General features: G+C 38.6%; 10 protein-coding genes across 14 annotated transcripts; 8 read left to right on the forward strand and 2 right to left on the reverse strand.

Annotated features, from left to right (window-relative positions):
- Positions 1–15,175: 15,175 nt before the first annotated feature.
- On the forward strand, positions 15,176–16,125 carry LOC138869704 (uncharacterized). Its single transcript, XM_070147349.1, has 2 exons — positions 15,176–15,664; positions 15,913–16,125. The coding sequence occupies exons 1-2, from the start codon at positions 15,176–15,178 to the stop codon at positions 16,123–16,125; spliced, it is 702 nt and encodes a 233-aa protein (XP_070003450.1).
- A 6,093-nt stretch (positions 16,126–22,218) lies between these two features.
- LOC138869705 (uncharacterized) lies at positions 22,219–24,200 on the forward strand. Its single transcript, XM_070147350.1, has 3 exons — positions 22,219–23,185; positions 23,297–23,528; positions 23,996–24,200. The coding sequence occupies exons 1-3, from the start codon at positions 22,219–22,221 to the stop codon at positions 24,198–24,200; spliced, it is 1,404 nt and encodes a 467-aa protein (XP_070003451.1).
- Positions 24,201–28,261: 4,061 nt separating this feature from the next.
- LOC138869706 (uncharacterized) lies at positions 28,262–30,023 on the forward strand. Its single transcript, XM_070147351.1, has 2 exons — positions 28,262–28,277; positions 29,326–30,023. Exons 1-2 carry the CDS (start codon positions 28,262–28,264, stop codon positions 30,021–30,023), a joined length of 714 nt encoding a protein of 237 aa, XP_070003452.1.
- Positions 30,024–37,284: 7,261 nt separating this feature from the next.
- LOC104244650 (HMG-Y-related protein A-like) lies at positions 37,285–39,146 on the forward strand. The gene is made up of 2 exons (XM_009800117.2): positions 37,285–37,537; positions 38,317–39,146. The coding sequence occupies exons 1-2, from the start codon at positions 37,487–37,489 to the stop codon at positions 38,755–38,757; spliced, it is 492 nt and encodes a 163-aa protein (XP_009798419.1). The 5' UTR covers positions 37,285–37,486; the 3' UTR covers positions 38,758–39,146.
- Positions 39,147–42,825: 3,679 nt separating this feature from the next.
- On the reverse strand, positions 42,826–59,200 carry LOC104236931 (DNA repair protein RAD4). Its single transcript, XM_009790976.2, has 15 exons — positions 59,047–59,200; positions 51,986–52,060; positions 51,719–51,843; positions 51,197–51,520; positions 51,005–51,097; positions 49,991–50,083; positions 49,805–49,906; positions 49,501–49,550; positions 48,248–48,943; positions 47,197–47,366; positions 47,054–47,127; positions 46,781–46,975; positions 46,530–46,682; positions 44,571–44,780; positions 42,826–43,516 (listed from the first exon to the last, which is right to left on the reverse strand). The coding sequence occupies exons 1-15, from the start codon at positions 59,087–59,089 to the stop codon at positions 43,121–43,123; spliced, it is 2,799 nt and encodes a 932-aa protein (XP_009789278.1). The 5' UTR covers positions 59,090–59,200; the 3' UTR covers positions 42,826–43,120.
- A 1,089-nt stretch (positions 59,201–60,289) lies between these two features.
- Positions 60,290–68,439, forward strand: LOC104236932 (pentatricopeptide repeat-containing protein At3g61360). Of its 5 annotated transcripts, none has more exons than XM_070145690.1 (7): positions 60,290–62,238; positions 62,434–62,836; positions 65,103–66,766; positions 67,153–67,240; positions 67,516–67,679; positions 68,015–68,120; positions 68,249–68,439. In XM_070145690.1, the coding sequence occupies exons 1-2, from the start codon at positions 60,695–60,697 to the stop codon at positions 62,444–62,446; spliced, it is 1,557 nt and encodes a 518-aa protein (XP_070001791.1). In that variant the 5' UTR covers positions 60,290–60,694; the 3' UTR covers positions 62,447–62,836; positions 65,103–66,766; positions 67,153–67,240; positions 67,516–67,679; positions 68,015–68,120; positions 68,249–68,439. The 5 variants fall into 5 exon arrangements, with proteins under 5 accessions (XP_070001791.1, XP_070001790.1, XP_070001789.1 ...); XM_070145689.1 differs by lacking the exon at positions 68,249–68,439 and having other exon boundaries at positions 62,434–62,472; positions 62,557–62,836; positions 68,015–68,228; XM_070145688.1 differs by lacking the exon at positions 68,249–68,439 and having other exon boundaries at positions 68,015–68,228.
- Positions 64,721–67,677, forward strand: LOC104236935 (THO complex subunit 4A-like). The gene is made up of 3 exons (XM_070147353.1): positions 64,721–64,801; positions 65,103–65,204; positions 67,516–67,677. Exons 1-3 carry the CDS (start codon positions 64,721–64,723, stop codon positions 67,675–67,677), a joined length of 345 nt encoding a protein of 114 aa, XP_070003454.1.
- An 84-nt stretch (positions 68,440–68,523) lies between the features above and the next one.
- Positions 68,524–75,503, reverse strand: LOC104236933 (uncharacterized). The gene is made up of 6 exons (XM_009790981.2): positions 74,511–75,503; positions 73,185–73,618; positions 71,663–71,721; positions 71,401–71,529; positions 71,089–71,224; positions 68,524–69,187 (listed from the first exon to the last, which is right to left on the reverse strand). The coding sequence occupies exons 1-6, from the start codon at positions 74,773–74,775 to the stop codon at positions 68,834–68,836; spliced, it is 1,377 nt and encodes a 458-aa protein (XP_009789283.1). The 5' UTR covers positions 74,776–75,503; the 3' UTR covers positions 68,524–68,833.
- Positions 75,504–81,042: 5,539 nt separating this feature from the next.
- On the forward strand, positions 81,043–84,709 carry LOC104236934 (GDSL esterase/lipase At5g37690). Its single transcript, XM_070147354.1, has 7 exons — positions 81,043–81,386; positions 82,117–82,244; positions 82,350–82,476; positions 83,239–83,351; positions 83,572–83,589; positions 83,684–83,933; positions 84,480–84,709. The coding sequence occupies exons 1-7, from the start codon at positions 81,152–81,154 to the stop codon at positions 84,707–84,709; spliced, it is 1,101 nt and encodes a 366-aa protein (XP_070003455.1). The 5' UTR covers positions 81,043–81,151.
- A 27,793-nt stretch (positions 84,710–112,502) lies between these two features.
- LOC138869707 (uncharacterized) lies at positions 112,503–115,355 on the forward strand. Its single transcript, XM_070147355.1, has 5 exons — positions 112,503–112,955; positions 113,059–113,595; positions 113,773–113,870; positions 114,090–114,928; positions 115,027–115,355. Exons 1-5 carry the CDS (start codon positions 112,503–112,505, stop codon positions 115,353–115,355), a joined length of 2,256 nt encoding a protein of 751 aa, XP_070003456.1.
- Positions 115,356–144,179: the final 28,824 nt, after the last annotated feature.

Raw genomic sequence — 144,179 nt, forward strand, 5'->3', positions numbered from 1 at the left:
TCACACTACCTTCCTCATAAGCAGGTTGGATCAACTGAAGTATATATTTTAGAAACTAATGCCTACTGGAAGACTAGCTAAGTGGCAAATCTTGCTTACTGAATTCGACATAGTCTATGTTACTCGCACGGCAATGAAAGCCCAGGCGCTAGCAGATCACTTGGACGAAAATCCGGTCGATGAGGAATACCAGCCATTGAGTACCTACTTTCCAGATGAAGAAGTAAACACCGTAGAAGTGGTCTCGGAGGACGCTCATGTTTGGAAGATGTTCTTTGATGGAGCCGTGAATGCCAAAGGTGTAGGGATCGGGGCAATTCTGATTTCGCCTTCTGGTCAGCATTATCCTGCCACAGCTAGGCTGCGTTTCTTTTGCACAAACAATACAGCTGAGTATGAAGCCTGCATTATGGGCATGCATATGGCGATCGATCAGGATGTCGAATACTTACTGATTATGGGAGATTCTGACCTGATTATCCGGCAAGCCCAAGGTGAATGGGAAACTCGGGATGTCAAACGTATCCCTTACCGACAGCACGTGGAGGACCTCGGCAAGCGTTTTAAATCAATAGAGTTCAAGTATATCCCGAGGTGTCACAATGAACTGGCGGATGCACTTGCTACTCTGGCTTCAATGCTACCCTACCCGGGCAACGCCCACGTCGATCCTTTGGAAATCCAAATTAGGGAAAGACACGGTTACTGCAACGTAATCGAGGCGGGATCAAATACGCAGCCTGGGTACCATGACATCAAGAGGTTCCTGAAGACGCAAGAATACCCCGAGCATGCTACTGGAGATCAAAAGAGAACCATTAGGCGGCATGCAAGTGGTTTCTTTCTAAGCGGTGAATTGTTGTACAAAAGGACCCCGAACCTCAACCTACTAAGATGTGTCGATGCCGAGGAGGAAAGAAAGATCATGCACGAAGTACACGCAGGAGTGTGCGGACTCCACATGAACGGGTACATCTTGGCAAAGAAAATCCTTCGAGCAGGTTATTATTGGATAACCATGGAAAAGGACTGCTTTAGTTTTGTTCGGAAGTGTCACTAGTGTCAGGTGCATGGTGATTTGATTCATGCACCTCCTACGGAATTACATCCTATGTCTGCACCTTGGCCATTTGTCGCCTGGGGCATGGACGTCATTGGACCAATCGAGCCAAAGGCTTCAAATGGACACACATTTATACTAGTTGCCATCGACTACTTCACGAAATGGGTAGAGGCTGTCACTCTCAAGTCGGTCACTAAAAAGCTGTAGTGGATTTTGTACACTCAAATCTTATCTGTCGTTTCGGTATTCCTGCGACTATCATCACAGATAATGCAGCAAACCTGAACAGTCACTTTATGGGAGATGTATGCGAGCAATTCAAAATAACGCATAGGAATTCTACTCCTTATCGGCCAAAGGCCAATGGCGCTGTAGAAGCGACAAACAAAAACATCAAGAAGATTTTGAGGAAAATGATCCAGAGTTCCCGACAGTGGCATGAGCAGTTACCATTTGCATTGTTGGGGTATCGCACTACGGTACGCACGTCAGTAGGAGCAACTCCTTATCTTTTGGTTTATGGGACCGAGGCTGTGATACCAGCGGAAGTAGAAATTCCTTCGCTTCGAACCATTGTCGAAGCAGAAATCGAAGACAGCGAGTGGGTCAAGACTCGATTAGAGCAATTGACTTTGATCGATGAAAAGCGAATGGCCGCGGTTTGTCATGGACAGTTGTACCAACGAAGAATGGCCCGTGCTTACAACAAGAAAGTCCGACCCAGGAATTTCGAAGTAGGTCAGCTGGTACTGAGGCGTATTCTGCCACATCACGAGGAAGCGAAAGGGAAATTTGCTCCAAATTGGAAAGGCCCATACATCATAAGGAAGATATTGCCGAGAGGAGCATTGTATCTAGGTGATATCGAAGGAAATGACCCCGAAACAGCAGTAAATGCAGATGCAGTCAAGAGATACTACGTCTGAATGACACCCCGGCGGTCTTGACACATTTGAAATGCTAAAGGTTTTATTCCCACTATCAACTCTCTCTACAAGCCTTGAGCCAGTTACATTAAAAAAAAATAAACAAAAACAAACAAAACAAAACATTGATTGAGGCCTGAACTACGTTTGACTTGATTCCGAAAGGATACGTAGGCAGCCTCTCCCTGAGGTTCAGTCACACCAACAATAAAATCCCATTTACCCTAAAATTGAAACCGGGGCACGTCAAGCGGCTTAGAAGTCGTAGTATCATCTACTTTGCCAAGCACAAGCCTTTCAGATCAATTACCAAAGGTAACAGGAAGCCAAAAGCGTCACGAATGGAGACCGACACACCCTGAATTGAGAGAAATAAAATGAGAGAGTCTCGTCGGTGAAAACCTTCGGGCACCGCGAGGCGACGGGAGTAGAGAAACCAAAATGAGAGAGTTTGTTTAGTAAAAACTCGCAAAAAGTGCTATCAAGCGATGACAGGAAGAGAAATGAGAGAGGTCAGCCAGCGAAAACCCGCAAAGGGCGCTGTTGGCCGAAAGAATGACTCCACCCAAGGAGGTCTCGGCAAAGTTCCGCCGGTTTGGAATCACAGATCCGTTTTGGTTCAGGGAAACGCAAGTTCATTGAAGGTCAGGCGTCCAGTCCAAAGAGCATGTCATGTCCATTTAAAGCCAGCATTGTCTTCCTCAGATAAGTCTTTCTCGTCCCGAAAGGGACACTCCTTTTCTGAAATTTGCTTTCTCCTTTCTTTGTTTTTCTTCGAATCCCTTTCATGTTTAACCCCAAGTTCCAGATATACCGGAAAGGACAGGTGGCAGGTTTGGTTTCACGGAATTCCGTTTCATGAAGGAAAACACCTCGTTTCGTTGGTACGTTTGTCCAAACCTGATGAATCATGATGTTTGACTGCATTCGAAGTAAAGAGGAAAGAGAGAAATTTCCCCAGCAAGTCTGCCTCGTACAAATCCCCACAAGGCTTCCCTTTTGTATAAATCCGCACAAAGAATCCACTGCGTAAATATTCCCCAAAGAGTCTGCCCCAGCGAAATCCACACAGATTTTCTCTCCTGTACAGATCCCCACAAGGTCTTCCCTTTGTTAATACTAATAAAAAAAAGGATTTCCCCAGCAAATCCCCAGCGAGTCCCTTTGTAAAAATTCCCCAGCGAGCTTACCCTAACAAATCCTGGAAAGTCCGCTCTGAAACAAATCCCCAGCATGTCCCCGTTGTACAAAATCCACACAAAGAATCCACTTTGTAAATATTCCCCCACAGAGCTTCCCTTTGTACAAATCCCCCCAGAATACCTCCAATAAAATCCCCGTTGAGAATCTCCAAGCAAAACGGGACGCAAAAAAAAAGAGCCTCACGAGGCAAATCATCACAGAATCTGGAAATACAAGCCTGAGCAGTCTAAAGGGTTTCGCCATTTGAATCCAATCAATGGCAGGACTTCGCAACAGAAATAAGGACGCAACAAAGCAACTAGAACGATCAAGGTCACCGAACCAACCGCCATTTCCGAACTAACAATTGTTTTTGTCTGAAAAGTTGAAACAGGTATAATCCAAGACAACCGGGCAAGAAGCAGGTGTCACCCAAAGAAGAAGGTACATGGGTACAATAAATATTTTGGCAATAAGGAATTCACTCGAAAGGTAAGTTTCCACGAGACTCCCTTTTATCTTCTACTAAAACAAGAAAATTCAAAAAAAAAAGAGGTCAGTTAGTATCCTCGAACTTTGTCCCCAGCCAGTCAGCATTAGGGTTTTAAACCCTAAACTGAACTTTTTCTCATTTAGTCAGTATTAGGGTTTTAAACCCTAAACTGAACTTTTTCCTTAAGTCAGCATGAGGGTTTTAAACCCTAAACTGAACTTTTTTCCATTCAGTCAGCATTAGGGTTTTAAACCTTAAACTGAACTTTTTCCATTCAGTCAGCATTAGGGTTTTAAACCCTAAACTGAACTTTTTCTCATTTAGTCAGTATTAGGGTTTTAAACCCTAAACTGAACTTTTTCCATTCAGTCAGCATTAGGGTTTTAAACCCTAAACTGAACTTTTTCCTTTAGTCAGCATTAAGGTTTTAAACCCTAAACTGAACTTTTTCCATTCAGTCAGCATTAGGGTTTTAAACCCTAAACTGAACTTTTCCAGCCAGTCAGTATTAGGGTTTTAAACCCTAAACTGAACTCTTTTCCTTAAGTCAGTATCAGGGTTTTAAACCCTAAACTGAACTCTTTTCCTTAAGTCAGCATTAGGGTTTTAAACCCTAAACTGAACTTTTCCAGCCAGTCAGTATTAGGGTTTTAAACCCTAAACTGAACTCTTTTCCTTAAGTCAGCATTAGGGTTTTTTTCCAGCCAGTCAGTATTAGGGTTTTAAACCCTAAACTGAACTTTTCCAGCCAGTCAGTATTAGGGTTTTAAACCCTAAATTGAACTCTTTTCCTTAAGTCAGCATTAGGGTTTTAAACCCTAAACTGAACTCTTTTTCTTTAGTCAGCATTAGGGTTTTAAACCCTAAACTGAACTTTTCCATTAAGTCAGCATTAGGGTTTTAAACCCTAAACTGAACTCTTTTTCTTTAGTCAGCATTAGGGTTTTAAACCCTAAACTGAACTTTTCCAGCCAGTCAGTATTAGGGTTTTAAACCCTAAACTGAACTCTTTTCCTTAAGTCAGCATTAGGGTTTTAAACCCTAAACTGAACTTTTCCCATTCGGTCAGCATTAGGGTTTTAAACCCTAAACTGAACTTTTTCCCATTCAGTTAGTATTAGGGTTTTAAACCCTAAACTGAACTTTTTCCTTTAGTCAGCATTAGGGTTTTAAACCCTAAACTGAACTCTTTTCCTTTAGTCAGCATTAGGGTTTTAAACCCTAAACTGAACTTTTTCCTTTAGTCAGCATTAGGGTTTTAAACCCTAAACTGAATTTTTCCCATTTGGTCAGCCTTAGGGTTTTAAACCCTAAACTGAACTTTTCCAGCCAGTCAGTATCAGGGTTTTAAACCCTAAACTGAACTCTTTTCCTTAAGTCAGCATTAGGGTTTTAAACCTTAAACTGAACTTTTCCCATTCAGTCAGCATTAGGGTTTTAAACCCTAAACTGAACTTTTCCTTTAGTCAGCATTAGGGTTTTAAACCCTAAACTAAACTTTTTCATTCAGTAGGCATTAGGGTTTTAAACCCTAAACTGAATTTTCCTTTAGTCAGCATTAGGGGTTTAAACCCTAAACTGAACTTTTTTCCTTAAGTCAGCATTGGGGCCCCAACCCTAAACTGAACTTTTTCATTTAGTCAGCATTAGGGTTTTACACCCTAAACTGAACTTTTCCAGCCAGTCAGTATTAGGGTTTTAAACCCTAAACTGAACTCTTTTCCTTAAGTCAGCATTAGGGTTTTAAACCCTAAACTGAACTTTTCCCATTCGGTCAGCATTAGGGTTTTAAACCCTAAACTGAACTTTTTCCCATTCAGTTAGTATTAGGGTTTTAAACCCTAAAGTGAACTTTTTCTTTTAGTCAGCATTAGGGTTTTAAACCCTAAACTGAACTCTTTTCCTTTAGTCAGCATTAGGGTTTTAAACCCTAAACTGAACTTTTTCCTTTAGTCAGCATTAGGGTTTTAAACCCTAAACTAAACTCTTTCCTTTAGTCAGCATTAGGGTTTTAAACCCTAAACTGAACTTTTTCCTTTTAGTCAGCATTAGGGTTTTAAACCCTAAACTGAACTTTTTCCTTTAGTCAGTATTAGGGTTTTAAACCCTAAACTGAACTTTTCCCTTTAGTCAGCATTAGGGTTTTAAACCCTAAACTGAACTTTTTCCCTTTAGTCAGCATTAGGGTTTTAAACCCTAAACTGAACTTTTCCCTTTTAATCAGGATTAGGGTTTTAAACCCTAAACTGAACTTTCCCCTTTTAATCAGGATTAGGATTTTAAACCCTAAACTGAACTTCTCCCCAGCTAGTCGGCATTAGGGCTCCAACCCTAACTGAACTATTTCCATCCCTCCAACCCTAAGCTGAGCATTCATATCTTGTGGTCGTACCGTGGATCCAATCCCGGAATTGGCATTTTGGAAACTGAAATTTTCCAATTCCTTCATCAATTCTATGAACTTCCTGGCAACTAACTCACGAAATTTTTCCTAGTGAAACTGGGGCAGAAATTTCGTTCGTTTGTTTTTCCCTGCAGGTCTAACCTCGAGGCGCATGGATCGAGATGACCCACGAGATGAGTCTCAACTCAGAATAAAAAGGGGGAAAAAGAAGAAGATGTCCCGAGATACCGGAGAAAATGGAAGGCGGATCGCTCCAGGACTTGATCAAGGTTCCGAATTCTGCCAATCACGTCTCACTCAGTATCCTAGAGATAAACAAGCAACTCCAACTCGCAAGCATCAAGATTCGGATCGAAGTCTCCAAGCAAAATCAGCTAAGACCCAAGATCAAGTCACAAAAGAATCATAGATAGGAATCTTGTAACTAGCAGTTGACATGCATATAAGTATTCAGTTCAGTTTCAATTTTTCTTTGGTTGTAATAAGGCGGTCAGTAAAGCAACGGTGACAACAGCAACAGCAGTAACAGCAAGCATTGCAATCCCATGGTAGTCCCAGCTGCCAAAATTTCCCGAACTACATTGACCTGATTCCTGTTTGGCCCAGGATATGTAGGAAATCTTTGAAGCAAAGATTCGGTCAGATTTTTCAAAAAAAATGTGCTTCACACGGAGTAGTCCATAGGCAAAAATCGCTCATATCCGCTCACTTTATCTTTGCACGAAAACTCTTCGTGTTTCCGAACAAAGAGGGGCAGCTATGAGCACGTGATTTTTGTTTTTCGCGACAATCACTCCAAAAGAAACAAAATAATAGTAGTTTGGTCTTTCTGCACAATTTTTCGGATTTTTATGTGGCATTTTCGGTATTTATTTGTGATCTTCCCTTTTCTTTTTGTATTTTTCATCAAAAGCAAAATATATGTGTCGTGTGTAAAAATATAAAGTGATGTTTTTTTTAATTGTGTGATTAATTGTTTGTTTAAGGTTTTATTAGGGTTGTTTAATTTAATTAGGGGATTAAAGAGAAAAAGCGATTTCGGATTGGGCCAGTCCAATAAGACAAGACCAAACTAAAATTATCCGGTCCAGTCTAGTTCAGCCCCAGGAATATCTCAAATGACATCGTTTGGGTCGTGCTTGATCTGGGCCATTGATCTCAGAATGATCAACGGCCAAGATCACACACCCTGTACCCGCGAACAGATCCGACCTGTCTTACCCGAACCAACCGTGACCCCTAGTAAGCTAAACGACATCGTTTCAGTTAGACCTTCAGATACAGGCCGTTGATCGCGTTCAATCCAACGGCCAAGACACAATCATCCACCCCGTATAAGAAGCCTCATATCATACCCTGCCCCCTATCCAAGACCCCCGCCTTCGTCCTCATCCCCTTTCCCCACGAAACCCTAGCTGCCCCCTTTCCCTTCACCATTAATCCCGGCGGCATGGACGCCGGTGACCCCCTCCTTGACACCATAGGACCGCCTCATTACCCTAAGCATAGATCTGTTATCCTTTTCCCTCGAATCAGATCCTAGTTGCTCGAATCTTCATTTGAAGATTCGAGCAGAACTCGATCTATACCTATCTGCCCTAGATTTATACCAGACAGTCCCCGGACCTCCCTCGTGACCAAACCATGCTTGGTTTGGTCCGAATCTGACCAAGGAAACCCAAAAACCAAATCTGCCTCTAGGAACCCTAGGAATCCTCATGACCGGTCTGTGTCCGTTTGAGCCGAGTTGATTAGGGTCTAATGGACCTTAATCGAAGTGTTCTCAGTTGAGAACACTTCGATTAAAGTCCGTTCAACCCCACGAAAGATCTATTCAAATCCAAGACAAGGTTTTCTGATTTTTTTTCAAGTTTCGAGGTAATTTTTGTTTTCTTTATCAGTTCATTTTGTCTGTTGTATCTGAATGTCTGTTTATGTGGCCAATAGTTTTATTTTAATTTGTGTCTTTAAAATTTTATCAACTGTTTTTGTCCACCTCTGTTCTGATCAAGCTTTTCTTTCGTTTACTGATAATGTGTGTGCGTGTAAACTGTATAGTCGATCGAATTTGAAATTGCTCGATTAATCAGTCCCCAAGGTCGTCTGTGTTTTGACATTGCAATCTGAACCCCTTGTTTGATACTTTTGGATTTCTGATCTTTGGCTACGATTGTATGTGTTACAATTAGTATAGTCGAGTCGACAGACGTCGTCGATTAGTTTCAGCTGCTAAATGGTAACAATTTTATTCATACTGTTGGCTTTTCTGCTGAAGCTTTGTTTGAATGCAACTAGGAACTAAGTATAGTTGTTTGTGGTTGTTCAAATTGATTCTGAAACATTACAGGGCTTAGTTTATAGTTGCAGTTCAGATTTTGGTTTAAAATTGATGGCATGTGCATTCTTGGGCAGCATGTGCACTGTGTTTTTTTAATAATTAGAGCAAATGGGACAGCATGTGCTGTCAGGGCATAGTCAGGCTGCCCATATCCTGTTTTAATTTAGAAATAATAAGCCCATTCAAAGATATATCTGTCAGGGAATGTCATGGGAAGGGTCTTATTTTAAGTAGCTGAGTGGAAACAAAACAGACCACATGGAGGGGGGGGGGAAAAAGGCTGAGGGTTTAACAGGCTGTGAATAGTTTGAGTTTAGGATATAAAAGGAAGCAGAACTTCCATTAAAAGGGGGACGGGATTTTTGAGCAACTCAGACAGATTTCGAGACTGGAAATTGGGGCTGGAATATTTTTCCAGAAAAGATACATAGAGAGATAAGAGAAGTAAGGCATACACAAGGGAGGGAAAACATATAGATAACAATCAGAAACTGTTTCTTCTTTCTGTTTGTTTGGATTTTACTTGATTTCAACCGGTTCAATCAATTCTGATTTCTTCCAAGTCTCAACTAAGTATATTGGTTGGTTGGCATTGTTTGTTTCTCCTAGACTTGGTTTGTTCTGGAGTTTTGTTTCTACTGCACTGCTTGCTGCTGTCATTTGGCTATTTTTCCATCGGCTATAGTTGCATTCTTGCACTCGAGCCTGTTTTGCTGCTTGCTGTTTTGTTCTTGCTGCTGCTATTCTGTTTCTGCTGCTGCTGATTTTCCTATCTTCCTCCTCTTCTCCTTTGCATTTTCAGCATTCCAGGTACACATTTCGAGTCTCCTATTGGTGCAGTTGATTGTAAACAATGAAAAGCATGAATTGAAAGATCTGGAGAAGTTATAATCATCTGTTTGCTTTACTTATAGCCTTTGTTATTAAGTTGTATAAATTTTAATTTGTAGTTCAATAGGGAAGTACATTAGTAAGTTTGTATTTGATTGAAGCTTATGTCGATCTAAATATGCGATTCGTTTAATGGTATATAGGATGTAACCATAATTCATGGAATATGCAACCATTAGTATGATTGTTAATTCAAACTCGTTTTTTAGCATGTTGTGAATATATAGGGCGGACGGTTCCTTTTAATCTCGCCAAAAATACAATACAGTTTTTTAGACTCTAGAGTTGAATTTCATTAGGCATGTTTAAGATGAGTTTTGAATACCATAGGTAACATCCTTTAACAAGGAATCCTACTAATCCTGTTTAAATGAGTTTAATTTAGATTCAGCTTAAGGAGTGTTCGGAGTAAGCGTAGCATTTCATCAATCTCGTATGTATTTCCTTTTATCAAATTAAAAGTATGTTCCATGAGATACAGCGTTTTTCACCTTGTAATCAGATAATTAATAAGAAGTCAGGATTAGCTAAGCATGCCATTTAATCAGCATACATTTTTCTTTCTTTCATTTTTTAGAAACGAACATAATAGAAATGTAGTCACTTTAGGATATCCCTTCCAAAATAACGAGATGAGCCTCGCTGAATAAAGTACAAATTACGGGGCCCTCAATAATTAATCATAACAAAGATTTAGAATTTGGGATGGGTTGTCTAGTGAATTTCCCCACCTTTTCCGAAGACAATAACGCGTTAGACTCTTTAGGCACGGTTTAATTAAATTACATTCTTAAATTCGGGTGCACATTGATGTGACCCAAATCCAAATCTCAACGGAGTCAAAATGGGTCGACGACCACGGGTGCATTGATTGTGACGTGGTTCGAGATGCATTTTCACGACGTTGCAATTCTATAAAAATAAATGACAATAATAAAAGCGGTTTTAAACTTAATAAAAGCACGTAAGTCATAACATGTATTTAAATCAGATATTTAGCCATTATAACAATTTAAGCGACCGTGCTAGAACCACGGGATTCGAGGGTGCCTAACACCTTCCCTCGGGTCAACAAAATTCCTTACTTAGAATTTCTGGTTCGCAGACTTCATTTGGAAAAGTCGAAAATTTCCTCGATTTGGGATTCAAGATAAACCGATGACTTGGGACACCAAAAGCCAAACCTTTCCCAAGTGGCGACTCTGAATTAAATAAATAATCCCATTTCGAATATTGTCACTTAAATTGGAAAAACTCCCTCGCGCATTTTCACCCTTCGGGGCGGGGCGCGCAAAAAGGAGGTGTGACAGTACCTCATGAGAGGAAAGGGACCTTCAAGAGGTACAACCTTCAACAAACCAAGGGCTCCTGAGAAACAGACCAACGAAGGCTGCTACAAATGTGAAGGTTCAACCAAAAAGGAATGAAGGATCAACAAAGGCTATGGTTGTTGCTTGGGGAGAAACATCAGATGAAGACTCAGAAGATGAAGCTGGAGATGAACAAACACTTATGGCCATCGGAGAATCAGATGATGAACAAGAGGTAAGTATCCTTCATCTCAAAGACAAGATTAAATTCCTGTCTAAAGAAAGGTTGTCTGAGCTATTTCTAGACTTCATTGATGAGTCTGAGATAATTAACAATGAGAAGGAAGATCTGTCAAGGGAATGTGTGATCCTAAAAGCCAAGTGCAAAAATCTAGAGTCTAGGGCTAATGAGAATGTGTAACGACCCGACCGGTCATTTTGAACTTTTGCACTTTGATCGCCAGTTCCCGGGCATGACTTGCCTCGTGTAACGTATTATGATTGATGTAGATCGTTGGTTTTGGTTTTCAGGAAAAATCGGAATGAATTTGAAGGAACAGTCTCAGTTGAAAGCTTTGAATTTGAAAGGTTGACTAAGAGTTGACTTATTTGTACATGAGCTCGGATCGAAAATTTTATGATTTGGATAGTTTCGTTGGGTGATTTATGACTTAGGAGCGCGAACGGAATGCATTTTGGAAGTCCGTGGAAGGATTTGGCTTGAATTGGCAAAGTTAATATTTTGGCGAATTCTGGTTGATAGGTGAGATTTTGATCTGATGGTTGGAATGGAATTCTGAGAGTTTCTGTAGCTTCGTTATGTCATTTGTGATGTGTGTGCAAAATTTCAGGTCATTTGGACGTCGTTTGGTCGACTTTTTGATCGAATTCGGATTTCGAAAGTTTTAGAATTCTTAGGCTTGAATCCGAAAGTGATTTGATGTTTTGATATTGTTTTGAGCGTTCCGAAGGTTGGGAAAAGTTTGAATTATGTTATGGGGTGTGTTGGCATGTTTGGTCGGGGTCCCATGAGGCTCGGATATGTTTTGGAAGAGTTTTTGGAAGATTTTGGCATTTTGATTATAAACATGTAATGATCCAAAGGTCCATTTTTAGTTCTAGAGATCGAAATTTAATTTTGAGACTTCCAGAATTTTGATAATGAATTATAGGACTGATCTGGAAAGTTTGGTCTAATTTTATCAAGTCGCGATTTGGTTTTTGACATGAAACATGAGTTAATTGTTTAACAAGCGAAATGGGTATTGAAGTAAGCAAATGAGCTCCAAATTGAGTTTTGACTGAAGGACTATGTTCGTATTATTATTTGTGACTCATAGGAACAAGAATCATCGAATTCTGAGTTTGTATGATGGAGTTAGAGCCTTTTTAGTGAAAAGAAAAGCTGCTACAATTTTCTGGGCAGTTTCTGCATTTTTCGTACGTGTGAACAGTAACCGCACCTGCGTGAACAGTATCGGTGTACAATACCATGTACAGTAAACATGAACAGTATCCGTGTACAGGACATATGAACATTATCCCGTATACAGTACCCGTGAATAGTGCCGTGAACAGTACTAATGAACAGTAAAATGCGTGAACAGTAATCGCGAAAATTTCTGGACAGTGTATGATTCGGGCAGTCCGAGAGTTTTCTCATTTTTGGAGCTATGGAGCTCGGATTGAAGCGATTTTCACCATATGGATTGGGGTAAGTGTTCTATATCCAAAAGTAATTATATTTAATGATTCCATGGTTATTTTCATCAAGAATTAGTGAATCAAATGGAAGAAATTGGAGAAAATTTGTAAACTTTTCAAAAACGAAAATTCTAAATTTGGAGGCCGAATTGTTGTCGGATTTCGGTAAAATTCGTATGGTTAAACTCGTGGAAGGATAAGGGACCCATTGATGTAAAAATTTCTGAGTTTCGAGAAGTGGGCCCAGGGCTCGGGTTTTGCTAATTTCGGGATTTTTGATACTTTTCGATTGTTTTCGCTTGGGCTTTGCTCCCTTAGCATATCGTGATGTATTCGTTCTGATTTTGGATAGATTCGACATGCATGGAGGCCAATTTGAGGGGCAAAGGCGTCGCGAGCTAGATATTTCGCCGGTTCGAGGTAAGTAATGATTGTAAATACTGTCCTGAGGGTTTGAAACCCCGGATTATACGTCGTTGTGTTACTTTGAGGTGACTTGCACGCTGGATGACGAGCGTGGGGTAGATCACCGCTGGGGATTGTGACCTAGTCCATCCCGAACGTATATTTTAATGCGTATTTGATAGTTAATTGTTTGACATTATTATATTTTTGGGATGTATGCCATGTTTGGGGCCTTGTGCCGACTTGTTGAGACCCTTAGGAGCATTTTTACTATCTTTCCTCACTCTATTTGTTTGAAAGCATATTCTCAGTCATGTTTTACCTATTTATTGCTCAAATCTGGCTTTATCACTATATTCTTAAAATGTGGAAATTGTTTTGGGCTGAGTTCCCTGTTTTACTGAGATAGACCGAGGGTCTGATTGTGAGATTGATGACTGAGATAGACTGAGAGTCTGATGGTGAGGTTAATGACTGAGAGAGGCCGATGTCCTAGTTGTGAGGATTATATATCTATGGATCGGGCTGCACGCCGCAACAATGTATATATATATATGGATCAGGTTGCACGCTGCAGCGATACTTATATGGATCGGGCTACGCGCCGCAGCAATATAGCGCTTGGGCTGTAGGAGCCCTTCCAGAGTCTGCACACCCCCAATGAGCGCAGTCGACTATTTATATGGATCGGACTGTGCGCCACAGTGATGCATGGATCGGGCTGCACGCCGCAACGGTTACTTTGATTTCAGTTATTGTGAGAGATATACGGATCGGCTGCACGCCGCAGCGGTTACTATATGGTACCAATTGAGCGTGAATGCTGAGTGCGAGTACTGATTGGTAAGAGTTGAGTCACGAGTGACAGAGAGGCTAGCCCGAGGGGCGATAGATATATACATGCATATGAGTGATGTTTTTGCCTGAGAGGCCTGTTTATGGACTTATTGATTTCACTCCTCTTTAAAGTGAATTTCTATCGAATATGTTGATTTATCGACTGATTTCACTCATCTTTATATTGAGCCTCTGTCGGAACGTTGAACAAATGTTTTAAAACAACTTTTATTTAAACTGGTGTTTATGAGATGTTCAGAAATTAATCACTGATTTGGTATTGGTTATTTCCACTGAGATTTTTAAGTTATGAAGTGTTTATGATTACTGTTTTGCCCGAGGGGCTATTTTACAAACTATGTTTTGTCTGAGGGGCCGATTATGGATTTAATCTCTATTATTATCTTAAATGGTATTGAATCCCTATTGAAATTGCTGGAAAGTATTTCAAAATGATTTTTACTAAAAGCTGTATTTTAAAAGGGAAAATTGACTCATATTATGATTTGAAGGCATGTTGTGTTTATTGAGCCTAACGTGAATATGGATTCATTGTTTCCTACTGCTCAGCCTTTATTTACTCTTATTACTTACTGGGTTGGAGTACTCACATTACTCCCTGTACCTCGTGTGCAGATTTAGGTATATCGGAACCCGATAGCGGGTGTTGATAGCTCAGTCGCGGAGTCATCATAGTTAGCAAGGTGGCTGCATGACGTTCACAACACCACTTCCTTCCCCTCATTGTTGTTATTGTATTTAGTACATTTTTAGACTTTTGTTGTATTCAGACCTTGATAGTTGCTCATGACTAGTGACACCCCGATGTCGGGCTGGTATTTTATTCCGCACTGTTATTCCAGGATTTTATTATGAAACATTATTTAATTTAAAGACTTAAAATTAATGACTCTTAACGCTTAAAGGGTTAAGGTGAGTGTTGTGTCGGCTGGCCTTGTCTTCATGAGAGGCGCCATCACGACCGGTCCAGTTTGGGGTCGTGACAGAATGATAGTAAAAACGCTGAGTTGAAGAACCAGGTTCTTGAACTTGACACCAATGTCCTAGAACTTAGGTCTGAGAACTTAAAACTAAAACTAGGAACAGGTAAGAATAAAGCTGATCACACATATCTCACTCTAGAAGAAAACTTAGGAAAAATGAAGGATGAGTTGTACAGGAAGGATGAGCAGATAAAAGTCTTAAAAGAAGATCTACGGAAGGTAAAACATGAACTAGACAGAACTTGCAAATGTAACAAGGCTTCTGATGCACTTTCCTGGCTACAAGAACATCATAGTAGCAACAAAAGAGGACTTGGCTATAGGACTCAAACACATAAGTGGGACCCTAAAAGCAAATACCTCACTCTTCCTGAGAACAAAATCTGCACACACTGTGGCAAGACTGACCATTACAAAAATGAATGTAATGCAAAAGAAAAGACCAGTCAAAAGAACAAAGCTTTTGTTCAAGAGAAAAATAGGCTACTTGGGTGGCCTAAAAGGAATTTGATGTATCTCTTTGCCTATATAAACGGTCCCATACTATTTTGGGTTCCTAAGACTAACCCTTGATTTCTTTTTGCTGGTCCAAGTGAAGAGAATAGCCAAATATGGTACATGGATAGTGGTTGCTCAAAACATATGACTGGAAGAAAGAACCGGTTCCTTTCACTTGAGGACCTAAAGGGAGGTAATGTCTCCTTTGGAAATGGAAAGAAAGGTGAGATTATTGGGGTTGAAAATGTAGGTAAGACAAATTCTCACTCCATTAAGAATGTCTACTTGATAGATGGCTTGAAATACAGCCTGATCAGTGTGTCACAACTATGTGACAGAGGTAACCTTGTAGCATTCACTTCTTCTAAATGCTTTGTGATTAACCTTACCACTGACAAGATTGTTTTGCCGGGAAAAAGAGTTAACAATATTTACATTATAGATTTGTCTACTCTTTTAGAAAATGAACTCACCTGTCTAAGTATGTTGGATAATGATCCCCTCCTGTGGCACAAAAGACTTGGTCATGCTAGTCTGAATCATCTAAACAAATTAGTCTTTAAGGACTTGGTGATAGGGTTACCTAACATCAAATTCAAGGAAGACAAAGTTTGTGAGGCCTATGCAAGGGGGAAGCAGGTAGATCATCCTTCAAAAGTAAGAAAATGGTAAGCACAACCAAGTCGTTGGAACTGGTCCATATAGATCTCTATGGTCCAATGAGAACCAGAGGTGGAAAGAAATATGTAATGGTACTTGTTGACGACTATTCTAGATTTACTTGGATACTATTTCTAACATCTAAAGATGAAGCATTTGTCATGTTTACTGCTTTTGTTAGAAAAACTCAAAAATAGTTAGGAAATCAACTTACATCTATTAGGTCTGATCATGGAACTGAATTTGAAAATGCTAAGTTTTCTGAATTCTGTGATGAGAATGGTATAGATCATAACTTCTCTTCCTCTAGGACTCCTCAACAAAATGGAGTAGTTGAAAGAAAGAATAAGACTCTTGAAAACATGGCTAGGACTATGCTTCTTTCTAGTAAACTGCCCCACAGCTTCTAGGCAGAGGCTGCGAACACTGCATGTTACATTATCAATAGATGCATGACTAGACCTCTAGTAGAGAAGACTCCCTATGAGTTACTTAAAGGGAGAAAACCAAATATATCCCATCTTAGGGCATTTGGATGCAAGTGCTTTGTGCACAATAATGGAAAAGACTCCCTAGGTAAGTTTGATCCCATAAGTGATAAGGGAGTATTCTTGGGATATTCTTCACATACAAAAGCATATAAAGTGTTCAATAAAAGAACTTTGTGTGTATAAGAAAGTGTGCATGTAGTGTTTGATGAAACTAACATTCTTTCTGAGAGACAGGAACATGAAGATGAAGCCATTGGATTGGTAAAGGATTTGACTGAAGCCTCAGCACAAGTTAAAGTGGCACCAAAAGAAAGAACAGGTAATGGAACATGTTCTTCCATTCAGGGCAACCTGACAGGAGGAACTGATCGAAGAGGAATTGAAACAAACCCTCTAAAAAAACTTGTTCATGACTCTATTCCTCAGCAACAGAACATGGGAGAAACATCTAGCAGAAATCAGTTGGTTGTGAAACCTCACAAGTATCAAAGTTCCCATCCTACTGAGAACATTATCACTCATCCAACATCTGGAGCCAAAACTAGATCACAATTAAAGAATTTGTGTGCTTATGATGCCTTTTTATCTCTTATTGAACCTAAAAATGTTGTTGAGGCTTTGCAGGATGCAGATTGGGTGAATGCAATGCAAGATGAACTCAATTAGTTCGAGAGAAGTCAAGTTTGTCATCTAGTTCCAAGACCCAAGGATAGATCAATTACTGGTACAAAATGGGTCTTCAAAAACAAACTTGACGAAGATGGAACAGTTACAAGAAACAAGGCAAGATTGGTGATCCAAGGTTACAGCCAAGAGAAGGGGATAGATTATGATGAGACTTTTTCTCCAGTTACAAGACTAGAGGCAATAAGACTCCTCATAGCCTTTGCAGCACACATGGAATTCACTCTTCATCAGATGGATGTCAAAAGTACCTTCCTGAATGGTTACCTGAAAGAAGAAGTGTTTGCGAAACAACCTCTAGGGTTTGAACGACCCGAACCGTCATTTCCTGTATTTTCGTCCCGTATTCCCCGTTAAATGCTTATTCATGTTTCAATATGTGTACTTGGTGAATTTGAGACAATTCGGATCGAGTTTGGTATGAAATGGGACAATTAGTCTCTTTAAGGAAGAATTAGTTTGGAAAAGTCAACCGGACATTGACTTGTGAGTTAGAGGGCTCGGAATTTATTTTCGATGATTCGGTTAGTTTCGGGGATGATTTAAGGCTTAGGAGAGCAACCGGAAGTAATTTTGGAGGTTCGGTGTAGAAGTTAGCCTATTTTGGCGAAGTTAGGATTTTGGCGAAATTTGGTTGGTAGGTGAGATTTTGATCCGGTGGTAGGAATGGGATTCCGAGAGTTGTTGTAGCTTTATTAGGTGATTTTGGACTTGTGCGCAAAATTTCAGTTGATTCGGAGGTGATTTGGTCGGGTTTTTTAACAAATGTGTATTTTGAAAGTTTTGGAAGAACTTAGGCGTTAATTCGATGTAACTTGATGGTTTTGATGTTGTTGAGGTGTTTTGATGATTGGAATAAGTTTCTATAATGTTTTAAGATATGTTCGTGCTTTTGGTTGAGGTCTCGGGGATCTCGGGATGATTTCGGATGGCTAACGGGAACTTTTGAAGTTGGAAATTTCATAATAGGCGAAAGTTGTAAATGAGTGCGCACAAGGCCTCACTTTGAACGATAATATCTCTCGTTATATAAGGAGTTGTGTGAGATATAACCTATCAAATTAAAGCCCTTTGAGTCTAGTTTCCAACGCAACAAACCGTTAGTCATTTGGAAGTGTATACAGGAAGTTATGACAATTTCACTGGTGAGGTGTCAGAGCGCGCGAAGATCGCGCGAAGTCGCACGTTTCGCGCATCTGAGGCAGAATGCTCAGCAAAAACGCGCGAACAACGCGCGAACAGTGCATGAACTCGCGCGACTGGAGGGTTTTTAAGTACTCTAAAGACCGGAAATGAGAGGAATTGAGTCATTTCTCAAGCTTAGGGCTTCCTCTACATCCCAACTCGACCAAGGCACCAATTGCACTCCTAAGTCAAGCTTTTAAGTGTGTTTTCATGGTGATTTCACTTCACAATCACTAGTTACAATATGATTTTGATTGGATTTCATAGGATTTCTTCAAAATCTCAAGAACACCCCAAAGTTGACTTTCAAGATTTGGTCTACAAGAGGTAATCCTACACCTTAGACTTACACATATGGGGTTAATATGGAATTATGAGTATGAATCATGTATTACAACTTATGGTATGTTGATTGGAGGCCATAAATTCCCAATTTAAATACATGAACATGGTAGGGATTTAAAGGTGTTTAATTGATGGAATTTTGTTGGTTGGGTATGAATGGATGGTCATACATGTGTAGTTGGAAGTTATAAATTGGTTAGGAATGATGGTGAGATGAATTGTTGGTTAATGGTAATAGTTGGAAGAACCAATACTATAGTTATGAGGTGTAAATATCTATGCCTACAAGGTGTTTGATAATATGCCTAAATGGCATAAGTTATGGAATTTAGTACTAATATTGGCCCTATTGAATGACGTATTGTAGATTGAAGTTTACCTAAGAGTAGTGGATCATTGTAGTACCATTAAGGGGCAAGTCCCATATATGTATGGTTACAACCCTGTCTTTTAGAAATCGAACTTCATCGATGTTTGTGTGATTTTTTTGGCAGATTCGTCGTACGAGGAGGCCAACCGGAGAGGCAAGAGCATAGCGAGCTAGAGGTGAGTAATGATTTTAAATGATGCATTGAGGGTTTGAAACCCCGGATTGCACAACATACTACTATGTTGAGATGAGACACGCGTTGTATGACGAGCGCGGGGTCATTTACTATTGGGGATTGTGACTTGGTCCATCCCAGTTGATATTTTTACCGCGTAATTGATAAAGATATATTGTTTTTCACTATGATTGGGCTTATTGCCATATTTGGGCTTCGTGCCAATTATCTAAAATCTTTTGTGAATTTACATCACTATTTTCCTCACGAATTGAAATATTATTTGAACTCAGTCCAATTGAATTATATTATTTTGTGAACTCAGCTACATTTATACTCAACTCGAGATTTAATGATATTTATAATGTTGTTGAGCTGAGCACTATTGTTTTACTGATGCCCAAGAGGCTTATGATTATTTTCTGGACTGATTGAGGCCGAGGGCCATACGTGAGGATATGTTGAGTGATGTGAGGAGGCTTTCAGGCCTCGAGTGTTATATGAGGAGGCTTTCAAGCCTCGTGTGTGACGTATGAAGGCTTTCAGGCCTATTGATATTGCGCTTGGGCTGTAGGAGCCCCTCCAGAGTCTGTACACACCCCCAGTGAGCGCAGGGTACCCAGGTGAGTTAGGAGTGGGCCCGAGAGGTTGTTGCTTGTGTGTGGTGAGTTGGGAGTGAGACCGAGGGGCTGATGTTGTGTGTTGGTGAGTTGGTAGTGAGCCCGAGGGGCTGATGTTATATGCTGGTGAGTTGGGAGTGAGCCCGATGGGCTGATACTATACTGAGATTTACATATTGAGCCCGAGGGGCAAGCTTTTGATTTATCCTTACTGTGGAAATTATTTGTCTTTACTGTTTTAAAAGAAGAATTATCCGATACTCACTATTTTACTGTATAACTGATTTTACTACTTGGGATAGCGCTACATTGTGCCGTTATGAGATTTCATGTTTTCAGTCGTTATTTATTTTTATTACTCACTGGGTCGGAGTACTCATATTACTCCCTGCATCATGTGTGCAGATACAGGCAGAGCTGAGTTCGCTCCTGAGCGCTGATTATTTCCAGACCAGGCGGTGACTAGGAGTAACGAGGTAGCTGTTGACGTCTGCAGCCCCGTTTTCTCCCTTATCTTTGTTGTTTATGATAATTCCAGTTTTTGTAAGATATTAGTAAACTCTGTAGTAGCTCATGACTTGTGACACCCCGATTTCGGGCTGAGTTGGGAGGGTTTTCCTTGTTCTATCACGTTTATTTCGTATTTAAGATTATATTGCACATGATTTAGACTTATTCCTGCTAAGTAATTATAAAGAGATGTATTGTTTTGTTTATTGGCTGGCCTTGTCCTCACGAGAGGCGCCATCACGATCGGGTTGGGATTTTGGATCGTGACAGAGAGCAAGGAATGTCGTGAGCATGTGTACAAATTAGACAAGGCTCTCTATGGACTCAAGCAGGCTCCAAGAGCATGATATGAACGACTGTCCAAATTTTTGCTTGAACATGGGTACAAAAGAGGTAAAATCGACAGTACCTTATTCTTAAGGGAAAAAGGTAAGGATCTCCTTATGGTGCAAATATATGTTGATGACATAATCTTTGGAGCCACCACTGATAAGCTAAGTAAGGATTTTGCAAAATTAATGGGGAGTGAGTTTAAAATGAGTATGATGTGTAAGCTTAACTTCTTCTTAGGCTTACAGATCAAACAAAGCCCAAATTGAACCATGATCCATCAGCAGAAGTATGCAAAAGAGCTTATCAAAAGTTTAAAATGGAGGAATCAAAGGAAATAGACACACCCATTGCAACTGCCACAAAATTAGACATTGATGAACCTGGTTCATCAGTTGATCGAAAGTTGTATAGGGGTATGATTGATTCACTCTTGTATCTTACTGCTAGCAGACCTGACATAGTCTTTAGTATAGGGCTTTGTGCTCGCTTCCAGGCCAATCCAAAAGAGTCTCACTTGATTGTTATCAAAAGGATACTAAGATACTTGAAAGGCACCACTAATCTGTGTCTTTGGTATCCCAAAGGTAGTAATTTAATCTAGCAGGATATGCTGATGCTGATTATGCAGGTTTTCTTGTGGATAGGAAAAGCACCTCAGGTATGGCTCACTTTCTTGGTTCATGTCTTTTATCCTAGGCCACTAAAAAGCAAAATTCAGTGGCCTTATCCACTGTTGAGGCTGAATATGTTGTTGCTGCATCTTGTTGTGCTCAATTGTTATGGATCAAACAGCAGCTGGTAGATTTTGGCATTGAAGTTGGTTGCATTCCTATATTCTGCGATAACACTAGTGCTATAAGTATGACAAAGAACCATGTTCATCGTAAGAGGACTAAGCACATAGATGTTAGACACCACTTCTTAAGAGATAACTATGAGAAAGGATTGATCTCCATAGAATTTTGTGCTTTTGATAAGCAAATTGCTGACATCTTCACTAAAGCACTGAGTAGAGAAAACTTTGAGAGGAACATGTTGGAATTAGGGATGATTAAGATCACCTACTAGGTCCAGCTCAGAATGCATAATGGAAAAAAAAATTGGCTAGGAATTCTGAACTTGTATAAATATCTAGATTAAATCTTACTCAGCTTCATACTTTAATTAGTATACTCCTGTGATATGTGTTTATATGACTCACTGATCTCTTACAAAATTTTCTCTATTATGGCGTTTGAGGCATGTTCAAGAGAGTTCTAAATGAAATACCTGGTTCATCAGTATGGGTTCATATGAAAGCTCAGGTATATTTTCTATACTCTGCACAATTAAAAAGATTAATAATTCAATCATGAGCAGAAGTTCTATACTTGTCAAATTCCTAGAAAATTCTATCTGTTAGCATTGAACCAGTTCCGTCCACCTAGAACTCTAAACCGTAGTTTTTGCCTAATATCTAGGGAAGCCAAATCAATCATTCAAAATTAGAATTTCAGGTTGATTAGACCTCTAATTGACCACTGTAAAAGGTTGTCATTACTTATTAAATGTGTATTTGTCTTTAAATACACATCAACTTTCCTACCTTCATCATAATTTTAAACCGTCAAAAAACTTTTCTTCAATTTCACTTGCCCTCTTTTCCAAAATTCCCAAATTCTCTCAAGAAACCTACAATCATGTCTAACCCATAAAACAATCTTGGAACTCCTCCACCACCATCTCCTTCCAATTCATCCTCAACTACTCCTCCCAGTGCATCTCCAAAACCTAGACTACGAAGGGTGAAAATGCTTGCTCGAAAGACTGTAGCATCTAGGGCTCTGAGGAAGGCTTTAAATAAAAGGTTGAAAGCAAGCCAAGTAAAAGAAAGCCAAGCTCCAAATTCTGACTCCAGCTCTGAGTCTGAATCCTATCAATCCGCTACTGAGGGGGGAGGACATGGGTCTTCTGACTCTAAAAAGATTCAAGAATCTCCTTCTGAGGTAAGTTCATATGTGATTGAAAATCTAGAGACTAGGTTTGTTCTGGTTGGACTAATTAGGGATGTTGAATTGCCTGGGATACGTAGGAGTGGAGGTAAAAAGAATTTTGAAAAAAAAGAGAGAGAGGGTTCATGTGGTGAAGAGAGGGGAATTGGGAAAGGTGTAGTGCCTGCTATCTGTGGGGTTGAACATGAAAGGGTAGAAGAGAGTGGCATGAAGTCAGGGGGAAGTGGTTCTGGGGAAGCTGTTGAAGGGTTGGTTCATCTGAGCACACAGAGAGATGAACCTGTTCCATCTACTGAAGAGACCCTAGCTGATCTACTGAAAAAGGTTGGGGCAAGCTATGACCCAAAGAAACGCAAAACTCCCACAACAAAAGCCCCAAATGTTCTTAAGCCCTCCAAGAAAAGAAAGTCTTCATCCCCAACACCTACTGCCTCCTCATTGCCAAGGGGTAGAGCCACAAGAAGCAAGATAAAACAAAGTGAAGCTGATCTACAAAGGGCCTTAGAAGAAAGTAAGAAAAAGAGAAAGGATAAAGGGAAGGGAAAGATTGCAGAAACCTCAGAGGCTGTTGAGGAAGAAGAGATGGAACTGGTCCATCAAGAAAGGGGTACAACATTGGAGGTTCCTACACCCAAGCCTAAAAAGCCCAAGACCTCTTCCAAAAAGTCTTCCTCTGTGCCTGTGACTGATGAACCCACACTAGCCAAGAGGACAAGATCTGCAGTGAAAACCAAACAATCAAACGTATCTGATGATGATGACTGGAGTGGAGAAGAAGAAGAAGAAAACAATTCTGAGAAGGAACAGGACAAGCTTGCCATTTTTGGCAGAAGAAAGATTTTAAAGGGTAGACTATTGAAGGACCTGGTGGAACCAGGAATGATGAGATTGGTGGATGCCTTAGCTGCTCAGGGATGGAAGGACATGGTCCTTCAAATGGATGGTAGGCTAGCCAGAAATGAGCTGATAGAATTTATGGCCAATGTTGTTGTTAAGGATGGAGTTGTTAGTAGCCTGGTGAAAGGAGTCCAAGTGCAGTTTGATGCAAAAGAACTGGGAGAGATCCTGGACATACCCTCTGAAGGGTTTGATGACTATACAAGGAAAAGGTGGACATGACTAGACTCACTCCCTACTGCCCTTGCAATCACCAAGAGTTATTGTGATTCAGAAAAGGTGAATGAAGCCAGGGCTGTGCAGAAAAGTGAGATGAGGCCTGAGCATAAGGTTGTGTTTGAATTTGTCAACAAGTGCTTATTGCCCAGACAGGAGAGAAGGCACACTGCTAACTACATGGATCTGGTTCTTATGGATGCCTGGAGAGAGGAAAGCAAATCAACTGGCATGCATTCATTATCAAACTGCTAGACAGGGTCATAAATGGCTCCAATGCTCATGCTACTCCATATGGCTTTATACTAACCGCAGTTCTGGACAGGCTAAATGTGCCTCTGAAGAAATGGGAAATGGCCTCTAGCAAGGAACACTTTGGCATCAAAACACTTCTTACCTGTGATTATCCAGTCAATGTCATCCCAATTGAACCTGGTTCATCCTAGAAGACACCCATCAACAGCAAAGTTAGGACTCTGGTTCAGGAATATACAACCAAGGATACTGAAATTGCTAGGCTCAAGGCTCATGTGGTGAAAGTGGAAACTGAGAGGGATGGTCTCAAAACTGAGCTTGCCAAAGAAAAGGAGAAGAATGATGGAATTCTTCAGAACATGCTGAATCTTCTCCAAACTCAAACCCAACCCTCCAGTTCCACCAAGCCTTAGGACTCATAGCTTCCGTCTCCTGAACTTGTTCAGTACCCCCAGTGACCCAGATTAGGGATTTTTCTATTTTTGCTCATGGTTTGAATGTTTTTCTTTCTTTTTGTAGATTGTAGGTGGCAACATATATCTATCAATGATAACTGTTATTTCTCTCTTGTTCAATGATTAATCTGTCATTGATAGTTTAAATATGTTTGTTGATTACTGATGATTGCACCATGATTGCACTTGCAGTTGCCCCAATGGCCATGAGTATTTATTAAAATCTGGGTATCGCACATCTTATGTAACTTTTCGATGATGCCAAAAGGGGGGAAGAGATATTGTGCTTTACATATTCTGAAAATATGTGATATTGATAACCTAATTAACCTGGTCCTTGATGATAAGTGAATTTTCTAAGTTCAGTGTTGATGGTTATGCTGAGTTCCTATAGGTTCCAAATAAGTAAAAAACACAGAGTTTGTCAGCATCAAAAAGGGGGAATTTCCCAAGAACAGGTGAAGTTTTGAAGAATGACAAATGAACTCACTTATGGACCAGGTCCATCTTGTGAAGTACAGTCATGATCAACCTATACATGTGAGATGCACGTGAATGAGATAAGTCCTACTGATCAAGTAGCAATATCTCCTTATCTGATTGAAAAGGTTGCATATTAGATAAGGGGAGAAAGTCTCCTTATATAAAGCGAACAGAATTCGGATAAAAGATAGTGTTAGAGTTTAAGATCTTCATGAACTCTTCTACGATAGAAGATCAGCAATTGAGTCTCAATCAAACTCTGATTACTAACCTATTAAATGACAGTGATTGTTCTCTTTTACAGGTAATGCACATACGCAGAAGTTAAACTAAATTGAGAGCAAAAGAGCAAGGCGATTTTGTAAGCAATTTATGTGTGATTTGAGTGTGCACTCCTGAAGCTACTTAAACGAGATAGAAGAATCAGTTCCATTGTGTCTATATTTTATTCTAGTTCAGTTGTAGTAGGTGGTTTAAAGTTGTACCTTTCAGCTTTCATAGAAGCAATTATATTAGGTACCTAGAGTGTTCAAGTTATAGCTAACTTGAAGTTGTCGCAACAGTGGATGTTGTGTGCCACAACGGGATTAGAGTTAATCCTTAGGTTTACAAATAGTTTTTGTAAATGTTGTTTTGGATCAGTGATTTTAGTGGAATTTTGGGAAAATCCTACTGAGTAGTAGGTCGTGGTTTTTTCATCTTTTGAGTCAGGTGTTTTCCACGTAAAAATCTCTGTGTTTTTTATTTTATGTACTTATTATTCCGTAAACAGTAGTAGTTAGAACACCTAGAAGAACCAGGTTCTTCTATAGCGAAAATTGGGTACCACACAAATCACCCCCCCCCCTTGTGTGGTATTGACGCTTAAAACATCAATTGGTTTTGGCTAGATTTAAAGCATCCGGAGGCCGATTCGAGAGGCAAAGGCATCGCGGGCTGGAGTTTGAATTGGATAGAGGTGAGTAATGATTGTAAATGTTATCTTGAGGGTATGAAACCACGAATTTCACATCGTTGTGTTATATTGAGGTGACACACACGCTAGATGACGAGCATGGGGTCGTGCACCGTTGGGATTGTGACTTAGTCCATCCCGAATGATTGTTTTACTGCGTGTTTGATTGAAAACTATTTGCTATCGTCATGTTTTGGGCTGCATGCCATATTGGGCCTCGTGCCAACTATTTGGACCCTTAAGGAATTTTTACTGCTATTTCCTCACTGTTTTGATTTTATATCTATACTCAGTCATGCTATATTATACTGTTTTCATAACTCAGCCATGTTTACTCTGTTTTTAACACTTTAAATGATATTTTAGGTTGAGCATCATATTTTATTGTGCCCGAGTGGCTTTCAGAGATTTCTGACTGAGTAGGGCTGAGGGCCTGTATTGTGAGGATTATTATGGGATCGGGCTGCACGCCGCAACAGTGTTGTACTAATTATGATTATGAGGCCGAGGGCCTGAATTGTACACCACAAGGTGGCTTGATATGAGGCTGAAAGCCTATTGATTATGCCACGAGATGACTTGACATTGCGCTTTGGCCGTAAGGGTCCCCTCCCGGAGTCTGTACACCCCTAGTGAGCATGGGTACCCATTGTGATATGAGATATAGCCCGAGGGGCTGGTGTTGTTCCATATTATTGCTCGAGGGGCTGATTATGTTGACATTGTACCCGAGGGGCGGATTTTATGTGTTTATCTTTTCTAGGTATTTTTCATTTACTTGTTTAACTATTGAAAAGGTGTTTTAAAGAAGCTTATTCTGAACCAAGGTGTTTTATAAGATTTCACTGTTTTATTGTGTTTATTTGGTTTTACTCTGCTTCTTTATAGCATGTTGTTATGTTTTTACGTGATTTCTTATCGCTCAGTCTTTATTTATTGTTATTACTCACTGAGTTGGAGTACTCACTTTACTCCATGCACCCTGTGTGCAGATTCAGGAGCTTCAGGTCCCGCCAGTGAGGGTTGATTGCTCAGCAGGCTATTCGGAGTCCACTAGGTGGCTGCTCGGCATTCGTAGCCCAGTGTTTCTCCCTCCTATTTTATTTCCCTTGTCCTAGTTATGTAATAGATTGTATAAACTCTTTCATACTCTTAGACTATGTTAGATGTTCATGACTGGTGACACTCCGATGTCGGACTGTGATTGGTTTTCCGCAGTTGATATATTTCACTCTATTATGGGATTTATCATTATTAATTAATTAATTATGAATTGTTATTTGTTAATTTTATTGGGGGTTTATGTCGGCTGGCCTTGTCTTCACGGGAGGCGTCATCACGACCGGGTCTAGGTTTAGGGTCCAAGTTAATACAATACAATACAATACAATACATTATAAAACGATAGAGAACAATGATCCAAGCAGAGTGTAAAGTTATTTTTTTGCAGTTTCAGAATTCAAGAGTGGCTTTTCAAATTTCTAGAAGATTTTAGATGAGATTCTTTGCGGAGACAATATTTAAAGTTAGGGTAGATTCAGAGATATTATAGAAATGGTGAAACTAGGCACGGAATTATTTGTTACATATATGGAGAAATAGAGAGATACATATAAGTATAGTTCAAGTTTTATTTAAGTTAAAAGAAATTAAAGGACATTTGTGAAACGGAAGGGACTCCATGAAAGAAGTCCAATTAATAAAATCAATAAGGATTTCTGGAATTTATCCGTGAATCATTGGCTGAGACAAAAAGTAAGTAATAATTTATCAAAAACAAAAAAGGTTCAAGAGCATCTTTACTGCAGCATGACTTCAGTAAGAGTACTAAGCCATAAAAGAACAGACTTTTTCTTTAGATGCACTGTTTTGTTCCGACCTTTAGTTTGATAACCTTAGATCTCCAGTCCACGTGAACTCAGACTTTATGACAACATTGTCATAGAGATTTAATTTATTATGATAGTGCTAATCAGAGGCGGATCTAGGATTTGAGGCTTATGGGTTCCTACCGTAATTTTAAATTAATATGCAATAATAACTTGGTTCACAGTTAGATATTTACCAATATTTAATGAATTTATTAATATAAATATAGAGTCTACGCAAGAGTTGCTGGATTCCTGGGAACCCGTAATCCATGCACTAGGTCCGCCCTTGGCTATATGTTGGTTTTGTTTCCGATCAGCATAATCACAATGTTTTTATCAGCATGTGCACGTAACTCTTCAAGCCAGCGGGGTATGTGATCAAAAGTTTGGCGTTTTGTTACGTCGTAAACCAACAGAGCTACAACAGGAGATCCCCTGTGACAGTTCTGTAAGTTATTTACTATGTGTATATATGGCCCAATAAAATTAGGCCCATAATTAATATTTAATTAATGAACAAATCTCTTTCGTCCGATCGGTTACTTGATGGACGTACCAGATTAAGTGAGAACCTCTATAAATTGGTCTTCTCCCCACCTATTAGGGTTACCGTATTTTCTACTCTCTCTTCCATCACTAAAGTCGGCGGTAACGAAAGCTAGGGCAAGGGGCGAGAAACCAATTTCAATTAATGCTTCCGCTTCACGATGATGGCTTATGATTCAGGTATGTTTTTTCACGATTTTGTGTAAGATTATCATGTTCAAGATCCTGGTGTAAATTAAATTTATGCTAACATGTGGTATCAGAGCATGGATATTTGAACAGTTAATCTTCATAAAATAATTTTGTATATCTCAATCCTCAATAGAATGAATAGAAAGATGGGTTCTGGTTTTGTACACCGACAAAGAGAACGACTGCCTTTGAGTTTGTGCATACCTTAATTACGGGAATCGTGGAATACCTTAGTTACGGGAACTTAATCCATTACATTGAATAGTTAAGGTGATAAAGCTATTCTCTTAAGTAATTAGTCCTTTAAGAAATTTTCAATCACTAAGGTAGTAAAGTTTTATCTCAAAGTTTCCGACCATAATTTTGGATATTATGTAATGATTGCCCTTACTTCCCACACTGTGCAATACCGAAAGATACCAACTGATACCAAAAGATACTAACTGATGTATGTGTTTCTAAAGCTATATAGGATATTTAAATTTACACATACATTAAATTCATGTTTGTTTTACACACGTATTGATGTTTATATAGTTTGTTAGTCACCACAGTGATCAAACTAGAATGTTTTAAAATATTCACATGCATAAAAATTTCTTATATTTATTTTATGTGTGCACTTATGTTATATAATATGTTAGTCACCAAAGTGGCCAAACTAGTATGTTTATGAAAAATATGCATACATAAAATTATTGTTTATCCATGAAATTAATAAAATACCTATAATTAAAAATTAGTGGATAAATTAATTTCACTGTTGCTAGAACTTAAGGATTTACCCAAAGGTGCATCAATTATTCTATGAATAGTGAATATGATGAGGTAAATTAATATTTTTAGTCAAATATATATTGTCTGTCCAAAGATGGCATATATATTTCGTTAAAAATATTTAATTACCAATTAAGACTAAATGGCATTTAAATTATGATAGTGTGTCGTAATATTTACCCAAAGGAGAACTACGATATGCTTTAACTGTTTTGTTAAATCCATATTGATTTGTGAGCATGTATTATCTATTTTGCAGTTATTCCTTTTCATTCGCTTGCTTCGTCTGTTACTATGTTCAATGGATTGAACTTCTCCGAATGGCGTGAGCAAGTCCAGTTCCTCTTAGATGTGATGGATCTTGACTTGGCTCTGCTGAATGATAAGCCCGCTGCTATTACTGATTCGAGCAGTGTGGATGAGAAGTCTTTCTATAAAGCATGGGAAAGCTCGAAGAGGCTAAGCCTTATGTTTATGCGAATGAATATTGCCAACAACATTAAGAGTACTATTCCACAAACAGAAAGTGCTACGGAATACCTGAAGTTTGTGGAAGAACGCTTTCGTTCTACAGATAAGTCTCTCACTGGTACACTAATGGTTGAACTCACGACCATGATGTTTGATGGGTCGCGTAGTATGCAAAATCATATCATCGATATGACTAACATTGCAGCAAGACTTCAGACCTTGGGGATGAAAGTGGATGATTCCTTCTTGGTTCAGTTTATTCTGAACTTGTTGCCTCCTGAGTATGAACCTTTCCAAATTAACTATAACACTATTAAGGATAAGTGGAATGTTAGTGAATTGTCCAGTATGCTTACTCAGGAGGAGTCAAGACTTAAGAAACAAGGGGGTCATTCAATTAACCTCATGGGTCAAAGAGCTGGTAAAGGACTTAAAGTGAAGGCCAACAAGTTCAAGAAGAAGAAAGCACCTGCTAAAGCTCAATAGGATGCTAACAAGGAACATAATGCAGATACGTATCGCTTCTGTAACAAGGAAGGACACTATCAGAAAGATTGTCTGAAACGTAAAGCTTGGTTTGAAAAGAAAGGTACAATTAGTGCTTTTGTATGTTTCGAATCTAATTTAGTAGAAGTTCCTAATAATACTTGGTGGCTTGATTCTGGTGCAACTGCTCATGTATCTACTATGTTGCAGGGATTTCCTACGATCCAAACTACAAATTTAAATAAAGATTTCTTGTTCATGGGAAATCGTATGAAGGCTCCAATTGAAGGCATAGGGACTTATCGTTTGATCATGGAGACTGGACGTCACCTTGATCTATTACAAACTCTTTATGTACCTTCAGTTTCTAGGAATTTGATTTCTCTTTCAAGACTTGATATTTTTGGATTTGATTTAAAGTTTGGAAATGGATGTCTCAATTTATATAAGAATGCTATTTTTTATGGTTCTGGTTTTCTTAGTGATGGTTTATATAAATTGAAACTCGATATTGTCTTTTCTGAATTATTTCTTACTATTCAACATAATGTTGGAATTAAACGTAGTTCACTAGATGAAAGTTCTACTTACTTGTGGCATAGACGTTTGGGTCATATATCCAAAGAAAGGTTAGAGAGATTAGTAAAGAATGAGATTCTTCCGAATCCAAATTTTCTCGATCTTACTATATATTTGGATTGCATTAAGGGAAAGCAAACCAAGCATAGTAAGAAAGTTTCCACAAGAAGCACCAAGCTTCTTGAAATTATACACACCGATATTTGTGGACCCTTTGATGTTCCATATTTTGGTGGAGAAAAATTATTTATCACTTTTATCGATGATTTTTTACGTTATGGATACATCTATTTGCTAAAAGAAAAATCTCAAGCAACAGATGCTCTCAAAGTATTTGTTAATGAGGTTGAAAGGCAATTAGATAAAAAGGTAAAAATTATTAGGTCAGATAGAGGTGGTGAATATTATGGAAAATATAATGAATCAGGACAATGTTCAGGTCCATTTGCAAAGTTCCTCAAGGAACGTGGCATATGTGCACAATATACTATGCCAGGAACACCTCAACAAAATGGTGTTGCAGAAAGGCATAATCCAATACTTATGGATATGGTTAGGAGCATGATAAGTAATTCCTCATTACCCAAATCATTGTGGATGTATGCTCTTAAAACTGATGTATATTTGTTAAACAGAGTTCCTAGTAAGGCAGTTCCAAAGACCCCTTTTGAACTGTGGACAGGAAGGAAACCTAGTTTAAGACACATGCATATTTGGGGTTGCCCAGAAAGGAAGGAAACCTAGTTTAAGAAGCTAGAATTTATAATCCACAAGAAAAGAAACTAGATTATCGAACAGTAAGTGGTTACTTTATTGGTTACCCAGAGAAATCTAAAGGGTATATGTTTTACTGTCCAAACCATAGTTCGAAAATTGTTGAAACCGGTAATGCAAGATTCATTGAGAATGGTGAAGTTAGTGGGAGTGTTGAAAAGAAAAGTGTGGAAATTAAAGAGGTGAGGGTCAATATTCTATTACCCATAAATGTGCCTACTTCCACACAAATACCAAATATTATTTCAGTTGTTGAAGAATACTTTAACAACACCGAGCAACATTTGGATGAAGCACTTCATGAAGAAACTAACTCACAAATATCTGACACAAATGAACCACAAGGAATGCCATTAAGAAAATCTCAAAGAGTTAGAAAATCGGCTATTTCGGATGATTACGTGGTTTATTTGCAAGAATCAGATTTTGACATTAGTTTTAATAAGGATTCAGTTTCATTTTCACAAGCCATAGAAAGTAATGAGTCTGACAAATGGATTGATGCCATGAAGGAAGAGTTAGAATCTATGGAATACAATAGAGTCTGGGATCTTGTTGAATTGCCAAAAAGTTCTAAAAGAATCGGGTGTAGATGGGTCTTTAAGACCAAAGCGATTCAAATGACAATATTGAGAGATACAAAGCCAGACTTGTTGCCATGGGCTATACTCAGAAAGGAGGCATTGATTATAAAGAGACATTTTCACCGGTCTCAAAGAAAGACTCGTTAAGAATTATCATGGCTCTAGTGGCTCATTATGATTTAGAGTTACACCAAATGGATGTGAAAACTGTCTTTCTTAATGGAGATCTCGAGGAGGAAGTTTATATGGACCAACCAGAGGGTTATGAAACTAAAGGAAAAGGTTAAATGGTGTGTAAACTGAAGAAGTCAATATATAGACTTAAACAACTCACGATAATGGTATATAAAGTTTAATGATACCATAACATCTTTTGAATTTGTAGAAAATACCGTTGATTGGTGTATATACCAGAAAATTAGTGGGAGCAAGTTTATATTTTTAGTCCTATATGTTGATGATATTCTACTTGCTGCTAATGATTTAGGCATATTGCGTGAGACTAAAAAAAATTCTCTAAGAATTTTGGAATGAAAGATATGGGTGAGGCATCCTATGTGATAGGAACATAAATATTCCGTGATAGATCACAAGGATTATTGGGATTGTTAGAATCAGTTGAATCTCATTTGTTAAGATGAAGGTGTAGTTATCTGAATGGTTTCAAGAGAATTGTGTTAGTTTGTCAAGCCCTCATATGTACCTGTTCTTTGTTTGAACATAATTGGTTGTGTTGTGCCTATTTGTGTATCCTCATAATGAGTATACTTGTATTGTCATCAGCTAAACACTTGTTGACTTGAGTTATTTGTATTATTTAATGAGTCTTAATTGTTGAAAATCATTTGAATCATATTTTGCAATATTGAGTATTTATAAAAACCGATACACTTGAGTAGTTGTCCTAAGTGAAGAATTAATATCCTTTGCCAATTTCGTGTTTGATGTTTTTCCAAAAATATAATGAAATCTAATTTTCTCAATTTGTCTTGATCGTATTTCTACTTTTATCAAAAAATATTCAGCATTCCTGTTTTTAACATATGCTTCTATATAATTTATTAGACAACTAGGCGGTTTTTAACATATGCTTCTACTCAATGGTGCAATTTTTGATACGCCATGTTAAAAATGAAGTTGTTGTTCGTGTTGATCGCTTTAGTATTTTGACACAGAGAGCTATCTTATGTCTTAGGCAATTGGGAGTGGTTGGGAAGTGGATTGCAGATTTTGCAGGTTGGGCTATCGAATTTAAGAAATGATGGGCTGCATGGCGTCGTCTTTAGTGGTATTGTTTTGCTTAGTCAAACCTTTCTCTCTTTGTTTAATTCCTAGCATATTGAGTAGACTGTTTCTTTGCTTTCTTCTTTAATCCCCGGAAAAGGATGAATGTCAGATGCATTCATTTAGTAATATTATTTTATATTATCAAGGGTTAATTCATCTTGATAAGATATTAGTCATGTGTTTATAATATATTATCTTGGATCTTGTTGTAAAAAATTTTATTTGCTAATATAAAGATTTGATTAGTTTAATTTAAAGTTCTAAATACCTCTAATATTAAAAAGTAGATATTCTTTATTTTTTCTTTCTTGCACATATTTTATATTTTTTTCTATAAATTTTAATATTGTCTAAGTAAAAAATTATTATTTATTCTACCATTATTACTTTTTGGGGCCTCAAAATTTTGGGGCCCTAAAGCAAAAGCTTTACTAGGCTTACCCTTGCACAACCGATGTTTGTAATTATTGCTTCTAATTTTATGGCTTCTTTAAAAGAGATTTTCATTTCAGTTTTACACGCCGGAGATATGAAATTATAAGATCTAAAGTCATTTGCTTCATTTCAAATTATAGATGATTTTCCCACTTTTAAATGTTTGATTTGCCTCATCAAATTTATGGATTTTCTTATTAATCTTTGCATTTTATTTTATGCAAAGGTTATCTTTGATGAAAGTTCTAATTTTTATTTATTTTGATGATGATCGCTTTGCCTATTGTACTTACGGTCTGTTTGGAAAGCCATTGGATAATAAGAATTGGTGTAATTACTAGGATAGTAATTACACAGCCTAGTAATTACACACTTGTATAATTACGACGACCTGTTTGTTTGTTATAGTGTAATTACGTTATTTACTGTTTGGCTGCATAAGTGTAATTACACAGTTAAATTAAATTTCAAATGAAGTAAGTATCAAAATTTAAAAGTTAAGATAATAAATATATGCCTATAAAGTTGTATAAGTATAAATAATATTATATTTAGTATTTAAGATATAATTATTTTCGTGAATATACAATAATTAGTAATCATATATTTATAACTTACATTATAAAAATAATTTATATATATTTTCCAAATTAATAATATAGTTTAGATACTTACAAAAACTAAAAACATACATTTGTAAGAACATCATGGAATTCATGTTTGATAAAATAAATTAATATTTATAATATAATATCATAACATTATTCAAATGTTTGACAAAATTAATCTATTAATTCTAACTAAAAAATGAACAACATGCAATATGAGCCAATACTGATAAAACAAGTAAATTGGAGCCATGAAATAACACAATTTCAAAATCCAAAAAAAAAAAGGTTAACATATGTCAATTTCTAACATATTAATAGTAAGTTCCGCTACAATTTAAGATTAAGAAATACAATAAGTTTATAACCACATTCAACAATGAAATTTTACTTTAATTTCATCATTCCTTATATGAAAAATTTGTTAATGACTCATTATTTCTAATATTATGAGGTGTAGTTTCAAAAAATAGAATAATAAAATAAATAAAAAATAAAATATAAGCAATTATACGAAATCACAAAGAGGTAAAGGTAGAGAAATAAAAGATAAATAATGTATAAAGAAAAATATATTTTAAAAGAGATTAAAAAGTAAAAATAAAATATAAAAAGTAAAATAATAGAAATAAAAAGTTATAAAGAAAATAAATTAAAATAAAAACAAAAAGGCAAGAAACTAAAAACAACCTTGTAATTACACAATGTAATTACCACCAATTCTCACCCCCCACCCCCCCTTGAGAATTGAAGAGTGTAATTACACCTCTCCAATTACACTCAATTTCATGTTGACCAAGTAATTACTTGGCCAAACAAACATGCCAAACCGTGTAATTACACTTAAATCCAATTTCTAGGTGGCTTTCGAAACAAGCTCTTATTAATCTTGGTCAATTACTATTGTTTTGTAGATTTATAGAAGAAAAAGAAAAGAAATGTGTGTAGTCAAGGTTATATTAGCCTCATCGAAGATTATCCAATGGAGGAATTCAAAAATAGCCAGATTTACAAGTGGTCATTCAAAAAATAGTCACAGTTTCAAAAGTAATCGAAATTTAGCCACTTTTCATGTAAAAATAAATCTGAACGAATACACTGTTCAAAATTCGAAAAAATACTCCAGCATAATATACTGGAGACTGAAGCACTGATGCTCCAATCTCCAGTATATTATATTAGAGACAACAAAGTATATCGGTCCATCATAATATGCTGGAAGTTCATACACAGGTGTACCAAACTCCAGTATATTATGCTGGATCGATCTCTGCTGCAGCAAAATAGTGGTTATTTTTCAATAACTTAATAAATACTGACTATTTTTGAATGACCAATCCGAAAACTGGCTAGTCCGTGCTATTTTAACATTATCTAATCATCTAAGAACATTCAGCCCAGTTGAATACGGTTTAATCGCTAGGCTAATTTCAATTGAGCTGACTTATTACCTTAGGCCCATCGCAGTCCAGTTGGGAAGGGTCTACTTAGTAGTTTCCTTTTTAAAAGGAATAATAATAATTATTATTATTATTATTATTATAATAATAATAATAATGAACTAGACTAATAGAAGGCGTAAGGATGCTAGACCGTTGCTCAATAGGGAAAATCCACATTCATAAGTCTCTGGTTCTCTGCCAATAAAGCAGTAACAAGGATCATTAACATTAATAAGATAATAAAGTAATTGAAGCAAAAAAAAATAACTGATAGTACTAGAAATTTAATAGCCTGTTTGGTCAAGCTGTAAAAATAACATATTTTAAGAAGTATTTTTTTCTCAAAAGTACTTTTGTTGAAAAACAGTTTGTGTTTGGCTAATTTTCTTGAAAAGTACTTTTGAGCAACAATTAGTGTTTGACCAATTTTTTAAAAAACTGTTTCTAAGTGTATTTTTCTAAAAAATACTTTTCAAAAAAGTGATTTTGGAGAGAAGCTACGTTGTTCTGTTTCTCCAAAATTGCTTCTGCTTCTACTCAAAAACACTTTTTTCTTCTAAAAACTTGGCCAAACATTTCAACTTTGAAAAAAAATAAATAATAACAACAATAACAACAGCACAATGAAATCCCATAAGTGGGCCTAGGGAGGTTTGAAATTTTCAGGACCCTCCTGAATAATGGGACTTAGCTTTAAGACCTTCATTAGATAACAAGATTTAGCGTAAGTTCTGCCGTAGAGAAATATAATTTAGCCTTAAAGTTGTCGCTCTTAAGATGAGATTTGATTTTAATTTTCAGGACCCTCCTAGATAATGGGATCTAGCTTTTAAATTCTTAGAGATATCGGGTAACATGATCCAATTAACACTCACAGGTGTACCCATACGCAGACCTTACCCCTACTCCGGAGAAATAAATAGACTCTTTTTGAAAAAAAGTACTCCCTCCAGTTTCAAATTAGATCATGTACTTTATTTTTTAGTCTGTTCCAAATTAAATGACATATTTCTAAATTTGGAAATAATTCAATTTTAAACTCTTCATTTTACCCTTCATAAGAAGCTTTTGTAATCACACAAATGTCATGGTCCCACAAAATTTTTACCCCTTAAGCTTTTAAGACTAGAAGTTTTAATTTTTTTTTTTCTTAAACTCTGTACCGAGTCAAACTAGCACATCTAAATTAAAACAGAGGGAATATTTTTTTAATTAAAAAATATTATTGGCTTCAAGAAGTTTGGCCAACACAAGTTATAAGTATAAAAAAGTACTAGGAATATAAAAAGAAAATATACTTAATTACCTACTAGCCTTATATCTTATTCTCGACCTTCACACCCTCTCAAAGCAGGTATTTACCTTAGGATCCCATAAAAGAAAATTGAGCTATAAAATGGGATATTACTGTACAAACCATAACTCTTATGACAGACAAAAGTCAGCAGAACCCAACAAGATTCAATGATACAAAGACAAAGGAGGTCCAAGTCATCTATCCTTGTGACACCTTGTAATAAGATTTATAACCGTTGGATTTTTAGTCCTATACCTGAATCTTAAGCCTCTCTTCTCCTTCAGAAAAGAATATTCTTTTTCCTGCTTTATTTTTATTTTATTTTTTTGTGGATAAGCTCTCTATTCACAATACTTATTATTTTACTGTGCTTTTGAAGCTGACACTCTCCTCTCTCTCTCTCCATCTCTTTGCGGGGACATCTTAAAATTCTCTCTCTCTCTCTCTGCAAGTTTCAATGGCTACTGAATTTGTCAACAAGGCTCAAACACAGCTTGAATACCCTGAGGTAAACTAAACTAGCAACTTTCCATAATTCCACTTTGACCCCTTAATTTCTTTCATTTTCAACCTTCATTTTCTTGATTTTTTGTTACCAAATCATCCTCTACTGTTCTATCTTTTCTCAAAATTTTGACCCTTTTTCACATATTTCAGAAAGATTTAAACTTTGGAGAATTTGAAGGGAAAAAAAACATTTTTGTGTTTTAATATATACACTCTTTGTAATGTTATGTCTGAGTAGTTCAGTTGTTTTCTGTGGTTTTTAAGCAAATTTTGATCTTTTTATATCTTATTTCACATGTTTTCTTTCTTTAGTTTTAGAATAAACATGCATTTGTTGGAGAAACTTTAGTTTTTTTCTTGGTTTTAGAAGAAAGATTTAATCTTTAACAACTTGGGAAAAGAAAAAAGTAAGAAGCAATTTTTTTTCTTTAAACAAAATTGTAACTTTGGTGCAGTAAATAATTCACTTAATTTCTACATTTTTTTTTCTTAAATCTTTTGCTTTTCAAATTGTAGGTACCACTTTAGTCTAGCTCTTAAGTTTTGCTTTTTACTGCTTTAATGGCTCCCACATGAGCACATGATCATCAAGAATGCTTTTGCTTTTTTTTTTTAAGCTATGCGTGAGGTCCGAGCCTTACCTTCCATTTCTACAAAAGGCCGTAACCTCCTGCTCACATGCATCAACTTTTATGCCCAGGCTTACCTTCAATTATCTGGAGTAGTATTTATTTTAAAAAATTAGAACTTATTTTTGGGTTTTGTTTTTTTTATTATCAGATGATTTATGAAGCACTTGATGCACTACAACAAAAAGAAGGCTCAAACAAGTCATCAATATCAAATTACATTGAGTCCAAGTATGGAATCTTGAATGATACTCACTCAAAGTTGCTAACTTACCATTTGGATAGAATGAAACAAACTGGTGAACTTATTTTTCTCAAAAACAATTACATTAAGCCTGGTCCAAATGTACCTCCTAAACGTGGCCGTGGAAGACCACCAAAGCCTAAAACTACATTGCCACAAGATACAGAAATTGCAGCTCCAAAACCAAGAGGTAGACCAAAGAAAGATCCTAATGCACCACCTACTCCCAAGAAATTAAAACCAGCAGTTGCTCCTATTAACTTAGCTAATCCTGTTTCTAAAACTGGAAGGCCTAGAGGTAGGCCTAGGAAAGTTAAGCTACAATCAGCACAAAATGGTGTTGAGTAAAGTACAGCCTGGCGCACTATAGCGGGAAGCTCCCGCTATGTGCGGGGTCCGAGGAAGGGCCGGATCACAAAATGGTGTTGAGTGAAGCTGAAAATATGTGGACTTTGTTGATGGTGATGACTCTTATTACTGTGTTATGTCTTAAGTTTTTCTTGGTTGATGTTGTATTTGGAATGAGTTGTGTGTAGTTCCTGTAGCTGTGCAATGTAGAATTTTAGATGAGGGTGTACTTGTTTAATGCTTGTTGTTTCAAGATTCATAGCAGATAGGATGGTTAAGCTATAGCCAGCACAGAATGGTGTTAGAATGAAGCTGAAAATTTGTGGGCTTTGTTGATGGTGATGACTCTATCTTATGACTGTTTTAAGTCTGAAGTTTTTCTTGGTTAACTAGTGTTTTAATTGCAGTGAGTTGTGTATTGTTCTTGTAGCCTATTTGCTAAGACTGAAAATGTTGTCTGTGCATGTCAGATCCTCTAAAAGTAGTGTATTTTTGGGGATCCAATACAGGTGCGACAATATTTTGGAGAGTCCGTACAATATAACTTGTAGCTATGCAATGCAATGTAGACTGTTAGAAGATTGTGTACTTGCTATTTCAAGATTCATGTAGTAGATAGGAAGGTTAAGCCACAGCCAGCACAAAATGGAATCTTAGCTCATTGGACTTTGTTGTGTTGTCTTTATTCTTCTTATTTAGGTAGTGGGTGATTTGTAGTTCTTGTATCTGTGCAATATGTAGATTGTTAGAAGAGGATGAACTTGTTTAATGCTTCTTGAGCCGAGAGTCTACAAGAAACAGTCTCTCTACCCTGACAAGGTAGGGGTAACGTCTGCATACACTCTATCCTCCCCAGACCCCACTTGTAAAATTATACTGGATTTCAGTCTCGTGTATATATGTTATTCGGAGTGCATTTTCTCTTCAACTGATTTTCTGCCATTCAAATGTCTTACTACAATTGTTAAAGTGTCCTGCATTGCTTAAGGGATGAACTGCTGTTGTCCGGATAAGTTTTTCCTTTTTATAACATGGCAGTAGAACTAGACTCATTCTTATTCTTAGTTTACCTAATATTAGCCGCTCTACCACAGATAGGGATAAGATCTGCGTATACATTACCCTTTCCAAACCCTACTTGTATAATTATATTGTGTGGTTGTTGTTGTTGGTTTACCTAATATTAGGTTGAGGGAATAGTATGTTGTCATGAAAAAATGTACAAGTGAACCTTATTTTGAGGAAAAAATTAAATTGCAGTGTTTGATGGTGACTGGTAAAGTGAGCATGTGATGGAGGTGAAGGTGAAAGAAAGGAGATAAGGGGATGATATATAAATGGAGACAGTTGGAAAGTGAATTTGTGACATGTTTTGTGAACCAAAAACATCATATGTACTACAAAACTAGATAGTCTCTGTCCAACACATTATCTCTTTATCTTCCAACTTTCCTACTATGAATTAGTAATGTCTTTGTCCAAGATGCTTGAGGTCCCACTTGGTTTTGGAATCTTGATTTTTTAACAGTTGGTCCAAAAATAATACTACTACTAACTTTTTTTTTTTGGTTTTTCACCCGGTAGCTGATACTCAAAATCCAATTATATTCGGATTCGCATCGCGTATGGCCCCACTTGGGGGGAAACGTTTCCTACTAAGGATTTTTCCATACCTAGGACTCGATCCGAGACCTTTAGTCAAGGGAAGAGCAGCTTCACGTGCTGCACCACATCCTTCTGTGGTAAAATAATACTAACTCCTCTAGAAGCACCAGGAGTACTGTATTAAGCTAGAATTGCATAACTAGCAAAGGCTGTATTAAGGGTACATTTGTACGTTAAGATATGGGGTTGGACCTGTTATGAATAATTTAGCCTAGCCCAATATGGATACTGACAAGGATGTCACACAAATTAATATTGGGCCGAGAAGAAGCAATTGGGCCAGGCCTTCACAAAGGTTACTCTGGTATCCAGGCTGAGGGCACTTTGTATTCGTTAAATAGTATATGGTAACACTATCCGTAGGCGATCGTGAATTATGTGCAAAGGCATTTCTGGTATCTTCCCATCCCCAATTCAGTATCAGTCTTTCTCATCCCCTTTCTTCTTAGTTCTGTTGCAATCTTCCCTGCTTTAGTTAGTGTTTGCTTTGTAGTTCCAGTTTAATGTTCAATATAATCGATCAGTTCTATTGAAATAGAGTCGGCTACCCTTAGTTTGTTACAGGACCACTCATTTTATTTGAATTTTTTTTTCCTAACAGAAACTGGTGTAGATTTAATGATCCTATCATGATGTTTGGTCAGTATCAGTCTCCTTTTAAGTAGTAGCGGAACTAGAATTTTTATTAAGGATGTCAAAATTTATATATATATATATATATATATATATATATATATATATATATATATATATATATATATAAATTAAGAAGATTCAACACATAATATATAAGTATATTATGTGTTCTCGCTCTTTTTTTTTTTTAAAGAAAAAAAGAAGCTCCACATACAAGTTCTCGCTAAGTTCTCTCTTCTTTTTTTTCACACTTCCCTTGAAATCGAATAATCAGAGTTTGTTAAATAATTGGCGGAGTTTAATATGCTCTCTTTTGGCAAACTTAAAAGATCAATAACGCTCATGAGTATATCTAAAGGACAATTGGGACCATTTTTATTTCTCTGTAGAATGCCATGCAGAAGAAACAGCCTCCTGTAGAAATGCAGGGTAAGGCAACATACAATAGATCCTTGTGATTCGACCCTTCTCCAAATTGAACCCCGTACATAGCGGGAGCTTAGTGCATTGGGCTGCCCTTTTTGTAGAATACCATAGAGCCATGGAAAAAAGATGGGTGAACTGAATCATACGGGTAATGTTCAAAAAAATATATATGCAATTTACTACTCTCATGCTTAAGTATTGTATGTATTATTTGTGAGAGTGGGGTCAGTTTGAAGAAAAAATATCAGAATATAAAGTGTTCCTTCCAATTTCTTCTGTTTTTTTCCTAAAGTTGTACAATGTATACTATTAAAAAGAAACCTTTGAAGGTAGAATCAGACTCACAATATACTTAGAACATGGTTCTCGACAACAATTTGGAAGAACGAGTATACAACAACAATAGCTACCACTACTCTATTTCAAGTCAGTTGGGATCGGTTATGAATCATCACTGACCATGTCGCTCCGTGTAGGCTCATGCGTGCCTAGGTGAACAAAGCCTATATTCATTATTTATTGAGTAGTCTTACAACAGTCATCAGTCTACTTCACCCTCCTCCTTTATCGAAGTTTCCTTTTAGTATAGTTGTAGAATCTTGTCATGGTTATTGTGGTAAAAGTAAAGGACCACAAAGCCATTCCATCTTTTTCACCCTTACTACTTAGTTCTCAATCTTTTCTTGGATAAATCAATCCCAATGGTCACATAAGGTCAATTTTGGTATAAAAAAAAAGAATATAAAATGTATTTAACCAAGTCTCTCTTATTTTATCCTGCCTGATATGAAAAAAGGACAACATTTGGCTGAAGTTGAAAAAAATGAGTAATTGAAACTGAAATCGAAAAAGAGTTTTTGAAAGTTGAAATCGCGTTTGAATATACTTGGAAAAAAGTCAACCACTACGAGCAAAAACCATTTAAATAATAGGAAAAAAATAGCCTAATTTACAATTGGTAACGGAAAAATAGCCACAATTTCAAAAAAAATCTACATTTAGCCACTTTTTTGTGTAAAGATAAAATCTAAGCAAAAACACCATTAAAATTCCGGAAAAATTCTAGCATAATATGTTAGAGTTTGAATTTTTTTACACAAAATTTCAGCATAACGTGCTGAAGTTCCAACATAATATGCTACAAAATTTATACGCAGAAGCTCCATAATCCAGTATATTATGCTAGAACTTTCTGTGTTTCAGCTAAAATAGTAGCTATTTTTTAATGACTCTACAAATGCTAGCTATTTTTCAACTATCAATCCGAAAGCTGGCTAGCCCATACTATTTTCGCTCAAATAATGCATATGCACTGTCTTCGAGAGTAGGACCATCTGTAAATATAGGAAATACAAACTGCTGAATTGTTTCAGGATAGTGTACTTCCAAAGGATAACTAGAGCACAATTTACAGAACTACAGCAGACACATAAAGCTTGATACAAAAGCCAGATGAAACTGGTGATGAAAAGCTAATAGAAAGGATGAAAACTAGACATTTTCTTAATTTGGATAGGCACCCTAAGCAATAAATAAGCATAGAAGTCATGTTCTGATGATACATACATTAGTATTTTACATCAACCTCTACTCACAACGCGATTTGCACGAGATGAAATAGAGAGATTCAGAAGTTCTACAGCTCCTCATATTGAACCGAAAACCCACAACGACAACGTTTTGTCCTTGTTGAACTTTCTTCATCAACAGTCTGATCTTCTACTACGAATACGTGCGCATGGTCTTCTGCAAGCACAGTTGGTGGACTATCAGATTGCGCAATCTCAGATTTTTCTTGCTGGTATTCAGGAGTCTTTTTTGTATCCTCAGCGTCACGAGCTAGTAGGGAGGATTTATCATTGGATGTTGCAAAATTGACAGCTGATTGTGAGGATGCCCCGTCCACGTAGCAATTGTGTAGCCTCTGTCGGGTAATAAGTGATGCAAGAAGTTGATACCACCTAGAAAGAGCTTCAGCTTCGGACCTCTTCCTCTCTTTGGCCTGTCGTCTCTCCTCTTCTTCTGCATATGTCTGATAACATCTCAACAAATTCAACATTAGTTCTGCCGGATGGCTTCAAATACAGTAATAATTGGAATTGTTTGATAGCGTTAGAAAGAAAACGTTCAAGCACTTCAGAGACAAGTGTGTGTGTGTGCGCGCGCGCCAAAACTTCAGAGAAGTCTATTTGGTAAATTTATGTCAAATAGGCCTTATTGAAAACTTAGTTGGCATGGACATGGAGACCCGCATAAACAAAGATAAGAAAATATTGAACATGCATGGGGAGGAAAGAATACGAATTAGAGACGCAATAAATATTTTTATAAAATCGAATTTTCCCAAAGTACAGTTCCGTACTAAAAAAGAAAGGTAGTCCAACCATAAGCTCTACTGACTGTTGCACACTAGGGACAAAAGAGCGATCCTATCATACATTTGTTTTATTCTCTATCTTTCGCCACCAACCAAGAACTTGAAAAGAAAAGGAGAAGACATTAGAAATATGTTGGTGTCCTATACGTCTAGTAAAGTGAGACACGAGGAACTTTGACCTCCATGTACACCAAAACACGAATAAAGAATGTGCTGGAACACCTTTTTTTTTAGGCAGCCCGGTGCACAAAGCATCCCGCATTTTCCCAAAGCATCCGCATTCACGCATGTTGCGAGGAAGGGCCACACCCTAAGGGGTGTGATATAGTCAGCCTACCTTAATGCAAGCATTAGTAGATGCTTCCAAGGCTCAAACCCGTGACCTAATGTGCTAGAATACGATTGTTCAAAGCATTTGGTACAAGCGATAAATACTTGCAAAGAAACATAAAGCACCTACATTCATTTTTCCGTTCTGCCTTCCTCCTTAAATTTGCAAAGCCGCCAACCTAAAATTGGCATCATTTATCTGATTGCAATACGGGATAAGTATTCCAGGTACTTTCTTAAGTATGACCAATTTTACAATGAGGACTCAGAAGAGGTGAAGAATGCGAAGTTACCAGAACATGATTGGTCCCCCATTACAAAGGACGTCAAAAATATGTAAGCAAGCAATGAAATTTATTCCAGTTATGCAATTATTTACCTCGAGAATTGCATCCTTGAACTCCGTACACACCACAATCCCCTCATATACAGGTAGAGATCGACCATTCCGGAATTCAAATCCAACCATAGCAGGTGCAAAATCAATTTCTAGCCTTTTAGCAACAGGAACCAACCTTGGCAATCTCAAGTGGACTGTACCCGGTGGAAGGCACTTCTCGGACCAGACATCCACTTGACCACGCCCATTCTAGAAAAAAATCCACATACCAACTGTCACTTCCTAGCCAAAACCATCCATAGAGACAAGATCGGCCAATAAACCAAAATATTGAGGAGATAAATCTAGTAACCAATTATTCCATCTGCTACACAAAGGAAAAGAAGCAAAACGGTGTATGTATAAATGTAGCATGTCTAATGTGTGAACAGGGACTGATAACATTCTTGAGCAACTGCTCGATGAAACTATCTCAAGAAGCCAACAAATGAACCAGAACCAAAAGTTGAAGGTTGTCAATGAGTGTAGTTGAAGAGGAAAATTTAACAGAACAGCTTATTCTCCAGATTGAACCCTTGTACTTTTCGACTCTTCATATGTAGATAACATGCAACTAAGAGCTGTTTAACTGAACATTCTAGCAGAAGAGATTTCAAAGTTTCAAATTGCAAATGTACAATTTGGACTGATTACACACACTTTAAGGTTGCTAACAAATTTCCTTTAAATATACACAAAATATTGAAATTCTTCAAAATCTGTTCTCTTATACGGCATGATGACTTATCCATGTAGATCCTGAAGTTGTTTCTCATCATGTTTATTAAGGTCAAGAAGTAAGGGGAAAAAAGAAATTACCTCAGTTGGGAGAGAAATGCAAAGGAAGAGGGAATGATGACAATGGAAGCTACGACAGACATTAAATCTGTCCGACTCGAATAAGGCACATGCCTCTGTCTCTAACTCTTTATATCAAAAGAAATATTTTTAAACAGAAGGAGAAGACAGAAAAATGAAAATTGCCCATATGAGAGATTCATAAACCAGATGGATAAAACAAGGTTTATACGCTATAGTCAAAAGAAATCCATAGCTTTACATCATGTTGTGAAAGGATAAAAAAGGTCTTTAGTGAAGAGGCTTTGAACCCGAAATAGGACTAATGCAGATTTGGGCTTTTGAAAAGATGAAGATGCAAAGGGCAAAGAGACAATCTTTTGAACAACTAAGCTAACATAAGACTCTAGCTTGCACCCACTTAGAGCAGATGAAGATTCTCGGATGGGAAAAAACTGTAAATACTCTATCCTAAGCACGGCCCAAACAAATATTAATCTTATTTTGTTGCCGTGCCCTAGCCAAATGTGCAATACCCACCAACACACACATCTGAACAAAATTGTACTACTTTTGCTATCACCAAAAACCACTGCTTGCAGCAAATGTCATGAAGGTCAGAAGGAAAAGACAGGACTCAGAGATGCCGCTCACCCTACCCCAAAAAAAGGACAGTAAAAACTGAAACACGATTGTCGGCATCGGCATCACTCACTTTACACCAAGACAAACAAGTGCAGAAAGATTATTTCTGTTTCCCTTCTCCAACCAAAGCTTTAAAGGTGGAACATGAATATGCATGTACCCTTCCGCTACTCCCTGTCCCTTCTTCAAAAGAAATAGGTAAAATCATTAACCCAATTAGCTACTTTTGTAACTTAGCACCAGAATAACCTAAAACCAAAACATAATGGGCGTGGAACATGTCAAAGAATGTGCTAAGCAAAATCCATTCAACCTCCTACTTTCTTTCTTACTCTCACCCAATCAGAAAACCTTTGTGTCCTCTATTCTCTCATTGTTTCTGCCATAAAACAACTCATAACCTATTCCTATTAAAGCGTGCACTCGTGAAGTATAATGCTTATAAATTAGCATAAAATGTCCAATCCCAAATGAATATCAACTTTCTCAACAGTTCTATCACTTGGAAGGCTTCACCTTAGGTACAATGCCATTTACTGCAGGAGGAAGAAACAGTGGTTCAGTTTGCCACTGTCCATAGAGGGCAACAGTTCCTCCACAATCTTCCTCGCCATAATCATCATCTTTAACATCCTGTTCTTTGTTCTGCTTTCCAGAATGCTTCAGAACCTGACCGTAAAAACAAAGCAGATTAAGGTACTTGCAGAGTTGTGGACAATCAAAAATCATATTGCAGGTGAATAAAAGATTTATGTGTAGACAAAAACCTTTGCAGGGATCTCGTTAGCTTTCACTTGGAGCCCCTCACGAAACCATTTTTCCTTTCTTTTGAGTGTTTGTACACAGGATCGTGGGTATACTGGATGACCAGAACAAAAACCTAATACAGGTCCTTTGGGGTAAAGAATCTGATACTTGTTAAGCCATCTTTCAATTATGTATAACCGATGGTTTCTGTAAGCCTGCAGAGCAAATTAGTTCAAAACAAATCTATCAGTGCAACGTAGTCAAATTTTAGTGAATATTTGTGTTTGTTATACCTGTTGATTTGTTGGAAGAGGTTCAGTCAGTGCCCTAGTTTCCAACTCCATATCTTCGAGAGAGCTCCTGGTTGCTGTAAAAGAATTCCTTGTTGAGAATTCTGCACAATTTTTCTCGCTATGTTCATGCAGATCCAGCATACCTGTTGATTGTGCTACTTCTCTTTTCTTGCTTTCATCAGAAGTTTCCCGTCTCAAATGAACAACATCACTGGTCGCCACGGACTCCAACTCCTTTAATGGTGCCAATACTGCATCCCACCAAATTGAGTTGACTCGTTCAGATGCTATCTTGTACCACTTTGTACAGTACCTGACAAGAAAATGAAAGACATATTACACAGATGCATCCACCAATGTAGTTTAATTCTTACAGAATCTCCCTTTTTTAAAAGTGATTTAAAGGTCAATTGCCGACCCCTACTGTTTGGGACTGAGGCATAGTTGTCATTGTTGTTTCTTATAAGTCAACTCTTCCAATTTATTTAAAAGCTTCTGAATTGATTACCAAATTTTGCTGTGGTGAGGAGGCACGCACTTCTTTTTTAATACCTACGATGGTAATGGAAGAGTATAGGTTCAGCAGCAGAAACCTAGATGCCCTATTTTTCTTTCCCTAGAATTTCGCCAAAATATTCCTCATTATTTTGCTTAATCATTAACTACTTTATGCGACTGAAGTGCTATCTCAGTATAAAACTGGAACAAAATAAATACATAAATATATAAATAATCATGACAACCATTAGAACTGACAATGATGATAATAATAATAATAATACGTGTACTTGTCCTAATTAGAATCATAAACAAAATGATGAGGACAATGATGATTGAGCAACAAATTATAAACCACAGACCTCATGGCTTGCACGTCGTTTATGTAGGGAAGGGATAAAATGAGGGGGAAATGACAGGGGAAAGAAACAACTCTTTAAGATTCTGCCTGTGAAACTATGATGGTATGACAAAAGTAATTTTATAGTAATAAGACCATGGAGTAAATCAAGATGGACAAAACATAGACATTAGGTCAAATCTAGAAATTTAAATTATAAATGCATGAAGAGGAGCATCATGCTGCAGATAACATGACTAAGATTATATATAAAACAATGATTAACAAAACCAAATCTAAGAGAAACTACAGAAGCCAATGAAATTTGGAACACCAAAGCAGCAAGAAATTGAAACCTGCGTGTAACATCTTTAGCTCCATTTCCAGCAAAAGCAACAACATATCGTAAATGCAATTTGCATGCAGCAGCTGCAGCTTCCACATTTTGCTCTCCATCGGTAATTGCATTTACAACATCAACATGCACCCATTTCCCCGTCAGATTCTCACCACTGCAATAGACCTCTGCCCAGTATAGAGGCGCCCCTACTTTCCTAGATCCAACAGCAGTTGATATTCCATGAGAGGAAGTCGAACACTCTTCTGCTTTAATTTTCTTCTTTTTGAATGGTGATACATTTGATGAAGTACTTTGCACATCCGCCAGTTCTGAGACCATAGTGTTCCTAACAATTTCAACTGCGGTGGAAGAAAGAGCCATTTCCAACTGCATCTCAAATTCAAGATCCCCTTTTCTCTTTGGACGCTCACTCTTCATAATACATTCATCATTAGCATCACGCTGAGCATCTGATGTTGATGGCGACATTCTTTTATCAGACTTATCTGTAATAGTTGCTCTAGACTTGCCATTGTTATGCTTGCCATCGGCCAAAGATTTAGCAGGAGAGAGAGGAGAATACTTTGGTGCAGCCACCATCAATGTCGAAGAGTTAAATATCCCGCTACCAGCCTTGCTAGGGGATTGACCAGAGGGATATAGTTTCTCAATTTCAGGCTTCAAGGAAGCCACATCCAAGATTGATACGAACCTGCAATGAATGTCGTCATATCTTTAAGGTAATTTCTCATGAGATAAAAAACTTGCAAGCTTTGGGGCGTTCCCAAAGCTTGCAAGATTGAGCATAGAAAAAATAAGCAGCTTAGATTGTCCTTTTTGGTATGTCACCAGGGGGTTTTCATGTTCGAAATGCATTAAAGGAACTGTAGAAAAGGGAAGTTTCCGGTGCAAGATTGTCACCTAACTTCCCAGCTCATGCCGCTTGTTACCAAAATAAAAGTGGCGCAGAAAAGGACTTCCACATGTGTCAAAAGCCACAGGGAATTTGAATTGTCAGCACTTAGCTAGGTTATATTTACGCACTTCCTTACTCCAAGAATAGACAGTTCACTGCTAAATGTGTTAACATCACCATCCAATAGCTCTAGCAACTAACCAAAAATATGTGGGGAAAAAGAGAAACAAAAATCACTTAATACAACTGGGGAAGACAAGGAATAACAATACTTCAACTGACTGGAGACAGTTTTGGAGTTTAAATGCTATGCACAATTTACTTCATAGTTTAAAGGGAATATTGCAGCTTACCTGGTCGTAAGATTCAAAGCCCTAAACAGTGCTACAGACAATGCAGCAACCTGTAATAATGAAAAACAAAAAGGGATGTTTCTCAGATCAATGGGCAATATACTAAACACTGTTTCTTCTATCAAGACATAAAAGCCTGCACAGCCTCTAACTATGCTTTTAAATTGGTAAGTTCCAAAGTTTTGCAATTAACCCTGATATTACATCAGATCTGAAGGAATTTTTTTTTTTAAAGACATGATGTTATGAAAAAGCTAGGCTAAGGACAGGAAAACGAGAAAACACTTATAATGCAAAAACATACTTCTTCTGAGGTCCCTTCCTGAGACTCAAGAGTTGATGCCAAAGCTGAATGAAATGACTTCTCTGTATCACTTGCACCTCTAACACGGAAATGACTGTGGAACTGCAACCAGTGGTAAAAGGTGAAATAAAGGAACAAAACTTGTAATATCAAAGGGCAGTTATGATGATAACATAAAACACATACCCAACTGACAAGAGGAGTTAGAGCCTTTGCAGTAAGTTCTGGAACATCTGTTAACTTCAACAGATGTGCTGGCAGCAGCGAAAGTAAAGAAGCCTGTCAAAATAAGTAAAATCTATCTTACTATTTTCCTCCCATAAGTATCAGTACTTGGAGGGAATGCTTTAAAAGGCCAAAAATTCACCAGCATTTCCATATCATGCACACAGAAGAGGCTAAAGCATGCTAAGTCAAAGATCAATGTTTTTTTTTTTTTCTGAAAAGTCATGTTAAGTCAAATTTTAATTTCATAAATAAACGAGATACCCAAAAAAAACACATAATTAGAGCTGGAATTATCTAAGACTATGTATCTATAGCTATAAAGTCTTCAATGATCATGTGCTGGAGAATCATATAGAGATTCTTCTTCTTTTTTTTTTTTGAGTAAGAGTCATATAGAGATTTTAAATTTCCAAAACTTGAAGTTTAACACATATCACAACCATAACAGCAAGTCAGCAACAAAGGTGAAGGATGACAAATCTAGTTGGAGATCAAATAGGATTTTCCTACAATTTTCCACATATTTCTAATTTTCTCACCCATTCAAATACTCCCCAAAACTAACATAAGTCTCTCTAAGTTTAAAATACGTGTGTGTATTCTAATCTCCATGATTTCAGAAACTTGTGAAAAAAAATTTCGGACACGACTTCTAAAAAGTAACGTCATCTCACTCCCTCGTTTCTGTTTCATTATTTTCCCCATCCCCTCTATATCGAGTTGCCTAATAGAGAATTATACTGCTGCTTAACCAAGAATTCCTCAATTCCCCAAAGCTGGAATAACCTTTCCTGTTCTCTTTATCTTCTATTTCTTTATCTTGGAGCCTGGGTAGGTAGGGGTGCATTCAGTTTGTTAATAAACAACAATCCAATAAGATAGTTGATAGGAGGTTTAGCACATCCACATTTTACATGCTAATATCGATGACAATTTGGGGAAGAATATCATGCTACAGGAATAAGAAAGAACCTGGATAAGAGGATCATTGCAAGCAGTATCTACCAACCTGCCCCTCGCTAGTAAACAAAGCAAGTTAACCTTATGCACAACCTCAGCCAATTCCTGCAATTTAAGGGGGGAAAAGTATAATTGATGCACGTCCGACAAGGGCCTAAACTGTTAGATCATGGCATTCATATTTCTCTGTGATATTCAAACCACCTTTTCTTCTGCAGTTGCTCGGCGTACTGTTTTCTGTTTACTAGAATCAGGCAGAGCATCAAACTCAACAGTCACACCATTGATTGTATCTTCATTAATATTGCTTTCGGACTTCAAAGTATGAACTGAACCGTCTTCCCAATCAATACCATCAAGTTCATCTTCCCTCTCGATCCTCTGATACTGAACATCTGCACCTTCATTTTCCACTTCCAATGGCACATTTGGTAACACATCTCTAGTGCAACATTCAGCATCTAATGTAGCCCTTGCAACTGTAGTGCCAGTAAGATGCTTTTCTGTCTCCCTTGATCTGTTCTCTGGCTATACATATAAACAAAGAACAACTAAGAAAATACATTTTTCAAATGCATTTCATGCCTAAATCATCAACACTAAGACGTGGAAAAACATATATGATTTTTTAGCATTACGAACAAAAAGGGTTAAATACTTCTTGCTGAAGGAAGTGTTTCACTCTACATTGCCTAACTGAAGCGATAGCGCAAGAAAGAAACAAACCTTCCCCGTAGAATCTTGTTTGCATAGGTAACTATCATCTGTTTTTGGACCCCGAGAGCTGCGTGACTTGTTGACTCGTTTCAAAAGTTTTCCCACTGCACCTCGAGATATGTTTGCAAGAGTTTCTGAAATCAAGCATGTTATTCTTACTGTAGTTTCGACCCTCAAGAACTCAAAACTCTACTGTTATTGTAAATGCATGTTTAAAATACTTATCAAGAGTTCTTAAAGTTGATATTAATAATGAATGATTGCAACATAACAAACCATTGTCACTGGCTCTATCTTTGCAGCCGCTTCGGCTCTTCATCTCACCATAGTTCTTCACAGAGTCTTCATTTGCTGTCCAAAATGGAAAACAAAAATTAACATAACCTCATTGCATTACTGTAATGAAGCTAATTAACTACCACACAACAAAAGTCCATCTATAACCATATTGATATTCTCCGGTGTTCAACAATCACTAGCCATTTGAAAAGTTTCATGGGGCAGCCCGGTGCACTAAGCTCCCGCTATGTGCGGGGTATGGGGAAGGGCCGAACCACAAGGGTCTATTGTACACAGCCTTACCCTGCATTTCTGAAAGAGGTTGCTTTCCCGGCTTGAATCCCTGACCTCCCAGTCACATGGCAGCAATTTTACCAATTACACCAAGACTACCCTTCTCATTTGAAAAGTTTCATGAATGTTACATTTTAGAAAGAAACTCAGGCACTCTTCCCAGTTGAATAAGGATGCTCTCAGGCACTCTTCCCGAGGTGCATGAAAATCATGAATCTTAGTATTTCAACACCACCAACCGAGAGACAAGCCTGCCGCGCCACTTCCCCAGAAATTTCACCGGCTCACGCGCTGCCACACGCGCCGGAGCTCCGGCGAGCCCTCATCCACGCGCCGACGCGTGGCTCAAATCCAGGCCAGATCTCTGATTTTTTTCCTTCATACAGCCTTTTCGCGAGGCTGGTCCGACCACTCCCATACAACGACCTCCAACTTCCGACCACTTTTACTTTTCCTCGCGCCGGTGAGGATTTTTCCGGCCAGACTCCAAATTCTTTTCTTCAGTAAGCCTTTTTCAGCCTCACTATGGAGAATACAATATATTTTACAGCGGGGGGCAAATCTTATGATATAACTGAAAAGCATATGGATGGAGAAACGTGGTTTGAATGGGTTGAGCGCACAAGAAACCTGATGAGAAGAAGGACTTTCAGCAGAAAAATTCTCTTGTGGTTGTGTAATTTACTGCATAAAGCTTCTGAAAGAAGGGGTAAGGTATCAAATAGGTGGAGGACCAGGGACCATTTATTCAACTTTTATTGCTCACAGAAACACAACAATTACGGGAGATTTATTAGTATTGTATCTGTACGTGGGGAAAGCAGAGCAGTTATTATTCTACCTGAAGTTGAATTAAATGCAGGGTGGGGAGAGATAGCCTCTAAAATAGAAAGGTTCATTCACAGAAACTTTCACTTTACAAGAGCAACAGAGGTTCCAAAATTACATAATGATTTTGCTCATACCCTACGTTCAAACAAATGGTCAGAATCGAATGCCAACATCGGGTTAATTCCACCAGAAAGCAGCCCTATCAAAATCGTTGCTTCAATGCCAACGGACAAAAGGCTTTTGAACAGGTGCATCGTCGGCAAGTTCTCGAGAGAACTAGATTTAATCCCCTCACGCACAGAGGTTCGGAGATGGGTAAACAACAAGTGGAGCAATGTTGTTGGAGTCTATGAACTGAATGGACTACAATTTCTTTCGAATTCCCCACCAGAAGGATGGCAGAGCAGACTATGGAGGAAACCTGGAGATGGAAGAATGCTACTCTATTGCTGAGCTGGTGGTCCCCGACAGCAGCTTGTTATCCTTCTGAAACAAAATTCAACTGGATTTGGGTGAGGATTCTTGGACTCCCGTTACATCTATGGTCACCAGAAATCATGAAAGCTATCGGAGAAAAATGTGGTGGCTGGATTGAGACGGAGGAAGAGACGCAGTTGCGAAATCACATGAGGTGGGCTCGTATCAAAGTTAAGGGACCGGCTGAAAAGATCCCTAGAGTCGTAGAAGTAGAAGAAGGAGGAATGCTTTTTTTCCTTACAATTGTGGAGTGAAATTCCGACGACCGTGAAAGTTCTTCAAGAAGATACAGGAGTGGAAGTACGTCCTAAGTTCTGTGATGATATAGATACAAGCCCTATTTTCAAAAAAGAGGGATCTAGGCACCAGTGCGCAGTAAAAGGGCCATTTAATTCAACAATTGATAGTGGTAGCCCACGTGCCATCGAGCGCGGGAATTGTTCTAATGAGATTAAGGAAAATACTAAGGCGGGCCAAGCTCACGAGAAGCCAAAGTTTTTACAAAAAATAAAAGATGCAGATTCTAGAAAATTGGCTGATGCAAAAAGCCCGAGTTCTATTATGGACAGCCGTGGGGCCAATCTAGCAAGCTTATGCACTTCTAAACTGTGGGCCCGATGTCATAAGTGAGGAACTGAATAGGGATATTAATTCACCCAAGCAAATAGAGCGACCAGACTTTCTATTCCTTGAGATAGAAGCATGTAAACATACAGAGAGGTGTACTTGATAGAGCAAAATGAAAAATCAGCAGCTGCTCAATAGTTATTATCTCAATTGGAAGATGATGGAAGTCACACGATTCATGACACACAAAAGGGGGAAATTGAGGGGGAGGTTCTGATGCTTGATAATCAGAATCAAAATCAACAACAGCTAATTCAATATAGAGGTGCAGATACAAGGGAGATAGAAGATGTTGACCCAATTCAAGTTCAATTCCAAGAAGCCGAAATGGAGGCAACTTTATGGGCACATAGGAATGTATTGAGACTGAGCAAGGAATATGGGGCAATGTTCAAAGGTTGTGAAGGGGAGGCCCCATCTCTTTTTATGAAACTAGACGCCAGAAGGAAGGAGGAGATGACAGAAACTCCTACTGCCAACTTTGGTACTCCAAAACAAAAGGGGGCAAAAGAAGTAGAAAAATTGGTTTTCAATGTGATGTATAAAGATGAGGGGAAAAGAGCAAGGGGGAGGTCAATTTCCAAAGGTGAACCATGAAGATAAAAATTATCTCGTGAATGTTTGGGGACTGAATAATAGGGAAAAGAGAAGGTTAGTGAACAGTTTGATACAAAGGTGGAAAGCAGACATTTACTGCTTTCAAGAAACTAAGTTACAGGGAAATATTGAACCATTAGTCAAGCAAATATGGACAAATAGAAGGGTAGAGTTTGGCTGCTTGCAATCAAATGGGAGAAGTGGGGGAATTATTATTTTATGGGATAATAGAGTATGGAGAGGAGAGGTGATCACCACTGGAATATCCACAATTACTTGTAGATTCAGCTCGGTGACAGATGAGTTCTCATGGCATCTCACAGGGTATATGCACCATGCAACAGGGTGGAAAGACAACTTATGTGGATGGAAATTGCAGATACTAGGGGACTTTTTGATGGTCCCTGGGTAAGATGCGAAGATTTTAACACAACTAGATTTGTAAATGAGAGGAGAAATTGCAGGAGAATAACAAGATCCATGAGAGAATTCTCTGATTTCATTAATGACATGGAAATGGTGGATCCTCCTCTTATCGGAGGAATTTTACTTGGGCAAAGGGTGACAATCAGCAATCTTTTTCAAGGATAGACAAGTTCCTATTCTCTACGGAATGGAATGATGAATTCAAGAATATTTCCCAAACGTTGTTACCCAGAGTTTCTTCTGATCATGCTCCCTAACTGTTAGAATGTGGAGAATAGGAGAATCATAAGTCTTATTTCAAGTTCGAGAATTGGTGGCTCGGGGTGGCAGGGTTTAGTGACATGGTGAAAACGTAGTGGCTTTCTTTTGAGGTACAGGGTATACCTGATTATATTTTGGCCTGCAAATTGAGGATGCTGAAAGGAAAGCTAAAAGAGTGGAATGGTACAAATCATGCTAACTTTGAAGTAAGAAAAACTCAATTTCTAAGTTCCATGGTAGAAATTGATGTTATACAGGAAACTAGAAACCTATCTGAAGATGAGCTTTTGCAGAAGGCCAGCATGTTCATGGAGCTGGAAGATATAGCAAAAAATGAGGAGATGGCTTGGAGACAAAGATCTAGAATTCTTTGGCTCAAGCAAGGGGATAGGAACACAAAAATTTTTCAGAGGATGGCAAATGCACACAGGAGAAATAACACAATTGAGAAGCTGAAAGTTAATGGTGTGACAGTGGAGAATCCAGAGACTAAAAAGGGAAATTACATTCTTCTACCAAAAACTTTACACTGAGACAGAGGAATGGAGACCAGAGTTTGTTTTGGCTGATTGTCCTTGTATAACTGAGAGTGAGAAGCAGTGGTTACAAAGATCATTTGAAGAGGATGAAGTTTGTACAGGAGTTAAATTATGTGCTTTAGACAAGGCACCTGGGCATGACGGATATACTATGGGTTTTTTTCTTTCTTGCTGGGATATTGTAAAGGAAGATGTTATGCAAACCTTGAGGAATTTTCATACACAGGAGTTTTTTGAGAAGAGCTTTAATGCATCATTCATAGCCCTTATACCAAAGAAGACCGGAGCTCGAGAGTTAAAAGATTTTAGGCCTATTAGCTTAATTGGGTCTATGTACAAAATTATTTCTAAGGTTTTGACCAAGAGATTGAAAACTGTGATCTCCAAGCTAGTAGATAGGCATCAGATGGCTTTCATAAAGGGGAGACAGATAATGGATGCAGCACTAGTGGCTAAGGAATGTGTTGATTCAAGGCTAAAGATGAAGACTCCTGGAATTCTTTGCAAACTTGATATTGAGAAAGCATATGATCATGTGAGCTGGGTTTTTCTTCTCAAAATGCTGAAATCTATGGGTTTGGGAAGAAAATGGATTAGATGGATGCTCTTCTGCATAAGCTCAACTTCTCTGTTCTCATCAATGGTTCCCCAGAAGGTTTCTTCCCTTCACATAGAGGTTTGAGACAGGGTGGCCCTCTCTCCCCTTTTTTGTTCCTAATAGCAATGGAAGGTCTAAATAACATGATAAAGGTAGCAAATAACAATAGGTGGATGACTGGTTTTAAGGTGGCAAGTACTGTAGGTGGAATGCAGGTAACTCATCTACTATATGCAGACGATACTTTGGTATTTTGTGACGCAAAAGAAGATGAGCTAAGACATCTCAAGTTAATTCTAACAATTTTTTAGGCAGTCTCTGGCTACATGTCAATTGGAGGAAAAGCCTTATTTTTCCAGCAAATGAGGTAACTAATATACAAAGGCTGGCAGGTGTTCTTCGATGCACAGTTGGAACTCTTCCAACAACCTACTATGCCATTGGGTTCTAAAAACAAGTCGTTAGATATTTGGAGTGGGGTGCTAGAAAGATGTGAGAAAAGATTGGCCAAGTGGAAAAGCCAGTACATATCCCTAAGGGCAGAGTAACTTTGTTAACAGTGTCTTAGATGCACTTCCCACATACATGATGTCCCTTTTTCCTATTCCTACAAAAATAGAGAAAATGATCAATGTTATGAGAAGGAATTTCATCTGGCAAGGAAATAAAGAGAAGGGAGGTTACCATTTGGTAAACTGGAATGTTTTGACGCAAAACAAGAAATCTGGGGGCTTACGCATAAGAAACTTGAGACTACATAATAAAAGTCTACTCATGAAATGGCTTTGGAGGCTTGGCAGGGAAGATCAAACTCTATGGCGACAGGTCATCACTGAAAAATATGGATTAGAGGGACAATGGATACCTAGAGCAATGACAACAACATATGGTGTTAGTGTATAGAGGTCAATCAGGGCTATTTGGCCGCTTTTTGTGGAGAATGTTTCTATTGTAGTAGGAAATGGAAGGAAAACATCTTTTTGGAATGATAACTGGCTAGGACATGGACCTCTGAAAGACCTTTTCAGTGACATGAAAGTTTTGAGTTTGAATAATGCAGCCACGATGGAAGACAGTTGGGATCAACACGGATGGATATTCAACTTTAGAAGAGAGCTAAATGACTGGGAATTACCTAGATTCACTGAATTTCTGAATGTTCTAGATCAGTTCAAGGGGACTACAGTGGAGGAGGATATGTTGAAATGGACGAGGCATAGGAGTGGCTCTTTTACAGTAAACTCAGCATACAAAAGGCTCAACAATCAAGGTCAGCAAACCCAATTATGGAGTTGGAAAACAATATGGCAAGCCAAAATACCAACAAAAGTAGCATGCTTTGTATGGTTAGCAGCCAGGGATGCTTGTCTAACACAAGACAATCTAATGAGAAGAGGCATGCCATTGTGCTTAAGGTGTTATATGTGTGGAAATGAGGCCGAAAGTAGTAGCCATTTATTTATACACTGCAAGTTCAACTTACAGCTTTATGGCAACTATTTTTGAACATGAAAGGGCTGTCATGGGCCATGCCCAGGAGTATAGGGGAGATGCTTGCTTGCTGAAATTTCTCAAGAGACCTGATCAAACAAAAAAAGTGGTGGAAAACTATCCCGGGATGTATATGGTGGACAATTTGGATGGAAAGAAACAGTAGATGTTTTGAAGGACACAACTCCTTACAGAGGATCAAGATGAACTGTTTATTTTTGTTTCACTTTTGGTGTAAGGAAGATTTTGTACACGATGTAGATTCAATGATAGATATCATAGGATCACTGTAGTAGGAGTTAGAAGATAGTCGTGGTTTTGCTCGTTTTTGATATATGTATCTATGGCCTTAGCACAACCTTTGTGCTACGATTAAATAATATGTTACCTTTCTCAAAAATGAATGTTACATTTTAGAGTAAGACTCTACTTGGGGCAGACAAAGAGAAATTACTTATCATGGAAAAATACCATCAATTGAAAATAAAAAAACAAGCCTAGGATGGTCTGCCTCTTTTCACTTAAACTACATTTTCTACAAGCTATAACCCAAACCAATAAAGGGTTACATAAGTAAAAAAAAAAAAAAAAAAAGATAACTAGCAAATAAACATGAAAGAACCTTAAAAAGGGGTTGTAAGAAAGACGAGAGAGGCAAAAAAGTGTGGAAAAAAAGTCTAAAAATTGAATTTTTATGCAATCAGGTTGTGTTTTTTGTAACATGTAGTGTGGTTAAGGAAAACATACCAGTAAATAAACTGAATCCTAAAGACAACTAGCAAATAAAGAAGAAATAGTCCAATAAAGGGTATTAAACAAGAGGAGAAATAAGCTGCAATTGTGAAAAAGAAGAATCAAAGATTGAATTTTTATGCATTCTTGGTTTTTTTTTTTCTTTGAAGAGTTAGGAAACATACCAGTTGATTGATTCTGTAGTTTTGCCTTATTTCTGGTTCGCATTTTTTGATCAATTGAAGAAGAAGAACAAGAAGAGGCGCGCGCTATATGCTTACGGTTGAAACCTATGAAATTCCCAAACCCGGGAAGAAAGGGGATTGTGTTTTTTTTTTTTCTTTTTAGCAAATCTTTTTTAATTATTTTCCACTAATAGAGTAGTTCTTGTTTGGATGGTTATTAGCTATTATATCGTATGGTATTGTTATTTTAACTATAATATTTATTATAATTATTACTTAAATTTTATTGTATTGTATCATTAAATTCATCGAATAATAAAAAGTATTAACAATCGATTTGATATAATTTCATTATTAACTTACTTCTTTTTCTCATCTTGTTATTTCTTATCATTAAATAATATATTTTATCATTATCGTATCTTTTTATATAATAGTTTTATCTCGTGCTTAATTTAATTGCTGCATTTACTTTTGAAAGGCTAGCCAAGCAAATATTGTGATGAAATTGACATAGATCAATTGTCCTTTTTTTTTTTGGTAACTAATATTTATTATTAATCACTAGTGATCAATATAAAAATCACACCTAAACACACTCTGTTAGCAGTCTCAAACAAGAGCTACAACTATAGTAACAACATGTTTGGCCAAGCTTTTAAAATGAGCTTATTTTGAAAAGTATTTTTTTTAGAAGGTACTTTTGATAAAAAGCAGTTTGTATTTTATTAATTAATTTAAAAAATATATTTGAGAAGTAATTAGTATTTGACCAAACTTTTGAAAGATACTTGTAAGTGTATTTCTCAAACGTATTTTTCAAAATCTACATTGTTCCTTGAGCCGAGGGTCTATCGAAAACAACATGTCTATCTTTATAAGATAGGGGTAAGGTCTGTGTATACGTTACTCTCCCCAAATCCCATTTATGAAAATACACTAGGTTTGTTATTGTTGTTTTCCCCAAAAAATGTTGTTCAAGAGCTCTTTTTTTCTTCTTCTTAAAAAATGTTTATACTTCTAACTCAAAAGTACTTTTTTCCTTCTAAAAGCTTGACCAAATAAGTTAGCAAAAAAATATCACCTTTGGCCGAACGCAAAAAAGGGGCTTGGGTAATTGCGACTTATAAATCGCATGTGGCATATGCGACTTATAAATCGCATGTGGCATATGCGACTTATAATCGTATTTAATTAGTTGCATTTAACAAATTGCGACTAATAATCGCATTTTAATAAAGCACTTTTTGCAACGGCTTACCTACCACATTCCAGCCTCTTAAAGAAAGACCTTCAAAATTTACTCTCAAGCCCTAATAATCTCTTCTCTCCTTAAAAAATCGCACATTTGCTCGTTCTTTGTGTATATCAACGGATTTTGGTAAGATTGTAATGATTTTTCTCGTTTTTATGGTGATTATTATTGAAACTGCAGAAAGTTCACGTTTTAGCGTTATTCAATAACCTTTTGATTTGGCTGATTTTCGATTTGTAAGTTTGCTTGTTGATCTGTTTGTATTATGTGTATATAGCGTATGCTATTTATTTTTTGTATTAAGCAACTGTCAGCTCATCTAGATAGGATAAGGTATTGTTGTTAGCTTTCTCGTATTGATTGAAGTGCAGAACTTTGACTTTGTTACTTGAAATGGTGGTCGTGCTTTCTAAACGAATAAATAAATTAGGTCAAGTTTTTCGAGTTGTTGGACAGCTAAAGGATCACTTTTGGTCAAGTAGTTGGCTACATTCAGTTTCAGAAACAAAAGATGACATTGAAACAATTGCTAGAATCATCAATGACCACCCTTTTCCTGTTCAGCCATTGCAACCAACACTTAAACTTCATATCTCTCCGAGTGTTTTGTCTGCCAAGTTTGTTGAAAATGTCCTAGGTCGCCTATTTGCAGCACATGCAAATGGACTTAAAGCATATGAATTTTTTGAGTTCTGCCTCCGCCATTCTGAATACAGTCCAACCTCAGATGCATTTGAGAAGACACTTCACATACTAGCAAGAATGCGTTATTTTGATAAAGTTTGGGAACTAATGAAGAAAATTCAACAGCTACACCCGTCCTTGCTCACTCTTAAGTCATTGAGCATCGTGCTATCAAGAATAGCAAAACATCAATCCTATGAAGATGCCCTTGAAGCGTTTGAAAAGATGGAGAAGCATTTATTCCCTGCGAAGAAATTTGGCACTGAAGAGTTCAATATTCTTCTTCGAGCATTTTGCACGCAGAGGCAGATGAAAGAAGCTCGTTCGATATTCAACAAACTCCACTCAAGGTTCCCACCTGATACAAAGACAATGAATATCTTGCTTTTGGGATTCAAGGAATCAGGGGATATTACTGCGGTAGAGTTATTTTACCATGAGATGGTTAAAAGAGGGTTTAAGCCTAATAACGTAACGCACGGTATAAGAATCGACGCTTACTGTAAGAAAGGTCATCTTGGTGATGCTTTGAAACTATTTGAAGAAATGGAGAGGGTAAATTGCTTGCCCACAGTTCAGACGATAACAACTTTGATTCATGGAGCAGGAATTGCTCGTAATATAGCTAAAGCAAAAGAACTTTTCAATGAAATTTACAAGAGAAATTTGCAACCAGATACTGGGGCCTATAATGCCCTTGTGAGTTCTCTTATCAAATCCAGGGATGTTAAATCTGCAGCAGGCTTAATGGATGAGATGGAGGAGAAAAATATTGAGCTTGACCATTTAACTTACCACACTATGTTCTGGGGATTGATAAGATCAAAAGATGTTGGCGGTGTCATTGATCTTTACGAAAAGATGATCGACAAAAATTTCTTGCCTAAGGCACGTACTGTTGTGACGCTGATGAAATTCTTCTGTGAGAACCGCAGACTTGATCTGGGCTTAAGTTTATGGAATTACCTGATGGATAAAGGGCACTGTCCACACTGCCATTCTCTGGAAATTTTGGTCACCGGATTGTGTTCCCGTGGGAGAGTTGAAGAAGCATTTGAGTGCTCTGAGGAAATGTTGAAGAGGGGTAGGCACATGAGTGAGCTAGTGTATCAGATGTTGAAGAGGTCTCTCTTACAGCTGGGGGAGGAGGAAAAGTTACAGAAGCTGTACGAAATGACAAAGAGGTTAGAAATGATATTGCCTCCTTATGGACAAACAATTGGGCACAGCCTAGGTGCAGATCTAGAAGTAAGGTGAATAAGGCTACTTTCTTGATTTACTTGAATCTACGTAGAGCTGAGGTGTTGCAGCGCTTTTGTCTCAATTCTCTCTTGGCACATGTATCTTTTGATCACATTAAGGCGGCCAGCACAGTGATCTGTTCTTTCTGTTGATTTATAAGATCTTAGATTGCTGATAGTTCTTCTCTTTCTCAATTTCCTTGATAGGAATTTTTCCTAGAAAAGAGGTGATCGCACTTCTTACAGGTTTGTTATTCGGTTTAGTCCTTATTTTGTGGATCTATAGAACTTACTTTGATGACTTACCTTCATATGGGACACTTTATGCAGTCACTGCAGTGCTACATAAGATGCACATAACTGTTAGAAAGTAAAATTTTGGCGGTGCCGTCTAAAACTAAAAGTTGGCTAGTTGTCATGGAAGGAGTATTGATTGCAGTGCTACGTGAGATGCATATCGCTGTTAGAAAGCAACATTTTGGCAGTGCCGCCTAATAGCACAACCTGTGGAAGTTGGCTAATTGTCACGGAAGGAATATTGGCTTTTTATGTACGTGCCAAGCACGCTAAGATCCCATCACAAGCAACTGGGAAGGATCTAAAACTAAAGGTAATTTTCCTATTTCTATTATCCCTTCCTGATTTACCTTGCAATCAGTGTGATGACACTATCAGTTATCTGCACTGTTCTTTTTTTTCTGTCATCAGCTGGTTTTGGAAACTATTTATTGACTTCTAAGCATGGGTAGTCTCATGTCACTTGTTAGATATGAATCCAGAATGTGAGCATAATGATAATGAAATCCTGGCGTAGACGTATTAGGCTAAATCGTCAAACATATACTGAATCCTTGAGGATCTTTTTCTTTTCATTTAACGACTCAAATTTGCTGGTGATGTAAACTGTGTTGTTTAATGTAAGTGTCTTTCTTACTTTGGCCCTTCCATTTACAAATTTACCATTCTAAGTAAAAAAAGATTTGACTACAGTGCATCCTCCACACAGCCAATTGACTTTGCCATCTTTTGAAGTTGCCATGTTCTTAGCTTTTAACTTGTAAGTATGGTATGAAATCACATTTACTAATCGAAATCAAGAAATTTGAAGACCCAAGAAAAATGTATTCTCTGATTAACTTAAACAACAACAACAACAACAACATCCCAGTATAATCCCACAAGTGGGGTCTGGGGAGGGTAATATGTACGCAGACCTTACCCCTACCCCGAGGGGCAGAGAGGCTGTTTCCAGGAGACCCTCGGCTCAAGAGAGCAACAAGAGACAATATATTAGTACTATCAATAGGCTCATAATAAAACATATAGTACATAACATAAAATAAAAATAACAACAATATAAGAAATATAAGAAATACGAAAATGATGGAGAAAAGGATGTAAGGTATACTAATATCCAACAGATATAGCGCTGCATCAGTAGCTGATCAGTAGCATCCTAAAACTAACTCCTAAATGGTTAGTCTCACTCTAGTGCGTTGTATTAATATTCACAAACTACCCTCTAACCTACAACCTTAATACTCGACATCCACAATTCCCTGTCAAGGGTCATGACCTCGGAAATCCTAAGTCGTGCCATGTCCTGCTTGATCACCTCCCCCAATACTTCTTAGGTCTCCCTCTACCTCTCCTCGTGCCCGCCACCGGCAGTCGCTCACACCTCCTCACTGGTGCATCAGTGCTCCTCCTCTGAATGTGCCCGAACCATCTGAGTCTTGCTTCCCGCATCTTGTCCTCCATGGGGGCCACGCCCACCTTCTCTCGAATGTCTTCATTCCTAATCTTGTCCATCCTTGTATGCCCGCACATCCACCTCAGCATCCTCATCTCTGCTACTTTCATCTTCTGGATGTGTGAATTTTTAACCGGCCAACACTCGGTCTCATACAACATAGCAGGTCTAACCACTGCTCTATAAAACTTACCTTTTAGTAACGGTGACACTTTCTTGTCACACTAGACTCCCGTTGTTAACCTTCACTTCATCCACCCCACCCCTATACGATGTGTGACATCCTCATCGATCTCCCCGGTCCCCTGAATAACTGACCCAAGGTACTTGAAACTACCCCTCTTAGGGATGACTTGCGAGTCAAGCCTCACTTCCACTCCTGCTTTCGTCGGCTCGGCCCCAAATTTGCACTCGAGGTATTCCATCTTCGTCCTGCTTAGCCTGAAACCTTTAGACTCAAGGGCATGTCTCCAAACCTCTAGCCTCTCGTTGACTCCGCGTCGTGTCTCGTCAATTAGGACTATGTCATCCGCAAATAGCATGCACCATGGCACCTCCCCTTGAATATGATGCGTTATGGCATCCATCACCAGGGCAAATAGGAAAGGGCTAAACGCAGACCCTTGGTGCAACCCCGTAACAACCGGAAAATGGTCGGAGTCGCCTCCTACTGTCCTAGGAGGCGATTAAATCTTAGTTAATAATAGAGTTTGAAGGTGTTTCAAAGGCCGTCAATAGATTATGGACGTAATTGCAAGCAATTTTGACAAAGTTGGGCTGTTGAAAATTGCTGATAAGTGCCTGCTATTGTTTTACGAGAAAGTGCTGCTTTCTACCGTTTAAGATATGTGTTGATATTAATTTTAAAGCTTTTTTCTTGTTATAATAGTGTCATGTCAAAATTTTATCCTTTAAGTCTAGCATCTAGAAGCACATGTCACTAGTCGGTGTAGCATACATTCAGGTATCTGTGTTTGTTGCTTTGGTCTTCGGCTTATGAGTTTAGCAGATTTATTTTCAATATTTAAAGTTTTAAACTCAGCATTGTTGGAATTCATGATGCTAATATGTATGGTTTTAGATTTGTCCTTAATTGTAAAGTTGATCTTATCTTAATTTTTAGGGCGCTGCTGAGGTGGTTTTTGCCGGAAGAAGTGACGCATTCCAAGCACTTAAAAGATATAACAATGTGAAGTTGGATGGGAAGCCTAAGAAGATTGAAATAGTTGGTTCCAACTAACGCTGTCCAACGGGTCGGCCCGTCCTGTCCCGCCCCAAGTTAAACGGGATGGGCCAATGTTAAACGGGACACGGGATGGGACGGGACGACCATTTCGTCCCGTTTGTCCCGTCCCATTTCGTCCCGTCCTGTCCCGTCCTGTCCCGTCCCATCTCGTCCCGCCTGTCCCGCGAGTTTTTATGGTATATTTGTGGAATTTCTGTTGTATTTGGTTAGTATAAAACAGATCCAACTTATGCACCGGCCATTAATGAAATGATTGCAAAATTTAAAAAGTATTTTTTCTCTATTCCCCAAGTTTATTTAATTTCTACAATACTTAATCCATATTTAAAATTAAGAGGTGCAAAGGGACTTGTTCGTAAAATTTATCAAAATTTAGCAATTCAAGAATATGAACAACCATCTCTCGAAGACTTCCAAGCTAACATATATTCTTATTCTAGAATCTAGATCAATGTTTGATAAATATAAATCTATAGAAACAACAAGTGGTGAAACTGCTCCTTCTACTTCTAAGTCTAGAGTAGAAATTCTTATGGGAAGATATTGATGATATAACATGTTTTGATTCCTCTATTGATGATGAACTTGACTCTTAGCACCGGAGAATGCTTTTAGCGCAACAATATTTCAAATCGGAGATCATAGACATTCATTAGCAGAGGACAACCTAGAGATTTTTGTATTATTCAGAGATTGGATTAATGTAGAAAGAAGAAATCTTGGTTTTGAAAAATTAAACACTAGGGAAGAAGAAAAATACAATGAGATACTTAGCATTGGGACCGATGACGGCATGGAGCTCATAGAACATCAATCAACATTCAACACTGCCAATTCCAAAACAATGTCCGAGAGATTTTATTGATAAGTTACAAAGAAGCTATATAGGAGCTTACAAATATTAGTATAATAATTTGTAATTGGCTACTAAGAAGCCTAGTTCAAACAGAACCCTTCCTAGAAGGTGGTTGCGTAGATTAGATGCTCGTCAAAAGAATTATATTTGTATTTGAGATTTGAAAGTTCCATTAATAAAATAAAAGGCTCTAAGCGTTGAATTTTTTTATGAATTGTCTTAGTTACTTAATAGTTAATACTTTAAAATTATATTAAATAAATTATAACTCTATTATAAATTTACAATTACTAGAATATTTCATTACAAGTCTTTTGTTTTAATATTTTATAATTCTTTACTTAGTTTTCTAATTTTCGTTTTAACATAATAACATTTAAGTTTATTAAATAAGTCAAAAATCTAGCCATTGTAAACTTTAAAACCACAGTAATTTTCAAAAAACTAGACGTTTTTTTAAAAAAAAAATACACTTAAGACCCACGAACCCGTCCCGTTTGTTAGCGGGATGGGATGAGACGACCGTTTCGTCCCGTTTGTCCCGTCCCGTTTTGTCCCGTCCCGCCACTGTCCCGCTTAAATGTCGTCCCGTCCCGTTGGACAGTCATAGTTCCAACCCAGAAGTTCCTTTGTCAGATCGTGTAAATGTAGTTGGAGGAGCGAACCAGAGGACTGTTGTGATGGTGTATGTCAATCGATTAACCATCTCTTTCTTTGACTGAGAATTTTGTATGTTTCATCTATGTGTATGTTTGAATGCTGACTGTGCTCTTACATACTTTCTGTATGCTTTTTGTCTTGACCAAGTCGCATGCAGTGGATGTATTATGGTCGGAATTGTGCCTAATAGGTTCTAGAGTCTGCTCCAATGGAATTGCTCTATTTCATGCTAGAGTTCTGAAGATGGGTTGAAATCTATTTCAATCTCTGTTTTCCTTTGTTGATAGCTCTGGGAAGTTATTTGTTTGCTTGTTTAGGCGTTCTATGCTTGAAGCTCTAATTTCTTGATATAGGCTGTCTTGTATTTTTGTTACCAAAGGTTTTGTGAAATGTTTGTTCTTTCTCTAACAGTTGAATTGGTACTTTGATTTCTGTATGCCGAGTGGCCCAGCTCGTGGAAGAGGAGGTGCTACATCTGTTACTAGTCTCGGGATTCTAGGTAAATTTCTGATGAGAACAGTTATTTATTCTTTTGATGACTTCGTAGAAAATAAAAAGAATAAAGGCTTTAGTGACTAATCGAGATAAATAATAAATTCTTCTTCTCTCTTCCCCCCCCCCCCAAACCTCCCCAAACAAAAAAAAGGAATATACTAAAATAGTATATGCGTATCTTTTGCACTGCCAAGTAAAACTAAAAGCCAATTACATGTATAAATATGGTAGATGTGCATGGTTGCATGTGCTTAACCTGGATTCCCTTTTGTTGTACAGTCAAGGGGCGGCCGTGGTGGTTTTAGAAATGCACCTGGGCACGGTCGTGGTCGAGGTCAGGTCAACGGTAGGGCAAGCAACAAGGGTGCTAAGAAGTCAGCTGAGGAACTTGACAAGGAGCTGGATAGCTACCATGCCAGTGCTGAAGCCATGCAGACTTAATGGTAAACTGCTAAACTTGTGACTTTTAACTGGAAGAGCCGCTCAGGGCTGGCTACTTTCTTTTAACTAGTGATCTTTTCCAGTTGTAATACTTGAGATTCTTAGCCTTTGTGATTATATTGATGAAGGGATTGTTTGATGAAGCCTTTTAATACCTATCAATGAATGGAACTAGAGTGGTTTGTGTCTGGCCAATCAGTTTTCCAAAAAGCTTGTGCCTCTCATTTAAGACCATTCCATTTTATTATATATTGTTTCCGATTGGCTATTGTTACTCTGTTGATGGATTCTTGATACATAGCTTCCAATTTTGGATGTCTGTACGTCGTTGATACAGGTACCAACTCTTATTGTATGATGTTAGACAGCTAAAAAAGAAAGCTGCAAAGGAAGAGTGCCAACAACTTAACGAGCAATCTCAACAGAAGTCTATGTTCTCTGATGTAAAACTTTCAACGATTACTTTTTGGATATTCTATGCTGGTTTGTTTTGTGTCAATCTTTCATTTAGAGTTGATAAGCAAAATTATTTGAAGGGGAACTTTGTTAAAGGGCAGCTTTGGCGTAACAGGTAAAGTTGGTGTCATGTGACCAGGAGGTCATTGATTCGAGCCGTGAAAATAGCCTCTTGCAGAAATGAGAGCATAGCTGGAGCTTAGAGCTTAGTGCACTAAGCTGCTCTTTTAAGCAAAATTATAAGATGGTATTATATCTGTGATGGACTTTCCATCTGAAAGAAAAGTTTTCTTTCTGAATTTATTCTAGCATCAAACTGTGGTATTACCAATAACAACTAAGAAATTTATGGAAAAAGAATTGCTGCCTTTTTCTATTATAGTTCACGAATGAATAAGGAAAGAACCAAAACTAGAATCATGGTACAGTTCGTTTAGCCAACTCAGGCATTTCACATACAAAACAAAACAAAATAAAAATGCAACTACAACCAATCATCATTTCTTTATGCTTCGGTTTCTATTCCCCTCTCTGGGGCTTTAGATTGTACATTCTATTTCAGATAGTGTTTTACAAAAGAAAAATGTACAGGACTTATGGATAGAAAGAATTGTGGAAACATGACTAATACTTTTCTTCAAGCATCACAAAATTTTGAAGAAAAAGGAAAGAATAGAGAAAACATCTTCAAAAGGAGTTGTTATTCAGTACCACTTGCTTCTTTCTTCAATCTCAAGTTCCCCGTTTCATCTTTCGCGAAAAGCTTTTCAACTACTTCATTCCAGTTAGTTCTTGCATCAGTGGAATGGCCTGTGCTTGTGGAAGCGTCTTCGCCTTCTATGAGAGAAGCTGCCTCTGTCGTGGATTCTTCCTCTTTATGCACGTGCACTGAGGATTCCTGATCATCTGCATCTGTTGGCACGGCGTGTGGAATATTTAAAGTGACAGCTCTTTCTAGTGCCTTCTTGTGTTCTTTTTCTAGTGTGTGCTGCCTTTCGATTTTCTGCGCTGGTGGTGGGGTAGTCGTGGTCTCAGCACTAACCTCCTTGAGCCTCTGCAGGGAAGCACTTACTCAGGAAAAATATTTCCTTGAACAAATATATTCAAGTAAATGACGACTGACTTTCTAGCATGCAGAAACATAGCAGGGTATAACACACTATTCTGCTACTTCAACTACAACAACAACAACAATAATAACAAACCTAGTGTAATCCCATGGTTTGGGGAGGGAGGAGCGTATAGACCTTACCCCTACCTTAAGAACGTAGAGGGGCTGTTTACGATACACCCCTGGCTCAGAAAAAATGAAAAAGAAGCAGAAACAGTAAGTAGTAACAACAGAAAGTAAAGGTGATAGATTAATCGAAGCGAAAGAAACATGTAGTAAAAGAAATATGCGGATAAGGAGAAACGAAAATACGAGACTAATACTAATGCTACAGGCATGAACAGAAGACATGCATGTTTAACCACTAACCTTCTACCCTAATTTTCAACCTCCATATCCTCCTATTAAGGATCATGTCTCAGTATTCTGCTACTTCAGGATCTTCGGAAATGAAACATTTTCATGGAAACTAAGCTGATAGATAATCTAGTTCCGCTATGACCTGGATTGGAGTAGAATGCTTTTCTAGACTTCAAACTTGAAACGCAAGAAAACTTCAAAGAATGAAATTCTGGTACTAATACCAAGAGAATGAAGGTAAAGCAATACACCAAACAGAGGCGGACCCAGGATTTTAGCACGACGGGGGCACCACTGTATGCTAATCACTAGCGATAAAATTCGGCGTGCAACTCTTTGAAAACTTAATGATTATGATGACTTATCATCCAAGTATAAACAAAAAGAAGTTCTAAAGAAAAAGAAAGCATCAAACAGAGGGAGAGATTTCTTCGCAAAATGGGTGCTATGCGAAGGGAAGGTGTTTGATTAAGCACGTTTCACACTTCAAAATTTCGAGTTTTCAATTAAAAAAAGGGGTCAGCGATCAAAAAGGCATTCAAACTTTAAATTATCAAAAACTTACTAAAGAAATCAAGATCAAGGGTATGTTGATAGTCAAAGAATTAGTTGTTAGTGCGTCAAAGTAATGTTGTTGCAGAAAGATTTGTTTTTTTCTATTTGTAGAGCGATAAGTTGCAATTTGAGACTTTTAATTTCAAGGAGAAATTTGAAAAAGAATAAAATAAAGTTGATTATTATATATTAATGCTAAATTATAATTGAATTTAAAAATGAAGAAGATAAAAGTAAAAAGTAAAGCAATTTGCTATGAAGTATAAATTACATTGTATTAAAATAAACGAGAAAAACTAAAATAAAAAAGGAGGAGCAAACATTACGTTGTATTAAAATAAAACGAGGAGAACAACTAAAATAAAAAAGGAGGAGCAAAAGCTGAAGAGGGGTTCGAACCCACGTCTTCGAGCAAAGGAGGGATTTGGACCGACCAAAGCAACCACTTCTCCTGTCTGCCCTTTTGTGTTAGGGGTCACAAGTAAAATATTTAAGGGGTCTCATATATGTGTGCAGATATATATAACATATATATCTATATACAAGGTTTTTGCCAACGCTAACGGGGTCCCGTGACCCCTCAACCAACAACGTAGGTCCGCCTCTGGCACCGAATACCAGACAGCTGGCACAAAGTTGAACTATATGAATTTAGAGAAAAACAGGCAGTATTTCATTGGCCATGGGAAAAATGCTATTACCCCCCAAAAAAAGGCAGTTTTTCATTGGCCATGAAAATCAAAATCTGAAGGGCAGAAAAGCATAACTCCCTTCGTTTTCTTATCCATGAAGAAAGGCCTAACTTTAGACTTGTCTCTTTGAAAATCTTCAGGTGATCAAGGTACATTTGACACACATGTTTGTTCCAAATGATATCATCAATGAAGGACTCCTTTTTTCAAATGACAAAATATTCTGAAAGTTCTTACCGCTAATGCCTTTTCTGATTCTCTTTGTATCCAAATAATTCCATGATCAGACGTTGCGTTGCATGACAGCACAATATGTTCAAATCTTCCATCAACTGGGATGGCTGTTCTAACATCTGGAGGGAATCTCCCACATCTGTCAAGCAATAAATGTGATTAAGAAAACGAGTAAAATATTCTTTCTGAGAGACTACAAGGAACAATGTGTTTTCTGAGAGACTTAGCGTAAAGGCCTGTTACAACATCATCACGAATTTGCAAAACTCTGATAGTACTGTGGAATAGTAGTATTACTATTTGAATGTGATTTACCTGCAAAATCTTCTCTCAACAATGTGATACATTCGGCCAGGCGCATATAATCTTCTCGGATCTCTGAGCTTCCTACCTTCAGGTATGAAGGTATCTCTCAAGCATACCATAAATAACAAGCAGGGTAAACTGTTGAAAGCATTAACGCTCTGTTTAAGAAGATACTTATAACAATTTCTCCAAAGAAAAAGAATCCACAGGAATTTTGAAAACTCAAGGGCTTTTGTTCTGCACCCAGAGAACGTAGGAAAATTGAACTAACCAGAAGACGGATTTGAATATATCTTCCAGTGGGGTGGGTGTTCGTGGTAAGAAATCATCCTGAGGAAGAAGAAGCCAGTATAGATATGTTAATTCAGAGAACATGATTGTTTCGTGAAGTTCAGATTTTCATGAGGAATAAGTCAACACCTAGTTTATTGTACTCGTGGCTTTTAGGGTGCGACTCTACAATTTTAGTTTGGCGATCATAGAAGGAAAAGAAATCCTCAAGTTGGAATCTTATCAAAATTCTATAAATTTCAGAATAAAAACAGCACAAACATTGTTGTCGTTAAGCATTTTATCGCAATATCCCAAAAATTTGACTGGTCCATTATTTAAATCTCAAATACCAGTAGCTGACAGAAAAGAGTGAGCATGATATCAATAGTGGTTAGATCCACCAATGTAAAGAGCCGACGCTGTTCCAATTCTTATCAGTGGGTAGGCCAAGCATTTCACTTGCTATACATACCATTTTGTTTAATCATTTTTTCTTAGTATGAATTTTAACCAACAGCTGTTCTGATCCACTCAAATAAGAGCTTGAACCACACCAAAGACCTTAAAGGCACATACAAACTCCCGTTCTCCCACTCTAGTGGCTTCAATTCCCCCCTCACTATCGACAATCTAACACTATAGATCTAATTCTTATTCTGTATTACCTTAAAGATATGAGTTGCAAGAGAAAACTACCTCTGGTATAAGCAATTGATCAGAACACGATAAGAGTTACACGGAGTGAATTCACGGAGCTACTTTTCGGTACAAGAGGAACTCTAAGCTAATTCGACAAAAAACTGACCACTTGGAAGTCTCTAATAGTCTGACTGGGAAGTTCGGACTACCTTCTTAGTCATGGTACCTGTAATATATCTGTCATAAACTTATGGTGCAACCTTTAATCTGCATTAATTTGGTTTACTATAGAAGAACTAAAACTGCCAGAGGCTAATGCAAATGTCTCCTAAAAAATCATGTGAAAACAAAGTATCAGCAATAATTGAGAAGCTAGATTGGTTCTTACATATGCGAGTATCCCAAATTCTTGATGATGTCTTTTTCAAGTTCTATATATACATGCCAATGAATCTTGACACAGAGACAGCAACTATAAACAAGAGACCACATAAATCTGCACTATAAAATGATAATCAAAACATTCCCAAGGCATTTTCACCATTCACTCATCACAAGTTGATCGCGAAAAAATTCAAACATTCAAAAAATTTCAACCTGTTCCTATATTTAAGGACATATTATGTAATCAGCCTCAGATTTGGTTCTTTTCCTCTAGCGTCCTACGTTCTGCTGCCCAAAATTAGTAGCTAAATCAACAAACTAAACAATCATTTTAGTCTAAATCACACTAAACACCACACCTAACTTTTTCAATCACAAGCTAGTCAGCTACTTATGTACAAAATATTAAACAACTAGTAACACTTTTCAGAGTATGTTGCTAAAGTATGATAGTACCAAATTAGAGTAGCCAAATCAATGACGACTAACCAACTCACCTGCAAAACTACTGAGTGTATAACATCAGCATACTTAACAGCTAAGTTGAGTGACATACACCGAGCAGGAGCAACAGCATAGCAGCTTATTAAACTCCTTGGAATACCCCCTAACCTATCCCCATGATTCGCCACAATTATAGTCAACAATGATGCAACTCCAGAACCCAAAGAATGACCAGCAAATATCAACTTGTAACTCTTCCCATTTTCAACCCAAAGCCTTTTCAAAGTCTCAGACTCCTTATTCAACATCCAAATTGCTGCCTTCAACAAACCATGATGCACATACCCACCATCAAACATCTGCTTCCCGAGCTTATTATCCATCAAAACTTTATAATCACTTTCTTTCACCAAATTTAAACCCCTTATGGCTACAACAATTTCATGGTGTTCATGATCAAGGTAAATCAAATAAGGTGGAGCATTACCTGTTGGAAAAAACAAAGAGAGAAAAATTATATTAAAATGAAATTATTGTTGGAAATAAAGGAAAAAGAAAACAATAAAATTGTTTATGAGCAAATGCACGCAATATTAGAGCCATAAATGCACATAAGGGGATTCAAAATATACTAGAATATCACACCACACATGATTTGAACCTGCTACCTAAACTAATGTTTCAACCCCCTTTGACACTGTACAAAATTTTCCTTTAAGTTTTTGCCCTATTTGCACATTATCACTCCCGGCGTAGGAGATTCAATTGAACCCCTTATCATTACCTAGCTCCTCCCCTGCATGTGCGTGGAGCTTGAGTCGTGCTAGGCAATGTTCTAAGAAACCCGTTTGAGACTCTGCAAAATTACATTTTTTTCCTATTTGCACAATACCATTTTCCGACAAAGAGGATTCAATTGAACCCCCTGTTATAACCTAGATCCTTCCCTGAATGCACATGGAGCCAAAGGCGGAGCCATCATTTGAAGCTTACGGGTTCTGGATTCTAGTCCTTTTAAGCTACTGATTGTGAACTAATAATTTGTACATATTCAATGAATTTCTTAAGACATAAACAAGATTTCGACCAAAACTAGTGGGTTCAGCCGAACTCATAAGCTAAAGGCTAGCTCCGCCTCTGCCTGGAGCTTAAGTCGTGCTAGGCATTATCCTAAAAATCTATTTCAACAATGCGAAAATTTACTAAGTGTTTCTTGATATGCAACTCTTAACCTTTTTTCCCTATTTAAGCAGTATCATTTTCCAATGAAGGAGATTCAATTGAACCTCTTGTAGTAACCTAGCTCCTACCCTACATGCATGTGTAGCTTACGTCGTGCTAGACACTGTACTTAGAAACTATGTCAGCAATTTACTTACCAAGTGTTTCTTGATATGCAACTTTCTTCACAGCCCAATCAGGGTTTAGCCTATAGCCTCCTTCAGGTGGAAATTTGGGGTCATGAAGGTCATCTTCATAGACAGCAAGAATTGTACGGCAAAGACGGGGAACAGGTTCAAATTCTTCATAGTTTGCTGATTGCCACGTGGCACTGTCATCATTGCCTATGTAAGTACAACGTTTCCATACCCAACGCATACATCCTAACACTACAACACATTCTACTCCGCAAGTAACTGACATTTATTATCTAACTCCCCACAATAACCAAAACTGGGAAAAATGAAAATCAAGAGCTGTTAAAAATCTGTACTTTTTATATATGTATGTGTGAAAGATTGTTTCTTTGAGGTTTGTAAGTGGAAATTTCAAATGGGGCTGTGAGAATTTACAAGAATAAGCTAAAATTCTCACAACCAAAACTGGGAAAAATGAAAATCAAGAACTATGAAAAATCTGTAATTTTTTAAAAAATTGTGTCTTTAGGGTATTTAGATGGAAATTTGAAGTGGGGTTGCAATCATTTACATGAAATTGATGGGTTTAGGATCTTTTGATTGTTTCAAGATAAAACTGGGGAAAATGAAAATCCAGTGATAGAACTATTAAAAATCTGTAATTTTTTTTATATGGGTGTGTCAAAGATTGTGTTTTTGGGGTTTGTAAGTGGAAATTTCAAGTGGGGTTGTGAGGATTTACAAGAATATGAGATGGGTTTAGGAATTTTTTTTTTTGGGTTTTTCAAGATTGAATAAAACTGGGAAAATGAAGAATATAACTGAAAAATCTGTAATTTTATATATGGAAAAAATGTGTTGTAAGGGTGGCTATGTGGAAATGTCACATGGGTTTGCTAGGATTTACAAGAAATGTTATGATTTTAGGATTAATTTATTTTTCAAGTTTGAATACAGAGGGGATTCATTTGATTCTATTATGGTGCTTGGCTTAAGGTCTAAGTAAGTATGTTGTGTTCCTCTTTTTTGTGCTTTGATGGAATCATGGAATGTGTATTTGAATTATTCTTTGTGCTAGTGCATGATTATTTTTATTTATGTTCGATGGCGAAGCCAGAAATTTTCTCAAGGGTATTCAAATTTGAAATAAATTAAAGAAAAATGTGACAAATGATATTCAATATATATATTATGAACCTCTAAAACTTAATATTTTACTTATATATACGGTGTAATTTTTCGACTAAGGTGACCACCCTAACTTAAGCGTGGTTTCGCCCCTAACCATGTTAGTTATTTTTTTTATAATTATGGTGTTCGAGTCACAAATTTCAGGAGTTATTTGGATTATTTTTTGCTAACACATATAATCTAGTATTTCCTTTGAATTAGAGTAACGACAAAGTTATTTTTGTGTGACCTATAGGTCACAGATTCAAGTCATTGAAGCAGTTATTAATGCTTGCATCAGGTACATTATACCAGTGGCGAAGTCAGAAATTTTCTGAAGAAAACTTGAAATAAGTTTAAAAAATTCCGACAAAGGGTGTTCAATAGATGTTATGTACCTTTAAAATCTAATATTTTATCTATATACACTGTTTAATTTTCCAACAAAGGATGGTCAATTGACCACCCTAACCAAAGTGTGGCTTCGCCCCTGCATTGCATTCTTTGAAATGTAACCCTTTTCTGGATCCTGCATGAATACAAGATATTCCGTGCACTGAAATGCTCCTATATTTCCTTTGAATTAGCTATTGGTTCAATGGCTTAGGGGCTGCGGAGAGGCATTGAATTATTGAGTGGGGAAAGGCCAAATGCGCGTGTTGTTAGACGAAATGACTAAACTCTTTCCACTCAATAAAAAGTTGAAAATGTATCTTCCAACAATTTGAATATCTTTATATGCAACGTCACAAGTCGCAACTGATATCAATTTTTGAAGTATATTTGACCATTACCAAATTTTCAAGAAGACAAAATAGTTTTCTTTTAGTTATTTTATTTAGGGGCGTAGCAACTTTGTACAAAAGGAAAAAATGACAAGAATAACATGACATAAGAAAACATTATAATTGGGGTGCTAAAACCACATTTAAAGTAATGGTATCGAATCTTCATTTTGAGGAGTCCTTTCCACGTGAAAGAAAGTGAAATTATTAGGCATAAATAAAGCTAAAAGGGGAGGGAATCAAGCAAATTATTAGGCACATTTTGGATTTCTGGAAAATAACTTACTTGTGTTGCCAAACTTCTACTAGCAATTAAGGATATGTAGTCAAGATATAAAATGGATTTAAACATTTAAGTTATATATGAAAAATCTTTACTCTATAATTTAACATAATATAACAAGTTGGTTATCATGTATAAAATTACATGCAACTGTTATCAGCAGATTGTTTAACTGCTTTTACACTATCAGTGCATAAAGCTTAAACTCATTATGTGCGGCCAAACTTATTTGCAATTGAGGCTAGTCAAGATATAATTGGATACAAATAAGATTTCAATGTTAATTACATGGTCAATATCTCCATTTGGTGATTTATTTCCATGATTATTCTCATTTGACTTTTAACAAGTTGAGAAGGTATTGACCATCTTCTTTTCCTATGGCCCAGAAGAAAAGGGGATTTGATAGACTTGTTGAATGTTTGAATTCCAAGATTAAATTGAGAAAATTAGTGTACAGTCCACCTTAGCTAGCCAATACAAAAGGATTAAGAAATAAAAAGAAAATAATACCCCACACTCTTCTCTATATTTCAAATTAGATGTCCTAATTTATTTTTCCATCATCTAGAACTTCAAATGCTACAATAGTTTCTTTCTTTTGGTCATAAACTAAAATCTATAAATTAGACAAGTTACTCAATAGGAAAGGGCATTTGTATTATAGACATAATTAAATAATTAAAATTATATATTCTACCAACGTAAGTTTTTAGGTGAGACTGTCACACAATTCAATATGGTATTATACAAGATAAAAGTACCAAGACCAATTTTCACCACACCCATTATAAAAATAAAAATAAAAATTACGTGCTTAGTCATGAAAAAGTAATCAAGCTCGCGGTGTTTTCGTGTATATGTATTTTGGGTAAATGATACTGTATAGCCGCTCTTAAAATAATAGCTGAAAAAATATACACTTTTTTGTATTTATTTGTATATATATACATTATGTATGTTATATACAAAAATTATACAAATTTTAAACACCTTTTCGGCTACCAAATGTAAATAGAAATAGAGAAAAACTCACTTTATACCCATTAATCCTAAACTATTTACCTTTTAATGCCCAGGTCCAAACTATTTACTACTCCTATCCATGAGGCCCAAACTATTTACCCGATTTTTTCCTTGCCAACCATCTTTCTTTCTTCTATCGTCCAGTTTATGCATTAGAAAACTGCTCTTTTCTTGAAATTTTATGACATATTTTGTTTTCAAGAATTCAAAATTTATTGTACATAAGCCTGTGACCATTAGGTGAATGGAAACCAAGCAATCCGGTTCACAGTTGTGACCATTAGAAGAATCCACACTGATCTTGACAAATTCTTTAGAGCTTCTAACATCTCTCTAAAAAACAACAATCCTCCTTTTTTTCCTGATGAACCAAGTACTCACTGTTGATGAAATCTTTCTGTGGCAATCGTTCTTCATCCACAGTTGTATAGATTCGTTAGTTATTGTTCTTTGATGTACGGATTGTACCTTTGATGCTGGTTTTTGGAGATTTATTGTACAAAAATTTAAATCCACCATTGAAGGACCTTGAAGCTTGAAACTCATAACTTGGTTTGTTTGAGTTTTTAATTATTTTGATCCGATCCTGTATGGGTTTGTTTGGAAAGTTGATTGGAGGTTGTATTGTATACTCAAATAGTATACAAATATACCATTTTAGTATACAATTCATTCCAACTATATACCCTATTAGAATAGCTATATACTATATTGGTATCATATGCTAGTTGAATCATTTTTTGGTTGTATTAGCTGCATTTAATTGGTACAATATTTGATTTTCTTTTAATAATAGTAATATATTACAATATCTTGAAATACCTTATTATATTAATATGTGGTACACTATTTTTTTATTTTTCTCTTTATGCATGTGTGTTATGTAATATAGTATAGTCATATAGTTGCCGGAAATTCACTAGTAAAATTGTATACCATATTGGTATAGTTATATGCCATATTGGTATCATATGGTAGTTGAACATTGTTTTGGTTGTTTTAGTTGCATCTTAAGTGAATTTTATTATGAAATTATTTATGTGGTTGTTCCAATAATTGCTTATAACTATAAAAACTATTACATAATACACATGATATTTAGCTTGCAATATACAAAATGAGCAAGTTGTTTTGCGAATATTTAACTTGCAATACGAGCATGTAATTTTCTCATACTTTTATTGTGTCCTTTAATGTTTTGGTACAGTATTATAGTCGCAGATAGTTGTAGCAATATTCTAGAGAAATCACATGCTCTGTTGGTATACATATATACCATATTGGTATCACATGGTACTAGAAGTCTTTTTTGCTACTTATACTTTTGTTGCATTTTTCAATATTTTATTGTCATTTTTATTCTAACTAGTATATATGGAGATTTGGTTGCCATAGATTATGTTTTCTTGCTCTATAACTGGTTGTATTACTGCTAATGGTAGAGTGTGTACTGATATTTATAGGAAAGCAGATCAAGGTTTGCATGGCAATCACGTATTGATTCTTAGAATCTGATTATGTAGTTTATGGTGCTCAACAACAATCAATGTGATATACAGTGAATTAGATCAAGTGACAACTAATATTATTTTAGTTTAATAATTGAATTTAATAAATGAGAAAAAAATAGAAGGTATATTGTACAAGTTATATTAAAAAAATGTGAACAAATATTTACTATATCAATTATTTTTTCTTATTGTATAAAAAAAGAATAATAAGAAATAGTGAAAACGGTAAATGAAATTAGATTATGAAGAGAAAAAGAATTAAAAAAAAAAAGAAGTTAAATGAAATTAGAAAAGGAAAAAAGAAAAAAATAAGAAGAAAAGGAGAAAAGAAGAAAAGAAGCATAAAAATAAAAAAAGAATTGGAGAATAAAGAAAAAATTCCCCACAAAAACTATTATGGGTAGGAAATATAATTAATTTATGGGTAGAAAAACAAATGGATAGACAAGGGTAAATAATTTTGTTTTTATGAGTAACTATATCAAAACCCTATGTAAATAGTATCTTGTACGAGCTAGTGAAAAAGGTCCATTTATTTTCCTTAACATTTACAAGCCCACACTCATTTTAAGAGAAGATTTAGGATAAAAAACATGATAGATAATAATAGGAAAGGTATGATAATTCTATATTGTCAATTTATTTTATTTTATTTTATCTGCATTTCAATGTGAAAATAAAAGAAAAAAGAAGAAGATAAATCACAAAGCAACCACTGAAAAATGTGTAGGAATTTGTTTTCTAAGATTGACTCATTTCTCTCCTACCTCATCTAACGGAATCAAAATTCTAGAAGAATGTCTATTTTATGAAAATGTGAAGCAAGTTTTATTAAAACATTTAAAAGCTGAGCTAATAGCTAAATAGTAGATCATAAAATGGTAGAGCTTCTATCTTGTATTGTAAAGTTAGATTCTCAAAAAAAGAAAAAAAAAGAAAAAAAGAAAAAAAAAAAAGGAACTCAGTTTTGGCCTACCCAAAAAATTGAAATAAAATCAAGATGATCATAATACAAATTTAAGATGAGGATCTTGAATATTTATAAGTTTAAGTATGTTGAGTTAAGAAAAAAGATGTAGTGTTTTTTTTTAATATAGGGATGATACGATAGGGGTCGTTTGGTAGGATGTATTAGAGAAAAATAATATATGTATCAGTTTTGGTATTATTAATTCCTAGTTTGGTGATATTTTTTAATCTATGTATAATTAATACTTATATTGGTTATACACCATATTAAGTATTATTCTTATACATAACAAGCTATGGTATTGCTAATACATGGATAAGTATGTATAAAGACAGAATTGCTCTATTAGGTACTATTCTTATATATAGCTAAAGAATGTGGATGATATTTTTGTATAAATAATTTTTTTAAACTTATGCAATACATGTTATTTTTAATATATTAAACCAAACAGTCGATAAGAAATAACCTCAGCATAAATACTACTAATCTCAACATACTAATATACCATAATCAGTACTATTCTTATACACCCCACCAAACGACCCTTAGTCTTAACAAGTTGAGACCTTTTTCTATTATCCATAGGACATAACAACAATAAAATGTTTTTTTCTTCCTGCCTAAAGCAAAAGCAAATACACTCACTGTGTTACCCAATTCAGTTGGTCAAATGCAAGAAAATTTTCAACCATTAAGAAGAAATTCCCAACTAACTACAAATTAAACACTTCAATACTTGAACTTAGCACTCATAATTCCAAGATTTTCATATTCAGTGAAGAACAAGAAAAATATCATCCATCACCTACTATGATCAAACTTAAAGGACATGACATGAATAAAAAAATGTTATAAATTCTTACCATAAATTGCAACATTTCTCAAGGACTAAACCAAAGAAAGAGCAGCAAAAAATGGTTGTTTTAGCTCAAATTCTTGGATTCTTGATTATGGCAATTGTTGCATCTGTGGCTTCAGCTGGAGAACCAGTAGTGACATATGTGTTTGGTGACTCATTGACAGAAGTTGGGAACAATAATTATTTGCAGTCTCTTGCCAAATCTAATTATCCTTTTTATGGTATTGATTATGAAGGTGGAAAAGCTACTGGCAGATTCACCAATGGAAGAACTATTGGTGATATTATATGTAATCTCTATAGACTTTGCTTTATAATTTTAAGTCCTAACTTATTCAATTTTTTTCCACTGTTTCTTGAGCCAAGGGCTTATCGGAAACATGCTCTCTATCTTTATAAGGTAAGGGTAAGATATGCGTACACACTATACCCTTCCTAGATTCCACGTATGGGATTACACTGGGTTTGTTGTTGTTGTTGCTTATTCATTTTCTTTTTCACTGTTTCTTGAGTCGGGGCCTATCGGAAACAACATTTCTATCTTTATAAGGCAGGGGTAAGGTCTGCGTACACGCTACCCTATATGTACACCGCGTATGGGATTACAATGGGTTTGTTGTTGTTATTGTTGCTTATTCATTTTCTTTTTGACTGTTTCTTGAGTCGAGGATCTATCGGAAACAACCTTTCTATCTTTATAAGGCTGGGGTAAGGTCTGTGTACACGTTACCCTCTCTATATCCCACATATGGGATTGCACTGGGTTTGTTGTTGTCGTTGCTTATTCATTTTCTACTATTATTTATATCAATAGAGGTAGAAAATGAATAGGTTGAATCATACTTGGGCAGATTAAAACAGGTCAAATCAATGAACGAGTTACGATCTAACCCGTTCTAAGTTTGCTTGGATCAAAATGAATTATGGTCCGGCCCTTTTTCAGACCCCGCATAAAGCGGAAGTTTAGTGCACCGAGCTGCCTTTTTTTTTAAAGTAACATTTTTCCTCTTCAATTTTCAGCTGCCAAACTTGGAGTTCAATCACCACCACCATATCTTTCATTAGCACCAAATGATGATGCAATATTGAAAGGAGTGAATTATGCATCTGGTGGAGCTGGAATTCTCAATGACACTGGACTCTACTTTGTAACAAATCACTCCAATTTTACTTCATATTTCTCTGATTTCTTTTCAGCAAATTCTATCCTTCTCTAACAAACACATCTTTACTTTGCTTTTTACACAAAACAGATTCAAAGAATGACATTTGATGATCAAATAAAGAGCTTTGAGAACACAAAAGAAGCAATCAAGGCTAAAATTGGTGAAGAGGCTGCAGAAAAACATGTCAATAAAGCTGTCTACTTTATTGGAATGGGTATATTTGTGCATATTCTTATATTTCTGTTATCACTTGTTGTTTCGTTCATTTCAATTTTCTTATATGCATGCTGGTGTTACTACTTGTTGCTACTCCTTTCTTCTTATCTTGCATGAGCCGAGTGTCTATCAGAAAGAACCTCTCTATTTTTTCAACGTAGGGGTATAAAAATTGGGGGCAATATAATCCTTACGTAAGGGCCATCCTATCCAACTTTCAGGCATTGAGATACGTTTCAAACGTGGATGATTATCATAAGAGATTCCCAACATATCATATCATTCTCGTTCTTGAAAAATCCATAGTTTTCCAAACCTCGAAAACAAACGAAATTCCTCCTAGAGGCAAATACTTTTATGCATACCTCTTCTGGTTGATCCACACCACCCTCTATTCTCGTAAGATGATAGAAACTAGCTAACAACCTGCCAGGCGCTACATCATAGGCACATTGACAACGGAGATAGTGGTATCCATATATATATATATATATATATATATATATATATATATATACACACACACAAAAGACAACAATTGAGCGTCAGACCTCACATATGGAACTATACTGGATCTGCTGTTGTTGTTTGTATATTTGTGCATAGCAATATATAACAGAACATAGCAGCGTACCTTATATGGAAAACAATAAAACTTTCAAATAAATAAGCCAAGAAAGACTTCTTTTTACATCTCTTACTATTCATCTGCCAAAAAAATACTTCAATTTCTCTGATGCTAATTTGTAATCCTTTTCAGGTAGCAATGACTATGTCAATAACTTCCTGCAACCCTTTTTAGCTGCTGGACAACAGTATACACATGATGAGTTTGTAGAGCTTCTAATCTCAACCTTAGGCGAACAATTCACAGTAAGTTATGCAGAGTTCAATACAGTTATGCAGAATTTTATGCTTAAAGCCAAACGATGTCTAAGTAATAGGTTGCCTGCATCAAACCCTTTTTGGGTGCGGCCTGCATAAACGCAGGATGCTTTGTGCAATGGCCTGCTCTTTTACTTGTTTCTACCGTTTCTTTTATCTTTCTTAAGCTGAGGCCGGTCTATTGAAAACAGTCTCTATACCTTCTCAGGGCAGGGTTACAGCCTATGTACGCACTACCTTCTCCAGAGCCCATTTGTGAGATTTCACTGGATTGTTGTTGTTGTACTCACTTGTGTTATTTTCATCTTCTTGAATTTTAGAGACTTCATCAACTTGGAGCAAGAAAGATTGTGTTTCATGGACTTGGACCACTAGGCTGTATCCCTTCACAAAGGGTGAAATCCACAAGGGGGATATGCTTGAAACAAGTCAATCTATGGGTGCAAGAATTCAACTCAAAAGTGGGAAAACTAATTGCTTCTCTAAATAAGCACCTCCCATATGCTCAGATAACCTTTGCAGACACTTATCCAATAGTTCTAGACTTGATTGAGAACCCTTCTGCTTATGGTAAGCTCAATATTCCCATAATACAAATATATTCTTTTGCTTGTAAAATACTCAAAAAACTTTCCATAGTGAAAAGATCAAGGCGTGCAACAACTAACATACCAAAAGTCTTTGATTGTGTGATGGAATGATAAATAATCTTTCATCCTAAACAAGGTCTCGGGATCGAACCCTAGGTATAGAGTCGTTTTTGTTAGAGAGCGCTTTACACCCTAATATGGGACTTCCACCACGAATTCAAATTTAATCCCAAATACAGGTACTGCCAGGTGGAAAACAAAAAAACTAACATAAAAGCAAGCGGAAATCCAAGGACATTCGCTTAGACAACTTATATTTAAGTGACAATCAATACACAATACATTTGCAACAATAACGTCAAGGACACCAAACCTTACCCCTGCCTTGACAAGGTTGAATGGTTGTTTCAAAAAGACACTCTACTCCAATAGTACTTCTACTTCTTGATTGTTTCCTTTTTTATGAACTCTTTCTTTACTTGTGGTTTTAAAGCTAAAGTTTTGGCTACTATTATTTTGTTTTTAGGTTTCAAGATTTCGAATACATCATGTTGCAATGTGGACACAAGTGTTGGAGGACTATGTTTACCAAACTCAAAGCTATGCAAAAATAGAACAGAATATGTATTTTGGGATGCATTTCACCCTACTGATGCAGCAAATGCAGTGCTTGCAGATAGAATTTTCACCACATTATTTCATGAAGCATCTAGCCCTGCACCAGCACCTTACCCTCGAAAGTTTTTGAAAACATAGATAGATACTATGCCAAATATATTAGTATTTGATTTGTCATGAGAGGATGTATTAATTGTTATTTATATTTCATACTAAGGAGTACATTTTATGAGTTAATACTCTAAAAAAATTCTTTGTTGTTTTGTCAAATATGCAAAATCAATGCATTTTTAACCTGAAATTGTTTGCCATCAATTTTATCCTTACATATAGTTAATTATGTGAAGTCAAATTCATAAATACCCTTACTTTTGATTAGATATTATTAATAAATACAATTTATACCATGTGAAGTCAAATTCATTAAACTATTTAAATTTGTTTACTCAACCACCATATCCAATTCGAGCCTCATATCTCTTGCTGATAACAATCCTTATATCCTCCCTCAAAATTGATTATTTTGTCCAGAAAATCAAAAACCAATCATTATTTTGTTAATTCTAATGGATTATCACAAACAAACAAAAACTAAATTAAACAAATAAGTTATAAAATAAAATTCAAAAAGGGTTATTTGCTCTCAGATATGGGCCAAAGTTTTTCCACATGAGAAGCTAATGAGAATAATGGTTCAGATCCAACAAGGATTTAAATCCGAAGAAATAATTAATCCCACTTAATTTCAATTTGCTCAACAAAAAGCTCTCATCTTTACACCAAAAAATGGATCTAAGATTCATAAAGCCCTTTATTAAGCAAAATAAAAATTAAATAAACACTCTTCAGCTAAAAATCCAAATTGGATCTTTCACCAAATCTCACCAAACTTCTTTTTTCAGTGTGGTTAAAGCAAAATAAATCATCACTGAGCAAAATACCCACCTCAAATTTATCAAAATAATAATTTTTTTTGATAGTGTAGAACCTACGAGAAAACGCAGAAAATCATTGAAAAAATATTGAAATCAGCGTGTCCATAAGTGCTAAAAAAAATTAATTTAGCATCTTTTCGTATTTTCTCTGTTATTGTTATTTTGAAACAGAGAAAATCATAGTTGATGCTCTAAGATTGAAATGAAAATTGAAAACAATAATAAACGTCAAAAGATGAAGAGTTAACCAGATCTGCTGATGAGAATTGAAGATTGAAGACTTTTGATAATAGAGCTGCATATTTATAGGATCCGTGGTTAGGGTTTCTGATGGACTTGGTCTTGGGCTTGTGCTTCATTTAGTTGTCATTGGAAGAGGCGGGCCGCTATTTCAGTAAAAATTGCACGGGACGTCCTATTTGATCGTTTTCATTTAACTTATACTCATTTTTTTAAAACTTTTAACTTACATCCACTTTTTAAATAATTTCAGTCCCTTTTCTCCCCCTCCTTCTTCTCCTTCGTTTTCTTCAAAGATATCTTTTCCTTTTTAACTTGCAAATTCAAAGCTAAAATTATGTAAAACGTCTTCTTGACACACTACATCTCCGGCTCTCACCACCTTCAAGTAAGATAAAACGCTGCCCCAAGGCTAGAATTTTCACTCATGTAAACAATGAACTTTACTGAACCAAAAATATTAAAAAAGTTCTGCTCTAAATTTTCCACGGTTACATGCAAAAGAATTTCGAAATGCACTAAATAGTGAAAAATTGATGACTGTCAATGACGATCAGCTGACAAATTCTCATGCGAACCAGGAAGGTAATTTCTGTAAGCAGTCCAAAATCCCCCAAAAGCTGATAGCTCCAAATGACCTAAATAGGATAGTAGTTGATCAAGCAAGTCTCTTTAGTAAGAACAGATAATTGCATGTCCTAATCAAACAAAAAAAAAAAAATGATTACTTTTATGATGAAACTAACAGGGCATTACTAAAGACTTCTTTTATTCACTGATCTTAACGACAACATGAATATTTTTTATATAGTGAAAAACTTCAGCTCTGAAGTTTGTCAGTTACAAAGCAAAAACTTCAGCTCTAGAGCTGAAGTTCGCCAGTTACAAAACAAAAACTTCAGCTCTGGAGCTGAACTTCAGGCCCGGCTATTAGAATGCTGAAGTTTTGCGTGATTGTCTTTGCTACTTCAGCCCCGTATGCTGAAGTTATGCGAAAAAGCTGGTACGTTTGCAATATTTTTTTGCAAAGCGGGCACAAATTAAAACGTGACACAAAAAGCGAGTATAGAGGCAAATACCTCACTATTTCAAGAAGCGACCTATTGGGCTGCTATTTCAATTAGAGACCTATGGGAGAATATTTTCTACGAAAAAAAAAGTAAAAATAGTAGGAGCTGTCGCAATTTCTATAAATTCTACGGGAGAATATTTTATTTTTTTTGAAAAAAAAAAATTGAGCAGTTCCCAAAATATTTTGACTTTTGCGGTATTTTCATTCATCAAATTTTAATGCAAATTTGATTTTATATTTTGATGTTTGGTTTTCAAATTTTTGTACAAATTCAGTTTTGACACTTTAAACTAAATGTTTTTTTAGTATATGTTCATCAACAAAATATCATGAAAATTAATAGAAAATCAGTTATTTTGTTATAAATAGAATTTTATTTATGGTGAATGTCTATATTTTAGAGAGATCTTAGGGTTTGTTACTTGGTGGCTAAGCCATTTTTTTCCTATAAATAAAGGGGTTCTATTCCATTGTAATTCATTCCAAATCAATAAGAATTCTCTTTCCCTGCTTTTCTCCGCAATACGCTTCTGTCACGACCCCAAATACCTGTCTTGATGATGCCTATCACATTACTAGGCAAGTCAACCAGTCAACTAACCCTAACCCATTCCTTTAGTAGTAAACCATTTCCAACACGAGTTTTAAATACTGATTTCATAATAGACATTTAGAATAACAGAAAATATGTGGAAGTCAAAATGAAAATAAACTGCACAGCCCAACTGATCTGGTGTCACGAGTCTAGAGCCTCTAACACAAGCCTGAATGTCTAATATATCAATAGCCTAGAAAGTGCGGGAAAATAACATGATAGAAGGGAGGAAGCGGGACTGCGAACGTCATGCAGCTACCTCGAAATCCCCCAACAGAACATTGAACCGGCTGAACAATGCTCACTCAATTGCTCAGGCACCTAGATCTGCACACAAGGTGCAGGGAGTAACGTGAGTACGCCAACTCAGTAAGTAACTAAAATAAATAAGGCCTGAAAGTAGCGACGAGCAATTCAAAATACATAACGGAATAACCAACAAAATAACATGTCATCTTTACAGTTCAAAAATCAGTTTACGTTATAAACCACATTTCCAATTAAACATTTGGAACCAGTTACCTAGCAGAAAATCAAACAGAGGCCTATTTAAAAGAAGAATGAAATTAGTGAAAAACATCATGATAAGGCCTCTCAGGCAAGGAATCATTTAGAATCTTGCCCCTCGAGCAGTCTCTCGATCACTCGGGGCTCAACTCCCGTCACTTAGTACTCACTCTCAGCACTCGGCTCATATATATATACCTCATAGTAACCGAATTTCAACTGCAAGAGGTCTCTCCCCAACTGGAATACATGCCAAACTCTCCATACTCACTGTCTTTCGGCTCAAAGCATCGGCCGCCACATTGGCCTTTCCCGGATGGTACAATATAGTGATATTATAATCCCTAAGCAACTACAACCATCTCCGCTGCCTCAAATTAAGATCCTTTTGCTTGAACAAATGCTGAAGACTGTGATGATCAGTGAACACCTCACAAGATACGCCATACATGTAATGCCTCCAAATTTTCAATGCGTGAACTATGGCAGCCAACTCCAAATCATGAAATGGGGAATTCTTCTCATCGGGCTTCAACTGACGAGAAGCATAAGCTATAACTCTATCCTTCTGCATCAACACACAACCAATCCCAACTCTCGAAACATCACAATACACGGTATATGAACCTGAAGCTGATGGCAAAACCAACATTGGAGCTGTGGTCAAAGCTGTCTTGAGCTTCTGAAAGCTCTCTTCACACTCGTCCGACCATACAAATGTAGCACTCTTTGAGTCAACTTGGTCAAGGGCGATGCGATAGATGATAATCCCTGAACAAACTGGTGATACTGTCAAACCAAGAAAATTGCGAATCTCTGTGGCTGAGGATGGTCTGGGCCAACTCTGAACTGCCTTTATCTTCTTCGGATCAACCTGAATACCCTCGTTGGACACCACGTGCCCTAAGAAAGCCATTAAACTGAGCTAAAACTCACACTTGGAGAATTTTGCATAAAGTTTTTCCTCCCTCAATCTCTGCAATACAACTCTCAAATGCTCCACGTGCTCTTCATGACTATGCGAATACACCAGAATATCATCAATGAAGACTATGACGAATGAATCCAGATACGGCTTGAACACGATGTTTATCAAATGCATGAACGCTGCTGGGGCATTGGTCAGCCCAAAGTACATCACCAAGAACTCATAATGACCATATCGGGTCTTGAAAGCAGTCTTAAGAATATCCGAGTCCTTGATCTTCAACTGGTGATAACCTGAACGGAGATCAATCTTGGAGAACACCCTCGCTCCCTAAAGCTAGTCAAATAAACCATCAATGCGAGGCAAAGGATACTTGTTCTTAATTGTTACCTTGTTCAATTGCCTATAATCAATGCACATTCTCATTGTGCCATCCTTCTTCTTCACAAACAGAACCGGCGCACCCCAAGGTGACACACTAGGCCGAATGAACCCCTTATCTAGGAGCTTCTGAAGTTGCTCCTTCAATTCCTTCAACTCCCTGGTGCCATACGATACGGCGAAATAGAAATGGGTTGAGTGCCCGGCACCAGGTCAATACCAAAATCAATATCTCTGTCCAGTGGCATGCCCGACAAGTCTGCATGAAACATATCGGGAAAATCCCTCACAACTGGAATAGAGTCAATACTGGGAGTCTCAGCTCCAACATCCCTCACAAACGCTAGGTATGAAAGACAACCCTTCCCAACCATACGCTGGGCTCTCAAGAAAGAGATCACTCTACTAGGAATGTAATCAGTCACACCTCGCCACTCGATCCATGGCACAGCCGGCATAGCCAATATGAATGTCTTAGCATAACAGTCCAGAACAACATGACACAGAGATAATCAATCCATGCCCAAAATGACATCAAAATCCACTAAGCTCAATACTAACAGGTCCACTCGGGTCTCCAAACCCCCAATAGGTCACCACACACGATCGGTACACGCAGTCTACAACAATGATATCGCCTACTAAGGTAGATACATGAATATGTAAGGCAAGAAACTCACGAGTCGTACCTAAATAATGAGCAAAATACGAGGATACATAAGAAAAGGTGGAACCGAGATCAAATAATACAGAGGCATCTCTGTGGTAGACTGAAACAATTCCTGAAATCACGACATCTGAAGCAGCAACATCTGATCTACCCGGAAGGGCATAAAAATGAGCCTGACCACCACCTGATCGACCTCCCCCTCTAGGGCGGCCCCTGGCTGACTGACCTCCACCCCTAGCTGGGTTGGTGGGTGGTGAAGTAACTGGAGTAGAAGTCGAGGGTTGATCCCTCTGCTGAGACTAACCATCATGAAGATGAGGACACTGTCTCCTTATATGACCTGATGATGCTCTACGGTAACTTAGGCGAGCTGAACGAGCCTGCCTGAACGAACGGCCCCTTACATGCTGGAACTGACCCTCGAAGGAGCACCGCTAAAACTACCAGATCCCTGAGGCCTCTTAGCCTCCCTCTCCTCTCGCTCCTACCGGCGAACCATCTCAATCTCACGGTCGATACCAACAACTTCCTCGAAGGTAGCACCCGTCACCCTCTCTCTAGGCATGAGAATCCAAAGATGATATGTGAGGCCATCAACAAACCTCTTAATCCTCTCTCGATCTATAGGAACCATCCAAATCGCATGACGGCCTAACTCAGAGGACCGCATCTCATACTACGTCACCATCATCTCCCCCTGACACAGCTGCTCAAACTGACTGTGCAGCTCCTCTCGGCGTGACTGTGGTACATACTTCTCTAAGAAGAGAACAGAGAACTGCTGCCAAGTAAGGGGTGCTGCACCAATAGGCCTACGCCTCTCACCAAGTGAAGGCATCTCCAAAAAACTGAAATGTAGTGAATGCCACACCACTAGTCTTAAGAATCCCTACTGTCCGAAGCATCCACTGGCACTTATCCAAAATGCCCTGGGCATCATCGCCCTTTGCACCACTGAATGACGTAGGCTGGAGCCTATCAAACCTCTCAAGTCGATGTTGCTCATCATCCGGCATAACTAGTACTACAAACTCCTACGCTGGTACAACCGGCTGGGCTGGAGGTGCCCCTGGTGTCTGTAGTCCCTGCACATTTTGCTCAGGTGTGCGAGCAATTGGGAGTATGGGTGCCTCCCCCGGCCTGGGAAGTAGCTACGGTCGTAGTAGCTGAGACTGCCTGAGCCAAACCGGTACACACTGATAAGATCTGAGCTAAAGCCTCTTGAAGGCTTGGGATCACGATAGGCACAGGTGGTGCCTACACTGGTGCTGATGCAGCGTCCACAATTGGGACCTGATCGGGGACTAGGACAGCTGATGGATCTGTCGGTGCTTCTCTAGCTGCTCTGCCCCTACCACGGCCTCGATCGCGACCTCGACCTCTAGTGGCCCCCGCTGGTGGGACTGGTGGTCGTCCACCCCATCCTATAGCTCGTGTCTTCACCATCTGTGAGAGAATGGAATAATAAGAGTTTAGTACTTAGATCAACAAGTTTGCATGACAAGAAATTCAAGAATATGAAGTTTTTCCTAAAGGTTTTGCAGCCTCTCAAGGATAAATACAGACGTCTCCGTACCGATCCGCGAGACTCTATTAAACCAGCTCATGACTCGCGAGAACTATGTAACCTAGGCTCTGATACCAACTTGTCATGACCCCAAATACCTGTCGTGATGGCGCCTATCACATTACTAAGCAAGCCAACCAGTCAACTAAACCTAACCCATTACTTATTTCCAACACGAGTTTTAAATACCGATTTCATAATAGATATTTAGAATAACAGAAAATATGTGGAAGTCAAAATGAAAATAAACTGCACAACCCAACTGATCGGGTGTCACAAGTCTAGAGCCTCTAACACAAGCCTGAATGTCTAATACATCAATAGCCTAGAAAGTGTGGGTAAATAAAATAATAGAAGAGAGGAAGCGGGACTGCGAACGCCATGCAGCTACCTCGAAATCCCCCAACAAAACACTGAACCGGCTGAACAATGCTCACTCAACCGCTCGGGCACCTGGATCTGCACACAAGGTGCAGAGAGTAATGGAGTACGCCAACTCAGTAAGTAACTAAAATAAATAAGGCCTGAAAGTAGTGACGAGTAATTCAAAATACATAACGGAATAACCAACGAAATAACATGTCATTTTTACAGTTCAAAAATCAGTTTACGTTACAAAACCACATTTCTAGTTAAACATTTGGAACCAGTTACCTAGGAGTATATCAAATAGAGGCCTATTTAAAAGAAGAATAGAATCAGTGAAAAACATCATGATAAGGCCTCTCAGGCAAGGAATCATTCAGAGTCTGGCCCCTCGGGCAGTCTCTCGGTCACTCGGGGCTCAACTCCCGTCACTTAGTACTCACTCTCAGCACTCGGCTCATATATATATACCTCATAGTAACCGAATTCATAGTAAACGCTGCGGCAACAGTCCGATCCATATATTTATAGTCGACTACGCTTACTGGGGGTGTGCAGACTCCAAAGGGGCTCCTACAGCCCAAACATCATATCAATGCGGCGTGCAACCTGATCCAATATATATATCGCTACGGCGTGCAGCCCGATCCATATAAGTATCATTGCGGTGTACAGCCTGATCCATAATGTATACATATAATATCCTCATAATTGGGTTCTCAACCTCTCTCAGTCATTAACCTCACAGCCTCTCGGACACAATAATAGAAGGTAGGGATCTCCGCCCAAACAATCATCACATTTAGGAATAGAGTGATGAAACCAGCTTTAAATCATTTAACATAAAACATGACTGAGGATATGGTTTTTAGCAAGTAAAATGAGTTAAAACAGTCAAAATGCCCCTAAGGGTTCTACAGGTCGGCACAAGTCCCCAAACATGGCGTATAACCCATAGTACAGTATAAAAGACTGAAACACGAAATAATATAAGATTTCCAAATCAAGTACGCGGCTTAATAGTCGCTATGGGACGGACCAAGTCACAATCCCTACTGGTGCACGCCCACACGCTCGTCACCTAGCATGTGCGTCACCGCTTTTACCCAATCAAGTCAAACACTGAGGTTTTGTACCCTCAGTTCCAGATTTACAATGGTTACTTACCTCAAACCGGTAAAAAAATACTATTCCACGACGCCCTTGCCCTTCAAATCGGCCTCCACTCGCATCGAATCTATCCAAAATCAGAACGAATACGTCACAATTTGATAAAGGAACAAAGCCCAAGAGAAAACAATCGAAAAAATCCCGAAAATCCCGAAATTAGCAAAACCTGAGCACGGGCCCACATCTCGGAATCGGGCAAAATTTACATTTTCAGAATCCTCATACCCTCACGAGTCTAACCATACCAAAATTATCCAATTCCGGTACCATTTGGTCCTTCAAATCATAATTTTATATTTTTGGAAGATTCCATAATTTTTCTTCCCAAATTCCATCCCAACTCACGATTTAAATGATGAATTCAATAATAGATTCATGTATTCTAGCCAAATCATAGTTAGAATCACTTACCCCGATGAATTTCTTGAAAACCCTTCGAAAAATCTCCAAAATCCGAGCTCTCTAGGTCAAAATATTAAATAAAACCAAAAACCTCATATTTATAGAGTACCCCATAGATTTACACCTCCGCGGACCGCACAAAATCGACCGCGGTCCTCACAAAACCAGTGTGGTCCGCACAAAAACGACCACGGCCGCACAGGCTTTCCTCTGCAGTGACAGGATTTAGTATTTTGGCCATAACTTTCTCTACAGATGTCCAAATTGTAATATACTTAGCTTTCTAGATACTAGACACGAAAGGCTACAACTTTCGTTTTTGAATCATCTCAAAATTCCTTGTAGATCAAAAGATACGAGCTTCCGAAGTATGACCAGTGAAATGTTCCCCACCGCGGCCGCACTGCATTTTGTGCGGTCCGCACAGCACCTACCGCGGCCGCACTTCGTTTTGTGTGGTCCGCACAGCACATACCGCAGCCTCACTTCTTTTTGTGCGGACCGCACGGGTGGGTTCCGAGGCCTGCAACCCTTCTGGACCTGCTACGGCTATGATTTTCGGCCTAAAACATCGTGGAACCTACCCGGAACCTACCCGGAACTCCCGGAACTTCAAACCAATTGTACCAACACATCCCATGACATCTTTCAAACTTGTTAAAAACTTCAGAACGCTCACAACAACATCAATCACGAATTTATCATAGGATTCAAGCCTAAGAACTCCAAAAACTCTTAAATTATGCTTCCGATCAAAAAGTCTATCAAATCTCGTCCGAATGACCTAAAATTTTGCACACACATCCCAAATAACACAGCGAAGCTACTGTCACTCTCGGAATTTTCATTCCAACCCCTATATCAAAATCTCGTCTATCAACCGGAATCGCTAAAATATCAACTTCGTCAGTTTTAGCCTAAATCTTCTCTACAACTCCAAAACCCATTCTGATCGCGCTCCTAAGTCACAAATCACCTCCCGAAGCTAACCGAACTATCGGAACTCACTTCCGAGCCTTCTAACATATAAGTCAATATCTGGTTGACTTTTCCAACTTAAGCCTTCTTAAAAGAGACTAAGTGTCTCAAACTTCACCAAACTCATTCCAGACTCGATCCGCCCAACCCGATACCATAAAAACACGAATAACGAAGCATAAAGAAGCTGAAATGGGAGAAACAGAGCGGTGACTCATGAGACGACTGGACGGGTCATCACAACTTCTTCTTCCTTTATTGTTTCATAATACGTTATCAGCCCGAGGCTTTAACCAATTGAGTAGAAACTTTAGGATTGAGCATAATGATTGTCAATTCTGGATTTAAGGTATGTATTTTTTTTATATTTTTCTCTTTTATTCTATAATTTAATTTTAAATATAAGTAAAGACAATAAATTTTGATTATAACTCTAATGGAGTTAGTAAGAAATTATAATCACTCGAAGTGGTAAAATTTCTATGTCTTGCCATGATTAAAGTCATGTATGATCGTGAGCGCAAGAAGTGAAAACTCGTCCCATTGAATTTGCTTCATTCTCATTCCCTTAAGAGAATGTGGTAACAATATGTAATAAATCTGAAAGAAGACAAAATTATTACCGTGAAGGTATCAATGGATGTGGACGTGGCAATAGACGAAATTATAATCGTCATCATTATGGTAATGAGAATACTAAGGATTCTCAAATTAATCTTTCACTCTGTGAAAGTAATATTTGTCATCGATTTGACATGAAATTTTATAAAGCATATATAGATGATTATGGTACATTTATGATGTGAATGTGAAAACATCTGATTTATGAATACATATTCATTCTTGGAAGAATATGAACGTGTTAATGGTAGTGAATATACCATAATCATTTCTAGAAGGAGGTTTGAGATGATATAATAAAATAATATCATTATTATGGCATGAATAGTCATTGGTCACGCACCTATTGCACGCCAAAATATTTTGGTAATGTGATTATTAAAGAATAACATCAATGCAAGAAACATATCTTGCATATAATTTTGACCATAACCATAATGGTATAACTTTCTCTTTAAAAGAGATATTCACCATATGGATGTTGATGTATATGTGGTAATACCAAATTAATTGATAGCTCTGGAAGAGCCAATTATTACTATTTTGGAGGAATAAAATTGATTATCAATAAGGAATTGTGTTGTAGTAAATCTCAAAGAAATTTAATTGAGTTTCTAAAATATTCGTGAAAGTGGTTGGTCATACCGAGACTATATAAAGGAAAGATTTAATATCATCTATTACTGCAACTTGTAGCGGGGTAATATGCATGTGAAAAGTTATCCGCTTTATTCTCCAGTTTGTACTACACAAACAAAAGAATGCCACAATAAAGTAAAAGTTTATTGATATAAAACCCATATCATAATATACTTGGAGTTTATTGATAATTGCAACACATCATGGTGTAAATCTAAAGTTTTTCAATATTGATAATTTATTCAGTTGACATAATTGGTTTAGCCATATCAATTTACGTATGCTGTGCAAAAATAATAGAGAATTCACATGAGTAAATATTAAAGAACTAGAAAGTTCTTTATGAATTCTCTTATATTGCTTGTTCTCATTAATTAATAAACCAACTAAAATTGGGATTGAATCTCATGAATGCTGGAAATATCAAAGGTGAATATGGGCTCATTCACCTGCCATGTATACCACATAAGATGCATCTATGAGATGGTTACATGTGCGACTATTAATAACCCGCAATATGATATTTTGCGAGGTAACTTGCTCAATAATTTAATTTCGAGCATAATTTCTAGATTTTCTATTCAAGAAGTTCATCTTGATAAGGTAGTTTACATCACAGTTGGTTTAGCAAAATAATTTATTGAGTGCCTCTACTTAATAGCTAAACTATTACTTTTGAGAACAAAGTTATCTATATCAGTTTGATATAGTGTATACGGTGGAAATAGACGGCTCGATTTCACGTGCATCAAGGCATCTCGAGGGCTTCCAGTGATCGACTCCAAGACATGTCGGCTTTGAGACAGATCAACTGCGAGATAGTATAACCAATAACCGACCCCGGGACATTGTGAATTGCCGGTCTTGGCGGATCTAGGTGGAGTTCCCAAGGCACGTGCATATGGCAGGTCAAGTCTAGTGGATTAGCCCAAAAGGCGAATCAGGGCATTTAACGGTTGTACCAGCCCCATATCTTTGTAATAAATGCACTTGTACTATGTCGGGATTCCCCCTCTTATATAAAGGGGATCCTTGTCATTTTGTAAACATCAGTTGCTCATACTAAATATACAAGAATATTCTCTCTGCTCTCTAACATATTCTCTTGATCTTATTACTTCATTTATTGCTTATATTTATTGTGTTCTATTCATTGTTCTTCATTTATTGCTTATTATTGGCCATAAAAAGCCGTCTTAGATCTATTTATAATTGTTATTCACCATCGACCGCCTCCGATAGCTCCCAGCAGAGCTTCAGACTCGACCCCGAGGCCCTTGAATAGGCAAGCTCGAGGCCCCGATTGACAGCGATTCGGTTTGATTAACACCTTGTTCTTAAGCTCTTATTTCAATTCTAAGTCTTTCACATAACACCAATTACCTAACAACTAGCATAACAATAGATCACGTATTTTTAGAACCACTAAATCAAATTTAATTGTTATTACCATTTTCATGGTAAACAATTTGGCGCCCACCGTGGGGCTAAAAATAATAGTGATTATTTTCTTGCTGGTTTAGCTACATAATGTAAGTTACCTTTCATGCTTTTTCTTGCCCAAGATCTTTGATTTCAGGTCAAAATGTATGACTCAGTGAACAACAATCTTGAGAAGCACGGAGATAATGGTGTAGATGTTCCAGGTGTTGGTGTACCACCACGAAACCCTAAGAACGCACCTGAACCGATTCCCGTGGACGCGGTCTCGCGCGATGCTCAACACGTCGATGTAAGCTCCCATATTAATAGGAGTGTGCACCAAATAGACCGACAAGAAGCTCAAGAGACCCTGGCTAGGAAAGAATTGGAGGTTAGCCTTCACGTTACTTTTGAAATGTGCAGGCACAACAGCTAGCGATTGCTCAGCTGCAAAGTCACTAGAAAACTCCCAGCACAATTGCGTCAGGGATGGCTCCACCGGCCGAGCAGGTATCGGAGAGGTCAAGCAATAACGGGTCGGTATCCGACCCCACCATCGTAAAGATGCTCGAGGACCTCACAAAGAGGATTGAATCAGGTGAGAAGAAGATAAAAGACAATGACAAAAAGGTTGAGACCTACACTTCTAGGGTCGACCAGATTCCGGGCGCACCTCCGATCCTGAAAGGTATGGATTCGAAGAAGTTTATACAAAGGCCGTTCCCAGAGGAATCATTTCCAAAACCCATTCCAAAGAAGTTCAGAATGCTAGACCTTCCAAAATACAACGGGACCTCAGACCCCAATGAGCATGTTATTGCCTACACTTGCACAGTGAAGGGCAATGACATAAAGGACGACGATATCGAGTTTGTCCTACTAAAGAAGTTCGGGGAAACACTTTCGAAGGGGGCCATGATGTGGTATCACAACTTAGCTCCTAATTCTATAAACTCATTTGCCATGTTGGTAGATTCCTTCATAAAGGTACACGCCAGTGCCATCAAAGTAGCAACAAGGAAGTCTGACGTCTTCAAAATCAAGCAGATGGATAACGAGATGCTGTGAGAATTTATATCTCGCTTTCAAATGGAACATATGGAACTACCTATAGTCTCCGATGACTGGGCAGTATAGGACTTCACTAAAGGTCTGAATGAGCGAAGCTCGGTGGCTTCGAAGCAACTGAAATAGAACCTGGTCGAATATCCGGCCATGACCTGGTTGGACGTCTACAACCGATATCAGTCAAAGATCAGGGTCGAGGACGACCAACTAGGAGCCCATCGGGCTCGGTATACCCAACCAGGCTTCTACCAAGGGAGCCAAAGTCAAACAAAGAAAGGTACCAACCATACACTGAAGATAGGAGAAACGCCCCGAGACGTAACATACCATGCACTAATCAAAGAATGAACCCGTTACACCCCAAGTTTTCATACATGAGAGTACGTCGTAAGTCATTGATGTAAGCTCGGAAATGAGATTATATTTGGAAGAAAATAAAGTAAGTTAATATTGTTACCTTGGAGGCTACAAATATTTAAGATCATGAATAACAAGTACCAAGAGGGTTGGAAATCTTAGAAGCTAAACAAGTTGAAGAAAAAAATAAGTTTCGTCGAAAGTCGACAAGATTGGAATGTTATAACATGTACTTTGGGGTGAGACTAGGGTTCTTAACATGATAAGGAGGTTATTCTATGAGTTATTTTAGTCGTATGATATTCATTTTCTACATTTTGAAGGCAAGCAAGTTGTGGAACAAGAGTTGGCAAAGGTCATCACAAGTTACATTCATAAATTTGCTGAAATTTAGGTCAAATGTATCTGAGAATTTCTCCAAATATACTTGGAATAATGGGGTGTTCTACCTACCAAATTGAAGGTCTACGAGTCTAGTTTCTAACGCATTAAACTGTTTGTCAATACGACATCGGAGTAGAGAGATATTTGTGTTTTCGCGAGACCGCGCAAGTAGCTCCCAATGGGACCCACTTAGGCGGTGGTTGACCTACTTCAATTTATAAACGATTTGGACGCCTATTTTTGCTCATTTTTCAACTAATATTCGTCTCCAAACTTCTCCTAACCCTCCTAAACATATACCACAAGGGTTTGAAGTGATTCCAAAGTGATTACACCATATTTCAACATCAAAACTTAGTTCTAGTGAAGAACAACACCTCTTTGAGGTTGTGTTGTCATTGAGGATTGTTGTGGGCTGTATTTGGATGAAATTCCAAGTTTTTGCTGCTGTCTAAGGTGAGTATAACAGCCTACTAATTGTGCTTAAGCTTTCTTGTATGTTGGTTAAGTTGTTAGGATGATAAACTACAAGATAATACTTGGATTAGTTTAAGTCACTTCTATGATGTTGTATTGCCATTGAGGGTTGTTGTAAGCTGAATATAACTTGGATTTCGACTTGAAGTTATTGTTGGAGGTATGTGTATTTTGTTCTTACCTGTGCTTATGGTTGTCTTGATATTGATTAAGTTAAATGGATGGAGTAGACATGAACTAGTGAATAAAGTTACTAATTGAAGATAGCTGGAGTTGTGGATTGTTTCCTTTGTTATAAATATATGGTATAAGGATGGAATCCTTGATGAATGACTTAATTATCATGTTAATGATACTTTTAAGTTAATGTAAGAAGTCTATAAGGGGTATATGGGTTATACGGATTCCAATTGGAGCTTACCGCTCGTCGTGAAGTAGTAGTGACTTATTGTTGTTATATGGTGTCTTGTTATCGACATTTATATGTTGATGGATTTCTCTGGTTGTTGTTGTTGGTATATGGTATTGGTGGAGGCCCTTGTTACAAGGGAAATGCTGCCCAAATTTACGTAAACGAGCTACTAGCTTAAGTTATAGACTTAGCCTTTGCTCAGCACTGATTTTGAATCTCCTTATACTATGATAGATTGAGTTGACTTGTTTAAAGAGTTGCTTGGAAGGGATTAAGGACTCAACGGGTTTAAGGTATGTTAAGACACTTACTTCTTTCTTTTGGCATGATCTAAAGTGACATGAACATAAACGATATGCTATTTCATAATGAATTTACTCCTAGTAACTAAGGTTGTCTATGTTGTTCTTTCTGTACAAAGTTATTCTAAGAAAGTCTGTATGATCTTTGAGTCCTAGTGAAGTTCATATTGATGGTAGGGATGTCCATAATGTTCATCGAAGGTGCAATGACCTTACATCACTCCGAAAGGGTTAGAACGTAATTCCATGAGTCGAGCATGCATTATATATATTTATCTAGTTTACTCTACCAAGTCGCACTATAGTCGGCCGGGTACGGCACCTATTGTGCAACCACTGATCAGTTGGGTTTTACCGAGCTCCACGTGGCCGGGTACGATTCTACCGAGCCTTATGATGGCCGGGTACGTTTTTACTGAGTCCTCTTTGAGGCCGGGTATGATATGATGATGATGATGATGCCCACAGAGGCGAATGTTTTTAAAAGTTTATGTATATATATGTATTATGCATTTCATATCATAGCCCCCAGAGGCACTCAGATGTTACAGGTTGTATCTCCTCTATCTCTCTTTACATTACTGTTCTTGTTTATACCTTCCTGCCTTACATACTCGGTACTTTATTCGTACTGATGTCCCTTTTGTCTGGGGACACTGCGTTTTATGCCCGCAGGTCCGATTGATAGGTTGACAGTCCTCCTAGTAGGCTATCAGCTCAGCGAAGGTGTTGGTGCACTCCACTTACTCCGAAGTTGCCTATTTGGTCAGTATGCTTTGGATATGTATTGATTGGTATGGCAGGGCCCTGTCCTGACCTTTATGATTTTATGTACTCTTAGAGGCTTGTAGATAGATGTCAGGTGTATGGATACTTGTATGGCCTTGTCGGCTTATGTTTTGAGTTTACAAATGGTCATGTCGGCCTTATAGGCTCGTATGTCATATATATAAGTTTGTATATCATGTTGGATCTTCATATGATGAGTATTCCCTTATATTTTATTCTTGTTATCTCATGATATGTTTTCTGGCTCATTTACTCATGATAGTATGATAAGAAAGATATGTTACGTTGGTACTCGATTGAGTAAGGCACCGGGTGCCCGTCGCGGTCCTTCGGTTTGGGTCGTGACAAAAGTGGTATCAGAGCAGTTCTATCCTAAGGAGTCTACAAGCCGTGTCTAGTAGAGTCTTGTTTATGGGTATGTTGTGCACCACACTTATAAGCAGGAGGCTACAGGGTATTTAAGTCTGTCACTCTTTCTTCTTACTCTAGATCATGTAGTAGAGCTTAGTTGTAAGAATTCAAACTCCTAAATTTGACTTTATTCGTAATACAACAATACTTGCATCCACAAAGACAATTGGTAAGAGATTGCATATGGATGTGGAAGAGTTGAGTCAGAGGAACTCGATTTCACATCATGCTTATGATGAGTAAATGTGAGGTCTTCAATAGATCATGTGTGTACTAAGATGTGTAAGCTTCTTAATAAGGAGCCTTAAGGCAAGGATATCTATTCACGAATATGGTGAAAAGCTATGAGGGATTCAGAATCTAGATACAAGTTTCAACAAGTAAAAGAAGTAAGGTGAAGAGGGGTACGAGGCACCCAAATAATGAAGATTATCAATATTTTCAAATTAGGCAGAGAAATATAAGCATTTTGGTATCTTCATCAATGACAGAGGTAAGTAAAATTGGCCACACCCATCTCAGTTATGTTCTATGGGAGCTAACATATATTATTTAAGAGAAAGATGGGATATTAGGATCCAGTTGGAGTTAGAGTAACCCAAAAATTGTGGATGGGTTGTTATCATTAACTAATGTTTCCAAAGATTGTGCAAATGTGATAATAGATCTCCTTCTAAAACTCCTAGATGGTGAACTTTAGAGTAGTACAATCAGATATGAATACTGGAATATTCAAAAAAAATTTAGAAGATAGGCAGTGGGATCCTAGAAGGGACAAATATTTACCTTAATATGACTCTAGCCCCGAATAAAAAAAAACAAAATAATGTTAGGCTTTCCAAAGAGCCAGTGAGATGAAGCTAGGGGAGCTAAAAGGGAAAGAATTTTTTGTTGAAGTTTTCAGAATAAAGTGATGGACAAAAAAAAATATTATTCGGAGAATAAGAAGAAAATAAATGATGCATCATGAGTAAGATGTGATATATGGGTGATAACAGTAAATCAAAATATGACACGATGACATAGTCTATAGTCAAGTGAAGGAAAATACAAGAGGTGACAAACCTTGAGGTAATAAAAGAGTATAAGCCATAAAGTCATATTCTTATTTCGAGAAATGATTTGATGACTTCAACGTGATTACCAGGAGGAAAGGTAGGACCCCGGAGTAATAAAAATCAGTATGGGCTGGTGAATAAGATAAAATCGAACATGAATTAGGGACCGGAGGATTTGATAATGGTCGACATCGTGAGAATTTCAAAGATCGTGCTCCAACAATAATAGAATAGACAACAGACAATTAGCCTTTAAAGGCCATTTAGGAAGTCGATTACCTAAAGCAAGCACTCTGAGCAGAGTTAATCTTAAGGGACTAAGTGTGCCAGTTACAGTAGGTGTCACCTTCGTGCGTAAGAAATTTAGTTATCCCTGGTACAGAAGGTTACCATAAGGCGATTAAGGTTCATTGATAATGTGAAAAGACGCCAAAGATGAAGAGGTAAAACAACTATAGGTAGATCGTCGTAGTACTTAATCTTAGTACTCACCTAAAGGGGGGAATATGGTGTGATATGGTATTAAGTCAGAGTTAAACGGTTCAGTTAACGATGGAATGGTAAAGGAAGAATGTGGTAAAAAAGAGAAAGGGATGATGTTGCATTTATTCAGTTCCTACAGATATGTTGCGACTCCAGAACATTATACAAGCACGACACCGGGGAGAGGCAGTAAAAGTTTCTGGCCATGATGTTATTGATAAATAAATGTGAATGGACACTTGATACATCAGGAGCTAGTGGCGAGAGATAAGTTAAGACAAAGGATATATCCCAAGAGGGATTATGCAGAATATATATATATATATATATGAGAATGGACCAATGAGTAATTAGTAGTTAATTCAGGAAGAGCCCAGTTATGGCTAGACAAGAGGTCACAGATAAATCAATAGATCATGCAAGATAAAAGTAGTGAACCACAGCATAGTGAATTCAATCTCGCAGATACGAGATCGCAATCATTTGAAAAAAAATTCAGATAGGAGTTGAGGCAGTTAAAGGTACCGTTTTTAAGGTTTATGAAAATAAGAGAGAGTGCCACTAAGGAGACAATAAAAATTTGAGCTTAGAAGTAATCCTACGAGCACAAAGGCACAAATTTATGTAACTAAGGATTATTATAGGCAAGTAAGAATAACGAAAATTACCTTCGGGTGTACGATATATCAAGCTCGCAACTTTACAAGAGCCAGAAGGTCTCCCTAAGTACTACAATGAAAGACTAGTTGAGGAAATAAGGAAGAAGGTTTCCACCTAAGCATAGTGAGCTAGAGAGTAAATGATCCTGTAACAACAGTCTCACTACAATATTGTATACACTCCATAAGAAAGTGGCACCTATCATGGCTAATGAATGGTAAAAAAAGAAGCTATCAAAGGTGATGTTTGAGATCATATAAGGTACAAGAAATTATAGTATTCGTGGGCAAAAAGGACAAGCCAAGTATTCATGCAACAAGTGATAGAACGACCATCAAAAGTAATTGCTTACATTTAAGGACAACTGAGAAGGCACAAAAGGAAATTTATGGTGCTATCAAGTTAAAGGAAGGTTGGGAGTAGTATAAATAGATCGGTGTAGGTCCTAAGGTAAAGTATTGTAGAGCAACAAGGTTTTAGGTAGATAGGAGTAAGGATATGAAAAGATGAGTGAGAAGGTGACGAGAATATGTATGTCCTCGGGATTAAACCCATCAAAACAAGGGAGCTGATGATTTCCATATGAATAAAAAACTCTATACAGCCTGAATGAACCCAGAGGAGTCTAAGACTAGGTGCATTTAGAAGAGATGGAATGTTGCCCTGGCGGTAGAATAAGGGTGTAATTGTGATAGATAAGAGGATGATTCTTAGGCCTTTGATTGAGTAATGATTTAACGAGAAAGGGATTTCATTAATTGCACGGGATTAGAATACCCCCATAAGATGAATCGCGTTGGGATGCAATGAAATACGGTTATTGAAGTATAGTATTATCCCTAGGTGGATCAGGAAAATCACTTCATATGTTCCCCGATAAGATGTGAGCCCTAGTGACAGTGTATTACGTAAGAGGTTGCAAGTTATCAGTGATAGATTATAGATCAACATTAAGGTGAATAAACAATAGATGGGTACAAGTTCCAAAGTATGAGATGAGATTTGTTTGTTATTCTTAAGATGAATAAAAATGAGGAAGCACTAAAGGACTTAGATTTATACATATAGGATAAGCAGCGAGAGAGTAACCTGGAGTTGGGTAGCAAGCCTCGGTAATTATAAAACGAAGTAAGTTTTATGGTATAGTATAACCTACCTAGATGTAGTAAATCCATAAGGATAGATATGCAAGGCTATGAAACAAGAGATAGCAATAGTCTTAAGTTCGATAAAGTACCAAGCGAAAGACATCAATACACCTATAGATGCCTAGAGGGACAGCTTTTCATAATTCTGTATATGTTCATACGGTGAGGCTTATAGATTGGCTAAAAGATGGAGGAAAAAGGGAAGACGAGTCGCTAGGCACTCATATAAGGACACAGTCGTACATACTGCATGATATAAGGTAGCAAATGTTACGATGTTGGAAAAATTCCGACCACATGTCATGGCGTGACAAAGAGGCCTAAAAGGGGGGAATGCCCAAGCGTTTGGATTTATTCACAAAACTGTTGCTTAGATGGCAAGATGAACATTAAAGTATTCGTAAGAGCCATAGTTTATGAAATTGATAAGTGCATCAGTCAACATTCGAGGACGAATGTTCCAAAGGGGGGAATGATGTTACACCCCAAGTTTTCATACGTGAGAGTACGTCGTAAGTCATTGATGTAAGCTCGGAAATGAGATTATATTTGGAAGAAAATAAAGTAAGTTAATCATGTTACCTTGGAGGTTACAAATATTTAAGATCATGAATAACGAGTACCAAGAGGGTTGGAAATCTTAGAAGCTAAACCAATTGAAGAAAATAAGTTTCGTCGAAAGTCGACAAGTTTCGAATGTTATAACATGTACTTTGGGGTGAGACTAGGGTTATTAACATGATAAGGAGGTTATTCTATGAGTTATTTTAGTCGTATGATATTCATTTTCTACATTTTGAAGGCAAGCAAGTTGTGGAACAAGAGTTGGCAAAGGTCATCACAAGTTACATTCATAAATTTGCTGAAATTTAGGTCATATGTATCTAAGCATTTCTCCAAATATACTTGGAATCATGGGGTTTTCTACCAACCAAATTGAATATCTACAAGTCTAGTTTCTAACTCATTAAACTGTTTGTCAATACGACATCGGAGTAGAGAGATATTTGTGTTTTCGCGAGACCGCGCAAGCAGCTCCCAATGGGACCCACTTAGGCGGTGGTTGACCTACTTCAATTTATAAACGATTTGGACGCCTATTTTTGCTCATTTTTCAACTAATATTCGTCTCCAAACTTCTCCTAACCCTCCTAAACATATACCACAAGGGTTTGAAGTGATTCCAAAGTGATTACACCATATTTCAACATCAAAACTTAGTTCTAGTGAAGAACAACACCTCTTTGAGGTTGTGTTGTCATTGAGGATTGTTGTGGGCTGTATTTGGATGAAATTCCAAGTTTTTGCTGCTGTCTAAGGTGAGTATAACAGCCTACTAATTGTGCTTAAGCTTTCTTGTATGTTGGTTAAGTTGTTAGGATGATAAACTACAAGATAATACTTGGATTAGTTTAAGTCACTTCTATGATGTTGTATTGCCATTGAGGGTTGTTGTAAGCTGAATATAACTTGGATTTCAACTTGAAGTTATTGTTAGAGGTATGTGTATTTTGTTCTTGCCTGTGCTTATGGTTGTCTTGATATTGATTAAGTTAAATGGATGGAGTAGACATGAACTAGTGAATAAAGTTACTAATTGAAGATAGCTGGAGTTGTGGATTGTTTCCTTTGTTATAAATATATGGTATAAGGATGGAATCATTGATGAATGACTTAATTATCATGTTAATGATACTTTTAAGTTAATGTAAGAAGTCTATAAGGGGTATATGGGTTATACGGATTCCAATTGGAGCTTGCCGCTCGTCGTGAAGTAGTAGTGACTTATTGTTGTTATATGGTGTCTTGTTATCGACATTTATATGTTGATGGATTTCTCTGGTTGTTGTTGTTGGTATATGGTATTGGTGGAGGCCCTTGTTACAAGGGAAATGCTGCCCAAATTTACGTAAACGAGCTACTAGCTTAAGTTATAGACTTAGCCTTTGCTCAGCACTGATTTTGAATCTCCTTATACTATGATAGATTGAGTTGACTTGTTTAAAGAGTTGCTTGGAAGGGATTAAGGACTCAACGGGTTTAAGGTATGTTAAGGCACTTACTTCTTTCTTTTGGCATGATCTAAAGTGACATGAACATAAACGATATGCTATTTCATAATGAATTTACTCCTAGTAACTAAGGTTGTCTATGTTGTTCTTTCTGTACAAAGTTATTCTAAGAAAGTCTGTATGATCTTTGAGTCCTAGTGAAGTTCATATTGATGGTAGGGATGTCCATAATGTTCATCGAAGGTGCAATGACCTTACATCACTTCGAAAGGGTTAGAACGTAATTCCATGAGTCGAGCATGCATTATATATATGTATCTAGTTTACTCTGCCGAGTCGCACTATAGTCGGCCGGGTACGGCACCTATTGTGCAACCACTGATCAGTTGGGTTTTACCGAGCTCCACGTGGCCGGGTACGATTCTACCGAGCCTTATGATGGCCGGGTACGTTTTTACTGAGTCCTCTTTGAGGCCGGGTATGATATGATGATGATGATGATGATGATGATGCCCACAGAGGCGAATGTTTTTAAAAGTTTATGTATATATATATGTATTATGCATTTCATATCAGTAGCCCCCAGAGGCACTCAGATGTTACAGGTTGTATCTCCTTTATCTCTCTTTACATTACTGTTCTTATTTATGCCTTCCTGCCTTACATACTCGGTACTTTATTCGTACTGATGTCCCTTTTGTCTGGGGACGCTGCATTTTATGCCCGTAGGTCCCGATTGATAGGTTGACAGTCCTCCTAGTAGGCTATCAGCTCAGGTAGGGTGTAAATCTCACAACACACACGGTCACAGGACCGAAGATTGCCGACAACTCCAGGAAGAGGTAGCCCCACTACTCAGTAAAGGTCACCTCCGGGAATTCCTCCGCGATCGAGCCAAAAATCAGTTCCGGGAAAGAGAGGCGACCAAAAAGAATGAAGCAAGTGAGCCGCAACATGTCACCCATATGATATTTTAAGGTGTCGGTGCCTCGCAGGAACCTGCGGTCAAGAGAACGAAAATGTTTCCCGCCAGGAAGAAGCAAACTCGAGGCTCTATCTCAGCCCTACAACAATGCACTGGTAACTTCTTTTCTTGAGGACACATTTTTAAATTAAACTTATGCTTGTGGGTCCAGGTAGCTCGGCCAATATTATCAGGTCGAATACAACAAAGCAACTTGGATTGCCTGACCAAAGTATGCCCGCCCTTTGAACCCTCAACGAGTTCAACACGGCGTTCACAAGGCATATTCTCGTCTATTTCCAAATGAACAAATAAAGGGTTGTACCACATCCTTCGAGTAGATAACTGAAGGCCTACCGAGGTTCATAGCATCATCGCCACTAAGGTACAACCATCTCCCTTTTCAAGTTACATCTCGTACCCACCTTTATGTAGGTGCCCGACTGAGATAGCAGAAGCGCTAACTCGGCTCGAAGACCTTAAGGTTTTAAAGCCTCCGTTGCGCTTTTTTCCTTAGATCGAGTTTTTATCCCGAAAAGGGTTTTACCGGTAAGGTTTTTAACGAGGCAACACCTACATGCTACCTAAGGAAGATCCAATAAGTATTCAAGACTTCTTTTGCAATCAACCTCAAATACTGGGGGCATCCCCCCGGAAGGTCACCTACTCGAAGAAGCCAAGATACGCCAAACAGGGCTCAATAGGAAAGTAATGTGCCGGGCCAAACGATCGAACAAATCGTGTCCGCTTAGAACAACCAATCCCACAATAGCAAAAACATGTATACTTGTACCAAGTAATCAAAAAATACTTCCCAAAAGCATTTTGCATCTCAAGGAAGCTCGATATTTTTGCAAAAAATGGCCGTAGAGCCAAAAAAAATGACCCGAACATTTGGGGACTGGCATCAACAACTTAAAACAACGCGACCTCCAGTTCGGATCTCCTGACTCATAAACCCTCAATGAGGCAACATCAAGATCACAAAGTGGCTCCAAAGCCAGAAACGTCCCGAACACTCGGGGATTTTCGTCAAAAACTCAAAACCACTTGACCCCCGGGTCGGGAACTCTGAAATCATAAGCCCTCAAAGAGGCAATACCGAGTTCACAAGTAATGGCTCCCGAGACAAGAAACCCTCGATGACTCCAGGATTGCCGTCAATCGCCATCTCCATTGACTTATCAAAATCCGAGGCTATAAGGCCGCATGCAGGCAACCTCAATCTCGTAAGACCTACATAAGGCAACAACAACATCTGTAAGACCTCAAACAAGGCATGAACAATATTTGTACCAAGTATCCAAAACTGTAAGACCTCAAAGACATGAAAAACTTGTAAGATCTTACTAAAGGTATAAACCTGATCTCAGAGTTTCGGCTATATATTGAACTTGTAAGACCCCTAAAAAGGCATACCCTCAATATAGATGTTGAAACTACTACACTCAGGACTTAATGGCTCCGTCCAAACACAAATAACGCCGGTCACAAGGCTGTACCAGCCAAACTCACGCGACTCGGGGACACCCGATCATCGTTATAAATCACATGCCTTCATTTACTTCGAATATACTTTGGAAAGAACCGGTTAAACAGGCTACCCTCGATATAGGCAAAAGAGCTTCGACTATGTCAGCTCCTAAACACTGGCTTCGAGATACTCAGCCTCTGAGCCAAACCTTTCGAGGTGCTCGATCATCACCATATAACGACTCACATTCGAGGTTTTTTATTAAACCGTCAAAGAGTCAAGCAACACTATTTCAAAAATCCTTATCGAGGAAAAAATAAAGCCTACATAAAAGGTCACATCGACCCAAGGCATAAGAGCCACTATCGCCAGCCCACATATATAAAAGGTCGTACCGACCCAACGCGTAACAGCCTAAGGGCCAGCTTGCAATTCAAAAACTTGAGGGTCGAATGAGCTTGAGTTGTAACCCAATTCAGATATTAAACCTAAAACAATTAACTAAATATGCCTAAGGGCAAAGGCGTAAGAGCCATTGTCGCCAGCCCACATACACTAAAACGTCTCATCGACCAAAAGCGTAAGAGCCATTGTCGCTAGCCTAAAATTCGACCACTTGAGGGTCAAAAAAGCTTGAGTCGAGTGAGCCCAAAATAGTTGGCCTAAATATGCCTAAGAGCAAAGCGCGTAAGAGCCAATAGGCCAGCCCAATGAGCCCCAAGGCCATACCGTAAATCTAAGGATTCATCTCAACTCGAAGACCAATTCATCTGGCTAAAATCAAGACAAAAAGAAATACAGAAGAAACAAAGCTGCAAGGTTTCCTCCTTATACATACATGCAAAAAAATACAAGCTCCATTTACAACATACTTCGAAAGTACTATGTACAAAATCAGAAAAGGAAATATACATCCCCCTTGGGGACTATGGCTTGTCGGCCTCATCCTTGATATCCTCGACATCGGATAGAAGGAATTTAGCATCGTGTTCTTTCGCCTTGGCTTGCTTAATCTCTTTCGAGAGGTCGAAGCCCCTGGCATGAATTTCCTCGAGGGTTTCCCTATGAGCCATAAAGTAATTGGGAACAAGTGGGTTCTTAAAATCAAACGTAAGGCTGATGGTAGTATCGAAAGATATAAAGCTCGCCTAGTATCTAAAGGGTATACACAACAGGAAGGAATCGATTATGAAGAAACTTTTTCACTTATTGTGAGATTTACCTCAATAAGGCTAATTTTGTCAATAGTGGCTAATTTGGATCTTGAATTGCATCAAATGGATGTAAAAACTATATTTCTTAATGGAGAACTAGAAGAGGAAATCTATATGGAACAACCTCTAGGTTTCGTGAAAAAAGGCGAAGAGCATAAAGTATGCCGACTTCATAGGTCGATTTACGGCCTTAAGCAATTTTCTAGATGATGGTATTCACGTTTTCATAATGCGATCATATCATATGATTTCACTATCGTCCACGAAGATCATTGTGTATACATTAAGAGATCCAAAGATAAGTTTGTAATCTTATCATTGTATGTAGATGACATACTTATAGCTGCAAGTGACATCGAGTATATAAAAGAAATATAAGAGTGGTTATCTTCTACTTTTGATATGAAGGATAGGGTGAAACATCATACATTCTTGGAGATAAGATTTCAAGAGAGCATTCAAAGCGATTGTTGTCTCTTTCCCAAGAATCTTACATTAAGAAAGTTCTTGAACGTTTTAATATGCAAGATTGCAAACCCATAAATACTCCTATTTCTAGAGGTGAAGCTTTAAGCCGGACGATGTGCCCTCAAAATCCACAAGAGAAATAACAAATGAGAAAGATTCCTTATGCCAATGCAATTGGTTGTTTAATATATGTTATGATGTGTACAAGACCCGATATCTGTTATGTTGTTGGATTAGTTAGCAGATATTAATATGACCCAGGACAACAACATTGGAAAGCAGTTAAAAGAATACTGAGATATCTTAAAGGCACAATTGACTATTCGTTATGTTACTGAGGAACTGATATGCAACTCAAAGGCTATATTGATGCTGATTGGGGAGGAGATTTAGATGAAAGAAAATCTACTTCTGGATACACATTCTTGCTTAACAATGGTGTTGTATCATGGAGTAGCAAGAAACAATCATGCATAGCCCTGTCTACAATGAAAGCTGAATTTGTAGCACTTTCAGCAGCTGTGCAGGAAGCTGTTTGGCTTAAACGTTTTTTGATCCACTTGGATGTGTATAACAATTTTGTTGAACCAGTAACCATCAATTGTGATAGTCAAGATGCAATAGCCTACACAAAGGATCCTAAAAATCATGGGAAGACGAAACATATTGATATTAAGTATAATTTTGTGAAAGACATGGTTGTAAATAAAGAAGTGAGCATGAAATACATCTTGATAGATCTTAAATACTCTTGCCTTGTGTTTTGATGATCTAACAAACTTACTAATAAGAACTAGATAGGGAACCTGACCTATTTGGATTGCTACAAACTTAAACAGATTCCAGCTAAGGATCAATTGCTATAGATTCAGGAGCTAGGAACTAATCAAGGACCTGGTGCTCCTATGGTTCCTATATAGCAGTACAAAGTCATGTGGACACAGCTGGAACTAAAGTGACTGATGGTATTGTTTCTGCCGCACTGCAATACACTGTTAGCCCACTCACTCTCTAACCAAACAAAGCACTCACATCACCTCAAGTGATGTGATCAAGATGTACCTGATGAAGCTTCATACAAAGACATCACTGGAAGGTTTCTGTTTCTCATTCAAGCCTTTGTAAAAACAGAAAACTGATCATCCTCTCAAGCTTGAAGAACAAGGTTGAACGCCACTACAGACCAGTTCCTAAAAAATTGATTGTTGTTGTCCTATTTGAGTTGTAACCTTGTTATTATACTTACTATATCTCCTAAATCGCTTACTTAGAAGCATACTGATTAGGAGTCCTCTTGTAAATCCTCAAATGCACTGAGTTTAGGTTGTGACTAGATTTAGTCATAAAGAAAAGTTTTTGTAATTGTAGAATTGCAAAGTGGCTTGGGGTGATAGCACCACAAGTTATAAAAAGCCTTTGTAATTAGGATAATCACAAAGTGGCTTGTGGTAAAGGTACCACAAGTTGGTTGAGTAAATCCTTTACAATCGAAAGTATTGTAAAGTGGCTTGTAATAAGTAAGATTACAAGTTAGTAAAGTTAAAAGCCTACAGGTGTAGGTCGTCGCTTTTTGATCCCCTTGTGCGGGATTTTTCCACGTAAAAATCCTCTAGCTCATTTACTTATTGCTTTACTAAGTGCTCTTAGCAGAAATTTGTAGAGGACCAGGTACTCTAAGACTTGGTGGACCCATACAAACAATCAATTGGTATTAGAGCAGGTTCTTCCTATCAGGTTAACACCTCGGAAGGATCCTCATGACGGCTCCACTAAATCTTGAAGAAGGTCAATCCATATACCACCCACCCAAGTTTGATGGAAAATGCTATTGGTGGTGGAAATCTAGAATTCATGATTTCATCATGGCTGAGGATTGCGAGCTTTGGGATATTATCTGCGATGGTCCGTTTGTTCCAATCAAGACCAGTGGAGAATACACTGAAGCAGACAAGAAAGCTTTGAAGAAGAATGCTCGTGCTAAGAAAATTCTGGTATATAATTTGGAACCTAATGAGTACGACAGAATTTCTACATGCGACACTACTAAGGAAATATGTGAGGCTTTGCAAATAGCTTATGATAGAACTACACAAGTAAAACAAGATAAATCTAATGCTGACGATAGTTCTAAGATGGCAGTTGAAGGCGAGGAGACTAGATATGACTCAATGCTTGCCTTGATGGGGCAATCAGATAATGGCAATGAAGAGGTAAACTTCAGGGATGTTCAGAAAAATTTGAAATCCTACTATCCAAAAAAAACTCATGTGTTTAGTTGATGTTTTAATTACTACATTTTGTAGTCTTGCGGAGGATAGGGATTCCTTGTTCTTAGAACTAGAAGAATCTGAACATACTAGGAAAGACCTAGTAGCTGTAATTACTGATCAAAAGAATGCCATTGTAACTCTTAGAAAAGAAAAGAGTGATCTCTTGGCAGAAGTTGCTGACCAAAGGGAACAAATAGTAGAGCCCTCGACTAAGTCAAAACCTGAAAACCCTAAAAGAGGAAAGGAGATAGTTAGTGAGGAATATGTTAGGCTTGAAGATGAGGTGAAATCCTTGAGATGTAGGATGAGCGCTGAAATTGAGAAAAATGAGCTCCTCCAAGCCAATCTAGAAAAAGTAATGAATGACCTTGAAAAGTCTCTAAAGTGGACCTGGTCCGTAGAGGGTACCACTGCCTTGTTCACTAATAATAGTGAAAAAGGGTGGGGAGTAGGGTTTTCAAGGAAAAAGGATCCTTACAACCCTCACAGTAAGAGCGCAACTGCATCAGATAACTGGCCTCGGACCCAATGTGGGAACACTGGGCACCCCAAGAAAGGTGTCCAGGCCAAAAATCAATCAGTACCAAAAGATAAGTGGTTGCTAAAACTGTGATAACAAAAGATGGACCAGGTTCCATTCATAGAAAACACACATTACCTGCATGAACTAAAAGAGCTCTTATTCATCCTTTTGGTTACTACAAGGGACCCAAACTTGCTTGGGTTCCTAAAAATAACTCCTAAAATTCTTGTGCAGGGGACAGTGAAGGAAAATGGTCAACAATGGTTCATGGATAGTGGATGTTCGAAATACATGACTGGGAATACCACACACTTTCTTTCACTAAAAGCCCTGTAGGGAGGGAGTGTATCCTTTGGCAATGGCAAAAAGGGGTACATTCTTGGAGTTGGAAAAGTTGGGAAGTCACTCACTCACTCTATTGAAAATGTGTACTATGTTAATGGACTTAAGTACAGTCTCCTGAGTGTCTCTCAAATTTGATATAAGTGAAACAAGGTGGAGTTCTTGTCCAAAAATATGTACAGTCACTGACCTTGTGACTGGTGAAATAGTCCTAGTGGCCAAAGATACAAGAACATCTATGTTGCTGATTTCAAATCTTTACAGAGTGGTGATCTGAGTTGTCTGAAGGCGGTTGACGATGATGCTGAACTATGGCACAGAAGACTAGGTCATGCAAGCTTCTCTCTCCTGAACAAACTAATTCAGAAGGACCTGGTCCATGGTTTGCCTATGTCACAATTAAAAACACAAAAAGTCTGTGATGCATGTGCTAGAGGAAAACATGTAAAGTCCTCCTTTAAGTCAAAAAGAGATGTGAGCACCTCAAAACCACTTGAGCTCTTGAATATGTATTTGTGTGGACCTATGAGGGTGCAAAACAGAGGAGGAAAAAGATACATTTTCGTGATCGTGGATGACTATTCCAGATTCACAAGGACTCTGTTTCTCAGAAAAAAAGATGAAATGGCTGAAGTATTTGTGGCATTTGTGAAGAAAATTCTGGTGAAGATGGAGTCTAGAGTTGTATGCATTAGATCAGATCATGGGACAGAATTTGACAATGTCAAATTTGATGATTTCTGCAATGAAAATGGTATCTCTCACAACTTCTCAGCTCCCAGAACTCCTCAGCAAAATGGTGTAGTAGAAAAAAAGAACAGAACTCTGGAAGAAATGGCAAGAACAATGCTGATTGACAGTGGACTTGCAAAGAACTTTTGGGCTGAAGCTGTCAACATTGCCTGCTACTTAGTGAACAGGTGCATGATCAGATCAATTCTGAACAAGACACCATATGAACTACTGAATGGAAGAAAACCCAAGCTGACCTACCTAAGAACGTTTGGATGCAAATGCTATGTTCTCAACAATGGAAAAAATCAACTTGGTAATTCGATGCCAAAAGTGACGAAGGGATATTTCTTGGCTATTCTTCTCAAAACAAAGCTTACAAGATATATAACAAGCGGACTCAATGTGTTTAAGAAAGCATCCATGTTATCTTCGATGAATCTCACCCATCATTTGAGAAGAACGCTGAGAAAGATCAAGATGGAGAACCCTTACTTGTTCCTGGCGAAGTCATTAACATGACAAATGGAAAGGCAGATATGATGAGTCAAATGAAGGAGGCAAATGGAGACAACACTGCCTCATCATCTACAGAACTAAGCACTTCAATTATAACTACTAAAGCTGAAGAAAGAGTGGTTGATGCAGTTCAGGGAACTCCACTTGCATCTGAGAGAAGGATAGAGGAAAATCAGCCAAACATACCTTCTTCTTCTCAGAATGAACCCCAATCATCTAACTAGAGACATCAATGTTCTCACCCCATAGACAACATAATCACTCCTCTAGATTCCAGAGTCCAAACCAGGTCAAGAGCTAGAAATTCACTTGCCTTCTCAACTTTTCTCCCCCAGATAGAACCCAAAAACATCAAGGAAGACCTAAAAGATGCAGATTGGATTACAACCATGCAAGACGAGCTGCATCAATTTGAGAGAAACAGTGTGTGGCACCTTGTACCTAGACCCCCAGATAGAACCATTATAGGAACCAAGTGGGTATTCAGAAACAAGCTCAATGAGCATAGAATTACCACAAGGAACAAGGCCAGGCTAGTGGTTCAAGGTTACAATCAGGAGGAATGGATTGACTATGATGAAGCTTTTGCTCCAATGGCTCGCATGGAAGCCATCAGAATTCTGATCACTTTTGCTTCTCATATGGAATTCACTCTGTTCCAAATGGATGTCAAAAGTGTATTCTTGAATGGACTACTTAAGGAAGAAGTCTATGTGAAGCAACCACCTGGGTTTGAAAGACATGAGCACCCTAAGTATGTGTTCAAATTGGACAAAGCCCTATAAGGACTAAAACAGGCTCCTCGAGCGTGGTATGAAAGATTGTCAAAATTTCTCTTAGAAAATGGCTTTAAGAGAGGGAAGATTGACAACACTCTTTTCTTAAAGAAACGAGGAAGGAACCTGCTCATTGTTCAGGTCTATGTTGATGATATCATCTTTGGAGAAACAACTGACTCTCTATGTGAAGAATTTGCAAAACTTATGGGGAGTGAATTTGAAATGAGCATGATGAGGGAATTAAATTTCGTCTTGGGTCTTCAAGTAAAACAGTCCCCAAAAGGTACTGTAAGCACGTGATTTTTGCTTCACGGACAATCGCTCCAAAAGAAAATAAAAATAGTGACAAATGACTTCGCTGTACAATTTTTTGAGTTTTCCGTGACATGTGTTGTTAGTCATTTGTGGGTCTGTCCATTTTGCATTTAATCATTATAAAACAAAATACAAAAAATATGTATGCATTTCTAGGTTGTAATTTAACCATTTAAAAGTTATTATATATATATATGTGTGTGAATAATTGTGTTAAGTACTGATTAATGGGTATTTCAAATTCATTTTTAATTTAGTTGTATTTCAAAAAATTAGAAAACAAAATAAAAAGTGCAAGAAATCGGATTGGGCCTATGATATTTCAAAATTTTGAAGGCCCAAAACCAGCCCAAGTCAGCCAACCCAAGACCCATCCGCATGTCATCGAAACGACGTCGTCCAATACCAAGACTACGTTGTTTCAAGGACGGCTCATCTCAGCCGTTCCAACCAATCCAATCCAACGGCCCAGGCTCCCTGTCAGTAACCCGTTTCCAAACCCGACCCAAGAACCAGTCCGAACCAACCCCCAACCGAGGCCAAACGGTGTCGTTCCGTTCTAAGTAAAAGATCCTGGCCATCAATCTCGATGCATCCAACGGCCAGGATCTAATTACTCTTTACGTATATAAACTTGACCCTTCACCCCACGCCCCCTACCCGAACCCCACCTTTCCTCATCTTCTTCACCAAGCCTTGACACCCCCCCGAAACCCTAGCAGCCGCCCTAATTTCCCATTCACCAGAACCCGGCGACACGAACGCCGGTGACCACCCCCTTCACACCCCTGAAACATCCAACCACCCTGAGCACGAATTCACTAACCATGTACCTCGAATCACCTCTCATCGTCTCGAATCTAGATTTGAAGATTCGAGACAAAACTCGATCTATGCCAAACCTCACCATCTTCATACCAGACACTCCCCTGACCTCCTTCGTGACCAAACCAGGCCTGGTTTGGTCCGAATCTACCCACAACTCCTAAAAAACCAGATCTGAAAATCCAAAACCTAGAACACGAATAGCCTTGGAATCCGGCCGGTCTTGACAGGGGTTTGAGGTCTAATAGACCTTAACCAAGGTGTTCTCATGTGAGAACACCCTGGTTAAAGTTTGTTCGGCCTCAAATGGTCAAAGTTGAGTCAGATTTGGGTCAGTTTGGTTTAAACATTTTTCGGTAAGTTTTTTTCTTTTCCTTTTTGTTTTTATTCAACTGCTAATTAAGTTGTCAGCATGCTTTGTTGTGATTGTTTGTTATTTTCTGATACTTTTCTTAATTTCTTCCATCTCTGTCAAAGACCTTTTTATTTGGTCGATTGTTTTCTGTGTATGAGTTGAACGTATCCTGTGATAAGCATGTCCGATTAGGATAGTCGTCGCATAAATAATTTATATAGGTTCCCAGTGATGTACCAAAGTTGTCTGAAGCCATTTAGGTCCCTGTATGTATTTGTTTATATGAACGACTGATTGTTACCTGTTGTAATTAGTATAGTCGACTTGATAAATGTCGTCGATTAACTTCCTACGACTGAATGTTCAAATATTCTAATTCGTACAACTTCACGTAAGTGAATGAACCTGTTGATTGTTAATTGGATGCTTGACGTTAGCTGTGACTACTAGCTTATAATTGCATTGTAAGCAAATTAAAAGAATCAGGCTAGGGCAGTCTTGAATTTGAACTCCCAGAAGTTCAAAATGCCCTGATGCTGCAAGGGGTTTAGGGAAGTAATAATCAAGGTTAACAAGGGTAGTCTGGGGTTCGAGAAAAACAGGAAAAGCTTAGTTTAAACGAGCTGACAAGTAGGGTACTAATTTGGGATTAAACTAATGCCAATGGGGAACAAGACACAAGAGTTTGGGGTTTAAAATGAATACTTAAATGAACCCATAACTCTTGATTAAAGAATAAGGCCAAGCGTGGGGAACAAATGGCTGGCATCAAAAAGATGCTTAGGCATGGGATTTAAGAGGTATGGGCAGTCTGCAAATTGGGGGAATCCAGGCAGCTTAGCTGCACTGGGTCGTTTGGCTTATAAATAGGCCATTTCAGAACTTAAAAGTGGCTGAAAAACTTAGTCTTGAGAGAGGTCTTGTGAGTTAAAGGAAACTGAAAAAAAATATAAGAAAATTTCCAGAAATACTGTAACCAAACACTGCCTGAAAACTACGGAAGAATTCACATTGGTCAAGCTGTCTTGGCCAAGTTCTGTTGTTTGCCCTGATTGAGCTGCTTGTGATTGTTGAACTGCTGGTGTTGCTGCATCGAATACTCTGTTATTTCTGTTGCTTCACTACTCTTTTCTGGGATTGCTTGTTTGGTGCTCGACCATCTGTTGGTTTTCTTTGTTCTGGAAACTGTTGCTGGTTGTCTGTGGCATGTGGAAAACACTTGTGGTTGTTGGTTTGTTGCTGTGTTGTTGCTGTGTATCTGCTGTTGCTGTGTTTGTTGCATACTACCCAGTTGATCATTCCTTTCTTCTTCTGTTCTCTATACCAGGTACACAACCAATACACTGTCAAATGTAATTGGAAAATTGAGCATGAATACAAAAAGAAAAGATCTGAAGTTTACTTTCATACATAGATTGTTACATTAGATATCATGTACTGTATAATAATTTTCATTCCTGTGTTGACAATAGAAGTAGCATGTATGCCCAGTGTATATCAATGTAGATTAGCTGAATGATAATTTATATATGTATGCTGATAGGTGAAAATATTCCCAATGTAATAGGTTGTATCTTAGACTTAGTTTAACTTTGTAGTATGTCCTTTAATGTAGGCCAAGCATGAAAATCGTACTCTACTAGTTAAGTTCTTTCCTTTCTGATAAACTGCTTCATATAACTGGTAAACCATGTTTTAAGACAAAGAACACGGAGTCTGCAATCTCAACCTCACGAAGGTCGAGCCCAGGTCGAAATAGACCAAGCAGGCCTGCATCGAACAAACAATGGCCCAGGTCTGGTCCATCACGCATGGGCTGGATTTGGGCCCTTAATTTTTGCTCGGCCGACTGTATACGTGGCCGTGCTTCTGATTTTGTGCAAGCACTCGGAATTCTGTATAGATAACTTGCAAGCATGTAATTAACTAGGGCTATCTACTATTTTCAATTAGTAGAGACAAACGCGACAAGAAACGTAGTTGCTATAGGATATCCTTTTAAAATAAGGACGAGATGAGCCTCGACAAAAATAAAGAAAAATGCACAAGTTGCGGGGCCCTTGTTAAATATATATATGTTGAAGCATTCAGTCCCTAAGGTGGGTCGTTTAGCAAATCTCACGACCTCCCGGAATAATAACGCGATAGCCTCTTTAAGCACGTATTTAATAATTTTACCTTCTTAAATTCGGGTGCGCATTTATGTGACCCAAATCCAAATCTCGGCGGATTTGAAATGTATTTCTAATCACGGGCACATTGATGGTGACGTGGTTCGAGATGCATGTCCATGACGTCGCAAATTCCTTTTAAATATAGAACGAGACGAGCCTCGACAAACAAATGTACACAGCTGCGGGGCCCTCTAGATGTATGTATATATCAAAGTATTTAGAATTCGGGATGTGCCGTTTAACGAATTTTTACGACCTTCCTCAAAATAACAAGACGCTAGTTGCTTTAGGCACGCCTTTAACAATGTATTTTCCTAAATTCGGGTGCACATTTATGTGACCCAAATCCAAATCTCAACCGAGTCGAGATATGTCAATAACCACGGGTGCATTGATGTAACGTGGTTCGAGATATGTTTTCACGACGTTGCAAGTCCTATAAAAATAACAGTGAATGATAAAAGTGGTTAAAAGATAAAATTGGCACATAAGTTCACATTTGTTTAAAATCAGATAAATAAGCCGAATATGACAATTGAGCGACCGTGCTAGAACCACGGAACTCGGGAATTCCTAACACCTTCTCCCGGGTTAACAGAATTCCTTATCCGGATTTCTGGTACGCAGACTGTAATATGGAGTCATTCTTTTCCTCGATTCGGGATTAAAATTGGTGACTTGGGATACCCTAAATCTCCCAAGTGGCGACTCTGAAAATAAATAAACTAATCCCGTTTCGATTGTCCTTTAATTGGAAAAAACTCCCTTGCGCCCTCTCCGGTGCGTAAAAAGAAGGTGTGACAGTTCTGGCGACTCTGCTGGGGACACTTGGCCCAGAACCACTGGTTCAGGGTTAGAAATTCGAGCTTAAAATAACTGTTATAGTTGGCTTTATTTATTATCTGATTTTTACATGTTTATGCTTAATATGCTAAATGATGCTTTTACCGCTTTAATATTATCTGAATTGTGTATAAAACTGCTACGAAACCCTTCTTCTTTCTGAGTCTTCTAAATTTATGGTGTACACGTGCGCGTGACCCACCTTTCTGTTAGAAGTCATACCAAATAAGACGAAGTTGGGACAAGTAACTAGGCCGGGTAGACTTTCGTGCTCCCGGTACATTATCCCCGCTTCGGCTCAAACTGTCCGTTTGAGTAAGCCAGGTTTAGAACAATACGCCTCAGGTTTTTACCTAGAATAACTCAGCCATGTACCGGATCCCTAGTAGGAACGTCTATTTGCATCATGTACATCTGACCTTGGAGACTCAACACAGGGGTTGGGTCTGTCTAGGACAGGTGAACCCGAAATAAAAAGACCATCCTGATGCATCCTACTTGCTACCTGTGCATTCATTTGCCTCGAACATGCTTGTTGACCAGCTTAATTGAAATCATTGTGAGAACCGAGGAATAAAATGGGTTGTTTTAAAAAATTAAATAAAAAATAAAATAAAATAAAATAAAATAAAAAATAAAAATAAAGTAAAATAAAAAATAAAAATAAAGTAAAATAAAAAGGGGAAAATATAGTTTCAAATCTTGAAATAAAGGTATTTAATCTTGAAAATAGTTTGAAAAATTCCCAAAATAGTTTTAAATCTTGAAAATAGTTTTAACTGAAAATGATTAGAGTATATTTTCAAAATGAGTCTTGACTTTATTAAATTAAATTCCAGATACAAAATGAGCACCACACAAAACCCCTCATCCACAAATACAGAAGAGTTTCTATTCCAGCTTCAAATGTGGTGGTGTGAATTAGGCGAAGATGGTCAAAAGTGGGTCATCAAGCATTTGGGAAATCTCCCGGATATTATGAAAGTTAAACCCCGTGATGATCTGATTGCGGCATTAGTAACTTTTTGGGACCCTGTTCACAATGTCTTTCGTTTCTCTGACTTCGAGCTCACTCCTACATTAGAGGAGGTAGCTGGATATGTTGGTTTTGACGGAAGTTTAAGGAATCAAAGCTTGATATTCACGAAGGCTCCCTCGGTACATCGATTCTTCGGTCTTCTGAACATCAGCAGTCAAATCAGGAAAAGCAATGTCGTCAACGGATGTTGTTCTTTCAACTTTTTGTATTCAAGGTTCGGAAAGTCAGATGGGTTCGAAATTCATGAGAAAGGCCTTACTAACAAACAAGACAAAGACGCATGGCAGGTTCACCGTCGCTTCGCCTTCATGGTGGCTTTTCTAGGAATCATGGTCTTCCCAAACAAAGAGCGAACAATCGATATTCGCACCGCAAAAGTTGTGCAAATCCTCACCACCAAGGAAAACCACACCCTTGTCCCCATCATTCTCTCAGACATTTATCGGGCTTTGACTTTATGTAAAGCAGGAGCGAAAGTCTTCGAAGGATGCAAAATTTTGTTGCAAATGTGGCTGATTGAACATCTCCAACAACAGCCCAAGATCATACAGTATGGGCCAAGCAACGATAATTACATCGAGGGTTATGAGGAAAGAGTGAAAAATTATCAGGTTCCAGAAGGGATAGAAGCATGGGTATCTCATCTAAGGGCTTTAACGGCAAATCAAATTGAATGGACTCTGGGATGGCTCCCGATGAGGGAAGTGATACATATGTCAACCTCAAATAGGTATCTGCTACTATTGGGATTGAGAAGCATCCAGCCGTATGCGCCATTGAGAGTCCTAAGACAACTAGGGAGATATCAAGTAGTTCCTGATGATGAAGATTTGAGTACGCAAGAAATCGAATTACACCCAGAGGCCACTATTCCTGAGGCTCTACTTCAGCAGATGTGGAATGGATGTCGATACTTGAAAAGTGATACTCAAGTCCCAGACACTACAAAGGGTGAGATAAATCCTGGATATGCAAGGTGGTTCGAGAAACGGTCTCGCGTGGATGATGTACCAGAACCTGAGCTAAGAAGGCCAACTAAAAGACCCCATATTCAAAACTTTAATGATAAAATCCAAGAGCGGTTGATCTGGGGAGAAAAAGAGAAGGGGTACAAAGCAACTATCCATGCCCTAAAGGAAAATCTAAGGAACCTCAGTCTGGAGAAAGATTTGCAAGCACAAGAAGCTGAAGGCGAGAAGAAGAGTCTAGCCTGTGAGAATGAAAGTCTTCATGCTCGATTTCTGAGAATGAAAAAGGCTTCTGAAACGCTAATGAGGAATTGGAAGGATCAAAAAACCATCGCTAATCTTTTTGAAAGAATGCAAGATTATGATTCCGTTCTTGCTGCAAATGAAAGGTCGTTGAGCAAAGCAAAAGAAAGGATCCAACAAATAAACGAAGAAGCCAGATCTGATAAGGAACGCCAAGATAGGAAATCCGAGAAAGACAGGGCACAATTCAAGAAGGAAAAAGACCATTGGATACGATCAGAAGACCAACTTTGTGCACAACTAGAAGAGGCAAGAAGGTACAGAGAGCATCAACAAGCGGACATTGACAGAGAAAGAGCGCAGGCGAGATTAGAGCAGGCCAGACTCCGAGCTCTATTAGAGTCAGCCCTAGATCGTGAAGACCGTATCAGAGATATAGCCACCACTCGCCAGCAGCAATTGCAGAATCAAGGCCAACATCTCCAAGATTTCAGGGCACAAATCCACGACCTGGCGGTCTACACCTCTCAAAGTTATGTAAACTGCCAAGGAATGGATTATGAAAGGTTTACAGAGCATGCACCCACTTTTGCCCGTCATCTAGCGATGGAGTTGGAAAGGATGTATCGTACGCTGGGAGGTCATCCAGGTCAAGCCCCGCCTTGAGCAAATGATCTAATAATTTACAAACACGAGTGGAAAGTGGGGCACGTTGTGAGATGTTAAGAATTGTATCTTTTTATTTCGATTTAAATGAGTGTATTTCAAGACATTTTCTTACAAAGTTTTCAAATGTAATGTCTGTTCATCTTTTTATAATGAAAATGTTAGCCTCATGGCAGAACTACGCCTGGTCTGATTCGCACGGGGACGTGATACGTAGGCAATCCCCATAAGATTCGACCACTTTTAAAGAAAGAAAAGAAAATACAAAAAAAAATAAATAAATAAATAAATAAAAAGGGGACAAATGAGCAAACCGGGATGACGCATGTTGCTCGAAGCAAAGCATGTAGAAACGGTTAACTGCCTAGGAGCATTGCATCCTCTATGTGTTATGATCAAATCTGTTAAACTCTAACGCTAACAAAGTTTGTTGTTGTCTGAACCAGACAAGTTAGTTGTTAAAGAACTCTGGCAACACACTCATACCAAACCAGATCCAAAGGACCGGTAGCAACAAGCATGACTACTTCAGAGAATAGTAATGAGGAAGAAAGGCCGATGAGCCAGTTGTTAAAAGAAGCAATGGAAAAGATCGAAAGGATGGGACTAGAGATGAATGCAATGCAGCTAGCCCTAGCCAAAGCCCAAAAGAGCCCTGAACCACTGGGACACATGCCGGAATACCCTCACTCCGGCCCTTCCACAAGTCTCCCAAATCCCCGTTATCATCAAGAAAGAAGCCCTCATGATTCCCAAGCTCCACCACCCTATCAACCTCTCCCAACACCCAATATTCCCATTTTTGTGGGACCAACATCAGCCCCTTTGCAAAGAACGACCAGTGAGCCATTGTTTCAGGCTCACGATACACAATACTACCCCCCCGAGCCTACGTTTCATGCCCCCGAACCACAGGCTTACAATCCACATTTGGAAGTGCCGGCAGAGATTGAGAAGCCGGCTAAGGCCCCTGAACAGGATGAAGTATTGAGAAAGTTCAAAAGCCTGGAGCAGTCCTTCAGGAACTTGCACGGGCTGGGCAATCAAGTCAGCGTAGCATACAAAGATCTGTGCCCTTTCCCAGACGTCCAACTCCCGGCTGGGTTCAAGATGCCTAAGTTTGATTTATATGAAGGGCACGGTGATCCCATGGCACATTTGCGGGGATTCTGTAGCAAAATGAGAGGGGCAGGCGGCAAGGATGAGCTGTTGATAGCTTATTTCGGCCAAAGTCTGAGCGGATCTGCACTAGAATGGTATACCAGGCAGGATTCCAGCAGGTGGTACACGTGGGATGATCTGGCGCAGGCTTTTGCAGGTCATTTCCAGTACAATCTCGAGATAGTCCCTGACCGTCTCACATTATTAAGAACTGGGAAGAAACCCGGGGAAAGTTTTCGCGAGTTCGGGTTCCGCTGGAGAGAACAAGCAGCTAGAGTCGATCCTCCCATGAGAGAGGGAGAGATGGTGGACTATTTCTTGCAAACATTGGATCCAACCTACTTTGGTCACTTGGTGACAACGGTTGGAAAATCTTTCAACGAGGTGGTCAAGATAGGGGTCATGATAGAAGAGGGTCTGAGGTCTGACAAGATCTTGAACTATTCGGCACTCAAGGCCACAACCCAGGCTATTCAAAGCGGCACGGGAGGTGCGCTGAGAAGAAAGAAAGAAGAGGTTGCCACGATCGAGGCAGGCAGTTGGTCCAGGGCTGGCAGGCCACACTACAACCAACCCAGACCTCACAGGTCAAACTACCCATACAACCCACCACAAAATTTCTATCCACCTCGAGAACCACATTGTTCCGTACACCAGGCCCAAGCATACACTCAGCCTCCGGTTCGCCCGCAATGGCGCGCGCCGGCTCCCCAGAACATATATACGCCACCACAAAACACCTACCCTCCACCAAGGGCGTATAGAAACCCTCCGGGGGCAGGCTTTCGGGGAAATCCAGATGCTAGGAATAACAGGTTGCGGAAACAGAGAACTTTCACATAGTTGGGGGAAACCTACACCGTTTTGTTCCACAAGCTGAGGCAATTGGGTTTGGTTAGTCCTGTCCAGACTCGAGAACCAAATCCCCCACCTCAGAATTTGGATCGATCAATAAGTTGTGAATACTGCTCAGGGATGCTCGGGCATGACACCGAGAAGTGTTGGAAGTTAAGGCATGCCATACAGGATCTTATCGACACCAATAAGATCGAGGTCCAGACACCGGAAACTCCTAACATCAACCAAAACCCACTACCAGCGCACCACGAGACTCACATGATTGAGTTGGTGTATGAGGGAGGAGAGTTGAAAAAACCCTCACAAACAGTGATGATGATCCAAGCCGCCCCGAAGGAAGTCTCAACCAGTGGGGGAACGAAGGTACAGTCACAGGGAGAAAGCGTCAAGCCAGTAGTGATATTGGGAAAGAGCCCGTCCGCCATAACAAGCAAACCCGAGCCAAACAAGTTGGTAATGTCAGGGGTTCCGCCCGCACCTGCTGTTGTGTTAAAGGGGGCATATAGAGAACTGGTCACCGTAAAGCCTGTAGTCCAGCTGCCGATGATTGATAGCAAGGCTGTGCCTTGGAAATATGAAAAGGCGGTGGTGATGTACAAAGGAAAACAGGTAGAAGAAGTTAGCTGTGAAGCGCAAGGACTGACTCGATCAGGTCGATGTTTTGCTCCGGTGGAGCTAAGAAGAACCAACCCAGTTGCAACCAAGAAACCTGTGTCCGAAGAAGAGGCTGAGGAGTTCCTGAGGAAGATGAAAGTGCAGGACTACTCCGTGGTCGAACAGCTGAGAAAAACACCGGCCCAGATCTCGTTGCTGTCATTACTGATCCATTCTGAGGAGCATCGTCGGGCCCTGTTGAAGATATTGAACGAAGCTCATGTACCCAGTGAGATTTCTGTAAACCACCTGGAAACCATTGCCAGCAAGATTTTCGAGGTGAACAGGGTAACATTCTCAGATGATGACCTGCCGGTGGAAGGTACGGAGCATAATAAAGCTCTATACCTAGCTGTCAAATGTGAAGACTCGGTGGTAACTCGAGTATTGGTGGATAACGGCTCAAGCGCCAATATTTGCCCACTATCTACCTTGAACCAGTTAAAGATCGACCACGGAAGGATCCATAAGAACAGTATCTGTGTCCGAGGGTTTGACGGAAATGGAACAGCCACTGTAGGGGATGTTGTACTTGAACTAACCATTGGTCCAGTCCTGTATACCATGGAATTCCAGGTATTAGACGCCACGGTATCTTACAACCTGCTGTTAGGTCGACCATGGATTCATGCAGCCAAAGCGGTGCCTTCCACCCTACATCAGATGGTGAAGTTCGAGTGGGAAAGACAAGAGGTCGTGTTACACGGCGAGGATACAACGTGCACCATGGGCGGAACCATTGTACCTTTCATAGAGACCGCTGATGACAAAGGTCCTTGGGTCTACCAGATTTTCGATACAGGGTCGGCCAACAAAATTTCTGAAGGAGAAATCATCCCGCACCCTAGGGTAGCTGCCGCAACAGTCATGATGGTCTCAGAAATGCTGGGTAATGGATTTGTGCCAGGAAAAGGCCTGGGAATCGAGCTTCAGGGGATTGTCCAACCTGTCACCTTACCTAAAAATCTGGAAACTTTCGGATTGGGGTTCAAACCAACCGCAGCAGATAGAAAGCAAGCGCGAAAAATGAAGAAGAGGGTCTGGTTTCTGCCTAAGCCGGTGCCACGTCTCTCAAGGTCTTTTATTAAAGCAAGTGCCAAGGGGTCACCGGTCCCAAAGATTCTAGGACCGTTTATCGGTACCAATGAGGACCTGAATCAGAGTTTTGAGAGGCGAAGGTTCCAGCAGAGCAGAGATACAGTTTGTGGGGCCTGAGGCCAAAACCAACAATTGGACAGTTACTCCTCTTCCTGTCCGAGGGGAGTCTTGGTAGTAGGCTTTGATTTATGTTTTGTTTGTTTTGTTTTGTTCGGATTATTCCAGGGTGTAATCCAAATTTTACTTTTGTTTTGTAAAAGTGTGAACCCTTTTATCCCGCAAGTTTAATAAAGTTCTCTTCTTTTGTCCCATTTTAATTTTGTTTTGTTCTTTTTCTTTCTGAACAGTTCTCTTTTTACTGGTTCTAATGACATGGCATGCACAGCGGATCTTCGACCTAGTCTAATAAATCAATCTGAATCTGACTCAATGATGCAAGAGGTCGTTTGTGACGATGAATCTGAATGTGACGAAGGTGAAGCCTTCGAAGAGATAAACCGAGAACTGTGCCAATTTGAGGAAAAACCCAAACCCAACCTAAATGACACTGAGGCTGTGAATCTAGGAGACGCTGATAACGTCCAAGAAACCAAAATCAGCATCCACATTGAGCCGAAGGTCAGGGAAGAATTGATCAAAACCCTCATGGAATTCAAAGATGTTTTTGCATGGTCATATGACGATATGCCTGGATTAAGCACCAATTTAGTGGTTCACAAATTGCCCACTGACCCGGCATACCCTCCGGTCAAGCAAAAACTAAGGAAATTTAAAACAGAAATGAGTGTAAAAATCAAAGAAGAGGTGATTAAGCAGTTGCAGGCAAAGGTCATTCGGGTCACTCGATATCCCGAGTGGTTGGCCAATGTGGTACCAGTCCCAAAGAAGGATGGAAAAATCAGGGTGTGCGTCGACTACCGCAACCTCAACAAAGCAAGTCCCAAGGACAATTTTCCATTGCCCAACATCCATATCTTGATCGATAATTGCGCTGGGCGCGAGATCGGATCCTTTGTAGATTGCTATGCGGGTTATCATCAGATCCTAATGGACGAGGAGGATGCGGAAAAGACAGCGTTTATTACGCCATGGGGAACCTACTGCTATCGGGTAATGCCATTCGGGTTAAAGAACGCCGGGGCAACGTACATGCGAGCAATGACTGCTGTGTTTCATGACATGATACACAAAGAAATCGAGGTGTACGTCGATGATGTGATCATCAAATCTTGGCGTCAGGAGGACCATGTAGCAGACCTAAGGAGATTTTTCCAAAGACTCCGGAGGTATGATATCAAGCTTAACCCGGCCAAATGCGCATTCGGGGTTCCATCAGGAAAGCTGCTAGGATTCATCGTCAGTCGACGGGGGATTGAGTTAGACCCATCCAAAATTGAATCCATCCGAGATTTGCCACCGCCAAGGAACAAAACAGAGGTAATGAGTTTGCTGGGTAGACTCAATTACATCAGCAGGTTCATCGCCCAACTCACAGCAACTTGTGAGCCCATATTTCGGTTGCTGAGAAAGGATGCTGCGGTAGGTTGGACGGCAGAGTGTCAGGAGGCCTTCGACCAAATCAAAGGGTATCTGTCTAATCCACCCGTATTGGTCCCGCCTAAGCCAGGGAAGCCCTTAATTCTTTATCTGACGGTCCTGGAAAATTCATTTGGTTGTGTACTGGGGCAACATGATGACACAGGAAGGAAGGAGCAGGCCATCTACTATCTTAGCAAGAAATTCACAGTACATGAGGTCAAGTACACTCAACTCGAGAAAACATGTTGCGCCCTAACTTGGGTAGCTCAGAAGTTGAAGCACTACCTGTCTTCATATACTACTTATCTCATATCCCGTTTGGACCCATTGAAGTATATCTTTCAGAAACCTATGCCCACGGGAAGGTTAGCAAAATGGCAAATTCTGCTCACAGAGTTTGATATCGTCTATGTGACGAGGACAGCCATGAAAGCCCAGGCGCTGGCCGACCATTTGACAGAGAATCCCGTTGATGAAAAATACGAGCCCTTAAGAACGTATTTTCCCGACGAAGAGGTAATACATACAAATGAGTTGGAATTACCCGAGGAACCGGGTTGGAAGCTTTTCCTCGATGGAGCCGCAAATGCGAAAGGGGTTGGAATAGGAGCAGTACTCATTTCCGAAACGGGACGCCATTATCCTGTTACGGCTCAACTACGCTTCTATTGCACCAATAATATGGCCGAGTATGAAGCTTGCATTCTGGGTCTGCGCTTAGCTGCGGACATGGATGTCCAAGATGTCTTGGTCTTGGGAGACTCGGACCTCTTGGTACATCAAATTCAGGGTGAATGGGAAACACGAGATCTAAAGCTCATACCATACCGACAATGTTTGCATGATTTGAGCAAACGATTTCGATCGGTGAAATTCAAACATATCCCGAGAGTTCACAATGAGGTTGTGGATGCCTTGGCCACCTTAGCATCAATGCTACACCACCCTGACAAAATATATGTTGATCCTCTGCACATCCAGGTCCGTGATCAGCACGCCTACTGCAATGCCATAGAAGAAGAAGCAGATGGCGAACCCTGGTTTCATGATATCAAGGAATACCTCAGAATGGGGATATATCCAGAACATGCCTCTGGAGACCAAAAAAGAGCCCTTCGGCGTTTGTCGAATGGTTTCTTCCTCAGTGGAGGAGTATTGTACAAAAGAACCCCGGATTTGGGATTGTTGAGATGCATAGATGCCAGTCAAGCAACGACGGTTATGGCAGAGGTACATGCTGGAGTTTGTGGGCCACACATGAGCGGATATGTATTGGCAAGAAAGATCCTTCGAACAGGGTGTTATTGGCTCACCATGGAACACGACTGTATCACTTTCGTGAGGAAATGCCATCAGTGCCAGATACATGGAGATTTGATTCATTCTCCGCCAACAGAGTTACATACGATGTCAGCACCCTGGCCGTTTGTGGCATGGGGCATGGATGTCATTGGGCCCATCGAGCCGGCAGCATCCAACGGTCATAGGTTCATTCTAGTGACCATTGATTACTTCACCAAATGGGTTGAGGCTAAAACCTTCAAATCAGTAACCAAGAAGGCAGTGGTGGACTTTGTTCACTCCCATATCATCTGCAGATTTGGGATCCCAAAAGTGATCATCACGGATAACGGTGCGAATCTTAATAGCAGCCTGATGAGAGAGGTATGCCAACAATTCAAGATTACACACCGCAATTCCACCCCATATCGTCCCAAGGCGAATGGAGCGGTCGAAGCAGCCAATAAGAACATCAAGAAGATACTGCAAAAAATGGTGGAAGGATCCAGACAATGGCACGAGAGATTACCCTTTGCCTTGTTGGGTTACCGCACTACCGTCCAGACTTCTATAGGTACAACTCCTTATTTTTTGGTGTACGGAACTGAGGCCGTAATACCAGCGGAGGTCGAAATTCCATCCCTTCGGATTGTCGTTGAAGCCGAGATTGATGATAATGAATGGGTCAAAGCTCGATTGGAACAGTTGAGTTTGATAGATGAGAAAAGATTGGCAGCAGTGTGCCATGGTCAGCTATACCAGAAAAGAATGGCGAGAACATATAACAAGAAGGTGCGCCCCAGGAAGTTTGAAGTAGGGCAGCAGGTATTAAAGAAGATCCTCCCACATCAGGTCGAGGCAAAAGGCAAATTCGCCCCAAATTGGCAAGGGCTTTATATCGTGACCAGAGTATTGTCCAACGGTGCTTTGTGTTTGACAGATGTCGAGGGTAGATGTGTCGACATGGCTATCAATTCTGATGCAGTCAAGAGATATTATGCGTAATTTCTTTAATTATGGCAATTATTGGTTTGTTTGTTTGTATTTGGCATTTATTGGATAATGAGATGACAGAGGCAATTCTTTCTTCTATCCAAACACTTTTAACCCTTGCTTCCCCTTTTGAGCCTTAAGTTATTCTTTCATACCCCTCTTTTGGAATCAATAATGGAAAAGACATGAAAAAAAAAGAAAATAAAAGAAAAAGGAAAAATGAAAAGAAGGAGAAAGAAAAGAAAAAGAATATAAAATCATAAGAAATACAAAACCGTGGGAACTACGTTTGACCTGATTCCTCAAAGAGGATACGTAGGCGCCTCACGGCTCGGTCATAGTATGCATCATAGTGAATATAGGATGCATAATGTACATAGTGTGCATAATAGGCACAGTGTGCGTAACGCACGTAGCTCAACACAAGTATAAAAAATAAAGTTCCCCAAGCAAGAAAACTGGGGCAGAGGTTAGGTTTTAAGTTCCAACAAAGGTTTGATTCCAAAAGTTGTAGCAGATCACCCATCAAATTATTTCATCTTTTGATAGCCTTTCTTTAACCCCACACCAAAACCAACATCAACGTCCAAAAGACCTCCCGATCAATATCCAAGAGATGCCAAGTCAGGCAAATAAGTTCGAGAATAATACACCGATCCCCAACAAAGAAGGGGACCGTAAGACTAGGAATGAATTGATGGTCAAAGGAATCTCCAGAAGAGAGGGCCGTATCAACAACACCCCGATTCCTCGATGAAGAAATAAAATGAGAGAGTCTTATCGGTGAAAACCTTCACAGGCACCGAAAGGCAACGTAAGATGAGGGATATCAAAATGAGAGAGTCTTATCGGTGAAAACCTTCACAGGCACCGAAAGGCGATGTAAGATGAGGGATATAAAATGAGAGAGTCTTATTGGTGAAAACCTTCACAAGCACCATAAGGCGCCGGGAGATGAGAGAAAAGAGAGAGTCTCATTAGTGAAAACCCCCGAAGGGCACTATGAGGCGACAAGACAGATCAACAAAAAGCGACCACATTCGCAACGAAATGGACACTCATTTATCATCCCCAGCAAGTCAGACCATCAGGCAAATCGATTGATACAAATAGACTGGGTCGGGAATCTATGGTGCACGTCATGATCACGGGGACCAGTCATGTCCTCCAGATAAGTTCTTCTGAGTTTCTTCTCTCACCAAATATTGGTTCAGAAAGATTTTCTCCTTTTTCTATCTTTTATTTCTCTTCCTAAAAATTTGTCTTGAAAAGGATTTTTTTTCAAAGCTTACTACCAGAGACCGAAAGGGAATTCATCCAATGCAGGATAACACAAACAGTCTTAAAGGCCGGCCCCAGGCAATGCAATGATCGTGCCTTGTAGTTTTGGAGTAAGTAAGCTCCCAAAGGGAGTGGTTTCGGGAGTAAAAGCAGATTCCCACAGCATGTGCTTAAAGAGAAAGCAGAAAAGGGAACAAATTGAAAACCAGCCCCAGCAGGCTAGAGACCCCCAGCAGGCAATTTTGTCCACCAACCAATTATGGGGACATAGAGCAAGAAAAGGGGAAGAGAGGAAAAATCATCCGCCGGAAAGGCACCCTCTACCACCACGATTAAAACTAACTAAATCCTTTTGTCTGCTGCAGGAAAACAAAGGATTGATAATGGCAGCAAGACGCAACGCCAGGGAAATCACCAAAAACCGGGATAGAAAATTTTCTGCCGATTGTCAAAATTTTCTCGGAAGAACGAGGAAACAATTTCAATACATTTAAGTTCTAGGTAGCCCACCAGTATAATGCGGGAATACATTTAAGTTCTAGGTCGCCCACCAGTATAATGCGGGAATACATTTAAGTTCTAGGTCGCTCACCAGTATAATGCGGGAATACATTTAAGTTCTAGGTCGCCCACCAGTATAATGCGGGAATACTTTTAAGTTCTAGGTCGCCCACCAGTATAATGCGGGAATACATTTAAGTTCTAGGTCGTCCACCAGTATAATGCGGGAATACTTTTAAGTTCTAGGTCGCCCACCAGTATAATGCGGGAATACATTTAAGTTCTAGGTCGCCCACCAGTATAATGCGGGAATACATTTAAGTTCTAGGTCGCCCACCAGTAAAATGCGGGAATACATTTAAGTTCTAGGTCGCCCACCAGTATAATGCGGGAATACATTTAAGTTCTAGGTCGCCCACCAGTATAATGCGGGAATACATTTAAGTTCTAGGTCGCCCACCAGTATAATGCGGGAATACTTTTAAGTTCTAGGTCGCCCACCAGTATAATGCGGGAATACATTTAAGTTCTAGGTCGCCCACCAGTATAATGCGGGAATACATTTAAGTTCTAGGTCGCCCACCAGTAAAATGCGGGAATACATTTAAGTTCTAGGTCGCCCACCAGTATAGTGCGGGAATACTTTTAAGTTCTAGGTCGCCCACCAGTAAAATGCGGGAATACTTTTAAGTTCTAGGTCGCCCACCAGTATAATGCGGGAATACTTTTAAGTTCTAGGTCGCCCACCAGTAAAATGCAGGAATACTTTTAAGTTCTAGGTCGCCCACCAGTATAATGCGGGAATACTTTTAAGTTCTAGGTCGCCCACCAGTATAATGCGGGAATACTTTTAAGTTCTAGGTCACCCACCAGTAAAATGCGGGAATACTTTTAAGTTCTAGGTCGCCCACCAGTATAATGCGGGAATACTTTAAAGTTCTAGGTCGCCCACCAGTAAAATGCGGGAATACTTTTCAGCTCTAGATTTTGGAATCAGTAACCCCACCTGAAGACGGAAGGTTACAACAGAGATCCCCAAGCAGGAAACAATAAAATCCCCAGCACCAAGGAGCGGAAGGCTGCAAAAGCAAGCGCGCGATTCAAAAGGAAGAAGGAACGCGTCTCAGAAGAAGCAGTTTGGGAACGTTATAACATGCCCAACATAACAGTTTTGATGAAGAAAGTCATACCACTGAAGAAACCATTGAAAGGCTTAAAGAAGAGAGCCATGTTCCCAGCAGAGCAAGCGAAGGGATGAAAACTGGCATTCAGAAAAGGCGAAGGACCAGTATCATCCCCCAAGTTCACAAAATAAAGGCATCAGAGGAAAGCGTTAGCCGACAAGAAAGCAAGCCAACAAGAACAAGTTGAAGATAGATGAGACCTCATGATCCATAGTCTAACTTAGCTTCTTGTTTTTCCTTTTAGAACAATGTAACAGGGAGATCGGTTGAGCGGTAGCATCCTACAGTAGCATGCAACAGCGCACAACAGCAACGAGCACTACAATCACACGGTAGTCCCAGCTACCAAAATTTTCCCGAACTACATTGACATGATTCTTGTTCAGCCCAGGATATGTAGGAAACCTTTGAAGCAAAGGTTCGGTCAAATCTTGTTCAAAAATGCTTCACACGGAGTACTCGGAAGAGCAAAAATCGCCCGCTTTACCTTTGCGCGAAAACCCTTCGTGTCTTCGTGCAAAGAGGGGCAGCTGTAAGCACGTGGATTTTGCTTCACGGACAATCGCTCCAAAAGAAAATAAAAATAGTGACAAATGACTTCGCTGTACAATTTTTCGAGTTTTCCGTGACATGTGTTGTTAGTCATTTGTGGGTCTGTCCATTTTGCATTTAATCATTATCAAACAAAATACAAAAAATATGTATGCATTTCTAGGTTGTAATTTAACCATTTAAAAGTTTTTATATATATATATATGTGAATAATTGTGCTAAGTACTGATTAATGGGTATTTCAAATTCATTTTTAATTTAGTTGTATTTCAAAAAATTAGAAAACAAAATAAAAAGTGCAAGAAATCGGATTGGGCCTATGATATTTCAAAATTTTGAAGGCCCAAAACCAGCCCAAGTCAGCCAACCCAAGACCCATCCGCAGGTCATCGAAACGACGTCGTCCAATACCAAGACTACGTCGTTTCAAGGACGGCTCATCTCAGCCGTTCCAACCAATCCAATCCAACGGCCCAGGCTCCCTGTCAGTAACCCGTTTCCAAACCCGACCCAAGAACCAGTCCGAACCAACCCCCAACCGAGGCCAAACGGTGTCGTTCCGTTCTAAGTAAAAGATCCTGGCCATCAATCTCGATGCATCCAACGGCCAGGATATAATTACTCTTTACGTATATAAACTTGACCCTTCACCCCACGCCCCCTATCCGAACCCCACCTTTCCTCATCTTCTTCACCAAGCCTTGACACCCCCCCGGAAACCCTAGCAGCCGCCCTAATTTCCCATTCACCAGAACCCGGCGACACGAACGCCGGTGACCACCCCCTTCACACCCCTGAAACATCCAACCACCCTGAGCACGAATTAACTAACCATGTACCTCGAATCACCTCCCATCGTCTCGAATCTGGATTTGAAGATTCGAGACAAAACTCGATCTATGCCAAACCTCACCATCTTCATACCAGACACTCCCCTGACCTCCCTCGTGACCAAACCAGGCCTGGTTTGGTCCGAATCTACCCACAACTCCTAAAAACCAGATCTGAAAATCCAAAACCTAGAACACGAATAGCCTTGGAATCTGGCCGGTCTTGACAGGGGTTTGAGGTCTAATAGACCTTAACCAAGGTGTTCTCATGTGAGAACACCCTGGTTAAAGTTTGTTCGGCCTCAAATGGTCGAAGTTGAGTCAGATTTGGGTCAGTTTGGTTTAAACATTTTTCGGTAAGTTTTTTTCTTTTCCTTTTTGTTTTATTCAACTGCTAATTAAGTTGTCAGCATGCTTTGTTGTGATTGTTTGTTATTTTCTGATACTTTTCTTAATTTCTTCCATCTCTGTCAAAGACCTTTTTATTTGGTCGATTGTTTTCTGTGTATGAGTTGAACGTATCCTGTGATAAGCATGTCCGATTAGGATAGTCGTCGCATAAATAATTTATATAGGTTCCCAGTGATGTACCAAAGTTGTCCGAAGCCTTTTAGGTCCCTGTATGTATTTGTTTATATGAACGACTGATTGTTACCTGTTGTAATTAGTATAGTCGACTTGATAAATGTCGTCGATTAACTTCCTACGACTGAATGTTCAAATATTCTAATTCGTACAACTTCACGTAAGTGAATGAACCTGTTGATTGTTAATTGGATGCTTGACATTAGCTGTGACTACTAGCTTGTAACTGCATTGTAAACAAATTAAAAGAATCAGGCTAGGGCAGTCTTGAATTGAACTTTCAGAAGTTCAAAATGCCCTGATGCTGCAAGGGGTTTAGGGCAGTAATAATCAAGGCTAACAAGGGTAGTCTCGGGTTCGAGAAAAATAGGAAAAGCTTAGTTTAAACGAGCTGACAAGTAGGGTACTAATTTGGGATTAAACTAATGCCAATGGGGAACAAGACACAAGAGTATGGGGTTTAAAATGAATACTTAAATGAACCCATAACTCTTGATTAAAGAATAAGGCCAAGCGTGGGGAACAAATGGCTGGCATCAAAAATATGCTTAGGCATGGGATTTAAGAGGTATGGGCAGTCTGCAAATTGGGGGAATCCAGGCAGCTTAGCTGTACTGGGTCGTTTGGCTTATAAATAGGCCATTTCAGAACTTAAAAGTGGCTGAAAAACTTAGTCTTGAGAGAGGTCTTGTGAGGTAAAGGAAAATGAAAAAAAATATAAGGAAATTTCCAGAAATACTGTAACCAAACACTGCCTGAAAACTACAGAAGAATTCACATTGGTCAAGCTGTCTTGGCCAAGTTCTGTTGTTTGCCCTGATTGAGCTGCTTGTGATTGTTGAACTGCTGGTGTTGCTGCATCGAATACTCTGTTATTTCTGTTGCTTCACTACTCTTTTCTGGGATTGCTTGTTTGGTGCTCGACCATCTGTTGGTTTTCTTTGTTCTGGAAATTGTTGTTGGTTGTCTGTGGACTGTGGAAAACACTTGTGGTTGTTGGTTTGTTGCTGTGTTGTTGCTGTGTATCTGCTGTTGCTGTGTTTGTTGCATACTACCTAGCTGATCATTCCTTTCTTCTTCTGTTCTCTATACCAGGTACACAACCAATACACTGTCAAATGTAATTGGAAAATTGAGCATGAATACAAAAAGAAAAGACCTGAAGTTGACTTTCATACATAGATTGTTACATTAGATATCATGTACTGTATAATAATTTTCATTCCTGTGTTGACAATAGAAGTAGCCTGTATGCCCAGTGTATATCAATATAGATTAGCTGAATGATAGTTTATATATGTATGCTGATAGGTGAAAATATTCCCAATGAAATAGGTTGTATCTTAGACTTAGTTTAACTTTGTAGTATGTCCTTTAATGTAGGCCAAGCATGAAAATCGTACTCTACTAGTTAAGTTCTTTCCTTTCTGATAAACTGCTTCATATAACTGGTAAACCATGTTTTAAGACAAAGAACACGGAGTCTGCAATCTCAACCTCACGAAGGTCGAGCCCAGGTCGAAACAGACCAAGCAGGCCTGCATCGAACAAACAATGGCCCAGGTCTGGTCCATCACGCATGGGCTGGATTTGGGCCCTTAATTTTTGCTCGGCCGACTGTATACGTGGCCGTGTTTCTGATTTTGTGCAAGCACTCGGAATTCTGTATAGATAACTTGCAAGCATGTAATTAACTAGGGCTATCTACTGTTTTCAATTAGTAGAGACAAATGCGACAAGAAACGTAGTTGCTATAGGATATCATTTTAAAATAAGGACGAGATGAGCCTCGACAAAAATAAAGAAAAACGCACAAGTTGCGGGGCCCTTGTTAAATATATATATGTTGAAGCATTCAGTCCCTAAGGTGGGTCGTTTAGCAAATCTCACGACCTCCCGGAATAATAACGCGATAGCCTCTTTAAGCGCGTATTTAATAATTTTACCTTCTTAAATTCGGGTGCGCATTTATGTGACCCAAATCCAAATCTCGGCGGATTCGAAATGTATTTCTAATCACGGGCACATTGATGGTGACGTGGTTCGAGATGCATGTCCATGACGTCGCAAATTCCTTTTAAATATAGAACGAGACGAGCCTCGACAAACAAATGTACACAGCTGCGGGGCCCTCTAGATGTATGTATATATCAAAGTATTTAGAATTCGGGATGTGCCGTTTAACGAATTTTTACGACCTTCCTCAAAATAACAAGACGCTAGTTGCTTTAGGCACGCCTTTAACAATGTATTTTCCTAAATTCGGGTGCACATTTATGTGACCCAAATCCAAATCTCAACTGAGTCGAGATATGTCAATAACCACGGGTGCATTGATGTAACGTGGTTCGAGATATGTTTTCACGACGTTGCAAGTCCTATAAAAATAACAGTGAATGATAAAAGTGGTTAAAAGATAAAATTGGCACATTGGTTCATAATTGTATTTAAAATCAGATAAATAAGCCGAATATGACAGTTGAGCGACCGTGCTAGAACCACGGAACTCGGGAATGCCTAACACCTTCTCCCGGGTTAACAGAATTCCTTATCCGGATTTCTGGTACGCAGATTGTAATATGGAGTCATTCTTTTCCTCGATTCGGGATTAAAATTGGTGACTTGGGACACCCTAAATCTCCCAAGTGGCGACTCTGAAATAAATAAACAAATCTCGTTTCGATTGTCCTTTAATTGGAAAAAAACTCCCTTGCACCCTCTTGGGTGCGTAAAAAGGAGGTGTGACAAGTACTTCCACCTGTTAGCAAAAATACATCACGGAACTCTTGAAGAGGTTTGACATGGAAGCGTCAAAGGTGATAGACACTCTCATTGCAACTGTCACTCGACTGGACATGGATGAAACATGATCTCATATGAATCAAACAATGTATAGAGTCATCATTGGGTCTCTTCTCTATCTCACTGCCAATCGACCTAATATTGTTTTCAGCGTGGGGTTGTGTGTGAGGTTTCAATCAAACCCCAAAGAATCTCACTTGAAGGCTGCCAAAAGAATACTGAGATATCTCAAAGGCACGTAAGACCTGATGCTATATTATCCATCAAGTGACAATTTTAATCTAATTGGGTATGCTGATGCAGACTATACAGGTTATCTTGTGGACAGAAAAGTACTTCTGGGATGGCTCACTTCTTAGGATCATGTCTTATCTCTTGGGGTACAAGGAAACAAAATTCAGTGGCTCTTTCAACAGCTGAAGCTGAATATGTGGTTGCAGCATCCTGCTGTGCTCAGCTTTTGTGGATCAAGAAGCAACTGGAGGATTTTGGAGTTCTCACTGAGAGTGTGCCTCTCCTATGTGACAACACCAGTGCACTCAACATGGCAAAGAATCCAGTCCAACATAAAAATACCAAACATATTGATGTGAGGCATCTTTTTCTGAGAGATAATGTGGAGAAAGGGTTAATATGCATGAAGTTCTGCAGTACTGAAGATTAAATTGCAGACATTTTTACCAAGGCACTAAGTAGGGAACAGTTCAAAAAAACAGAATAAAGTTGGGACTGTTGAGGCCAAACTAAGAACCTGATCCCTTTTTGAGTTGGCTAAAGTTATTAAGAAATAATAGGTTCAAAGTGTTTTCTGGCCCTGCCTAACTCACTTCAATACCGTTGCAGGTAAACACGCATGATGAGCATAGAAGCAGTAGATGCAGTACATGATTGATAAAAGAGGATTAATTCTTTTCAAAAAAAAGGGGAAGGAGGGCTTGAAGAAAATATTTCGCAAGAACCAGGTTCTTTTACTAAAGGTTAGTAGTTCTGTACATCCTTTAATACACGTCTTAAAAGGCACAAAATAAAACTGCCATGTCATCAACTTTTCAGATCCGGCTGTCATGTCTCTTCAATTCAAAACGTTCCATCTCCCTCTAAAACGTCACGATTCTCCACGCCCAACCGCCATTTCAGAACTGGTACCTTATTCTTCTCACTTCATAATTGTCCTCTCCGTTTAAAAACCCCTCTCGTCTGCTCTTCCTAACCATAAGCCCTATTCTAGATTCACCAAAAAAAGGAAGGATCATCACACCTCCTCTTCTAATGGCTGAGAAAACCCCCGACCCATCCATGGAACCTCTCCCCTTCACTGAGTCTGTGTCACCTTCTATCACCTTCACTGCTACAATCACACATTCCCTAGTTTCCCAACCTCCTCCCTACTCTGAAACTCCTGAAACCATTGTTCCGTCCTCAACGTCATCTGATGCCCACACCAGTAAAACCCTAATTGGAAAACAAGGTGAAAATACTGACTTCACAAAAGGCTCCGCCATCGTTACCGTCGACTCCATGGTCGTGGAAGCACCTGTTGAGGAAGAAAAAACTGTGTTTGTCGTATCCGCGGATGGCATACTGCATGAAGTTATTTCTCAGAGACAAGAGTCATAAACCGTGTGGGTAGAAGGGACCTTTCTGGCTGTTGAAGAGGATACAGTAGTATACACTACTGGGGCATCTCATGAGGAACCTGATCCCTCTCCGGAGGACCCAAGTCAGGACTCTCATCCCCAGTGTTGTACCTGCTTTCAATGATGTGCCCCTTGAAATTTAAGCACCAGAAATGAGGTCTAGTGATGAAGAAGACCTGGACAATGTAGCCCTAGATGCATTCTTGAGTCAGCGCAGGGTTGTCACCACTCCTGAGTCTGAAAGTAAGCGGCCTACCACCAGGCTTCAAGTCAAAGCAGCCTAGGATTCTACACTTTAAAAGAGTAAGAAAAGTAGTAAAAAGAAAAGAAGAAAGTTGATAAAGAATGGTGTCCCTATAAGTGATGAAGTTATCCCTATCATTGTGGTGGAGGAAGGAACCCCTGAGGAACCTGGTTCCCTTGTTAGGAGGTCCTCGGAAAAGGTTGAGTCTGTCTCCATAGAAAAAGGATCTACTTCCAAGTCCAAGACAAAAGAAGCAGTGAGTGATGAAGATATTCTTGTCAAGTCCAAAGGGAAAGGTAAAGTTAGTGGAGAAAAGCATAGGAAACACAAATGGGAAACAGTTGAAGAACCCAGTTCTGGGAAGAAAGCCAGAAGTGACGTCTGCCTTGGATCTAAGCGACTAAGGTATCAAAAGGTTTTGTTGTGTCGCATGTTTGACCCAACAATCTCTGAGATGGAAGGAATACGTCAGCTTCTAGAAATGGTGGAGTTCCAGCAATGGACGCATCTGTTCTACATTGACGCTCCTAAAGTGTATGAGGAGGAGGTCAAGAGCTTCTTCGCCAGTCTCTTTCCAATGGATACTGACCATGTGTGTGCTTTAGTAAATGGGGTGGATACTGTATTTGACGTGAAATTACTTGGAGAAATTCTGCAGGTTCCTACTGTTGGGGTGACTAGTGTGAGAGATGTTTGTCAATACAACTTTTGAAATGCAATCGTGAAAGATAACTCTAATTATAAGGGGGAACAGGTTCATAAGAAAGCATTGCTTCCCGTCTACCAGTTGTTGTTTGAACTGGTGAACAAAGTCCTGTTGCCTCAATCAGAAAGGAGATCTATCACTTCCAAATCTGATTTATTCTTAATGGAGCAATTAGACGGTTTCAACCATGTGAGTCTGCCTGCTATAATGGTTGAGCATATGCAGAAAGTAGCTGATTTCAAGGATGGCAATCACGGGCTTCCCTATGGATTCTTGCTCACGCAAATGTTCAAATACTTTGAGGTTCCGCTGGGAACAGGTAAAGTAGGGACCCGTAAGCAGACATTCTCGCAGACAACCTTGGAAGAGTGCGAGTGTATTGAGAAGTATAGGGGTGTAGGAAGCACTTCAACTGTGTCTCAACTCATCAATTCCCAAAACAATACAACTGAGGAGATACGTCGACTGAAGGCCAAGAATGCCATCCTGGAAGGCCAGCAAGCTCGAGCGGTTCCCATGTCGAATGATGAGGTGATCCGTTTGACTCAAGAAAATACGGACCTCAGGGCGCAAGTTGAGAACCTGAAAGCCGAACTGATCAACGAGCAAAAGTCAGGAAACACCCGAATAGACGTTGTTCTCCAGACACTTGCCACTACTTCCAAGCCTTTTCCTCCTAGTGCCCCCTAAGTTTCCCCTCAGTGACCAGTCATCTGGATGTGTTCTTTTTTTTCTATTGATGATTGGTGGATGTTTTTTTGTTGTTTTTTTCGTTGTGGTTGGGATGTACTACTACTTCTGCTCCCGTGATCAAGTCCAAATGTTGCCTCTTCCTTTTTCAAAGGAAGGGGCATATGAAACTATTATTAATCTAAATCCTCTTTTGTTTTGTCTATTACTTTCTCTTTGCATTCTGTTCTTTCTCATGCTAGTGTGCACATATGTGGCATGAGTTAGCTTGGGTGGACCTCTTTGTGCTTTTATTCTTTTTAATAATGCCAAAAGGGGAAAAAAGATTAATATGGACTCAGGGGGAATCATATTGGGGAATTGGTTCTTTATATATAAATTGAAAAAGATTAAGGCATCATCTTAGGGGGGAACTCTTTGACACTACTCTCTGCTGCCTTATTTATGAACTTATAACTGTTTAAGTTTTTCATCATCAAAAAGGGGGAAATTGATAGATCTTAAATACTCTTGCCTTGTGTTTTGATGATCTAACAAACTTACTAATAAGAACCAGATAGGGAACCTGACCTACTTGGATTGTTGCAAACTTAAACGGATTCCAGCTAAGGATGAATTGCTACAGATTCAAGAGCTAGGAACCAATCAAGGATCGGGTGCTCCTGTGGTTCATATGTAGTAGTACAAAGTCATGTGGACACAGCTGGAACTGAAGTGACTGACGGCACTGTTTCTGCCGCACTGCAATACACTGTTAGCCCACTCACTCTCTAACCAAACAAAGCACTCACATTACCTCAAGTGATATGATCAAGATGTACCCGATGAAGGTTCATACAAAGACATCAATGAAAGGTTTCTGTTTCTCATTCAAGCCTTTGTAAAAACAGAAAACTGATCATCCTCTCAAGCTTGAAGAACAAGGTTGAACGCCACTACGGACCAGTTCCTAAAAGATTGATTGTTGTTGTCCTAGTTGAGTTGTAACCTTGTTATTGTACTTACTATATCTCCTAAATCGCTTACTTAGAAGCATACTGATTAGGAGTCCTCTTGTAAATCCTCAAACGCACTGAGTTTAGGTTGTGACTAGATTTAGTCATAAAGAAAAGTTTTTGTAATTGTAGAATTGCAAAGTGGCTTGGGGTGATAGCACCACAAGTTAGAAAAAGCCTTTGTAACTAGGATAGCCACAAAGTGGCTTGTGGTAAAGGTGCCACAAGTTAGTTGAGTAAATCCTTTGCAATCGGAAGTATTGTAAAGTGGCTTGTAATAGGTAAGATTACAAGTTAGTAAAGTTAAAAGCCTACAGGTGTAGGTCGTGGTTTTTTGATCCCCTTGTGCGGTATTTTTCCACATAAAAATCCTCTGCCTCATTTACTTATTGTTTTACTAAGTGCTCTCAGCAGAAACTTATAGAGGACCAGGTACTCTAAGACTTGGTGGACCCATACAAACTATCACATCTCTACGCACCATATGGTACCAGATCCACTAACGAAACCTATAGCATGTGATGCTTATGAAAGACATGTGAAGTCATTGGGTTTGCGTAGATGCTAGTCTATTTATATTTTTTTTATTTTTCCCAAACATGTTCATGTATAACTACATTATTAAAGTTAATGTTAGTGATGCCTTATTATTCATTCTTGTTGGTTCATATACATATAGTATTTTTTATGTTGAGTACATAAGTTTTAAGGATAAAAAGTATGTCGGGCAGACAAACTGATTTGCCTATTCACACAGGAAATCGCCTCTGTTGTCAAGTGACTAATAGAGTTGAGACAATTATAAACTTATTATTATCAGAAGCAATAATAATAGAGAGCTTGATGTTTATAATGTGAATGTCATTTTTGAATTTATTTTTAATCATATGTGATTATATTTAACAGTCTACCTTAATGCCAGAAGTGAGTTATGATAGACTGATAAAATAAAGAGTAGATTTACGAACTCAAAGTTAGACATGAGTTGTCTGAACTATCATCTGCACAGTATTGATTTTGTAAAAGACATATGCTCTATGGGAAATAAGTCAATACTATGATACATGATTCATACCACGTATGTATAAAATGACCTATAAGGAAGATACAAGTTTTAATCTCTGGTTGCTATTGTGTGAAATCCTGAAAATTATTAATTTTCACTTCGTACCCTCATGACTCTGACCAGTTTCTTAAGATTCAATTTGGTGTTTGCTATCTTAGAGTGTTGTCAAAAGATCATGTTTGAT

Source organism: Nicotiana sylvestris, chromosome 5 (genome assembly GCF_000393655.2).
Source record: "Nicotiana sylvestris chromosome 5, ASM39365v2, whole genome shotgun sequence".
Lineage (NCBI taxonomy): Eukaryota > Viridiplantae > Streptophyta > Magnoliopsida > Solanales > Solanaceae > Nicotiana > Nicotiana sylvestris.

What these genes read in the sequence shown, in the direction of transcription:
- LOC138869704 (XM_070147349.1), top strand. Translation starts at nt 15,176, where the DNA reads ATGGATAGTGGTTGCTCAAAACATATGACTGGAAGAAAGAACCGGTTC. An exon ending in TCAAATTCAAGGAAGACAAA is followed by an intron (nt 15,665 to 15,912) that starts GTTTGTGAGGCC and finishes ACTCAAAAATAG; the next exon opens with TTAGGAAATCAACTTACATC.
- LOC104236935 (XM_070147353.1), top strand. Translation starts at nt 64,721, where the DNA reads ATGGACGTAATTGCAAGCAATTTTGACAAAGTTGGGCTGTTGAAAATT. An exon ending in TGCTATTGTTTTACGAGAAA is followed by an intron (nt 64,802 to 65,102) that starts GTGCTGCTTTCT and finishes CTTAATTTTTAG; the next exon opens with GGCGCTGCTGAGGTGGTTTT. An exon ending in AGCCTAAGAAGATTGAAATA is followed by an intron (nt 65,205 to 67,515) that starts GTTGGTTCCAAC and finishes TTTGTTGTACAG; the next exon opens with TCAAGGGGCGGCCGTGGTGG.
- LOC104236931 (XM_009790976.2), bottom strand. Translation starts at nt 59,089, where the DNA reads ATGCGAACCAGAAATAAGGCAAAACTACAGAATCAATCAACTG. An exon ending in AGAAGTAGCACAATCAACAG is followed by an intron (nt 47,128 to 47,196) that starts GTATGCTGGATC and finishes ATTCTTTTACAG; the next exon opens with CAACCAGGAGCTCTCTCGAA. An exon ending in TAAATGGCATTGTACCTAAG is followed by an intron (nt 44,781 to 46,529) that starts GTGAAGCCTTCC and finishes ATTTTTTTCTAG; the next exon opens with AATGGGCGTGGTCAAGTGGA.
- LOC138869705 (XM_070147350.1), top strand. Translation starts at nt 22,219, where the DNA reads ATGCTTGCTCGAAAGACTGTAGCATCTAGGGCTCTGAGGAAGGCTTTA. An exon ending in ATCTGATGATGATGACTGGA is followed by an intron (nt 23,186 to 23,296) that starts GTGGAGAAGAAG and finishes TGGTGGAACCAG; the next exon opens with GAATGATGAGATTGGTGGAT. An exon ending in GATGACTATACAAGGAAAAG is followed by an intron (nt 23,529 to 23,995) that starts GTGGACATGACT and finishes ACCCATCAACAG; the next exon opens with CAAAGTTAGGACTCTGGTTC.
- LOC104244650 (XM_009800117.2), top strand. Translation starts at nt 37,487, where the DNA reads ATGGCTACTGAATTTGTCAACAAGGCTCAAACACAGCTTGAATACCCT. An exon ending in CACAGCTTGAATACCCTGAG is followed by an intron (nt 37,538 to 38,316) that starts GTAAACTAAACT and finishes TTTTATTATCAG; the next exon opens with ATGATTTATGAAGCACTTGA.
- LOC104236934 (XM_070147354.1), top strand. Translation starts at nt 81,152, where the DNA reads ATGGTTGTTTTAGCTCAAATTCTTGGATTCTTGATTATGGCAATTGTT. An exon ending in AACTATTGGTGATATTATAT is followed by an intron (nt 81,387 to 82,116) that starts GTAATCTCTATA and finishes TTCAATTTTCAG; the next exon opens with CTGCCAAACTTGGAGTTCAA. An exon ending in TGTCTACTTTATTGGAATGG is followed by an intron (nt 82,477 to 83,238) that starts GTATATTTGTGC and finishes AATCCTTTTCAG; the next exon opens with GTAGCAATGACTATGTCAAT.
- LOC104236932 (XM_070145690.1), top strand. Translation starts at nt 60,695, where the DNA reads ATGGTGGTCGTGCTTTCTAAACGAATAAATAAATTAGGTCAAGTTTTT.
- LOC104236933 (XM_009790981.2), bottom strand. Translation starts at nt 74,775, where the DNA reads ATGTCAGTTACTTGCGGAGTAGAATGTGTTGTAGTGTTAGGATGTATG. An exon ending in TACACTCAGTAGTTTTGCAG is followed by an intron (nt 71,722 to 73,184) that starts GTGAGTTGGTTA and finishes CTTCTTCCTCAG; the next exon opens with GATGATTTCTTACCACGAAC. An exon ending in GTTGAGAGAAGATTTTGCAG is followed by an intron (nt 71,225 to 71,400) that starts GTAAATCACATT and finishes ATTGCTTGACAG; the next exon opens with ATGTGGGAGATTCCCTCCAG.
- LOC138869707 (XM_070147355.1), top strand. Translation starts at nt 112,503, where the DNA reads ATGACGGCTCCACTAAATCTTGAAGAAGGTCAATCCATATACCACCCA. An exon ending in CAGATAATGGCAATGAAGAG is followed by an intron (nt 112,956 to 113,058) that starts GTAAACTTCAGG and finishes AGTCTTGCGGAG; the next exon opens with GATAGGGATTCCTTGTTCTT. An exon ending in CAATGGAAAAAATCAACTTG is followed by an intron (nt 114,929 to 115,026) that starts GTAATTCGATGC and finishes AATGTGTTTAAG; the next exon opens with AAAGCATCCATGTTATCTTC.